The sequence below is a fragment of the Taurulus bubalis genome (genome assembly GCF_910589615.1).
Source record: "Taurulus bubalis genome assembly, chromosome: 16".
Taxonomy (NCBI): domain Eukaryota; kingdom Metazoa; phylum Chordata; class Actinopteri; order Perciformes; family Cottidae; genus Taurulus; species Taurulus bubalis.
The window spans coordinates 12,598,943-12,742,414 of record NC_136604.1 but is presented as its reverse complement, the minus strand read 5'-3'; the positions used below and the strand labels follow the sequence as shown (position 1 = coordinate 12,742,414).

General features: G+C 42.7%; 12 protein-coding genes across 13 annotated transcripts in view; 3 read left to right on the top strand and 9 right to left on the bottom strand.

The window, feature by feature from the left end:
- The window catches only part of elmo1 (engulfment and cell motility 1 (ced-12 homolog, C. elegans)), a gene marked incomplete at its 5' end in the record, with an annotated part of 68,162 nt that extends 43,813 nt beyond the window's left edge, over positions 1 to 24,349 (top strand). For both annotated transcript variants that reach the window (XM_079231998.1, XM_079231997.1), the window contains 6 exons: positions 11,597 to 11,760; positions 14,441 to 14,553; positions 18,545 to 18,652; positions 19,823 to 19,905; positions 21,691 to 21,768; positions 22,561 to 24,349. In XM_079231998.1, the coding sequence (XP_079088124.1) occupies positions 11,597 to 11,760; positions 14,441 to 14,553; positions 18,545 to 18,652; positions 19,823 to 19,905; positions 21,691 to 21,768; positions 22,561 to 22,761 (747 nt within the window). In that variant the 3' untranslated portion in view covers positions 22,762 to 24,349. The remainder of the gene's footprint in view (positions 1 to 11,596; positions 11,761 to 14,440; positions 14,554 to 18,544; positions 18,653 to 19,822; positions 19,906 to 21,690; positions 21,769 to 22,560) is intronic.
- Positions 24,350 to 30,860: 6,511 nt separating this feature from the next.
- On the bottom strand, positions 30,861 to 41,900 carry pex1 (peroxisomal biogenesis factor 1; the record flags this gene model as incomplete). The annotated part of the gene is made up of 24 exons (XM_079232272.1): positions 30,861 to 31,197; positions 31,730 to 31,860; positions 32,051 to 32,245; positions 33,410 to 33,652; positions 34,104 to 34,280; positions 34,427 to 34,530; positions 35,118 to 35,260; positions 35,381 to 35,445; positions 35,530 to 35,664; positions 36,517 to 36,683; positions 36,840 to 37,026; positions 37,151 to 37,305; positions 37,432 to 37,602; positions 37,695 to 37,791; positions 37,997 to 38,129; positions 38,236 to 38,315; positions 38,477 to 38,583; positions 38,759 to 38,879; positions 39,047 to 39,166; positions 39,290 to 39,972; positions 40,141 to 40,255; positions 40,443 to 40,526; positions 40,694 to 40,840; positions 41,793 to 41,900. 24 exons carry the CDS (start codon positions 41,898 to 41,900, stop codon positions 31,113 to 31,115), a joined length of 3,753 nt encoding a protein of 1,250 aa, XP_079088398.1. The 3' UTR covers positions 30,861 to 31,112.
- A 245-nt stretch (positions 41,901 to 42,145) lies between these two features.
- On the top strand, positions 42,146 to 43,888 carry rbm48 (RNA binding motif protein 48; the record flags this gene model as incomplete). The annotated part of the gene is made up of 5 exons (XM_079232492.1): positions 42,146 to 42,274; positions 42,414 to 42,604; positions 42,700 to 42,845; positions 43,003 to 43,559; positions 43,658 to 43,888. The coding sequence occupies 5 exons, from the start codon at positions 42,146 to 42,148 to the stop codon at positions 43,718 to 43,720; spliced, it is 1,086 nt and encodes a 361-aa protein (XP_079088618.1). The 3' UTR covers positions 43,721 to 43,888.
- Positions 43,889 to 48,822: 4,934 nt separating this feature from the next.
- LOC306748440 (synaptotagmin-like protein 1) lies at positions 48,823 to 55,807 on the bottom strand (the record flags this gene model as incomplete). Its single annotated transcript, XM_079231609.1, is given in 16 exon segments — positions 48,823 to 49,122; positions 49,943 to 50,148; positions 50,488 to 50,587; positions 50,670 to 50,748; positions 51,126 to 51,287; positions 51,558 to 51,660; positions 51,755 to 51,921; positions 52,116 to 52,232; positions 52,349 to 52,389; positions 52,473 to 52,509; positions 52,591 to 52,648; positions 52,740 to 52,854; positions 52,983 to 53,134; positions 54,207 to 54,333; positions 55,740 to 55,777; positions 55,779 to 55,807. Coding segments are annotated over 16 exon segments (1,674 nt in total). The 3' UTR covers positions 48,823 to 48,979.
- A 1,903-nt stretch (positions 55,808 to 57,710) lies between these two features.
- On the bottom strand, positions 57,711 to 59,207 carry cd164l2 (CD164 sialomucin-like 2; the record flags this gene model as incomplete). The annotated part of the gene is made up of 5 exons (XM_079231607.1): positions 57,711 to 57,874; positions 58,103 to 58,144; positions 58,235 to 58,327; positions 58,594 to 58,680; positions 59,129 to 59,207. 5 exons carry the CDS (start codon positions 59,205 to 59,207, stop codon positions 57,711 to 57,713), a joined length of 465 nt encoding a protein of 154 aa, XP_079087733.1.
- A 4,789-nt stretch (positions 59,208 to 63,996) lies between these two features.
- On the top strand, positions 63,997 to 64,998 carry gpr3 (G protein-coupled receptor 3; the record flags this gene model as incomplete). The annotated part of the gene is made up of 1 exon (XM_079232046.1): positions 63,997 to 64,998. The coding sequence occupies one exon, from the start codon at positions 63,997 to 63,999 to the stop codon at positions 64,996 to 64,998; it is 1,002 nt and encodes a 333-aa protein (XP_079088172.1).
- A 1,082-nt stretch (positions 64,999 to 66,080) lies between these two features.
- Positions 66,081 to 73,511, bottom strand: wasf2 (WASP family member 2). Its single transcript, XM_079232473.1, has 9 exons — positions 73,431 to 73,511; positions 71,763 to 71,926; positions 71,445 to 71,579; positions 71,092 to 71,245; positions 70,005 to 70,122; positions 69,599 to 69,720; positions 68,800 to 68,958; positions 68,046 to 68,521; positions 66,081 to 67,468 (listed from the first exon to the last, which is right to left on the bottom strand). Exons 2-9 carry the CDS (start codon positions 71,893 to 71,895, stop codon positions 67,311 to 67,313), a joined length of 1,455 nt encoding a protein of 484 aa, XP_079088599.1. The 5' UTR covers positions 71,896 to 71,926; positions 73,431 to 73,511; the 3' UTR covers positions 66,081 to 67,310.
- A 738-nt stretch (positions 73,512 to 74,249) lies between these two features.
- Positions 74,250 to 79,372, bottom strand: LOC306749161 (putative methyltransferase-like protein 24; the record flags this gene model as incomplete). The annotated part of the gene is made up of 5 exons (XM_079232418.1): positions 74,250 to 75,528; positions 76,317 to 76,584; positions 76,775 to 76,908; positions 77,755 to 77,853; positions 79,031 to 79,372. The coding sequence occupies 5 exons, from the start codon at positions 79,370 to 79,372 to the stop codon at positions 75,223 to 75,225; spliced, it is 1,149 nt and encodes a 382-aa protein (XP_079088544.1). The 3' UTR covers positions 74,250 to 75,222.
- A 3,578-nt stretch (positions 79,373 to 82,950) lies between these two features.
- Positions 82,951 to 88,191, bottom strand: ahdc1 (AT hook, DNA binding motif, containing 1; the record flags this gene model as incomplete). Its single annotated transcript, XM_079231646.1, has 3 exons — positions 82,951 to 84,679; positions 85,162 to 86,867; positions 86,992 to 88,191. The coding sequence occupies 3 exons, from the start codon at positions 88,189 to 88,191 to the stop codon at positions 82,951 to 82,953; spliced, it is 4,635 nt and encodes a 1,544-aa protein (XP_079087772.1).
- A 12,540-nt stretch (positions 88,192 to 100,731) lies between these two features.
- Positions 100,732 to 115,371, bottom strand: yrk (Yes-related kinase). Its single transcript, XM_079232122.1, has 14 exons — positions 115,277 to 115,371; positions 109,484 to 109,527; positions 108,368 to 108,619; positions 107,279 to 107,381; positions 106,638 to 106,736; positions 106,344 to 106,447; positions 106,074 to 106,223; positions 105,076 to 105,240; positions 104,284 to 104,439; positions 103,217 to 103,396; positions 102,515 to 102,591; positions 102,267 to 102,420; positions 101,985 to 102,116; positions 100,732 to 101,182 (listed from the first exon to the last, which is right to left on the bottom strand). The coding sequence occupies exons 3-14, from the start codon at positions 108,594 to 108,596 to the stop codon at positions 100,974 to 100,976; spliced, it is 1,758 nt and encodes a 585-aa protein (XP_079088248.1). The 5' UTR covers positions 108,597 to 108,619; positions 109,484 to 109,527; positions 115,277 to 115,371; the 3' UTR covers positions 100,732 to 100,973.
- Positions 115,372 to 116,709: 1,338 nt separating this feature from the next.
- Positions 116,710 to 122,284, bottom strand: sesn2 (sestrin 2). Its single transcript, XM_079232400.1, has 10 exons — positions 122,074 to 122,284; positions 121,237 to 121,425; positions 119,549 to 119,731; positions 118,767 to 119,021; positions 118,541 to 118,673; positions 118,337 to 118,452; positions 118,134 to 118,217; positions 117,500 to 117,606; positions 117,256 to 117,400; positions 116,710 to 116,980 (listed from the first exon to the last, which is right to left on the bottom strand). Exons 2-10 carry the CDS (start codon positions 121,423 to 121,425, stop codon positions 116,894 to 116,896), a joined length of 1,299 nt encoding a protein of 432 aa, XP_079088526.1. The 5' UTR covers positions 122,074 to 122,284; the 3' UTR covers positions 116,710 to 116,893.
- A 3,221-nt stretch (positions 122,285 to 125,505) lies between these two features.
- On the bottom strand, positions 125,506 to 129,968 carry matn1 (matrilin 1). Its single transcript, XM_079231645.1, has 10 exons — positions 129,865 to 129,968; positions 128,376 to 128,560; positions 128,116 to 128,280; positions 127,803 to 128,025; positions 126,734 to 126,856; positions 126,458 to 126,630; positions 126,134 to 126,365; positions 125,869 to 126,021; positions 125,672 to 125,768; positions 125,506 to 125,562 (listed from the first exon to the last, which is right to left on the bottom strand). The coding sequence occupies exons 1-10, from the start codon at positions 129,950 to 129,952 to the stop codon at positions 125,520 to 125,522; spliced, it is 1,482 nt and encodes a 493-aa protein (XP_079087771.1). The 5' UTR covers positions 129,953 to 129,968; the 3' UTR covers positions 125,506 to 125,519.
- Positions 129,969 to 143,472: the final 13,504 nt, after the last annotated feature.

Here is a 143,472-nt window from a genome sequence, read left to right as displayed (position 1 = left end):
CACTTAACCCTAAATTGCTCCAGTAGCTGCGCCTACGGTGTATGAATGGTTGATAATCCTGATGTGGCACCTTGCATGGTAGCTCCTCTCATCAGTGTGTGAATGATGTCGGAAGACTAAAAAAAGCATACAGGTCCATTTACCATTTACTAAAATGAGAAGTTTGATGCCATTCCAAATATGTTTGTTCAGTGGGAAGCTATACTCTGACTGGAAACAATGAGAAAACAATTGCCTGGCTCTGTCCAAAGGTAAATAAATACATCTGCCAGCACCTCTAAATTAACATGTTGTATTAAATTAATTTTAGTCTTTAGTTTATAACAAAACCAAAATGTAAAAATGATCTTGTACTGGGGTGCTGGACTATTTCTTGGCGGGCTAGGCGAACTCCAGCTCCATATTGAACAGACGGATACGAAGAATGACATCAATCTTCTCATCTAAGATTTGGCAAGAAAGTTAACAATAAAAATAAAATGACAAACTATTCCAACAGTAAAACAATACACATTGGTTGCAGCTCTGTTGATACTGTTTCCAATCCTACATGGCAAGCCCAGTTCAGTCACTGAGAAAAAACACCGTTGTGTGTGTCTGTACCAGTGTCCTGGAAAAGTGCCCTTGAACCTGGTCCCCCAGCACTTCAGCTAAATAAAGCAAGCACAGATGTGAAGCAAAGCTGATTTTTGTTGGTGTTTGACATTTCTGCTCTGGCCTGAGGTGATCCAGAGGAGAGTAGATAATCTGCTTTGTTCAACCATGTTGAAGATGACCTGTCCCATGTGGGATTATTAACATGACGATCCTCAAAAGCCCCAGCAACTGCAGCAGAGCAACCCCTTCATTAACCATCTTGCATCATTTTATGTTTGGCTATGAAAGAATATGACTGTGTGTTGAGATGCCACTCTAGTTTTATTTAATGCGGATCTGCCGCAAATCAATTAAGGAAGCTTAATGCAAATCAATGCAAATGACTTCTGGCTCTGCTCTTTAGCAACGGGACAGTTCCTCCACTTTGCCAGAAGGTTAACATGCACGCATACATGATTAATGAAACGGGTGTGTCTGTTGTGTCACGTCAGAAGTGATGCGGCTATGATCATGTGAGTGCGGGTGCCAATGGTTTTGGGTGGATGCTGTGTTTGGATTCCAGAAATCACCTTGGTACAGTTGAATGACGGCGCTGCACACGCTGTCCTATGCCAACAACTGTGACTGCTGCTGCCGTGCTTTGCATGAAGCAGTACATCTATGACTCGTATCAGGACACAGTAAACCAGCCCCTCCCCCACTCCTCTTCTGCAAAGAGACCCGCTGTTTTCCTTTTCCATACTGGTTGTATTGACCTCTACAACCCTCTAGATCTTTCCTCTCTCTGTCCTTCCCTCAATCCCTTTATAGCTCTTTCTCCTTCTCTTCCTCCTGTGGTCTCTCTCCCTCTTTTCCTCCTCCTCCTCATTCTAGTCTCTCGACCCCCCCTCCACCTCTATTGTTGAATTCAGACAGGCTATTTATATCTTTCTGCCTGGCTGCCTCACCTCCCACTCCCTTAACAAGGTTTGTTATTATTATTATTATTATTATTATTATTATTATTTATTGTTTCTGCACATGTATGTGTGCGCAATCGGACAGTGCGTGACTGCGTCTGTACATGGATCGCAATACATTGGTGTGGTTGTGTTGTAGGGGTGTGTGTGGTTTTATCATTTTGTTTGGGGTTTTTTGTACACGTTTGTGAAGCAAGAGCACAGTGTGAATCCCAAGCTGTGTGTCTACGTAGAGACTTGTTTATTTTTCTTCTGTGCATTAGTTTGTTGTGTGTGCGTGTGTATGTGTTTGTGCGTGTGCGCTTAAGGGGGATCTCTGATCTCAGGCAGCATTGGCCCACTCGCACTTAGAGCGCAGAAGCTCCGCTCGCTAATCAGACCAGAGAGATCAGCAACCATTAGCATCAAACCATCAGTTACATGAGCAGAGATGCAGAGCTAACATTTTGTTTTGTTGTGCTTCGAGATAATGATACCCTTGTCCAGTCTTCACAGCGGCTCACTGGAAATCAGCCGGATTTTGATGTAGTTATTTTTCATTTATTTACGGATATTTCTTTATTGATTGGTCAGTGTGCATTTCTTTGATGTGTTATAGTTTTGTGCACATAATTCCACATAGTATATCTTTTAGATTCTCCTTGCAGACAATGAAAAGTCTTCACAAAGGGCCTTGTGTTTGAATATGACTGCTGTGGACCTCGTTATTAGTATTGTAAAAACATTTAGTTGAATCTGGGTTTAATTTGAAGCACTCCCTTCATTAGTATGAGGAGGATGATGCATGTAAGGAAAATATCCGATACTCAGAAGTTTTCTGTTTGGGGGTCACGGTGTTTCTCGATAGTCAACCTTGCCTCACACGAAAAGTAAAAACGTCGGCTGGGCCAAAGCAACACTCTCATGAATTAAACTGCTTTCTTTGAGTCTTGCCAAGCGCACGAAAGTGAGAAGTCTTGTGCAGAATGAAAAGCAGCACATAATTACACAAAGTAGCTGACTAGCTCCATAACCCTGGATGCCACATCAGACCCTGGGTCCCGTTGCGCATGGAAATAAGCTAATTTTCTGCTAAACCTGGTGGGAAATCGGCATAGCATCCACTGTTACGGGTTGTGCAGCTCTCCTTGAACCTCAAAATGGGTTTGCTCTTTGCAATGTCAAACTTTTGGTGTGAAAGGCCTGCATAGTTTCTCTTTGTATTATTCACGAAGAATTTGACTGACCTTTTTAGACCACTTCAGATCCAAAAAGGAATTAAAGCTGATATTTCAGTTATCATTTCTACTCTGCAATAAGTGCAATATGGGTAGACTCTTGCATAGGGATTGTTCCAGATGGCAGTTATTATATGAAATATAATTAAATAATACCTGTTTTGATGTCCTTGAATGGATGTTTAATCACAACCAATTTACTCATCCCCCTGGGACAATTAATGCAGAACGTTCATATTTTTCCTGCATCAACCGTGTCATAATAAAACACTCATTAATGCAAAGCTGTGCACAAGCCAAGGTCGGAACTTGGCTTTAATCAGCATTTCTTGACTTACAGTAAGTGGCGATTTCCCAGGCGAATTGCTCTCTAGTCATTCACATGCGCCTCACATGGAGCGTGTTTTGTTTAAAAGAAGCTCCTCTGACAGTGTGTCTGGGCTTGCAGTGCTAGCACTCTAATAATGGCAACAGCAGCTCGCAGCAACGCCGGCGTCGACCCTGCATCACTCATGTGGAAGGAAGAATAGGATCGATGGAGGGAGGTCTCCAGGTGTATTGTGTGGATGTGGGAATTTACATGGCTCTAGTACAGTGCCCCTTAAAAACATGCCTGTTCAGAACTGGTTGAATGCTTGGCCTGTGGTGTTGCAGTTCATACAAAGAGTTTCACACTCAACACTGTGCTTCCTTGAGTCCTCAACAATACACCTGTCATGACATAGTTGCGTTAGTCGCCCAAGTCACAGCTACACACGGTCGGAAACGCCAGTGAAATACAGTCTGGTTGAGGAAAAAACACCAGAGGCCGACTTGAGCCGCTTGCTGCGGACGTCATGCTGGACTCGGACTGCAGACTCTGAAGTTTATTCATATTGAACTTGTCACGTGTCAAAATTGCACCAAATTTGCCAAAAGCACTCCCTTAGTTCCGCGGCAATACAACCACCAAGTGTGAAGTAGATCAAATGAGCGGTTCTCAAGTTAAGCAAAGGACACCTTGCTTTGTTTCAGTTGTGTGTGTTGGTACTTGTTCATACTGTATAATACATGTCAGTGAGGGATGGATTAGTAGGTGTGCAGTGCGGCGTTGAGTGTGCATATTTCTCTTACCTTTTAATACAGTAGGTGCTGTTCTATGTAGGACAGTAATACTGTCAAACAGGTCCCTAAGGCATTCAGAGAGAAAAGAGCTGCTTTTTACTGTGCTTTAAAGTTACATTTACCTCTTACCACTCTATTTTTTTATTGAAATACTCAAATACAGCGACTTCTTACATTCCAGCTGTGGGGGGTAGATACATAATTTAAATTTTAATGGATGAAAGTAGTGCCTTTCCACTGAGTTGCTCTTTGCAGACTTGACAAAGAGCCATGATGGGGTTGTCAGGAGAGTCTAACAAGAAAAGCTGAATATGCTAAATCTAATCTTGGAATCTGTCTGCAGTGTTCACTTATTGTTATTCACCTTCTATGCATTATGCTGTGAAAGGTCATTACTAGGGTTGCATATTTTCAATGCCGATTCATCCTTTTGTGTGTAAAATGCAATGAACAAATGAAAAATGCCCAGAAACATGGTTATGTTTCAAATGACATGAATACCCAAATGTATTCACTTTACAATTGTATAAAATGGAGAAAAAGCAGCCAGTCCTCTCATTTTATAAACTGTCAGACGGAGATCTGTGTTTTGTTGTGCCTCGCCAAAATGTCCTCTCACACAGACGTCTTCCTCCTCCTCCTCCTCCTCCTCCTCCTCCTCCTCCTCCTCCTCCTCCTCCTCAGAATTGCTTTTCAACCCTATTTTTAAGTTAGTAAATAGGACCAGACGGGAGGCAGCATGTGGCAAAGAGCTGTCCTTGTTGTCGTTTGATGATGTCATAAGTGTTGTCATTCCTCAGCGGACGTTCTTTCTCTGAAGAGAAAAAACCCAGCAGTTTTTACTTCATACTATACTATGCCTTTTAATGACATTTGTTGACATACAATGACCTTTTTCAACATGCTATACGATTACTTTTTTTTTTTTTTTTTTTTTACATTTTATAACTTTTTTTTCTTTTTTCCACATACCATCCTATGACTTTTTACATTTTTCAACATGCTATGACTTTTTTTTAAATTTCAGCATACCATAGATGGGTTTTTTCGACAGAGAGCAAAAACGGCACAGTTGGCATTGTTGGCATAGATAAGTGTCACTATCATTTCGTAAACAGAAACCATAAGTAAACAACATCTGTTGCCGTTATAGTGAGTGGACAAACGAGTCTCATCTTAAACCTGTCAATACTTGATTTGTTCAAGTGTGGATTACACACTAGTACTTCTGGTTCAATATAGTTTAATGTATAATACAATCTAATTATTAACAACTGCAGATTTGCTTGGTATTAAAACATAAAGCTTCAACCACAGTTTTGTCATCTTTTCTGTCCTGTCAGCTTCCAAAAACCTTATTTTTTCATCTTTATTCGATGTCTTTTTATCGGTTTCTAAATTTAATTGAATACAACCCATAATAGAAGCACTTCTCTTTCTATACAGATTATTAGGAGATGGGCATACTTTTATTTTTTGTCCATCAGTGTGGCATTGTTTTATTTTGAATGGCATCGTGGTCAACTTTGAAGGAGATACTTATCAATTGAACATGGAACATGCTGGCAGGGAGGGAAAACGTAATTACCATTTCAAACCCAGGGAAATGGATTCCCTGTATTCTCTTTTTCTACTTATTATTCAAAAAAATACAGGCACTCGGATAGAAATGAACAAGTGTGCATCTGGGATGAGGCTTCCTTTTGTATCTAGGCAAGCAAAAAAAAGGGTCAGTATTTCACCTTTACTACCATCTAAATTTAATAAGCACTTATAATTCAAACAAAGCCAACATCTAATTAATAACATTGCAGGAATACGCAAAATTCAACCAAACTGCAGGGAGGGGAGCACGCGGTATCTACGGGAGGGGAGCCCTCTTAGCGGCGATAGCAACTCTAGTTCAGCCTGCACAAACCCCAGCGGCGGGACTCACCAGGGTGGTGGAGCTGCTAACTTGCACACTGTACTCCCGACGAATCAATCTCCTGGTGGAGTCAGACTGTCAAAGTGCACACGGGCAATGGATGTGATGTATTATTGACACTCCCTCGGTACAGCACTACTCCTTCGTTCTCTGGACTGAGGGCTACAGTGACTTACTATTGCCTCTCGAGGAACAAGTATTACCAGAAAGTACGGGCCAGACCTGGCTGGTTGACAATAAATATCTCTGCCACACAATACATTGACATATTAACATCAAAACTTCTTACTTCTTCTCTCTCTTTTGATAACGTTAGTTAATAATTAATAAATGGCCAGATCTTACATGTTACACCTTTTTTAGACTCATTAACACACCACAATGCTCAAATTATCACCATGTGATATGGACTTTTTGATTGCTTTCAGAGAATATCAGCAAAGTCATTATTCTGTGATTAGCATCTTATTTGCCCATCAAAGTGCTTCTCCAGCACAATCTCCAGATTTCCCCGCCCAGGCTTGAGGGACGGGTGAGCATTTGACTGACAGCTGGTAAATGATGTCATTAGCATCCCTTTTAGGTAAATGGAACAGCGGCGAGCCGGCGACAGTCGATTGGTCGGAGAGGGAGGGAGGTAATCTGTTACGGCTGTTGCGCTGTCGATGATGGATGGTGGGGCTACTCCAGGAAGAAGGAACTGCCCAACTGTCCTGTTTGAGGAGAGACAGGAGAAGAGGAAAGTGAGGGTGGAGGAGTATGGCAGGCGAGTCGGTGTGGCCAGCTCTTCATTACGTGTACTAGACGGCTCATGGGACAGCGGTTAATTACTTTTCCTGACACTTGCTCTGCTGTCTAGCTCTTTCTTCAAAGAGCTACAAGAAAGAATGATGGCCTGTTGTCTGGAAGAGATTACGTTGCGTGAGACAGAATGTAGAGAAAGACTGAAATGCGGGTGGACAAGATGCATTAGAAGAGATTAATCTTGGATCGGCAGCTAAGACAGTGGTTCTCAAACTTTTTCTGTCAGGCCCCACTTTGGAGGAAGAAAAATGTTCGGGCCCCAACAAAATTGTAACAATATGGTCCAACCTTTTGTGACTCCTCCATCTGTGCTTTTTCAAATAATAGAATAAAGAAAATTGAAATCCCTTTCAAGTAAATCAGATTGCTCCATCAGACAAAAACTAAGAACATGTGTGATCACTTTGTTAGAACAATGCAAATAAAGTTCTACCTGTGCAAAAAATAACTAATATTTGGCAAAAAGATTACCTATTGTCGCTGCAAATAACCTGTTTTGCACTGAATATATTTTCAAGATAATAACAATAACATTCAACCTGTACAAAACAAAATGAGTGCAGATGTGTGAGCCATCACGTTGTATCGGTATTAGTGGCTGCAGTGAGCTGCTTTCCTCTACAAATAATTTTAAAACGGGGTTGTAGATTTGATACGGCCGCTCTCAATTCATGCTCAATGTTGAGCTGAGATCTATATTCTGTTTTGAGAGACGCAACAGCAGAAAAACCGACCTCATGGAGATCTCACGGAGGTAGGCTTTCAGCAAAACGCCAAGAATCGGCAAGTCGCGCATGCGTAACCTGTTAACGGCATTTCGCAATTTATTTATTAATGACGTTTTATGTCCGTGTACTTTTGTACTATATAAAGTTATCATGTTCATGGGGTAGAGTGGTCGTCCTGAAACCACAAAGTTGCAGGTTCGATCCCTGTTCGCCCCATAGTTTGCATGTATACCTCCACGCCCCACTAGAGGGTCGCGCCCCACAGTTTGAGAACCACTGGGCTAAGACAATGAACTGTTCTGCACTTAGATCACCTGAAGTGCAGCCGAGATGCAGTACAAAACTGAGCCCTGCAAAGTTTGTTCCTGCGCTGATGTCATCTCACCTCTACCAAGGTGCTCTATGAGCAATCAGCCGATGAAAAAGAAGGATGAACATAAAATATTCATAATGCCCCTCCGCCCTGTTGTGAATTGTCCATGTGCTCGTATTAAATGTGATGAATATTCGGGGTGTTAATTAGCATGAGTGCAGCCACATGGGCCAACAGAATTGTTTTTCTTCCGGAGACATGACTGCAAACAAGGCATATTAATGAACATTCCCCTGGGATGGCTCCGCTGAAACACCAGGGCTGGATGGCAGTCGGTCTCCAGAGAGCAGGCGGATGTTGGAAAGCGAGCTGCGTTAAAAAGCTCATGAAATGAATTTCAGGCCACAATGTTGGGGTTCTGCAAATGGATATCAAAGCTCATTCTTTGTTCTACAATTTCCTTTATTTTTAAATGGCTTCTTGAGGAAACGTTTTCTTTCTAGACACATTGACAGACCATTAATAATTTTAATGGGGAAATAAATTAGTTTGAGGCTTAATTATCAGGATTATATGAGTGTGTATGTGTGTGAAAATGTATGAGAGGCAACTCCATGAAGTTGTGATTGAAAGTAGTGGATAGGAGTGATGAATCTCTCATAGCATGATTGCAAGCTGTGGCTTCATCAATGTGTCTGCTCATTTTTCAGGAGGAGGAGGAGGAGCCTAGAGGTTGTACATCTGATGATAGTTGGACACCTGTTTCTCCCCATGACAATGTGGCATTCACATTACAGGGAGAATACAGAAAACAGCCCTCCATGGAGACAAAACCACCAGAGTTAACTGGCAAGCGATTTTAGTTGAGGGAGGAATGGGCAGCTGTTTTTATGGATGGATAAACCAAAGGAAAGATGGGAAGGGACGGACCCAAATTAATGAAAAATAAAAATCTTCAGCTCGCAGTCTAGAACAAGTCCTCATCAATGGGGAGGGAATGTGTCAACCCTCGCCCTCTAGTGGTTGGTTAGTCTTCTGTGTCCATTACATGGTTTCCGAATGATTTTATGAGGTTAATATTCTGCACAGGGCCTAGAGCAGCACTTCTTTTTTTGTCTTCCTCTTTCAAAGGGGAGTTGAAGGATGTACTTGTGCTGAGTCACTGATGTTCTGCATTAACTTTTGTGCCAGTCAAGTTTGGATCACACGTAACAGGACCTCATGTGCACAGATGTGGGTCTGAGTCTGAGCTTTGCAGGTTAATTCAAGATTCAAGATGTTTTTATTGTCATATGCACAGTTAACAGACAGTTACGCTGTACAATGAAAATCTTACTTTGCTAGGTCCTCCTTCCACACAGAATTACAATAATTTAAAACTTAGGGTGAAATCAGACTACACAGGGTCAAAATCTAGACTCTGCAAGCGATTCTTGACTATAATGATTCTAATAGTTTGTCATATCTGGCCACAAAATGTACTAAAGCTGATTTCATAGCTCCGCTGGTGTCAAAAAGCCACATGCTTGCTTCTCTAAATACTTCTCCAGTTGACCCAACCATCCTATTTTCTGTTGCCGTTGTCGTGCATTTATTTTTTTTGAAGGTCAATTTGTTGCCCTTTTGTTAGAAAACACAGTATGATTACTGCCTCTGAACATATTTGCATTCCAAAAGATAATTCCTGGAAAATGTTATTTTTCTCAGTATTTTTTTGCAGTGAGAGTGTTAACGTCAACCTTTTATCAGATAACAAGTTATAAATGGTTTCATCTATTTTTGTGGCAGCAGCAGTATCTCAAAAGGGGACTTTGAGCCCAGACCTATTCTTAATGCATTTTTTACACAGCGAATGCAATGCTGATTCAAAAGGATTATCCTCCTTTGGTTTTTAGTGCTGGGTGGTGGTTGATGTTGTTCATATTTAATTTTTGGCAGCTCAATTCATCTGTTTTTAATGCTTTCACCCCTGGCTTAATCTGACTAGTGAGAGTTCAGAGGTTAGCAAGTTGATGAGTAATCGCCTTGCAGTAAACTTAAACGGCAAGAATAATATTACATAACACTGTTTGGCATCTTAGCTCACTGGGTTTTGGCATAGTTGAGGTTGAGGAGCCCGGATGAAAGGGAAGAATACAGAAAAGGAGAACACACCAGCTATCAGGAAAATCCAAAAACATCTCCGTACATACAAACACACAAAACTCATCCTCACCTTAAACTCTGAGTCGACGTAGTGTGAGGAAATGTTTGCAGAGGATTGAAGTTTGTGTGTGTCCTCAAGCATTTCATTAACAAGGCACGCAGATAAAAGAGAAATGCAATAGTCGAATCAAAGACAACAGAAGGGAAAACAAAGTATATTTCTCTCTGTCACCTCGGTATGATCTGATCCAGTGAATCAGCATCTGCAGGTGGCTGCTAACAAGGCTGATCCATAATCGGGGCTGCTTGTCACGTCTACCCTCACACCTCCTGCAGTAATTCGAACAGCGCTGCTCAAACTTGCTTGAGAAATATTATGAAGCCGAGCGAGGTTTGTTTTTATAGCCAAATATCACATATAGTGCATCAGCAGGCCCACATCGATCATATCTCTTTGAATTATATTAGTGCTCAAATTCTAACGAAGCAGACTGCAAATCAGATTGTAAGAGTGCAAAGCTACATGGAGGCAGCTTAGGACTCATTTCCGGAAGCTCAAGTGTGTGTGCATAAGGATGAGGAGCTAAAATATGAAAGTAATATAGTGCAAGTATGACTGGATCATAAACAGATCAAATGTATGAACCATTTTGACAATTTACCAGAACTGCATATTACTTATTTAACCAATTTATTGAGAAAATTAGACGTTGTTTTGTTAATTTTCACCAGCTAACTGTTTTCTAATTGTATTCCTTTTTTATTTCCGTAAACATAAGATTTCCTCTTCAGTCTGATTGTGGTCTGGCAGTTGAGAGGATTGATATTGTTTGTTCACTGCTGATGATTTGATATTCCCACACACAGTTCTGTGTGTATGCTTTAATTATCCCTTGACAGCGATGCATAAACTGCAGGCAAATTGATTTAGACATAGAAGTATCTTTCCTTTTGTATTCTCTACCTTAGTTGATCACAAAGACCCCTCAAGTGGGATTGATGACTTGGAACCCCACTCATGTCATGCTTCTGCAGCCACAGCCAGACTAATGGTTTTAGCTAGCTGGGGAATTAAAGGCAAGTTCTGTCATGCAATTCTCTGATTCATGATACTGAGCCTAACAGTTGACTAGCTACTGTCGAATTATTATTCTTAGCTCTTTTCCTCCTAAAGCTGAGTGCACCAGACTGGATTACAGGCTCAAGTTCTGAAAAAAAGAAAGAATAATCCTGTCGGGAACTGAACAGGAGTTTATACGCTCCCCTTACCCCCGTAATGGGGATGGGGTTAGTTTTAACCTCCGGTCTGTACTGATACACACTCGCACTCACACTCTCTCTTTCTTGACTTTAAGTATGTTTGTGATCTGCTGCTACCTTATGAACCATCCCGGCCCCTCAGGTCATCTGGGACGGGTCTACTTGCTGGTCCAAGAGTCAGAACTAAACATGGAGAAGCAGTGTTCAGCTTTTCTGCTCCAAATATCTGGAACAAGGTTCCTGAAAGCTGCAGGTCTGCTGAGAGCCTCAGCTCCTTTAAGTCCAGATTGAAGACTTTTCTGTTTGCTGTTGCCTTTAATTGATCCAGATTCAATTGCTGCATCTCACTACTGCATTTTTATTTTGCTTTTTGACTGTTTTAATGTTTTCTCAACTGTTTTAAATCCTGTTTTCTCTGCATTATGCTTTGAATCGCCTTGTTGTTGAAATGTGCTATACAAATAAACTTGCCTTGCCTTTCTACACCATGTGTGGATCTTGCATCCATGATGATCTCACCGTGCCCTCCTCTGCCTCTGCAGGTAATGCAGGTGGTGAGGGAGCAGATCATGCGAGCCCTGACTCTCAAGCCTAATTCCCTGGACCAGTTCAAGAGTCGTCTGCAGAACCTGAGCTACACCGAGATCCTGAAGATACGCCAGTCCGAAAGGATGAATCAGGAAGACTTCCAGTCCCGCCCCATCCTGTGAGTCAAGCCATCAATAACCATTATGATGACACATTTGTCAAAGGGTTGTATTGTTTGCCCGAAGTGTCCCACAAAAGGTTGTTGGGAAGTCAATATGGCAACAAATTGCTGGAGTTAATGTGAATACCATTGGCTGTATTCATTTATACTGTAGGTCTGACAGCTCTGTTCAGTAAATCCACTATGAATACAAGAAAAAGTGAGACTTTTTCTGTAGCGTTGAAGGAACTGCTCAGTGATATTCTCTTCTCCTCCACTACCTAAACAGGTCTTAAAACTCAAATGAGGACATCATTTGCATCTACAAAAAAGTGTTGTGATCATTAATATGCTTGTAATTATAGTTTTTTCACCTTTTCCATTTGGAAACCAAATGCCAGCTACTGACATAAAGCAGGTTGCTTTTGTGCTCTCCTCATGATTGAAATATGCATGAGATTAAAATTGTCTGCAAATGGCATTCCCATCCCAGTGAATAGTCTATTAACGACTCTCCAGCTCACAAAGCATGGAGTCTGTAATAGATCATTCATGGACTGATCATGGTTGCAGGGCCTATTATGGAGAACATTGTTTTGTCCTGCCTGTATTTAATGGAGTAGCTAGCACTATTGGAAAATTGCTTCACAGAGAGAACTCGTCTCTCTGAACAGGTATCAATGCTGAGCCAACGGCTTATTGAATCGATATTGGAAGGGTAGAGACCAAACTTTTAACGAGCCAATTGATCCTATTGTAGAAGGAACAGAATAACAAAAGCAAAGGGGTGTTGCGGAAAATGTACCCAAAAATAATTTAATTATCATATTCACATTTTGAATTATGTAACAAACACGATTTAATGCGTATAACATATTGTATTTCCTGTATTTACTAGGAAATACAAGAGTATAGTAGAATGCAACAAGTCCACACCCTCAGGCTGAAACAGATGCCAAAATGAAAAAGCGCATTTAAACATTTGATAACATTTGATCACAGACTGACTGTTGGAAAGCATCACATACTGAGTCTCTCTTCAACAACGTGAGACTACCCGAGGTTGGAATTTTCCTCGAATCAATACAGCAGTCATGACTTGCAAACATAATGAGAAGAGCATGTCAGACTGCAGAGTTAAAGGAGCTCTGTATCGCCTGCTACAAGTGCTTTCTGCTATCAATTAACGTAGAGAATGACTTTGGACATCAAAGGAAGGTGAAGAGGCGTCGGATCAAAGCTCTGTCTCCTGTAGAGCATCTTTTTGTCTTATATTTCATATTGAATCTTTGAGGTATACCTGCTTTAATTCGTATAATGCAGTTCTTTGTGATGCAAGTAGAAAGTTTTGTATTTACTGAAAGTCGCTTGCACTAAAAAAATCAAATCGACACCACATAAATTCATGCAGCAGGTCAACTCAGAACTGCTGATGATACACTTCTGAGAAATGATTAATACACAACTTAATTGAAATGCAGTCCCCAGAAAATTAGGATGAAAAGTGGTTATAATGTAATTCATTATTGATTCACTGCTCCACTTGTGCATACATATTTGACTGATATACTGGTGTAGGTACTGTACATTTCTACAAAGCTGGAAATAGTTGTTTTGCCTCACTTCTTTAATAATTTACCTCATACCAACCAGAGTGCTTCCTTTATAGAGGTTTACCAGAACAACGCCTCAGCCCTTTAATTAAATTGTCGGTCATTTTCTGCATTTGCTGGAAATAATCAGATCAAATTGAACCTGGAGCTGCTTCCTAAAAGGGGAAAGCTGCCAAACCATCTGACAGTCTTAGATCAGTCTCCTGTGTCTAGCTCAGCCAAAAGAATAGTCCGAGAGGCAGTAAAGCCGAGTCATCATCATCCATCCTACCTGCAATGAGCCACACCTTTCCCCCCAGCTGCTTCTTTAAAGACGCCAGAGTGAAGGTCCGACCACCGATCAATGTAATGACCGGAGTCACTGATGAGGCAAACGCACAAGACTGCCGGGGTGAGACAGATGAAGGGAGATGAGGGCGGATGAGCCCGAGGAAGATGAGGGAGAGAAAAAAGGACAAAAATGTGATCAAGAACACCAGCAAGGGGAAATACAAGGAAATTATTGTAATGCAATTCTTTTATGTGACAAAAAAAAAGCTGAAGTCCTGTCAAGGTCTGCCTGTTTCTAAAGAAAGGAAAAGAATAAAAGGTAAATTGTAAGAGAAAAGACTTGAGTATAATGATGAGAAATAAAGATGGGGAGCAGCAGTGCTGCTCGGGCGGATAATATAAATAATGTATGTTGACTAGTGCTCTGTGCTCCACATTCATAAGCAACACATGCATGTAGAAGCATGGGATAAGGACAGCCAGAGCTAAGGCAGCACAGATTCCCATTGATCAGCCTTTTGGGACGCTACATGACATACTTCTGATTGTGTGAACATGTGCATGCATGTGTGGAAGTATATCTGTGTATCTGGCATTCTGTGTTCCCTCCTGATGGCCGTAATCCAGGGGATTGTGATGAATACTGCACACTGCCAGAAAACCTAGGAAATTTTAAAGCGATTCACTTCCAGATCTCGGAGCATCTTGCACCTCACTGTTGCCCTGCTTTCCACATCTGGAACGATGTGGTTTATAGAATTTAGATATTTCTCTTAATTAAACCAATAACATGTTCATCTTCTGTTTCTCTAAAGGGAGCTGAGAGAGAAGATCCAGCCCGAGATCATGGAGTTGATCAAACAGCAGAGACTCAACAGGTTGTGTGATGGAACCTGCTTCAGGAAAATCAGTAGTCGCAGGAGGCAAGGTGAGACACCCAGCACTCACAAACACGCATACATCCACAGATCATAACCACACAGGCATGGGAATTCACATCTCCGCGTGCTGTGTTCACAAAGGTAATCCATCCTCTCTAGTTACCTCTGTGTGTTTGTTCATCCCTCCTCTCCACACTCATCGACTAGACTCCCACAGGAAGTGTTATCACAGGAGATCTTTGAAACTCTGGCCTGCTGTGGACCTGCTGTCATGATGGTCCACACTTATTTCTCTGGCTTGGTAGTGAAAATGTTAAAGCAGTGTATGTTTGGCTGAAACATAACATAACATAGACTATGTGTAGGTTACTTTCAGATGATATCTTGAGATGTTCACATGCTAGCCATAATATGTAGGAAGCAAATGTCCATTTGTCTATGAATGCACACTGCACACACTCTTTTGACTTGATGTAGTCTAGTATTGATAATATTCTTCCCCAGTGAAACAGCAGAGGAGACGGGCAGACGGATAGAAAGGGAAAAATCAGCAGCCAGTATCCCATTAGGACCGTATTTATTAATTTGGCATAATATCAACTTTCACACTCACTGCAACTAAAAAGAAAGGAGGGATGAAAGAAAGATAGTACCTCTAGCAATAGCAGCATTTATATGGAGTGAAACTGATTTCATAATGGTCACAAATTTGTATTATATGAGTTGTGTGTAATTTGGGGTATTCACAAATACGTGTTCTAATCTATACACGAATACCAAGAAATTTAAATATGTGAAAATAGTCTTTAAAACTACACACGAAACGTAACCTGAACCATGACTATCATGCATTTTAGACATGATCTGTGAAGTTGAAGTTAAGGATCTGTATTTAAAATCTGAATATTTAATCAGGGTGTGTATTTGTAAAACAGTTTTACATATGTTCAAATTGCTTGGCATTTGTGTGTCTGGATTGGAACGCGCATTTATGAAAACCCCAAATTATGCACCAGTGGTTGACACATTTGTGACCACTTTGAGATCAGTTTCGCTCCATAAATGTATAATATACCGTTCCTCCCTCAGAGAGAATTTAATCCGGTTTAAACTTGAACCCTTCATTCTTATTTCCTCCTTCTTTTACTTTCCTTCACCCCTCCCTGTCTACTTCTACCAATACATGAAATAAAAAACCCAGTGACAGACCCAGGTTGTAAGTTGCTTTGTTGCTATTGCATTGTTGTCATCAGCTTCCCAGCAGGAACTGTACTTCCTATAAGTCAATTCAAATTGAGCACAAGCAGATGGAGTGTTTCCTAATGACACCGATGCATTCTGGCGTTTGGAAGCCTGGTCACGATTTGTCTTGGCAGCTGTCATCCAGATGTTATCAAAGCTGAATTATAGAAACAAACAAAAAAACTGAAAAGGAATGGAGTGCAAAAAAAGGATTTGAAGAGATGTTGCAGGGCAGATGTGCAGGTGCAACGCACCGCCCAGATCGAGCATCTAATGGTCTTCACTGCGTGTGGTCGACTGATTTATGCTAGTTGGGCTTTTACTCCGCGACATGCTGGGAGTAGTCTCATATTACCATATCACGGCTGTTACTTTGGAGATCCTTGTCAAAGGAATGGAGGACACGTGCATACGAACGCATCAGCACACATACTAAACACAGAAATAAAAGAATTAGCCATGCAGGAGCAGTACACCCGCACACAGCCGTACAAACGCAGTTCAGGAGCCTCACTGAATTTAATTTGGCAAACTAGCCAGTCGGGTCACATCGGCTTTAATCTGCTGCACCGGCACGCTGACTGTATGGGAGTCGTCTGCCTGCTCCAAGCTAGCTGCAGCTGTCTTTGCCGCTGAGGACTCTTGATGGTGTCGAGGACATGCTGCTTCTCCACAACGCTCTCCTTTTTTATTTGGTTTGTTTGTATTTTTTCACATTGTGCATGTGTGAATATATTATATACCCCTTCATGTGCTTCTTCATGCATCCATTCCCCTCACTCTCATCTCACTTTCCTCCACCCATATGCATATATCCTTCTCTCCCTCTCTTCTCCTAGCCTTTGTTCTCATTCTGGTACTTAAACGCAGTATATCTACGCATTGACAGTGTGAAGAGCACTTTGTCTTGCAGAATTTAGGCAAGGTGTATAAGAATAAAAGAAGCCCTCCAGCAAGTGTAATTGTCATATGGGGTTTACATAAAATGATTGGTGTCCTTTTTCTCTTGTGGTTTGACTTTAACAATACTTCTTAATTCTATCTTTTTACATGCATACAATGTGCTGCCCTCCTCCTTCCCTCTCTCCTTCTTCCACTTCTCCCTCACCATGTTGTATGAATTCTCAAAGTCCTCCAGCCTGCAGGGACTCGAGCACATTTATCAAATATTAATTTGACTGACTTCAGTGCAGATGACACTTCACTCTACCTTCCAAAGTGCTGTTCTGCCCATTACAGGGGGTGCTTCTCTCTAAAAGCTCACGTTGATAGTCTCTTGAAGCTTGGAAGAAAAAGTGTTACCTGTGCAGTCCTTTAAGTGCAGCTAACTTGGGGCTTAGAAGAGTGTACCTTGTATAAAAGCTGCACTAAAGCAAAAATAAACTTGGTTCTCATCAACAACCATGTTGTTCACCCTTATTTTAGCAGCTGAATCCGACAAATATAGTTTGAAAGATCACAGAATTAAATTCAGTCCAAGATAGAAATACAATGTCTTGCAGTCAAAGGAAGAACATGTGCTCTTGTGTGCAGAACACATCATCAGATAAACTGAACAGCTGATGGCATCTCCTCCCAAAACACTTCTCCCCTCACAGCCGCTGCACACATCTCTATCCACTGCCCTTGGACACTGCACCAGCCTGGCAAAGGCAACTGTCTATTTTCAGCAATTAGGATTTGGACTGTGCCCCCCATGCACACGCCAGTCAGACCTCCTCAGTCTGTGCCCACTCCCTGCCAGCTCAGCTCTGTGCCCACCTTGGCAGGGAACCACTAACGAACACCGGGGTGGCCACAGAGGCCGAAGCTGCACTTTACAGACACAGCTGGTAGTTACAGGCTGCTGGAGGATTACACATCACTTCACCTAGAGAAAAACACACTCAACTCACCATCACCAGTTCTGGATTTTTGAACATTTGATGTCAAATTATGTCCAGCCTTTAACCAAACCTGACCATGATATTATAATACAATATATTCGAAGCGCTTTCTTTCTCTTTCTTCTTTTGTGAAACTGTCTCAATAACATGAAGTATCCACTTGCATTAGGTAGTAACGCTCCTTGTCAAGGCACTAAAACATTACGTCTCAAAATTGCTTCTCATTTTAGGAAGTGTGTGTGTAATATTTTACTGGTGACAAATGCAAAACCACTGAGTACAGTCTCTAAAAGACCGGGAAGTTGCATCCTCGCCTTTTTTTTGAAAGAGTCTCAAAAAGTGGATAAGAAAAGCTTTTAAAGCTTTTTTTTTTAAGCTCCAATTACTAACTTGTAAACGGAGCCTTTTATTGTTTAAATGTAACATCAACAGACTTTTTTTTTTATTAAATGATCTGTTGTTGATGCTTCCTGTTGCCATTTGGAACCTCCTGCTTGTATATGTTTTGTTTTCCTGTTTAAAAGTAATAAAGTTTCATCAGGTCGTAGTTGAGGATTCACAGAGAAAGAAACGCTGGATGTCCTTGTCCTGTGATCTTGACTTCAGTGTGTGTGTGGATTGTTGTTGAATCATTATTAAGATGATGAAGGCCAGCCATCTGTATTGTTGCCCATCAAGATCCCTCCCTCATGCAGAACATCATGGCCCATCTGTGGATTTTCCTCAAGGCTGTTTTCTCTTTTTTTTTTCGGTCACAAATTTTTTTCCATGCTAATTTTCACTCGTTGATGACTCATACAATCCCATATGATGTTTTATGCCAGCCGCTGACTGAATTCATAATTCCCATCCTCTCTTTCTCCCTCCCTTTTTCCTCCCCCGTCTTCCTGTCTCCTTGTGTATTTCCCAGATAAGTTTTGGTATTGCCGTCTGTCTCCGAACCATAAAGTCCTGCACTACGGAGATTTGGAAGAGAGCCCTCAGGGCGAAGTGCCCCACGACTCTTTACAGGAGAAACGTGAGTGTCAATTAAAATTATTGATAGTCTTTACCCACTATTGTAACCCTGTATATATTTTTAATGCAACTCACAATATTCATTTAAATATGTATTTTCTCAAAGACAGCAGTCTCTATCCTCTCTGATAGTATACATAGCCCCAAAATATAGTGTCATTAACACTGACTGCTGGCTTTAAAGCTACAGTCAGTAACTGTGACCCAGGCATCATTGTTGAGAACATAGCAAAAACCAAGCATCGTCCATTCACCAGAGCAAACTTTTTTATTTTACAGCTCAACAGTACACTAAAATGTGTTTATGAAAACATCGAAGGGCAGAAATAAGCAATACAGGAACACAATCTTGATTCATATTTGATCAATGCTGCCTAGTTGGTTTGATTGGAGTTCACAAGCTTTACAAGCAGTGATTGGCAGCTGCATTAGAGACTCCTTGGCTCTGATTGGTTGTTTTTCTTTGGGTGCTGTATTGTAAAAGCACTAAGAAGGAAGAGAATCCTAATTCATATGCCTCTGCGCCAGCGACAGCTGTGGCCGGAGGCATCATGTTTTGGTACAAACGGCAGACTGAGGGGTCCATTCTTGTGAACTCAATATCTCAGGAGCAACTTGAAGGATTATTTTTCAAATTTGGCACAAACGTCCATCTGGACTCGAAGGAGAACTGATTTGATGGTCAAAGGTCACTGTGACCTAAAACAACATATTTATGGCCATAACTCAAGAATTCATGTGCTGATTATGAAAATGTCACACAAATAGATAATTAATGTATTATTCCCGCAAATGTCTATTAGGATAAAGTGATGACATGTTTAACAGACATGGATGTAAACTGAAACTTGACCGATGGCGGAGGAATACAACTGCACGGTGACAATTCTAGTTTCACATAATATTTATATCATGTATTGCTATCAGAATACAGTGACAGTTTGAGCAAATATGATAAAAAGCTATTTTTATTATAGTTACCAAATGTAGATTTAACAGTCAGTGTTAACATCAGTTTTACTTGCAATGACTGATCTGAGGAGAATTTTAACTTTTAATAACTTGAATAAACTAACCGCCCATCTGGGATGACAGTTGTAACAACGAAGTTGTTGTTGATGTTGTTGATGTTGTTGTTGTGGTTGTTAACTCACTTCTGTCCTCTCTGCAGTGCCTGTGGCTGACATCAAAGCTGTTATCACCGGCAAAGACTGTCCTCACATGAAGGAGAAGGGAGCCCTGAAGCAAAACAAGGTGTGTGTGTGTGTGTGTGTGTGTGTGTGTGTGTGTGTGTGTGTGTGTGTGTGTGTGTGTGTGTCCAGGCGAGAGAACGTGTGTGTGCGTGAGAGTTGCATAACATGATGTCAGTTACGTAATTTAGCTTTGAGAAATAACACAATAACTTGTGTCTCAGTGCTCAGCAAAGAAAGACTTTCCATCATTGCCATTGTGAAGAAATAAATCATAGACTATTTCTTAAGCTGAAGACAAGAATCCCACAAGAGCCTTTTCTGTGCTGTTTAAATTTGAAAGTAACACGTCGGCCTGCCCTTTGCAGTGCCTCATCCGTGATGAAAGAGCCATCTTGTCTGTGTACACATCAGCCTTTAGTCTCCTGCACTTTGCCCACCCCCCACCTGCGGGCCTCTGATATATTGGATCTTGGATAAATAGCCTTGAAGACAAAGCAGCACGCCTCCCCCCTGCTTTGTCTCCTTTATTACCCTGTCGATAAGCGCACCTTGTCTAGAGGAATGACCTGAGGGGGGTCTGCAGGCCGTCTAGCGTGCCCATCCCAGCCGATGTGAATGAGGACACAAGCACGACTCATTATTCGCTGTTACAAGGTCAGCCAAAGTCACCTCTATGCGCTCCAAAGCAGCGCTGGCATGTGGATCATTTGTGGGACACTCAGACCAAGATGGGAGGGTGAGGTGGCCAGCCGTGTTTCTGTAATTATTCCGTACACATATACACCTATGAATATGTACTCTGGAACATTTTTACTTTGCTCAATAACGTGCATGCCTTAAGGCGCAGTCGGCGTCTGAAACAAACAGGCGCACCGACCTGGAAGTGCAGTTTGCTCGTGGTCCGTGTGGCATTTTGCATCTCATCACTAACGCACACCTTCCATGCATTTAAAGGGAGAACCATCCAAATGACTGGAGGATGTGTGATAAGTGTGGCTAATCGCATGTTCTGCTGTATTTACTAATAGTCAAGAAATTTACAATGGATCCGATTTGCGTAAATAAATCCTCTAAAGAGCAGGTGCAGAATTGTGCAGCTATTAAGCACCAGTTGAGGTAAGGGAATAGAAGATTTAATTAAGCAGTATTTAATGGAAAACTCAATAATGGCAGAGAAACCACTGCAAGAAAGGGGGGCTGCACTTGTTTAGTTCATAAAAAAAAAACAGCAAAAAAAGAGCATTGATAAATTAGCACAATGTTACACCAAATAAAGTGCTTTGTGGGAATAAACTGGAGCTGCTAAAAGGCTTTTAATGCACCGTACAGCGGGGTTATTCTTATTTAATTTGGCTGCAGTTGTCCTGCAGCAGCTCTGTTTTAGGGGAGACAATGTCGTCCAGACTGAGATATCTCTGATTACATGGATTGTCAAGAAAGTTTGTACGGACATTCATGGTTCATATGTGCCTGTTCTACAGTACTTCCACAGTGGTCTACAGTAGACCAATGTGGACTTTTTTTGGAATACACCAGAAAGCATATCACATCATATTCCCAACCTCCTAAGGCATCAATATCTAGTATCTGAGGGCATCCCATGTATTTTTATCTTTGTGCTCTACCTCGCTGATGCCCGATGAGTTGATGTGCTGCTGATGTAACAGATGGTGACAAGACGTGTTGAGGAGAGGGAGATTGCATTGGTATGGCAGCATTGTGATGTAAAGCTCACCTGTTCTTCTTTCTTTGTTTGTCTCTCCATCCCACATTCTCCGTTCTGTCTCTGCACCATTTTCTCTTCCTCACTCCTCCCTCTCTGCCTTTCACTCTGTCCTCTCTCCAGGAGGTGCTAGAGCTGGCCTTCTCCGTCCTCTATGAGTCGGACGAGTATTTAAACTTTATTGCTCCTGACAAGCATGAGGTAAGCCAACAGTGACAACACCCTGCGGCTGTTGACAGTGTCAGATAGCACGAACACGAAGAGAAAGTTCATTTTTTATTTGTATACGAGTGCATCAGCAAGTGTTTGTCAGATATGTACTGGATATTATCACTTAACAGTATTTAAGTAGTTTATTTAACACATACATGAGTTTAATGAATTAATTATTAATTCATTAATGCACACTCATATACATAAATCATGTGTGTGCATTAATCTCAGCAATGTAAAGACAAACACTTAATACAGCTTTAAGCATTCAGAGACATAAAAAATTTGCAATTATGAGTGATGGATATGGACAAAAACACTTTCTATTAAACTCTTCTGCATTGTCCGTAATGGCCTTAAACACGAAGAGATATTCAAATTTTAGCTAATGATGGTAAACAAATGTATATTGCTGGCTGTGTATGTCATCATATCACCCACACCTATTTACATCTTGCTTGGATGACTTTTCTCAATTGACTTGATACTTGATGACTTGAACAAAACTATATTCATATATTGAACATAATCTTGTATTTTCATGTCACAAACTTCTCAGGATAATTGATGCCAGAAACTTTTTATACATTTTCTTGTTTAAAACAAAAGTTTGTATTTAGGACCAGAGAGGAGTACACAACGGCTCCTCTACAAACACAGCATGCTTTATTTGTGGATTTGGAAATATTTAGTTTGTTAGTTATGACTACAGAGTCTTTCTAATAGTACCGTTTTTGATTTAAAAACATGTGTTCTCCACCTTTGTCTATGTCTCTGCAGTACTGCGTGTGGACAGATGGTCTGAACGCCCTCCTTGGTAAGGAGATGACCAGCGACTACACCAAATCGGACATGGACACCCTGCTCTCCATGGAGATGAAGCTCCGGCTCTTGGATCTAGAGAACATCCAGATTCCTGAGGCCCCGCCCCCGATTCCCAAAGAACCTAGCAACTATGACTTTGTTTACGACTGTAACTAGACGGACAACCCCACGTGCCCGAACCCAAACCTACCCAGCGCCTACTGTACTCCCTGGACCAATTCCCTTTTCTTATAAACTGGAACAAAACAAATAAAACCATATAATGTAAAAAAAAAAATCAACTGTGACCCAACGAAAAAGGATTTATTGAACTCTTTTCTTCTTGCTTCTTGCTAGACTTCTATAAGAGAGAAAACGGTGCATATGAATAGGCTCGCTGCACTTGAGGGGACTCGGGTTTGATGCAAAGTCATCAGGTTGCCATGGAGAAGACACACCAGGAAGTATTTGTTTTGCCTGTCGTTGGTCGTTCGCCGTCTTTTTCCTCACTCTCCTCCTGCGTCTGATGTTTTGAGACATTCACTTCTTCTTCTCGACCGAAGGCACCTGCATTCCTTACGCTTGAAGAGTGTTGTAGACAAATGTTTAGAACTCTATCTTCCTTGTTGTCCTTTTTTATGTTGACTTTATTATTTTTCCTCAGGGCTTCTTTGGAGGGAGGGATAATGGTTGTGTAGTTCAGGATCAAGGAGCAGTGGGGTTTGTATTTTTGTCGTCACCTTTCCAGCAGTATTTCCTGTCACATTCTCACTAACAGTATTTGGGCAGCTAAATGTTTTCCAAGAGGCTGAAAGGAAGTTTGAAGAGGAATACTTCATGAAATCGTCTCTAATATCTGCTCTGTTCTGCTACACTTGTACTGAAGACTGTTAGAATAAGTCAATCCTTAAAATAAAGGCACTGTACTTTCGTAAAAACATTTTCTTTTAAATAGTCAAACGTTCATGTTACTATCCCAGTGCTGCTTATTGCATATTGTACACAACTACAGAGAAAACAACCGTAAAAGCACCACCATTGTGAAAAACATACAAACAAACTCGTCTCTCCCTCATTTGAGTGTCTCTTGTTGTAATGACTGCTGTACACAACATTCCTAAGCAATATTTAAGCTTTTTGTTTTGTTTATCATGTTTAAGATGGTCATAATTTAGGGATTTTAAAATTGTGAATCTGCCTAGTAGTTTGTATTACAAAGAGGATATTAGTGTTTTGGTCAAGGGAAGTTGTCTTTTGTGTGTTCAAGACTATATGGCCTCAAAATCGAAAGTGTATGTACTTTTTTAATTTAAAAACAGATCATGGTTATTTCTAGTATGATTTATATATTTTCCCCTTCCTATTTAATAACGTCGGATGTTTTTCTTTAGGATTTTTCAAAGCCCCTCAAAACTGCTGTTTACATTAAAGATTTAAGAACTGTACCTCCTTTTTCCTTCGGTTCCTATCTTTATTCATAAACCACATTCACTTAAAGGGTCATACCGGTGTTTTGAACATGCAGGGGAAAAGTTAGTGCTGGATCAAGAACAGCAAAACTTCACAACATTGCTTGATTTCCCCTATTTAGTTACACGATATTGAGTCATTTGTGCTAATTCAGTGCTCAAATAGACTTGTGTGGACAGACTTGTATAGGTGTTGTATAGGTTAGGACTTTTATCATCTTAAAGGCAATTTTGTTTGCACAGAAAATCAATTAAAACATAATGAATTAACTGTATCCAACAATCCCCCATGCATTTCCAAGCAAGTTAATAAAGACATTTAGTGCCAATCGACTTCTGGACGGTCTTTGTTTAGCAGCTGGCTGCTGGGCCTGCGGACTGGCCTCTGGATATATGATGGAGACTGGAGGTGAACCTGGTGGACGAGGGTTCATACAGCGATGACGACTTGGAGCAGAGGAGAGGAGTTAAATAAATGTAAAATGTTGATAGAAACTATGTCATTGGCTTTGGGAAACCGTGGCAGAATGTGCACACTCAAAGGATGTTAAAATCGTACACACTTCTTGTGTTGGTACTCATTCAACACATGTTGAGATGTTGGCGCCCAGGAGGCATCCTGATGCCCGAATTACACATCGTAGACTGCACTTCAATTATTTTTTTCGCTGTTTACTGTAAACCAAGGCTACAGAAATATACTACATAAGATGAAACAATTTCTCTGCCATCCCATCACCTCCGCCTCCATAGACTACAGGTTCATATTCTTGTGTCCAGCTTTTCTGCAGGTGTCCTCTGATCTGCAACCAGAGCAACATGAAACGTGGCTCTGGCCTCAACGGACCCAGACTTAACCTTATAGTGTTTTATGAAAACGTCGAGGTCGGCTCAGTTGTGTCACTATCAGCGCTGTCATTTCTGAAACCCTTCTTGAGTCTCATGTATTCAGGCTTTAAGCACAAACGTCATCCAAAAACCTTTATCAAAGCTAAATTTACTTTATGTAAATCTCTCTGCTATTTGAAAAGGTGATATTAGGACTAGTCCAGAGAATGTGCTCTACATCTCAATACTACAGTTAATTAAGCAGTATTTGGATGCCAAACTCAAATTGTGCTCAGATCAATCACTGCAAAAGCAGTCCTTATATATTTATCTATGTGGAAATAAATCTGTAAAGCCCTATTGATTTGATGACCCAGAATGAGCGAGAAGCTGTCTTTTGTTTTACTGCTGTGTGTGTGTGTGTGTGTGTGTGTGTGTGTGTGTGTGTGTGTGTGTGTGTGTGTGTGTGTGTGTGTGTGTGTGTGTGTGCACGTCCTTGGGTTTTGGTGCCTGAGTTTTCCCATTACATGCCTGGCCGTCTCAAATGATATTTATTTCCCTGCACAGGTTGTAGCAGTCCCTTACTCCTTAGCGTGTGACACCATTTCCTGCTTGACGGCTCCATCTTCTACCCAACCCAAGAACCTCCGCTGAGCTCAGTCTTCAGGGGAACATTGTTCACTCACCAATGGCTACTGATGTCCCTGTGCTCATTAGAAATGTAAGTCAGTTTCTAACAGCATCTGTCGCACACTCTCTTGGGCAAATTAGAACACACTCTCTCTTTCCTACCACCCAGTCTTTAATACACTCGCCCATCTCTCTCTCTCTCTCTCACACACAACATGCAGACATGTCAACAGTCACAGTTCAATGGCTCCATTCCTTGTAGGGGATGCTGTGGTATGTTGCGGACAGAGCAGAGCCCGTCTGTGAATGTGATTACTCATTGGAGCTGATGAAGCTATTAGGCACTCATAAGCAAGATAGAATAGGAAAAACAACAGAGTGACAAAGAAAGAGAGGGAAGAGGAATTCTGAGTCGGAGAAATGTAGAACAACAGACAATGTAGGATACTAAACAAACCTGCTCTAAATAATATATATTTTTTAGAATATTTTCTAAATATGAGTAGATCAACCCCCAACATATCAAATCATGAAAAAGGGTGTGTACTTGAAATGTACAGGAGTACTAAAAGCCACATACAATTCTGAATACCAATTCAGAACTGCAAATATATGTGAAAAGAGGAAAAGTCTCAAATATCATGGCAACATAATGCCAAAAACAGGAAATGTGACCGAGATACACTACCAGTAACGTGATACTTGCCTAACAAGAAAATTGAGGCTAAAAAAATAAACAGAATGTTTCATAAACGCTTGACAGCGACAACTAAACAGATATTTAGATATTATAACTGTCACCCTGATTTTGAGTTAACCAGTATGTAAATGGCTGCTGGAGGCAAAGTAGCTGTTTTTATTTACTTACCATATCTCAATGCCCTACTGGTTGCCAGGTGTGTACACCTCAATCCACACTCGCCCGTCAACGACAGGAGAGAAAGGGACTTGGCTGGCCTCATTACAAATTCTCGGAGACTTCACGCAGAGTGTGACAGTAGCTGCAGGGCAAGGCTGCAGCCAGCAGGGCTGTCTTCGTCCAGCAGGACACACTAATCAAATCAGATTATGGCCTGAACTAATTATATGGGCATGCATTCTTCCACAGCAGGCTCTCAGAAAAGTTGGCAGGGCATCCAGACACTTCTGCCTTCTTCAGTGTTCCTATGCTGGCTGTTTTCCTGCCTCTATATCTATATCATAGTAGTATCATTTAGACTTAAAGTCAGAAAGCTAGTGAACATTTAAACATTGTGTGCTGCAGCTTCACAGTAGGAAGGGCTTAAGGGCGCAACCAATACAAACAAAGAAACTACTTGCTATTTCTCATCTTTTACTATCGACTTCCATAGTTCAGTCGTTTCCTACGAGCGTTATTGACAAAATATCGTCTTACTGGAGTAAATAACAAATCTAATGGTGTCCAAGTAGCAGCTAAAGACGCAGATAGATAGAACAAATGTGTGAGAGCTATTCTAGGTTTTCCTGCTCATCATTTGTATTGACTTACTTTCTCACCTTGTTCTCGCTCTGTCTCATTACTGGAGACATTTGTCCAATGTGGACCCATCAGGGGCTGCGGAGAGAAGCTCTGCTACACTGATGTTATTGATTACTGGAGGGACGGATCCATATCCCTTGTAGAACATTATTATTCACCTGGCCCGAGAGCAACACTCTTCAGTCAGTGTGGAGACAGACGGAGGCTGGTGCAGCATTTCTGACGTCAATGTGATGAACACCTCTAAGTACAGAGTAGACAGTTATGGATTAATAACTCAGATTTAGACCACAGATACATTAATGTTGGTGTCTTTTAATCCAAATGAAATAGAGAAGTGACTCAGGAAAGGCCCCGAAAACCTCAAATGTGGTCATACATAACATTTTCCAAAGTTGGAGTAGATTTGGTTATTTTACATGACAGATTTCTGTCTGTTTTGTGATGTCTGGTCTCTTCTTGCTGGCTGGAGGTGGTTGGTGCTTCGTTGGAAAAAGGTGATGTCACAAACGTCCAATCAGAGTTCAGTAACATTTTAATCAAAATCTGACAACCGATTAGAGATTGTTTGCCATGGTTCAGGCCACCGTCCATCAAATTTTATCAGACTACACCCACGTAGCCCTGATGAAGCAAATTAGCTGAGGTTTTGTTTTGAACTTGTTATTAATAATGTTGCTGTTTGGTTTAATTTTCCTTAAATCCGCCACACACATGGACATTTGGTCATGTTACTTTTCCTGTGGCGTAGAAATAATAAACGCAAGCAAATATTTGAGGCGTCCGGTGGTTAAACTTCTCACCACTGCAGGTTGGAGTACTTCAGGCCGCATCAGTACTCTGTTGGTTATGGTTACAGATGCAAAAGAGCACACCTGGATGTACAACAGCCTGTGAAACTTTCTGTTTATCCCTGCTTTACATTTTAATGATAATTAGGTGAGTAAACTCAGTGAGTTACACCAAAAGAAGCAGCATGGTATTAGTTTAAACATTGAGTTGGTAGATACATTTCCTGAAGAGGCCGATGAGCAGTGGCTGTGCCGGCTCCTGCAGCTGCAGCACCTGGGGCTCCGGGCCGGGATTAGCAGGGCGAAATGATTGCATTAACCCAGACAAAGATCATCCCAGCAGAGTGGAAAACTGTGATTTAGATAAACGGATACAACTCTGAAATTGATTTCCATGTCCACCCCAACAGTTGCTTAATCTCGTCTATCTCGGTAATGAATCTGAAAGTCTTATCTTCGCTGGCGGTTGTGTGGTGATTGATTGAAGATTGAAGAGACTGCTGCAGTCAGTCAGTGTTTACAAGAGTTATACAAGCACACCTTGACTAATGCGTTTCTAATGGGCAGCGAGAGGAGGAGTCCGCCAACATGCATTCACTCTGCATGAGCGGAAAAACTGTTGTAGATTAGAGGAAATCAAGTTGATTTGTATCACCAATTGCCAAACAGACAAGCTCTTCTCTTCTTATGCTTGACCTTGGAAACAGCAGCAGGTTTCCCAGGTGTTCTCTTCCATTCCGGCTTTGCAACTGCAGTTATAAATTAATTATTGACCTCGGAAACCAAATTCTACACTTGTTTGTTAAATAATTGGTGTTAAATCATTATTTTGATGTTTAAGTTTGAATAAGATGTCAAAAAAAGTACATATCATGAACGATTTAAACTGGGAAATTCTTCCAGCACTAATCACGTCTAATTACGTGAGCTTGTGAACAATGCTGTCTGTATTTCTAAAATGGCTTTGCACCTTTTGTCATATTTCTGCAGGAAACACCTGTCAAGAAGAAACAAAAGCTAATAGAGCTAAAACAGTCCCAAAGTCACCTGTCATCTATGTCTCTCACTCATTTTAGTTTTTTTTACTTATATATTTAAGTCAAACCCCACTGCATTGTCTTTTTTTTAATGTCCTCTTTATATCACTAAACCACCTTCATCTCTTCCCACACAACTGCACATCAATATCTTTTGTTCTATTTCTGGTGAAAAGCAGTCGCAGCAAGTGAACATGTCATACTCAAGTCTTTTGTTCTCCTCTGCGTCGCTCAGGATCTAATTCTGGTGAAGGTTGACACCTCTTGATGTTGTAAAATGGACGTGTACTTTGTTGTAAACCGTAGCCCATGAATCACTCTGGGTTTAAAGCACAAGAGCGCCACTGAGGAGGGGACGGTGATAAAGAGGAGACAACAAACGAGCTCAACTTGAGGCGTGAGGTTTGCTCCTCTAATTGCTCCTGAGTCTTTGAAAGTCACCATATGGTCGGGCTTTGATGAAGAAGACATGTGGGGGAAATAAAAGATGGATGGTGATGTACTGAATAACAAGGGATGTCTGTCTGATGCACCAATAAATATTGTATATTTCCCCACTGTCAGCCCCACCGAAGTCTGCACCAAATGGAATAAATGCATGATGGGGAGCGGGACCATCCTGACGAAGTGACCTGATGGGTTTAAGACAAAGTGAGAATCACTGCTCCCAGCTTACTCTACTGCTTGACTTCCATGGGGATGGCAAACAGAGAGTTCCCTCTGGAGTAATCAATAAGGCATGATACAATCAAGGATTGTTACGTGGTAAAAAGCTTTTTTCTCTTCTTCTGCAAGCCCACCAGACAGAAGATTCTTAAAGTCATGGATGTCACTTTTTTTTCTTCTTTTTCTTGATGTTTGTGTCTTTTAAAATAGTTTCCTGGAGTGACAGTTCTTAATTTCTGCCTTTGTCTCCTTTGTGAGGAAGAAGCGGAGGAGAGATCAATAAAGGAGGAGAGATCCCAAAAAAATCTCCCATTGGGCCATTTTTCTCATGCTGCATTGTGTGGGATTGACACAAGACTAAGGCGAGCCAAATGCAGTCCCGGGCGTCTAGATTTACCACTGCAGAACCTGCCAGTGCCCGTGTGTGTAGGATGACAGCCGGCATAGTGCCTAAATAGGAAAATATTGTCAAGATGGCTGGCTGCAACAGCAAAGGAGCAGACTGAAGTCTACTGTTGCAATCTCAGGTAAGACTCTCAGCTGTTTAAGATGCCATGGGACCCTTCAATCAAGAGTTACTAAAAGTTTCTGCTCTCAAGGTTTAAAACCAGGAAATATAGAAAAGAACTAATAGCTTTAAAAACTGTTGAAAGTTGTTTCTTGTCTCCTCTCAGTAGATTGCTCCAGTGAATTCCTGCAGAGCGCACATCACACACAATCTTTGTGTTTCTTCTTTTCCCCTTTCTCAAACATATGGGTAAGTCAAATGCTTTTGTTCTTTATTTAAATAACAATTTTTTGACATACTATCATATCTTGCTTTTTTTATGACTTTGACATACTATATACACTATGCCTTAATTCTGACACTTGTGTATTCTCTTTACATACTATACTTTGACTTTCTTGACATTTTATCACCACATGATTTTGACATATATACTATGCTTAATGTTAACATACTAAAATATGACTTTGACATAGTATACTGTGACTTTCTTTTAATCAACAAACCATCCAATGACTTTGTGTTTTGCCTTTGTTTTCAGGGAATGTCCAACTGGTAAAAGAGACCCAGAACACGCTGGAGGGATTCTGAACGCCAGAAAGAGAAAGAAATGCTGGGAGACGGATGTCTGGAATACCCTCGTTTTTTATATGCCAGTTTCATGGCAGACTATACTATGACTTTTGTATTGCATAATATATTGTGGAATTTTTAATGGCATACTTTTTCAGTAACTTTTATTTTAAAACTTTTTCTATGATATTTTTTGTGGCATACTCGCCTATATAATGACTTTCCTCATGAAAGAAATCAAAAACATTCACAATAAGTGCTCAATCATGCTGATAAGATTTTAACAACAATTTTATTTTAACAATTACATAATTTATCCTCTGGCATTGTACATATATACAGTGATTACTTCATAAGTAGATAACAGTCTCATTATGAATCAAGTTCGCAGGAAATATATTAATTTACATTTTCTTCAAAGCCCTAGAGCTATTAAACTACACTGAGTGTAACATTATTAATGCATGATTGCTTTTATTAAATCATCAAAATAACAAATTAGGTTTGTAAAACTAGAATGTCTGATCAAGCTAAAGTCACACGTTGTCCAGGTTTAAAAGTAGCCGAGTGAAGAGATTTTCCATCTTCTGCACCGTCAAAGGCTTCATATCTAAAAAAAAAAAAAATAGAAAAGATTAATTAAAACAGTTCATTCATAATATGTATATCTTACAATAGTTAAAGGTTCCAATTAAATACCAAAGACTAGACTCATGTAACACAAGGAAGCCTATTATTTGTCTTGTTTTTCAACTTTAATAGGGTGTGTATTTCTTCACATGGTATATAGTTTACCGTGCAATTTGTCTCATCCACCTCAGCTAGAAATTCAGTGAGTACATTTTGTACACAAAGTTATTTGACATGGAAAATAAATGTACCATATGGGAGGGATTCATGCACATTTCTCTATTGTTGCTACTTGGCAACAGCTTGATAACACATATTTTTCAAATGATTTTAATTTCCTCCTGCAGGGGAGACTCATAATATGATTGATATATTTTATAGCCAATTGAACCATTAAAAGCTTACTTTTTTTTAACTAAATAGACAGCAGTAAAAAGTATTTTATATACCAATATTAGCGTAATTTGTATTGCCATGACTATTGCGGTCCAAACTGGTATCCTCATACTTACAGTTTTGTGTATCTGTTGCAGTCGGCTTTGCTGAGAGACGGTCTGGTCACAGCCAAGGCGGAGTTCACATGAGCCTGACACAGCAGGAGGCCTGGCTGGCTAGAGACTGAATGCACCCGGACATAGGCCTCCTGCACCCAAGTAACAGAGTGATCATGCACCCAGTAACAATCTGACAACACTGTTGGCACAATTTCTATGAGTAGAGAGTGAACTAGATTAAGTGTATGTACCGGAGCACGAAAGACTGCAGTATTGAAGCCTATAGAAAGCAACAGAATTAAAACAAAGAGGTATTATATTCCTCCCCTTGTCACCTACGTTGGCTCTCCTGTAGTTGGTCTTGATGTTGTTAATGTCTTGTTGTAGGCAGTCCAGCTGCTCCGGGCCGAGTTCTTTGAAGCCGCTCTGGAGGGAGGACATGTAGGCCGGGGTGAGTGAGCGTCCAGGTTCCCGACCTGAAGCCCGCATTAAGTCGTGGGTCATGGAGTTCGGTCCAGAGACGCAGCGAGAGTTCTGTCAAGGGAGGCGAGAGAAAAGGGAAATACCCACAAATCATAAGAGACACGACTGCATTTTGCACAACATGATTACAGAGGCCTGTGTGAATGTGTATACATTCAGGATAGAAATATGTAAATGTTCCCTACTTTGGCCAGATGTGTTGAATAGTTTAGATTGCGTAGTGTCCTACCCAATGTCAATATAATTAATAACATTTATTGAGATTGCTTTAGTATCAAACATTTTCAAAACTATATTTAGAGGTGCATCAATTCAGAGAGTTTGTTCCTAACCATGCTGCGATAGCAAGATTAGCTTCAAATTGAATCAGAAATCACTTATGTGCAGCAAGTCTACCAGATTAATCAACAAATTAGCTTTCTCTCCAAGAGCGTATGAGAAGATCACCATCAATCTAATGCAGGGCTCTCAAGTTTTTAAGACAGGTAAGAGTGACATCTCCTCCATGGTGAGGGCAGCGCGACCAGGTCATGTTTGTGCGCTGCGGCACATTAAATAGCCTAGAGTTTTTTTTCAGCGTGAGAAATACGATGTGTGGCGGGAGGGCGTGACTTAAGACCGAAATGCGTGACAGTCACGTTTAATGCGTGACACTTGAGAGCCCCGCTAATGTAATATCTCCAGAGCTGGAAGCAAGGCTGTTAGCTTAGCTTAACGTAAATACAGCAAGGCTGGCTCTGTCCAAAGTTAAAAAAATAAACCTACAGTAGTAATAGCTTGAAAACTGACTAAACCTCTAGATATACTTTAATAAATAGTGTTTGTTTCATTTGTACAAAAACAAAAATGTAAAAACAATGCATTGTGATTTTAGGGGGTGTTATGTGGTGAGATTTTTTTGTATGAATCACACAAGAGAATCAGGTGTTGAAGGGCGTGTCTTTCTGCTGCCTCCACTATAAATGCTATGCTAGGCTAACCCGATTGCAGCCCCATAGGGAATGCACAGACGTGATACTAATACTGTCTTCATCTCACTATTGGGATGCAAAGCAAATAAGCATATTTAACAAATGTTAAACTATTCCTATACGTTGTTAAGTTGCCAGACAACATCTCAGCTTGGAAAATATATTCCACAATGAAATCTGTCAACCTATTATTAAATTATTAAATGGAATTAAATTTAAAAAATGTGTTGCCAGCGCTGCTCACCAGTCCTGAAATCGGTGAATTCTCCAACTCTGACTCGTATGAGCTTCCAAAGTAGAGTCTCCAAACATTGCCACAATGTTGTTGGTCTTCTGCTTGAAGCTCACTGGATTCCAGGAGGATCATGGAATGGTCCAGCCCCGCGCCTGGGTCCCCATCCCCAACGGAATCATCTGAGCCACTGCTGTTGTTCGGGAAGATCATGGAGGACAGACTCATGTCGCTGTCTGAGCCGGAAGTCAGCTCCTGATTATCACCCAGAAACAGGAGGTAAAAAAAAATATACAAGGCTTTGTAGTTCCTAAAAAAAATAATGTTTTTAAACATATGGACTAGCAAAGAGCTTCACTATGTTATTGCAGCTCAAGATAGCTTAATGTATGCTCACCCTGCCTCTGGTAGCCCTTGTTTAACTTATTAAATCAGATCCTTGTCAACATGGTTGGGGATCATTTAAATTATGTTGTAGACTGATGATTAATAACAAGTAGAGCAACTCACCGCTGGGACGCATACACAACTCATTTAATTAGCCTTGAGAAATTAAAATGAGCTTGGCTGCTTCACCATCATCCATAAATAATTAGGAAATGGACTGGCCAACAGTTCCCTGCCTTCCTGCTCTATCTCCCACGGCAGCGCCATCCCAACAAGATGAGCTCTTCAATGACTTGTCTTTTAAGTACAATAGACCTACGTGTGGTGTGCTGGAGCCCATGCTGTTGTGGACAGCGTCCAGCTGTGCATTGTAGAGCAGGGCCTTCAGGTCTGCCCCTGTGAACTGCTCTGTTGCTGCTGCCAGCTGCTCAAGGTCCACGTCAGCGGCAAGGGCGATGCCGGCGCTCAGAGCCTTCAGGATCTCCACACGAGCTTCCTGGAGATGTAACAGTTGAATTTACCAACAAGGACATGTCTTGAATAGTCACTGCATTTCTTACCCTTTCTAAAGTACAGTATAAAGTGTTGTGCTATTATGTTACAAAATGACAATTAGAAGTGGCTGATTTCATTGCAACGGACCAGGTCAGGAGGCGGGCAGTATAGGGATTTGTCCAGGCGTCCAGGTCTTAGCAGGGCTGGGTCGATCAGATCTGGACGGTTGGTGGCTGCAAGCACATATACACCTACAAATACAAACATGAAAGAATATTATTGATTTAACCTAGAGCAATAGTTTGTCACCCTGAGAAACAACTGTATGCTAGGAATATACCAATAGTGATGAAAACCCTGATATTGAAAAATGAAATATAGGTATTGTGTTAATAATATGCACAAAATAATAATAATATTGTGTAAATACTCCAGTTATGGTTATCTAAATCATTTGCCAATAATTATTTTGGCCACGATAATAGCATAGTGAAAATCTGATATTGAGTTGGAGGAGAGGACGAATACCACTCATGTCTGTTTGATAAATATGAAGCTGGAGGCAAGAGATGGTTATCTTAGCAAAAAGACTGAAAACAGCTCCAAAGCAACTTAACCTGCCTAGCAACACCTCTAAAGCTCACTAATTACCTGTCAGCAGCTAGGAGTGGAATTGATCTTCTCATCTAACTCTCAATAAGAAAGCACATTTACCAAAATCTCATGACTGCAGCACTGATCAGTAAAATATGCCAATAGAATCTGTGCCCATAGCGCTTGAAAGTGGACTGTCCGTACACAGAACTCACAATTCGTCGTACACTGCTGTATGACCTACCCTGCAGTCCCTCCACCCCATCCAGCTGGGTGAGGAGCTGGTTAACCACACGGTCGGTTACACCTGTGCTGTCATGGCCCCTCCTCGGAGCCAGAGAGTCAAACTCATCGAAGAAAAGAATGCATGGCTTGGCAGCTTGCGCCCTGAAACAAACAGAGGGATCTCAGTGAATAAATGTTCGTGGAGCTCGTTATATTGTTATTACTCATAACTAGCAACTGCTGGAGTCATAAAAAAGTGACGAAGTGACCATGTTGACTAACCTCTGGAAGACATCACGGACTCCCTGCTCACTAGCTCCAATGTACTTACTCAGAAGCTCAGGTCCCTAGAGAGAGGTAAATATCCTGCGTTAGTGAAGATACAGGTTGCTCTGATTAAGAAAGACTGCCAGAGCCCAAGCCCAGTCTACCTTGATGCTGATGAAGTTCATACCACTGTCTTTGGCCACAGCCCTGGCCAGCAAGGTCTTCCCTGTTCCAGGAGGGCCGTACAGCAATATTCCTGAGCGATGGCGGATAGGAAGATTGGAGAACAGGATCGGATACTGCAACACACCAAAGTCTCACAATCAATTACCAAGGATTTAAATTGTTTTATTATTATTGCTGTCTTTATCATATTATTAAGCCAATATGTGATTACAAAATGTGGCCAATGTAGCTGTGAAGAACATTACACTCAACAGTGAATACACCAAATTTCCATCACTAACTTTGAGGTATCGACTGTATAAAGTGCACGTTCTTCTTAAACAAAAAGGATGTCTTAAGGCCTCAATTTCCATGACCTGCTCCTTGTCAAATAAAATAGCAGCAGAGAGATTTAAGACTATAAGAGCTGATCAAAACCATCCAATCGCAAGACAGCCTTGTTTATTTTCTAATAACTGTACATGAAGTGGAAATAAAATCTTTATAATAAAAAATTTATAGGAAATGGTGTTGGAACTTAAAGACTTAAATCTTTTACCACCTCTTTCTATCATATATATCCTATAAATCAAAGGAAAGGGTTGACACATTTATTGTTATAGATGCAACAGAATGGTAAAAGCTTTAAAAAGTAAATTGAATACGATTTGGAAGAGAACACGAATAAGAGATGGTATGAGACTTAATAATTATAATTAAATTAATTAGTTTGATTAAAATCAATTAGTCAGCATTTACTATTAGTGATATTACTCCTACTTGTGTCGAGACTTTTAATAGCATATTGTTGCAACAATCAATAATAATTATGGTGTTGACATAATTGGTAATTAATGATAGATGCGTTGTCATCACATTTACTTTTATGATTGTATTTCTCTTCTGTTCCTCCTGTATGACAGTGGTTCTTCTATCTGACTGAAAACACACCTGTTTGCCTTGTGATCAGTCAGGCTGACACTGACCTTAGCGGGGAGCAGTATGGTATCCATTAGTTGCTGTTGCACTTCTCTCAGCCCCCCCACCCTCTCCAGCCCAACTCCACTTGGGGTGTGGAGGTCTACTCCCCACAGCGAGAGAGGCGTGAACTCCTTGAGAGCCTGCACAAAGTCCCTCCACGACAGAACCACACCTGAGGGATATGAAGCACACAAAAAATAATGAGAAAGTTGCACAATAAACTAGCATTAGCTAGATCAGAGACATGAAGCAAAGGATGTAAAGAACACCTGGAAATCAACAACATGAATGAATTATATAATTTGAGTGTAACCAAAATCTTTGGTACCCTGGTCACTGTGCCCTCCTTGTACAGTGTTGGCATGGACAGCCCGCTCCAACAGCAGTAAAAGGTCCTGGGGTGTGTATCCCTCTGTCTCCTTAGCAACAGCTGCCAGGTCTAGAGTCTGTAAGGTCTCACCAGATATGCTGTTTTTTTTTAGAATCAGGCGGTGCAGGATTTCCACTCTTTGAGCCTACAAACAATAGCAAACAAGAAAGCTGTTGGTTTGCTGTGTGTGTGTGTGTGTGTGTGTGTGTGTGTGTGTGTGTGTGTGTGTGTGTGTGTGTGTGTGTGTGTGTGTGTGTGTGTGTGTGTACCTGGTCTGATGGCTGGATGTGTGCAAAGCCCTGGATGAAGTGGGACCCCTGCATCTCGGTCAGGGAGGGGTGGAGGGAATGCTCACTCTGACTGGTGATGATCAGACACACCAGACTGGAGTGAACCAGCACCTCATCCACGACATCCTTCAGACCTGCAGCAACAAACAGACAAGAGGAGTTAGCATCAAGGCCTGTGGTAATAACCAATCATACCCATGAACATACATGACCACAGACATCCCCCCACACAAATAGAAAATAAAGAATTCATGGTTTACTCTGTGCAATGTGCTGATGCAGCAGCGCCTCAGCACCATGCTCATGCTCTGGTGAGGTTGGTGCCCCAGTCACATGGTCCAGGTCATCAAGCAGAACTACTGATGGCTGCCTCCACTCCGCCTGTTCAAAAATATCCTGCAGCATCTGTCTCACTGTTTCTGCCCTTTTGCCTGAGAAGAAGAAAAAATATTCTATGATAAATACATTCAATTAGATGCATTTGATAAACAGTATCTACATACCAAACTACAAAGTATCTTACCTTGTAGTTTTTTGCAGTCTACCAGCTCAACATGTGTATCCAGATCTTCTTTAGCTTTTCTACAAAGGGCTCGGGATAGAGTGCTCTTTCCACTTCCCTGTGAGGAAATATAATAACATAGTGTATGTTACATAGTATATAAAACAATATTGTAAGAGATAGAGATGAAGTAAATTACATGATACCTTTTTTCGGTCTGATTAATTCAGCACTTCAAAAATGATTGTAGATATTTTTAATTTACTCTCTGTAAAGAAATGTGCTGTGAGCTGTTTTATTATGATGGTTATATTAACAGTTACCTTAGCACCAGTGATGAGCAGAGCTCCTCCCTGGAGTCCCCGCCCAGTTGTACCAAGCTCTCTAGAGAGGGGACTACCCAGAAGGCTGTGGGAGATGAAGTCAGATCCAGCCCTACTGAGCTCATCAATCCCACTGGGGAAAGACAAAAGTTAGTGGAGTGAGAGATGTAGAGAGAAATAAATTATAATAAAGATCCATGTTTAAACACACATGGGCTCACAAATAGCTCTACACTTACCCTAGAATACTGAGAGAGGGAAGCTCCGGGTCGGGCGTTTCAGTTGTAGAATTCACAGCTGGCGGTGGCTCTCTGTCAACCTGTAGGTGACACGTAGCGTGAGCTTTTTGAAATCCAGAAGTGTTGAGGTATTCAGTTTTTATCAATCACCTGCATGAAACTATGCAGAGCAAAAACTGCATGCAGAAATCAGTTTTTACTACAGAATACTAATGGACAATTTACATGGACATGCTTTCACCTGTATATTTTCCTTCTGGATAACAGCAGATGAGAGTGAAAACAGCTGGTCTGGAGGGTCACTCTCTGGTTCCGGTTTCAGTACAGTTAAGGCAAACTCTAACTTTGCTATAAATAAGAAAGAAAGATGGTAGAACAGTAAATGCAGCTGAAAGTAATGTAATTGTAATGTGTGCATTATGTGATTTTTAGCCTCTTTGGTCTTCAGTAGACCGCTTATTTTTATAGAAGTGCCATTGGTGGATTTACAATAGCTTGTAAAAGAGGAGAACAAATGAATCACCATCAGTTCCGTGTAGGAGGATGGTGCCAGACCGTGCAGTCAGACAGGCTAAAGGTTCATGACTCTGAGTGTGTAGCCAACCAAGGAAAGCTGTCTGGATCTCTTCGTCGTCCTCCTCGAGCTGGAGAGAAAATGTCAAATTTCACATGGACATAAGGGAGAGAGGTAGTAATTAAATTACATGTAGCTTTGACAAGCTACCATGTTGTGGACTAATGGTTGAATAAACCAAATGATAACAATTCTTTACTCCATACTGTAATCACATATGGTTACTTCAGGACTCACCAGTGGTATGAGAGGCTTTAGGCGAATAGAGGAGGCTACTTTGATAGTGGATTTAACTGGCTTAATTCTAACTGTTGAATGTGGGATGATATTCAACCTGAAGGCCAAAGCCTGTGGGATCTGAAAATCATAATCACAATATGAGATATGACAGCATATAAAGAAGCAGATGACTGAGCTACAGTTAAAGTACCATAGTTAATCTTCGGTTAGAGTGGATAAATGAACAGCAAGCACACTCACCCATACTCGTCCACTATGGATCTCTCCCTTGTTGGGAATTCTTTCCTTGCATGCTAGCTTCTCAGTATCATGGCACACCACCCTGACCACCGTAGCTTCCTCTTCTTTCACCTCCTCCCCTCCCGCAACTTTAGTAACACCTGCATTCTTCGTTTTTTTCACCATAGCTTGCTTGGCTCTGTCCCTTGATTCTTTAGGAGAGAGAACTTTGGAGAGCAGGCCATAAGTCACCAGTGACTGACCTCCAGTTGGCCCAGCATTCAACCCCTGGCTCCAAGGGAATAAATGAATAACGGCAGTTGCAATGTGGTTTATAGTGCAAAGGGAGTCTGGAGGTGCACCGCACACTCTGTGGATAGAGTCAGTGAAGAGGACAGGGACGTCAGGTAAAGGTGGTTGCTCTTTAACCGGGTCATAAGTACCTTTTATCATATAGCGTAGCAGGCTCTTCAGATCAGCTATGCCACCCCACTGGTGGGTTTGAGGGAAAGGGGAGGTACTTTCTAATGACGGTCCTGAGGGGTTCGAAAGATCCATATTTTCCTGTGTGTGAAAATGCTGTTTCTTGCTGTTTCTCACTGGAGAAGCATTGAGGTGGCCAATTCCAGCGCGGTTCTTAGGAGAGACAACTAGTTCTGTGAACTGCTCCAGGCGACCATAAGGCACAGATGGCGAAAGCGATGCTGCGGTTAAGAACAGAACATACTGTGTTATGAATACTGTCCCTGGTAAAGACCAATACATCAAATGTAAACAAAAGGAGCTGAACAAACACTTTAATACGTAGGATAGACATGTCGTCTTCAGATTATTTAGTAGCAAAAGATAGTAATTATAGGATTAACTCTGACCTATTTGGATGTAGATGGCGGTGTGGCTGCCCACCCACACGGGAAACACGGCATCTTGAAAAACAACTCTGATCTGATCCAACAGCTGCTGTTCCAGTGCAGTACTGTGGAGCTCCTGTCAGTCACCAAAAACAGACAATAAAAGTGTTTGATGTGAATTAGGTTTTGCAAGCCTTTCCCTGGTGTATTATTTTGTAGTCGGAGGATTGTCAGGAAGAAAAACGTGTATATATAGACACATTTTTTCACTATGAAGACGTTGGGTTACTGATGTTACTAATTAAGTTACTATGCTCACTCACCAAGATTTCCCAGTCATCAGATGACAGTGGCTCCACAAACACTTGATGCACCGATGAGACTTGGTGACATGGTCTCAGGAAGCCCTGAGTGAAATGACACAACAACTCAGTCACAAACACCTAGTCAGCCTAAACAGAACTGACAATTACATTAAGCTGTCAAAAGACTGCCAGCATGTGTCATGTAGAGATCGTGGTAAATTCTAGTGGGAAATAGAGCACAGAACAAAATGCTCATTCTGAAGCCGTACCTGCTCTCCATCGCTAAGGCCAAGCTTTTCTCCCAGTTGTCGACACAGTTCCACGTTATGGCTGTCCAGGCTGCAGGAGGTTCTGTTTTGAGTCCAGCTGAGGAACACTGGAGAGCCATGGCCCCAGGACAACTCCAAAGCCTGGTTCTGCTCAGAGACACACAACGTTTTTGCTGTTGTATTTTTTTTTTGATTGCCATGCTACTTACTTACTATAAACGACTGCATCATAATCATCCTGCTTTTGTGGTCATTTAAGTCGTTTTACACTGCTTCAATTAAAAAGCTATCACTAGTTTGACTCCTGTGTAAAGATGTCAACATGGAAGAGGGCTGAGCCAATAGTTATCCACACCACCCACCAAAACAAACAAGGAGGAAGGCTTGTACATTTGACATGAAAACTATCTGATATCCACTCATTCACACTATATGACACAACATCATATGGAATAGAGTGTTTTTTGGAATTATACCACAGTGAAAATAGGATAGAAAACCAAACAGAATGTATAAGAATGATCTGGTATGTTTTACCCACTCTCCTGTTCAATCTAACATGTTACGTTTTGTCACCACCAAGTGAGAATGCAAGGGAACTACTACTAAAATAGTTGGATAAAAATGGAATAGGGAAAAAGTATTTCCCCATCTGCTGCTTGTTATTACTATTAACTCAATTGTTATTAAACCCAAGAAGAAACCACCTGGATTCAATCTCCCAATGTTACTGCTGACAACACTCAACTCTGTCTTGTGTTATTGTTGACGGATGCATTTTTTTCTGTATGACATATACCGTATAATATATATATCCAATACTGTGAAAGGTCTCTCAGAAGATGTCTTCGGCAGAGCATGTAATGTGTCACAAGTGAACACGTTGATATAATGAGACCAGCCTCGAGTCATTTTCTAAAGTAAAGTTTTAACAGCAGCATTAATTAAATAATGTGATATAAATAAGTAAAGGAATTAAATGCAAGAAACATCGCTTTTGAAAACAGGCCTATATTTTTTGCCTAAACATTGTTTCAACAAACTAAACTTTATCTCTGCTAGCTAGCTGACTGAAACTGAGCTAGCTGAGCTAACTTACCTCGTTCAAGGAAAGATGAGATATCAACTTCGAGGAGAGATGAAGAAAGCAGTTTTTTGTGTTGCTAAAAACAACAGTTACTGGTTGAATGCCCTGATTACTAAACATTATTTTTCACATAGCCCGACTAGCTATGTAAATGCTAAGCAGGTTACTCTGCTAACGTTACAGGTGCAACAAACATAGCCGATCGATGTGCTCTTGGTGCCTTGCTAACGTTAGACCAAAGCCGCTGATATCGAGCACGTTTCAAAATAAGATAATTAACATGAACACGCAGTTGATGCCTGAGTATTCGAACGAGAATTAGCTCTTATTTTGAAGGTACCAACCGGAAATTCATTTCTATAAACATGGCGGCTTCTGGCAACAACAGATCAGACTGTTGGGCCGTCCCAGATGTTTATAAACACCACGAACAGCAGAAGATATGCATTTCTCGACCTAAATATAGAGATGGAAGAAAAGATAAAGCTGTTAAGGTACGAATTTGCTAAATTTAAGTAATAAAAAGCACTAGCTATGAGACGCTGCGATCTGACGTCGTCAGACAATATAGAAATATCCTAGTGTGGCTCATTGTGGAATATATGTTATCTTATTTGTCTTGTGCATCATCAGGTGTACACCATCAATTTAGAGTCTCGTTACCTGATGGTCCAAGGGGTGCCGGCCATTGGGGTGATGACAGAGCTGATCCAACGGTGTGCCCTGTACGGAGCTGTGGAGGAGTACAGGCCCCTGGACGAGTACCCTGCTGAAGAGTTCACAGAGGTCTACCTGGTCAAGTTCCAGAAACTCACCAGCGCCAGGTACAGGGTGTTACTAACGTACCTTGTTCATTGTACTGTACTGGCAACGTTGAATAGACTAGCTAAATAACTTTGCTTTAAACTGTCTGTTTCAGAGCAGCCAAACGACACATGGATGAGAAGAGTTTCTATGGTGGTGTGCTGCATGTGTGCTACGTCCCAGAATATGAGACTGTGGAAGACACCCGGCTCAAGCTTCAAGACAGGAGGAGATATGTTTTCAGGACTATTCAGAATAAGGGTACAATTCAACATTGTACACATACATACTATCATGTTTTACTACTTTTATTTTAAATAACTCTGATCTTTTATTTAACTAAATGTTTTATTTAGTTTTTATTGGAATGACAAACATGAACTTGAACTGTGTTTTTTTATCTTATATTGCTCCAAAGCAAGAGAAAGGAAACAGGAGGAGACCGTAAACAAGGAGACCACGTCATCAAACACAGCAACCACATCAGAGACAGTCATCCCCAGACATCATAAAACCTCCGACAATGATAAAACAGAGAAGACTTCAAACATCAGCCACTATTTAGACTTTCCTCTACTGCCATTACCTCCCCAGGAATATCATTACTATCGGCATAAACATCAACATGGGACTGTACCAATAGAGGACAAAATGGGGACATTACATAATGCCGTCATTGACACAAAACAGCAGCAAGGGCACAGCTCAAGCTCCAGCCAAACCTCTTCAGACAGAGACACAGAACACAGACTACCCTCAAGTCAGTCTTCTGCGGTAGCCAGATTTGTCCCCAGAACAACACACTTGGAGACCAAGAAACGCAAGATGGAAGATGCAGCGGAGCACTCAGAGACTGATGTTACTAGAAACAATGAGCCACTTATTGGGCCAAAGCTACCAGAACCTCCCAAACTGAACATGGAGGATGAGTCCCTAAACACAACTGTGAGCCTGATCAGGAACACGATGAAACAGGTATCGTATAATATGATCTTTTGAATGAAATTCTGAATAAAACGTATTATTAATTCCTTTATTCCTGTCAGTAAAACCCGTTTTGTCATTGTTCTCAGGTGGAATCCGTTCCTGGCTTCAAACCAGTAGAGAAAAAGCTGAAACCACGTCGTCGGATTTGATCCAACAAGCTTCCCTAATGCTGCAATTTCTTCAGAGATTACTGCTATTTCTTTGGAATAATACCATTCAAACTGTTTCCCTTGGCAGATTGCTTTTATTTACAAATGTTGCACCACAATTTAAACAGCTATTACATGTTTATGAAAAAATATATTTCTGAAACTGCACGAGTGTGATTTCTTCATTATTCCAGCCGTTCTTGAAAGACATGCTGCTCAAATGTCTCAATTCTCTGAAAAAGAGTGCAAGATTAAGTATTTCTGATGTAGACATTTAAGCTATTCTAGTTATTCAAAAATACTTGATGTGTGATTACCATGTGGTCAGGGAGGCAAGTTCCAAAAGCCTCAAGTAATAGATTATCCTCTCTAACTGACTGTTCAAAGTCAGTGAAAGACAGTCTGCCATCATGGTCATGGTCCTGTGAAAATATAAAATGTGTCCAAAATTAGTCAGATGTGTGCATAAGATTGTTTTTACTAATTTCCCTCTGAAAGACTAAAATGTTACATTTGTTTGGAGGAGCAGAAAACATGCAGAGGCAAATCATGGTATATTTAAACCAATAGGCCAGCAGTGTTCATCCCCTCACCATCTTCTTGAATGTGATATCCACCAGGTCTTTGATTCCTTCGTCAGGGTCTTCCTCTGTGGGCAGTCTGAGGAGGCTGTCCTTCAGCATGGGAAACATCTCCTCTCTGGTGACGTAGTAATCGCCATTCAAGTCGTACACATGAAAGCAGTCTGAGCCATGCAAGAAGAGAAGTTATTACCTCAATAAAAGCTTGTAAACATTTGTTTTCAATACGCGTGTGTAAGGTTGAGAGCTTACATTTTATTTTCTCATCCAAGGTCCCTCGAAGGAAAACAGACAGTCCCTCAATCCATTCTTTTGTACTGATGAAGCTGTCGTTGTCTTTGTCAAATGTCCTGAAGACTGGGGAATAGATAACTAATCAGAAACACTCAGCGCATGATCAGGTTATCAAACTATTACTCTGCATCCAAACCACTGGTGCTCATCCAAATATGAAGTACGAGTCAATCTGTCTACTTGTAATATATATAAATCTAATATCAATGTGAAACAGACGGATTACCTCTGTCCATCATAGTGTCGTCGGTTATCCCAAAGATGTTGTGCAGGATGCTCCTGAACTTCCCTCTCTCCAGGCCGGTCACTGCTCTTCCGGGAACAGTCGGCTCACCCAGAAGCGCGTTAAACTCGTGGATAAGACTCTCCACCTCGGTCAGATCGACTGGAATCATTAAAAATAGTGGCAGATATTTCACAGTCCATTTCATAAGCTGCGTGGCATTTTGTTAGAGTTCCATGGAAGCCGGCGGCGTTGATTAGAAACAATAAGACGCGTCGCGGTAGCACCATTTAACAGTAAGATACCGTGTTTGAGCCGAATACTTACAGTGCTCCACTTGTTTCGAGATTGTTTCAGCGAGCGCCTTCATCAATCTTTTCTTCATCGCAGACATTTTCGATATTTGTTTATAACTAGTTGTCCGGTCAGAGATCAATCCTCACACAACGGCGATGTTGACATCGGGTCGCCATGGCAACCACATGGCAAGAATACGGCCCAAAAAATCTTGCTTTGGTTAAGAAAAACAATTACAAGATCAAGTTTGTAGGGGGAAGTCTGTAGTTGCTTTATTTTTCTTCCAGTGGCTACATATAGATTACTTGTTTTATTATTTTTATAAAATACATAAGCTGATTTCAGAATCAGCATCATGTATTTATTTATTGGCCTATTGTCTACACATACATGGAATTATTTGTCAATAATGTGCGTTTGGCTGAGGTTAAGACTCATCAGAGCTTATTTGCAGAGGAAAATATGGTTTGTTCAACATTGGAGAATGGAAATGAAACATAAATAAAACATTTTAATCAGGATAAAAGTTTATTAATAAGGTATGATCGGTTACATCTCTATACTCCGCGTAGGGCTACAGTAACCAGGATTTTAGATATAGAAAGATAATTTGGAGCTTTAACCATTATCAATGTAAAAATAATTAGTCTCCTACTAAAAAAAAAGAGAAGGTAAGATGAATCACAGTCTTTAATTGTAACCCATCGTGTACTTTTCCAAGGGCAGATTTGCCCTTTTGTCCCACAGAAAACTGGATATTCCATCAGTGCTTAACTCTCATGAAGTCATACCAACCGACCCTCTTCTTAACACACTCTTTGTGTTCAAACTCATTTCATCCGTGTGTACAGCCATGTGTTTTGTCATCAAATTATTTCGACTGAACTTCTTCCCACACACTGTGCATGTGTATGGTTTCTCTCCCGTATGGATTCTCGTATGAACGTTCAAATTGCCCACGTGGCGGAACTCTTTCCCACAAATCCTGCAACGGTACGGTTTCTCCTCCGTGTGAATCCTCATGTGCACAGTCACACTGTTTCCATGTCGAAACTCTTTACCACACACCTGACAGAAGAACAGTTTATCACTGGTGTGGATTTGTATGTGTGAGGCCAGATGTGCGCTGTGGCTAAATTCTTTGCCACAGAAACGACAGCAGTAGGATCTGCTTCTGCTCTTTGTCTCTTTATTTGGTAGAGTTGGGCTGGGTGGTTTACAACTTTTAGTCAGCTGCTTTCTCCCTGTGGGGCTCTGTGTGTGGACTTTACCGATACTGTAGCCTGCCAGCGTTGCTAGTCCCGTCTCTGGCCCCATGTTATTCACAGTCACAGAACAATCTGGCAAAAGATTCCAATATTCACTGCTTGACTGAGTATTTCCCTCAACCAGTACAGGCGTTCTGTCTTCATTTCCTGTGTCATGAGTTTGTAACTCAGTCATGTCTGAGTAAATGCAACTTGTCATGTAGGTAGGCGTCACTTTCACAGGGCTGCTGTCAGAGTCCTCCATATCTGGACTGCTCCACGGCGGTTCCTGTTTGATCGCTGGAGGCTCTGGGACCAGCAGGCCAGAGTCATCCTGGCCCACACAAGGGTTGTTGTGGCAGCTCGCAGGACTCCACTCGCGCTCAGAGTGTTTCTCCTCATCTGCACAGACGAAGACCTGTGGGGTGTCTGTTGAGAGGAAAAGATGAGAACGTTGCGTCAACTCAGTTTGCTACCTTGCATTTCAGCATGTCATTATCAAGTCTGATTTGCATGAAAGAGAGATGCGCTAAAGAGGGAGTCCACTTCCAAAATGCTATACTTTCATAATGCTTGGGTAGGCCTCCTGATGGCCGAGGGGTTTAAGATGCCGATCGCAACGACCCCGGATTTGAGTGCATATAAGAGTGCATATAAATCCCTGATTTCTCTCAGCTCTCTTTGTTTTGAATGGGTTCTAAATTGCTGAAATTATGAGTGTATTGTTTATTTGTATTTGATAAAGGTAAACATCTGGTAATGGACAAGCCTTTTGTACTTACACTGCAGTAAGACATATTATGACCCTTTATTAAACTGTATGTCAAAGTTGACACTGAACATGTTTTATCTCAGACAACCGCGGTAACTTAGCCATGCTCTTCCTCTGATCTAGCATCACACTGATTTAGCCTATACTCTCACTTTCCAGTTTATCAGGTGCACATCGCTAAGATCACCTTCCGTGCAGTGGAGCTCCGTAAAGAGACCTTTAACAATGCTGTAGGACGTCACAACAGAAGGAAAACAGACAAACCATCATTGTGTACATGCACTTCTTGTTTAAGTCCGTGGTGGTCAGCAGCTTCTTCTTGCTCCGTTACCGTCGTCTGCACCGCAGCGAAGATCTCCTCCGCAGCCGCGCTGAGCCGCTCCCTGATGAACAACCTCAACAGCTGCATCTGGGACATTTTAATCAACTTTCAACGCTCACCGACGGCCAGTCGGCTTCTGTGTCAAACTCAAATTGGCAACACAGAAATATGAGGCAACTACATCCGGCTTCAATCACAAAATAAAAGTATCATTGCGCGACAGTTGGTTTGGAAATCTGTGTTGTAAATGGTTATTGATGATGCCATTTTACTAGATACATGCATAGCTATAACCACATAACTGACTGGTTAAAGTAAGAAATTGCAAGGCAAAGGTATTCTGGTTATCATTAGAAAATAGCATTTACATTAGAAAATAAAATACAGGATCAAGAGAGTGACCCTTTATCGGACCCCTAATAGAGGATTATGCTCTCTCTTGAGGCTCTTAGTGTTAATGTAATCAAATTATAATATATATATATATATATATATATATATATATATATATATATATATATTATAATAACATTATTATTACATAACTTAACAGATGTACGGGGAATGACTGAAGATAATAGTAAGCATTAACTTGAATAAGTAAAGCCTGGTGTCAAGTCATGAACAAAGTTGTAACAGATGTGCCCTTATAATGAAAGAGATTCCTAAATTACACAAGTTAAAGCCTTAAAACGACAGACCTAAAACACTTTATTTTGAAAAGGCTCTACTTCCGGTTCCATTTCATCTTGAAGCAGGAACCTTAAGATCGCCATCTGCTGAACAGGAGGTCAGACCATGGTGGTAAATGCCGTACTCCACTGCCAGTGGGAGGATGTAGAACAGTTTGTTTTGATGTTAAAAAAGCAAGGTTACATTTCAGGACAGAGTCTTCTCTTCTTGTGCTCTTGACCTTATTCTTCAGTGTCCCTTCTGTAATTTTCCGGAAAAGTATTGAGTAATTACAACGTCTGACCGCCAGATGGTAGTCAGGTAATCCATTAGAAGGGGAATCATGAATACACGCAATTGCAGGGCCTTTTTTTGTACTATCAAAAATTATAGTAATGACACCTACAAATCTAATAATTACAATGATCAGACTAATAGGAATACAAGGTTCTTGCGGGTAAAAGGAAATAGGAATATGTTTCTGGCATGTTCAAGAAAGTTTAAGAGAAAGAAGATGCATGGTTACTTGAAATGATTGAGGTAATATTTCAATTTAGTAAGTGAAGAAGAACACTGTGTGATTCATCCGTTCAGGTTTGATATTTTAATTATTAAACCACAATGGATTACAACACTTTTGTCAAGACAACCAAAAACATACAAATAAAACATAAAAAATTCTGATCAACGGCATTAATTCACAATACTGCATCACTACTACTTCTGTCTGTGTGTTTGTTTGTGTGTATTGTGTATATGAAAAACGTTGACAGAGAGACTAAATATGCTGAAGGTGTCCTTTCAGTCCAACAATTATTTGAACAAGCGTTTGTGTGCGAGGTGTGTCTGAGTCACTCAGACCGCCGTGCAAGATTAGTTCTGATTGATAGTGTTGCGTCAACCCAGTGGTTTGGGTTTTCGATCATGGAGGTCCACATAGAGACCTCGTCTTCTGTGGAGTCCATCCAGCTGACAGCCTCCCCATAACTCTGACCTGCCATTAAAAAACACACCATTATTCATTATTTATGTTGAAGAGATTAGCACAGAAATCCTCACCGCAATCCACACACCAATGAATGGTGCATCTCTTAATAATTTGAAATATGTGGAGATTTAGCAATACACGGTAACACTGGTAACCTAGAAATGACCCCGCTCTGATAACAAGACCATCTGAAATGCCTGAAATGCCAACTGGACAAAATGCAATGCAATGTGAAGCACTGGATGGGAATACTGTCACCACCAGACCACTCCAAAACACCACTGTAGAAGAAGCAGGACATGTCAAGAGACCAATGAGAAAGCATTGAATCTCTAAATCACTGCTCAGGAGATGCTCAAGCTTTATTCATCACCTCACAAACCTTTAGTCGTATTAAGTCGACAGTCACGTATTGACTTTTAGAAAACAGCCCAAGATAAACAACAGTGAATTCCTTTAAAAAAGCACAGGAACTGAGAGTGACTTAATCAGAGATAAGATAAGATTCTCCGTAGAGAACAGGCTCCACAAGGGCCGCAGCACAGGAGAACAAACAGTGTCCCTAGTCACCAATACTTTCAGAACAAGGTAAAGATAGGAGCATTGTTTCCCTATCCGGTCACTTATTGTATAACCTGTCACAGAATGCTTCACTGAAACTGGAAAGAGATCTAATAAATGACCAATCTATCAAAATGTTCTCTTTTGCAGATACTAAAACCAGCAAAAACACCCACACACATTGTATCAATATCTGCATAAAACAGCATCTGTGTGATTTTGAGCATGAAGCAATGTGGATGTCACTTGGTGTAAAGACACCCACCAGTTCCACAGCTCAGACGAATCCCTCCGAGGGCGTGCGGCTTTAACCCGTCGCGCTGCCAGACAGTCAGCTCAGCGCATGCCTCTCTCAGGTCGCTGGAGGCGAAGCCGTCATAGACCATGGTGTGGTTGTAGGTGGGGCTGATGGAGCGCTTCACCACCCGCGTCTTCTGACCGCTTTGCCGACTGGCGTCTGGGAGTATGTAGCTTGAGATGTAGATTAGGATTTGGAAACAGAATAAATTCAGATTTGAACCAGGCTTCAGTTATCTATTGATATTGTGGGTATAGTTATTCAGATAAGATGTTTAATTGAAAATAAAAATGTCTATGCTTCTCTAGTACGCGAGACAGTATGTGTGTTAAAATGTTTAATTTACACAGTAAATAAATAGTCAGAAATATATATGTGAAGGTGGAGAATTAAAACTAATTGATGAGTATACATGTCCCGTCCCACCAATTATTTTCTACAAATTAAACTGTGATAAAAACTGCCAGGATAGATAACCGATGATCAGGAAACATGTTGCAGAGCTGACACACCTTCTGACAAAAGAGTCTATCGTCCCCCCTTTGTTGGCCAGGAGGCCTTGAGCCTCCCGAAGCCAGATGTGAAGTTCTCCGGTCAGAGGCAGTCCACCACCTTAAAACACACATAATGTATGAGACACACGTGATTTACGGTGGGACACGACTTTCATCTATTATGTATGTGCTCTGCTCACCCTCAAATCCGTCTGGGACGAACTTAATAGAGAGCAAGATGAGCCCACGGCTGCTAATGGAGTCTGGATTCAAATGAATCTGTAATGGGGGCGAGAAAAGAGAACAAGACACAGGAAGCGAGAGAAAGAAAAAGCAAGGGAGAGGGAGGGAGGCAGACGTGTGGAAGCAGAAAAAGATTAAGGTTACATAAAACCTTAGTTGAAATTCACAGCATGTCTTCCTCTCCCTTCAGCTCTTCCAGACACAAGAGACACCCCTTGTACTCCGACAAAGCTGACGAACTGCTGTTACACAAACACACACTACTAAACAAATCTAGATGAGTAAATATATATATCTGTAATATTATTTAGATAATAAATATTGGTCAAGGAGTATTCATGCTCGCATGCTAATTTATGTGACTTTACATGACTGTATATTTGTGTATTTGAAGGCAAATCATGTATGCCTACCCGTGGCTGCAGGTCCTGCCACAGTGGCAGAGAGCACGTCCAGTCCCAGAGGCCCAGAGACACCTCCACCTCCCCCAGGAACACGTTTCTGCCCAGGGGCTCAGCGTGCCACACTGACAGATTCAAGGTCCGGCTCCGCAGCTCTCCAACCCGCACTTTATACTACAACATCAGAGCCAGAATCAGGCAGGGAGCACATGAAAGGAGGTAAGACGCAGGTGCAGGTCAGAGCATAATATGTACTCTGCCACCATAAACTACAACATGTCAACTTAAAATCTGGTAATTCTTTGATGCATCTTGGGACTGGAGAAATAAATGACTGCTGGGCATGTTGCAGGACACATGGAAGAGAGCTGAGGGACAGATGGCAGATGGGGATTTCTGCAAAGGCAGAATGTAATGTAATGTGTAAAAGAGAGAGTGTCTCACTCGAAGCGTCTGATCATAGATTGGGTTTAGTGTCTTCTTCTTCACTGCAGTTTTCTTCTTGCTGTGATTCGACTTGTCCGGCAAGAGATAGGTTTTAACGTATCTGTGAAAAACGCACACACTTAGACCCTTTTCCCTGGTTCTGTATGTGACATTGTTGCTGCAAGATGCACATTCACACATGCACCGTCACTTACGGGTCAGAGCGATCCTTGCGTGCTGAAGCGATGTCCTCACAGCGATACACTTTGACTTTCAGCTCCTCCTTCTGGGTGTCGTAAACCAATGAGAATTGGATACGGCCCCTCACCTCCACAATTCCAAAATCGCCTGAGCTGAACAGACTCATCATGCTTCCACTGAGCTGTAACACACGCAGAACAGAAATCAGCTCTTACGACATTGGCTGCAGCTGAGTCATCCTGCGTCGCTGGATAGCCAATTAATCAAATGTGCTTGTGCGTGCATGCAAGAATATGTGTGTGTGTGTGTGTGTGTGTGTGTGTGTGTGTGTGTGTGTGTGTGTGTGTGTGTGTGTGTGTGTGTGTATGTGTGTACCGTGTAGCCTGATTGAAGGCTGCCGGTGGAGCTGCCTGATTTCAGAGATGCTCGTTCCAGCTCTGTCAAGCAGCTGCTCAGAGACTCGGTGTCCCTGCTGTGACTGCCGAAGTCTTCCTAAACACACACGCACACACACATTATTCTCAGATACAGCGTTACTAATGATCATCAACCAATCTACCAAAAAAAAGGCAAAAGGTGTGATTGATTTAGACATTAAAAAAATTCACCTCAGGATCCTCTGAGTTGCCATTACTTCTCCTTTCGCACTCTACGAGACAAATGCATTGAGATTGACTTAATAATAACCCTCAGAGAGAGACTAAAGTGACACTGAGAGACAAACTTTCATACCTTTGGATGAAGAGAAACTGTTTCTAAGCTGGAGACCCTGGAATTGAAGATGTTTATTCATAATTAGATGATTTGTATTTCAAGTATTGAATAAGGAAACAAATGTGCAGACACAGACCTGTACCACAGGACTGTTTTTTCTGGGTGTAGGTACAGGTTTAAAACTTCCTTGACTCCTGAAAAACAAAAGAAGATATTGTAAAACTCAGCTCCACACAAATGTTACAAAAGTGAGAAGATTTTTCTGTGACAGACGCCCTCACTAACCCTCCACTCTCTTCTTCTTTGCTGCCCTTCAGTCTTCTCTCTGCCTCAGAAGAAGTGTTACTGTTGCGGGAGGTTTCCTCTCTCTCTCCATTGAATAGTTCAGTCAGGGGCACATCTGTTACCATGGAAACACACACAGAACCGTCAAAGGGATGTCCCTATAACAGCAAGAAAACAGCTCCAAAGGCCTGCGATAGTAACACTGTGTGGTGTATTAACCAAGCGGACGCACTGAAAACTGACCTCTGTTCTTGGTCTTCCTGTGGCGTATGGTGGCGTGGACGAGCTTGCAGCCCGACGTCTGGTTGTGATGGCGTTTGCTGCACTCGTCGTGGAACCATGATCCTGACAGGAAGCGCAAACGTGCTGGATCTGCCTCTGTCTCCTGGAGGACCCTGCAGCGTTTAGGTGGAGCCAAGTTAAAAGGCAAACAAAAATAAACTAATATACGTGGAAGTCAGCTGATGTCGGCCTGCAACAAAGACTAAACAGTCACTTCAATGTTTAAAAGACAAAGACCATTTTACTAAAATAACACAAAATTATGCTTGGAAAGTTTCTATTTACATTAACGACATGCACACTTTTCTTTGATACATTCGACGCCCTGATAGAAGAGCTGAAACAATTAGTCAATTTATCAATTTTGCAAAAAGTTCCTTGCAAACATTTTTAATTAATAAACTGATTCATTGTAAAGTATTGTATTGTAATCAATTATCGAGCAAAAATGCAAAGCATCCTCTGGGTTTAGCTTCTCAAATGTGAGCCTTTGTTCCACATCTTTGACTTTAGGAAATTGTGATGAGACTAAACAATGAATCATTCATAAAGCAAAAAAATTGAATACATTAATACAATTGTGTTAGACCTTATTAACTTATTCAGAGATATGGGGCTCTCTGAACATGTGCTGGTAACCAGTGATCAATAACATTTCCCAGATGCAGGAGCTGCTTGGCTTCGTAGGCAGAAACATTTTTACTGTGCAGTTCTTTGATTTCCCTCACGGAGGCAAGGCTGAATTTCCAACCAGGAAAAGCAGACAGCTGCCCCTGAGCCCCAGACCCCTGAAAGCCACCAAAAGCCCCAGGTTCACAGTGTAACAATGGATTTGTGGTAATTTGACTAACTGGTCGTTTGTTTGGAAGCAACTGAGATCCTTGACTCATTTTGAAGAGGTTTCCTGTATCAAAACCTTCATTATTTCAGCTGATATTGAGCTTACATGTTTCGTATTAATGCCAAATGGTTACACAGCAAACCTGCGCTCAGTAGAACTTTATACTACAACATACAGACAGGAGAGGAATTAAAGGAACTCATGAATACATTTTGTGAAATTATATTCATTACAATTAATTTATTTTATTTTATTTAGATATTTGTATTTGTCACCTGTCTGTGTGTTAGAGTTAATCACTGGACACAACTGGCATCTAAAATGGATAAGCAGTCACCTCTGACCTTACACGTCCTTCATCAAGGTGACGCAAATCCGAGTCCCGCTGTAAGACCTGCAGGATGGTGGACTGCTCCTCTTCTGTCAGGTGGCTCAAGTCAAGAGAAGAGTCAACCCACTCCTCCTCCATCCCTGAGTGAGAGGCAAAACCTCAAGACATTCATCTCTAATACATTTAAATATTTAAATAACATTTAAATATGCTACATATTATAGTCAATATATGTCTAGTCTGAGGGTGTTCTTGCTGCAGAGAATGGTGGCTTGTATATTTGAACATGTTTGGCTTGCTAAATCAGTGCTTCCCAACCTTTTTGTGATATGATCCCTTCTCAGATTGTTTAATTTGAATAATGATTGAGGCCTGAAGAGGTACAAGTGTTCAATTTCTCACAAGCAAGGCAATATCTTGTGCAGACATGTGTTTTTGTCTTTTATCTTAAACTGTTAATTATGTCTTGATCCCTCAAGTTTATCTTGTGCCTCCACATTGTTAAACACTCAATACACTTTGAAAGCATGACCCCCGCAGTTCTGGAGTCTCAGTGGGGAAAGACACATGCTATGACAGGGAGACTATTTCTGTCTGCTTCAATAGCTTTCATCTGCTCTTGCTCTCTATGCTCTTTACTGTAGACCCTCTAACTCACTACAATTACAAAAGGCATGAAAATTAATTTTAATAACATTATTTAAACAGTCTATATCTGATTTGACACTGAGGATAATTATGTAAAAATGGAGGAAAGTAAACTTCTATTATGAAATTAAATAACCTGCTGAAGCACAATATAATAAGTTTAGTTTGTGCGTGGGCATGTGCGTGTGGCAAGTTACCTTCAAGTAAAAGCGATCCTCCTTGTAAGTTTGGCAAACAGGATATTATGGAAGTGCAACACAGCTTTCACAACATGAAACCTAAACAAACAAAAAAAAGAATTCAATTATAATAGCATTGTAGTAGATGGCAAACGGTGTAGGTTTTTTCATAATAACAATAATGTATGTTCTCATCTACAATAATTAAATAATTGCTTTGATAGTGAAATACTATTGAAGTTTCTGGTCATGACCTTTTACATGAACTTTTCCTTTAGAAAAAAAAACGCAGCAGTTTCCTCCTCATGAACCGCGCGAGAGAGAGGACACCTGTTGCCACTCCTTTTGGACCAAAGGTTACGCACTCCCGTCTCGCTTTCAGTAAATACACAAAAAGACACATAAAACTCAAGCCAAAACTGTTTTACCTTATTGAGGGCCGCTGACACTTCCATCTGCGTAAAGTTAAGTGAAGAGTGCGAAGAGTGCGTTGCGTGTCGAGGTCTGTGTACAGAGTAAACGGGGTGAACACGCCCTCCTGAGTTCCTCTGCACACAGACTGCAGTCAGCTGGGAGGCGAGCATGAGGCGGAACAAACGGAAAATACTCAGAGGGAGAGCCTAACTGTGTGTGCATGTGTGTTTTAGATTGATACATTGATACAATGTGTTTGTTTGAATATGATTTGACTCACACACACACACACACGGATGTTTTACCAAATGGCAGGGTGAATGTGGGAAGTAGTTTTCCTCTTTGTCGCTGTCCACACCTGTTTAACACACATTTGGCTAAACACTGAGGCTGCTGCTGCCCCTATGCTTACTCTAGTGTACTAAACCCATATTATGTACACATATGCAAACATCACAAAGATCGATGCTTGTTTTAAAGGGAGTATAGCCAGCAGCACATGAGTCCTGCCTCAACTTCAGTGTGTCAACATGTGTGTTTCCTTTCTCTGTGTGTTGGGGGAGGGTGCATTCAGAGTGTCAAAGTATTCAGTCCTGTCCTTTGTCAACAAACTTGGATGATAGCCACACACTTCCCAGTTGGGAAACTTTTTTGTGTGAGTTTATTCAAGCCTGCATAGGGTCTGGCTCAGACAGCGCTTGGTGCATCCAGCCAGCCGTCCCACTGCTCCCCTTGAGGCCTCCACCAGCCCTGCTGCATGCTGGGATACGATACTCATGATTAAAAGGTGATTTGTATTGCCAATACTGAGTATGTCTCTGGTCGCACCCAGATTACAGCAGAATCAGTTCACTCACTCTGGTATGGGGAAATATGCAACTCTCTTACAACGATTACCAACTCCTCATTTGAATGCAAGCAAGCACACACACAAAGAAACAGGTATTTATTCTTAGTTTATTCAGGTTGCCAACCTTTTTAAACATTTTCATACGACATCACAAAACAAATCGAGTTCCTTTCAAACTTAACCAGCATTATAAGTAAATAGGGTCACATCCGTTTGAATTGAAGGGTACAGCTGCTATGTATATGATATAATCATGAGCAGACAAAACAGAAATCTCCTCCATAAAATTTAATTAATAAAAAAATTGACAAAATAAACACTCACAAATCAGAGGAGAAGTGCTAAAGCTATTTTGCCAGTAGACATTCAGTTCCTAGTACTATTGCTTAGATGATTGAGTATAAATGTTCCCAAAGGTGGGGTCTACCTCTAAGAGATGTTTCCTTGGGGTCCCCAGCTAAATTATCTAACTCACTGCAAGTAAAGAAACATAATATATATATATATATATACATATTAAAATGTTTGGTTTCAATAAAACACTAGAAAGTTATGCAGCTCCACATGAACACAGATGTTATCTGAGATGATGGACAAAGTAATTCAGAGTCTCATTTTGTTCAATTTTAGGATAAAAAAAAAAGTCTAAGGGACCTTGACTGTTATGACCTTGTCTGACCTGCTGTCTACATTGGGATTATATCGCTCTTTACCACAACCGCACTGGACTATTTACACAGTTAAAACAGCTCACTGGATACAGCTAGCTGCTTGTTGTTTGTAACAGGACAAACACTTAACATGTTCTTTTGGGGAAAATTGATGGTGGATTTAGTCACAACGGTGATTCGCTGAGAAAATGTGAGCCTTTTTGTTTCTCAACTCTCTGATTGTATTATTACAGCCAATATGTCTCCAGAATATACATACTTTACAAACACAGTAAACACATGCACAGACACTCATTACACAATGTGAAATTCTGAGAAAAAATATCCTCTTAAACACACCCATCCCCCAGGGGTACACATGGGGACCACACAAATTAATGACAGGGCCTCTGGAAAAAAAACACTCTTGTCGTCAGAACTCGATGCGTCACTGCTCCGCTGTCCTCAAGATCCGCCTCTTTGCCCTTCATGCATCTTGTCTTCATTGGGTTTGGGGCTGCTCTCTGTATGAAGACAGGCATCATTTGAATTTGGACAGATGGGGTTTGTGATCAGAATCAAAATACAACCTAGAGGGATGTTAAAGGGGACTCTAGTTGTACATTGGATGCTGTTGATCACTCCTGCCACCAGAGGCTGCTGTTGCACCAACAGACTATCACTTAGCTCAGTGACACAGTCACATTTACATGCACATACTTAAACTAATACAGTCACGCTAAATTCTCTGTTCTCTAACACCTACGTGGACAAACTCACATGGGGTCGTAGGTGCTCTGCTCTTTAGATTTGAGGAAACGCATGGCAAAGAAGCCGCCTGCCTGCACACACAGCACGAGGATGATGCCTCCGATGAAACTGGACATGTCAAACTTGGCCTGGGAGAACTCTGGGGACGAGTTTGTGTTACTTCCATCACCTGGAGGGAAAGAAAAGGAAGAAGAGGGTGGCTTTACAGTCAGTGAAACTACATTGAAGCAGTGTGTGGTGGGAAAAGACGAGAATGTTGGCTCTTTTTTTCTTATTTTCTGGTGGAATTGAAGTGGCTTTGTGGAACATTTTACTCAGCTCCTATAGGAATAATAAATGTCTGACGCAAGAGAGAGGGAAGGAGGTGGGAGGAGATGATGGTGTCGATACAATTTACCTGAGTCACCTTCACCTCCTCCCTCAGCAATAGTCTCTACAACTGGGAAATAAAAAAGATGAAAACAAAATGAGAGATACAGAGGTTGCAGAAAAAGAAGTTTGGGTAATTATGGAGTGTATTGTTAGTTACCTGAGCACAATTCAGCCACTCTAGTCCAGCTACAATTCCTGCCGTCGTCTGCCGAGTTTCCCTGATCAGTCACACACATGCCTGTATCATTACCTGAGCAAGAGAGAACAAAACATGTTTTAGTGTGTGTGTGTGTGTGTGTGTGTGTGTGTGTGTGTGTGTGTGTGTGTGTGTGTGTGTGTGTGTGTGTGTGTGTGTGTGTGTGCGTTCCTGACATTCTAAATAATTCAGTCATCTTGTACAAACCAGGGATGCTTATGTTACAGCAGCTCCGATGATTGAATTTCGATCAGAGGTCAGGAGTGTGTGTGTGTGTGTGTGTGTGTGTGTGTGTGTGTGTGTGTGTGTGTGCACATCACCATTTGGACAAAGTCTCCAGACACAGCCTGTCAGGTTGAGCATGGAGTCGCCAACGCATAGGTCACATGACTCGGCTTGAGAGCAATCTGTAGGAGGGACAAAACTGGCAATCAAATGGAAGTGCCACTCAAACCAGTTGAGTGGCCGATGCACAATCATCTTCCCACAGACATATTTTAACAGCTTTATTATTGTAAGACGGCTTGCCAGTTTGGACAATGTCACAATAGACAAAAGCAAGTAGGCAAAACTGTCAAGTAATGCCAAGGAAAAGATAGCAGATTCTCCTTCATCTATCATATGTTTACTTATTGTGAGAAATACTGGAGAACAAGCCATCTTCACAGTTAATAAGAGGAGATGTTATCATGGAAAGACTTTTGAAAGAGATCAAATGGCAACAAGCCAGTCAAGGAAAGGAGACGTCAGAAGCCAAGTGCAGGAAGACACACCAACAGGTTTCTGACCAGACCAAATAAAGTTGTTGGTCACACAGAAACAAAATAAATGTAAGACATGTGGATGGACCCATACCTGACTGTGAGTACACAGAGGGAACCACTGCTAGAAGCAGCAGTGTGGAGAAGAGGACCTTCGACACCAACTGTTGCATCCTGACAGCCACAGATCACCAACACCTGCAACTGACGGCTGAAGATGTTTGGTGCTTGGAGAGGAATTATTATCAACAAAGAAGTTTCAATAAAAATATCTTCTTGTACGTCCTCAAAAAGCTATCCAAAGTTGCAAATATAGATATGGCTCCTGGCTGGGACACAGAGAGAAAGACAGGAGACACAGAGTAACACTGTCACTGTGTAACATGAGCAGCACCCAAACCTGGTTTCCTGGCAACCAATTGGCCCAGCTCAACCCTCCTGAAATACACACCTGTGTGGAGGGAATGACACCTGTTTACTTTGGCTAGCAGTGCACACACACACACACATACACACACACACATACACACACACACACACACACACACACACACACACACACACACACACACACACACACAGACACACACACTACTCACATTCAAATTGTTCTCATAGGTCCAAACCTGGGGGTCCGGGACTCATCAAGTGGCCCCAAGATAAATCTGAAGGGTCACAAGATCAATTAAGAGATACGTGGGAGACGGTGTGAACCAAAGATATAGATATTTCCGTGTGGACCATAAAGCACCACATGGCTAAAGTATATTCATTATACACAACATTATATTTTATCTGATGTTTTTCTTTCTAAAAAAAAAATACAAGATACTATCCAGGCCTCTATAAATCCTTGAAATATAAAGTTACTAAAAGGCTATAACATGTGACAAGCAGTGTCAAGTAGCTTCATTTTAACCACTCAAATTGTTTTATAAATAAGCATCTGCTGAAAAGATGTCTGGTTAAGACAGAATATCAGTCTTACTTGGCCCTCCTTTTAATCAGGGATGTGTTTGATACAGTAGTTAATCATATGTGTCTTGAGGGATTCAGTCCAGTTAACAGCAAAATGTCACACTGGAGTGTGAATACTTTTAAAGCAGACACTGACGTTGGCATGCGACTACGTACAGTAGACAGTTTGTGCGTCAGTATCACCCCAAATGTGTCATTGACTGTGATGAAGTGCTGCTGTAGCACTTGTCACTCAATCAATAATTGACTTGACAAACAACTCAGACAAGGTACTCACTCAGTAATTACTAATATATGTTTGCCTATAGCACAAATGAGACAAGAACAAACGTGAAAAATCAGACAAGATCACAACCAATTGGATCACAAATAAATACAGTCACAACTATCAAGACATTATCGGAATATACAGCATTTGGACCCAAGACGAACAAGGACAACAAAAGGGGGCTTAGACTGCCCTATCGGCTCTGTAACTCCCAGCTATACCCCTGTATACAGATGTGAAAATGTACCAGCACAAAAAAGTAGCCCTCTGACATGCAAAGTCACAGCCCAGCCGCCAGCACTCAAAAGAATCACGACACAGTTAGCAGCTTTAAGCAATGCATTGTACCGTCACCACCTCCTCCACTCACACCAACGTAGCTCATGCCCTCCCACATCTCATATGCTCTCTCACACATTGTCTGGTTACATCTGTGCAGCTCTACAAGGTGGCTGTTTTGTGTCGGCGTGCTAAAAGAAACCAAAGGGATTTTCCGCATCCCTGTTGAGCACGATCTCCTCCTCCACTGATGCTCCCACTGCTAACGGCTCACCAGCGTCATAATAGTGAACAATGCTGCAATTTAAAGCCAATGGCAAAATGATATAGTATTAGGATGAATACACATATAACTGAATAAAATACATTAATGCAAGGACATACAATGAAAATCCACCACAATGTTTTTTATACATGAAAATCATAAATAATAAATAATGAAATAAATAATATTTCTTAAAATGTTTGTATTGGTATCATCAAATTTGCCATGAGAAATTTGCCATGCAGGAAAGTAGGTCCTCCGGTAAAAAAAAAAACAGCTGTAATGTTGGAAAAATTTAGAGTTGCTCGACATTTGCAAGGTGACTAGTTTTGCACCTCATATCCTTTAAATGACGTAGGCGGGTTGTGTTGGCAGGAAGTGGGTCCTAATATGGCTCGAGAAGGACGAGATTCCCCGAGTTGGCGCATTGATATGCGCGACCACGCAAACGTTCAGACCATCCCGCAGCACCCACGCTCACTATCAAACCGGGGAAGCCTTGAATCCCCTGCTGCTGTTAAGATACTGTAGATAGGCATGGCGGCCTGCAGGATGCTCACATATAAATCAATACTATAGACAACAATCAAAATTATTGCTATTCTTGGTTTTGTTTATCCCCTCACCATTATCATCTTAGCACGGTCCGATTTCTACATTATTTAAGGGGTATTATTTCATTATAATTTGTATTAATATTACACTAACCTCATAATGCATTGTATTATATCATTGTAAATTATGAGGTTAATGTAATAATAATAATAATATATATCATATATATATATAAATGTTGTGTGTTTTAATGAGGCGTTTATTCAAGTCTGTGGTCAGTTTTGAGGCTGCCCATCCCTGTGTATAAACTTAGTCCTAGTACTTTCAACACAAATAACAATAATAATAAGAGAAAAATATTTGTCGTAGCTGGGTTTTGGCTATGGAACGGGGAAATTGTGTCCTTCAATTAGGTGTCTAGTTTTCCCTTGAAGTGTCAACTTCAGATTATAGTTGCACTGCAAGACATCTCCCCATGACTCATCCTGATGCGTTTCAGCACCGTGGACAGCGCCGGCCCTGAGCCTGCAGCTCCACACCTCTGAGCCCTGCCCAACTCAAAACAATATCGTCTCATTCAACCGGGCCCCCTGGGTCTTATTGAGAAAAGCTGTGTGTGCTGGAGGGGAGGGGGGTCTATTGGTGGTCATTATTTACAAGAAATAGGAGCAAGAGTGAACCGCAGTGGGAGGGGCGACAGAGTTGCCGCATTTTTCTGAATGAAATTACTCCCTTTACACCCCCTCCCTATACTCTCTGCATCCTCAATGTCGGTAGCTCATTGGTCGAACCTTCCAGTCAATGACGTCAGACCGGCTCTCTTGTGGATGAGTCCGCGCGCAAGAGCACCCATTCTGCCTCCCATGAGCGCTTCGGACAGATTGAAGAAAAGGAGATGGTCTTGACACCAAGTGAGAATTTGGAGCAACTTTGATGAAGACAGGAGCACGGGGCGGTATCACATACAGGGACTCTCATCTTTATTAAGACTTGTACCGAGCAGCGTCACCCCATCCCCATCTCTTGGCTTGGATCTTGTAAGAGGAGAGAGCACATCTGTTTAACTCTTGCAAGGGAATCACACAATCCCGTTAATAAGGTAAGATGAATGATCTATTATATGCATGTATAAGCACGTGTCCGTGCGATGTGTGTGTCTGTGTGTGTGTGTGTGTGTGTGTGTGTGTGTGTGTGTGTGTGTGTGTGTGTGTGTGTGTGTGTGTGTGTGTGTGCGCGTGTCGGGGACATCCTCTGTGGCGCAATGAACCTGCAATTGTATTATACAACAGGGTCTTCCGCACCGGGATATACCTCCGATGAGGCCTTCAAACCCCTACTTGTATAAGCCAAAAATAAATCGTCTTAAAATATCCTTAATGTTTTACACGTATGGTGTGGAATTTCCTTTCAGAAGGCGTGTAGTACAGTTTGACATGTGCTAAAGAACAAACAGATACCATACCAGAGAGCACAGGCATCTTAACCTTGCAGGGGGAATTCTTTAAATAGCTCAATGAACAGCACGAGCTCTCTCTTTAATGAAGCATACATGTAGAATATGTCCGAGGTCTGCACGTGTACACATGATGTTCAACTAGGACACTACATCGAGTGCACTTGAACATAATGTTTGGAAATTAACACGAGGGAAACGTCAGACAGATTACATCTGAACCAGCCACATCCTCGATGATATTCAAGAGATGTGATGCTCCTGAAACGTGCAGGAGAAAAAGCAAAGCGTGGACGCCGGTAATTGCAAGGATTGACAGTGACGTGCTCAAAAAAACAAAACAATCAATGACAGTCTAATTATGCATTCATGTTTTGGTAACTCTACCTATCAATTGGAATTGAGCCTTCATATTGATTGACTAGGATTTGCGCGACTTTCCGCAAGACTATAGAGTTAGTGACGTCAGTGACATTTCAGGAGCAAGCAAGTTTTGCCTATACAATTTGTTTTATTTGAGATCATAAAAAAGCATATACAGACTGAAAAACAATTGAGTACAATTTCAAAACGGGTCATTATATTAAAAAACAAGCCTAGAATGGTGCTCATAATCTGTATTTTATATTTGTTTGGATTCTTTAAAGGCATATTTTGTATTGCAGTGTAAAGGCTATCTATTATTATTATCATCATTGAAGCTAATCCAGGGACAAGATGGGTTTAGGCTATACATTATTAGTTCAACTGGAAATAGAATCAGCGTATTAGTCTCATAAGTGATTACTGATTGTGTATAACTGAATACATTTGTGTATAATTCTGTATAATACTACAAAAAGCTATACAAGACAAAATAACTAGGAGCAAGAGTGTACAGGGCATGACCATCTTCAATAGGCCACTTAATGCACTCATAGTGATACTCTATTATTATATCAGCTGCTTTAGATTACAAGACATTTTAAATTCTCCCACATTAAGTCCTCTTCTGCTCTGCCGGATACCACATCAAGTCTCCAGCAACCACAGAATGAAAACACAGCTTCTGGTCCAGGAAAGGTTGTTTAATGGACAGTTGGGGATGCTAATGGCCCATTAGAGCTAATGCCAACATCTCTCCTGTTTCCTCTCTTAGGTTGTTTGTGTGACTGCTAAAAAGCCATGACCCTGAACGCCTCTGACTTAGGCTGGGATGAGTCCTCGGGTGCAGGCCCCTCCTTCCCTCTGGACCAACTAGACCAACTGGACAGCTCATCTACATATGAAGTCCCGCCCCTCACAGTGTGGGGCGTGGCTCTGTGTGTATCAGGAACTCTTATTGCCACTGAAAACGCAGTAGTTGTCACCACCATCCTGGCCACGCCGTCTCTTCGAGCACCTGTCTTCCTGCTGCTTGCCAGCCTCGGATTGGCTGATCTCCTGGCAGGTGTTGCTTTGATCTTGCACTTTCTCTTCCTGTTCTGCGTAGAGCCCAGTGATTGGTCAGAATTGTTGACCTCAGGACTGCTGGTGACATCCCTGACAGCCTCGCTATGTAGCCTGATGGGTGTTGCTTTGGACCGATACCTGTCTTTAAGCCACGCCCTCACCTATGGCTCGAGCCAATCCCGTCACAGAGCCGCTGTCCTCCTGCTGCTGGTCTGGTTGGGAGCATGTGTCATTGGGGCAGGACCTGCAATGGGATGGCACTGTCTGGGAGAGCCAAGCTCCTGTTCTGTAGCGCGACCTCTGACACGAACATACCTATCGTTGCTGTGTGGTGGCTTCCTGGTGGTTGTCATGATAACCCTGCAATTGTACGCTGGGATCTGTCGAGTGGCGAGGCGGCATGCTCACGCCATCGCTACCCAGAGGCACTTCCTTCCTGCCAACCACTCATATGCAAGCAAACACAGCAGTGGAAGGGGCTTCTCGCGGCTGATCCTGATCCTCAGTGTGTTTGTGGGCTGCTGGATGCCGTTCTCCATCTGGGGTTTGCTAGGAGACGCATCCAGCCCTCCTCTGTACACATATGCCACCTTGGTGCCGGCGGCGGGAAGCTCACTGCTGAACCCAATACTCTACAGCCTAAGAAACAAAGACATTCGAAAGGTGCTTCTCCAGGCCTGCTGCCCACACAGATGCACACAAAACACACACATACACTACCCTGTTGATGTGTAGACTGCCAAACCTCGCCAGACTGAAACCACCACACAATCTATGCCAAACATATCACTGTTTGTGTGCCAAGATACACACATAGCTGCATTGACTATCATCCAGATCCTGAACATGAAGTCTCACACACAGACACACAGACACACACACTCCCACACACGCAAGAAGCACTTCTCCAGGAGATGAAGTCCCTCTGCAAATCAGAATGTTCTGCACTGTCCTGGTAGCCATTTTGGGACTAAACGTACTGTCTTTTGTGTACTTTGTGCCTCATCCTCAGTCAATTGTAGCTCCACTGGATCCCCAGACTGAAACAATCAAAGGGACGCTCTATATAACCCCACTCATAGAAAGTGGATTTAATCACCATTGGCACTTTAATAAGGGGAGAAAGGGATGGGTTTTAAATGGAGGCCTATCACAGTGTAATGAAATGTGATCCAAAGCCCAATTTTATTTACTTGAATGTCAAAAAACACATTGTTCTAGATCTTTGAGATTCTATTTTGCACATGCTGTTGAAGGCAGATTGGAGGTACTGACCATATGTTCGTGTTGCACAGCCTTTTTGAAATGAATGAATATTTTATATCGATGAATAATAAATATGCTTTTTTTCCTCTACTGGGCGATGTCAGCACTCTTCTCTTTACTGCTGCAGAGGCTTTTAGTATGTTTGTCTCTATCTCTCACTCTTTAACTCGATGATGCACAGACTGCTGCTCTCGATTCCTGTATCCTAAATTATTTGGTGACTAAAGCAACATTCAACATTATTACCATCACCCTGCATCCTTTTAAAACCTAAAATGCAGTCTTGGTATGAGGATAACGTGATTATGTAAGAGGTTTTTCTCTTCTCCTACTCAAGTTCTGAACCTTAATCCGATTGATTAATTTTCTCACTCCCCACACAGTCGGCACTGAGCACTGTGAAAAGGTGTCCACCACTGATATGAAGAAGATGAGTCATGGATAAAGCACGAAGGAGTCTTATGCCAAGGCTTGACATTTTTTGAGAACTTTGTTATGCAACACATCACACGCACAATTCAATCTCACAGGAAAGACATCCAAACTATCACTGTAGTTCACTCCATCTTTATTGAAATAACTATAATCAAATGGAAATTTAAGGCAGGAGAAGCTTTGGCAAAGCATGCTGTGTGATTGTGCTTCAACATAGGCACATTTAAAATAAAAGGCACTTAAGAAATATGCGGTCCACACTAAACATCAGTCAGTTCCACATTTGACCCATCGTCGCAGCTGATAATATTTTCGGCAGAAGCTGATCAGTGGCCAGTGTGGATAAGCAAAATAAACCTGCACCGACACTAAAATGCAGTATAAAAAAGGCACTTATCAGGCAGCAGGCCAAATGCTGCCTAAAGTCTACACAGAGCAGTGATTAAGTTGATCCCCATAAAAAGTAAAAAAAGATATCTGCAGGAAGAAATGCATCACAGAGCTCAAAAACAACCCAAAATGAATCATACTTGTGTTAAATGTCTACATATGTTCGGTGTGGTGATCTCATCACACCCCAGGTGTCTGCCATGAGCCAATGCTTTCCCTATCACGCTGAATAGTAAATTCATGAATTTGCTTCTAAACTACGACCATCCACAAGTGAATTGTTCCCATGACAACCACAGAAAGAAAAAATAGAGAATTCCAAAGTGAGGAAAGGAAAAGTGATTAAAAAAATCCCTGCTTTAAAAGGGATATGAAAGATTGCATAATTATCTTTAGATATGATTCAATATGTTACATAAACTTTACACGTACTCTATGATATAATCTATGAGTGAGAATGTTTTGACGTCAACCCTTTGTGTTTTTCTACTATGTCTCTCTATTATCCTTTGCCATAATATACTAAAGCAGATGAAATCAGACATTTAGCCTCCAGCAGAAGGCACCCGATTCTAATACACTAAGATGGAGACAGAGTTGATCCGTTTACACACAGACTCAGCAGAGAGACGTGTGTCACGTCACATAACACTCACATCAATAACAGCGTGTGTCATTCAATTAAAGCAAATGGGGACACAACCAGGCACACTCACACCCCGTCTTTTGGACTTTTGCACTGAACGGAATAATGTTGGATAAATAAAAAATAATTGGTTCAAGGAATGTGATTAGTGACGGGTCACTTGCACATACAATGTGTGCACAACACACTCAAACTCCGACACGCGCAGAACGAGGACCTCGGCTTCACTGGTACTTAAGAATGTGATTCGAATGGAAATACAAGGATGTTGTTTCAGGAGGAAAGATACAGAGGTGGTGGTGAAGGACTATTACTCGGACCACTCTTCATCGTCAAACTCCGAGGAGTCATCCTCGCTGTCACTGCACTCTACAGCAATACGACGGGAAAGGATGGCAGCCACGTCATTGCCAAAGTGATCCCTCTTCTCCTGCTCCCGCTGTGCCTCCGTTTTACGTAGGTTGAAACCTAGAAGGGTGTTAGTGAGAACAGTCACAGTGAGTGTGTGCGCGCCTCACAACAGCAATCTTATACTTCATGTATGTATGCCACTTTCAGGACAAATTCGATTACATTTTAAAAGGTATATTTTATACCTACGCAGTGGTGGAAGATGTTCTCTTATATTTAGGCAAGCAAGCAACGGTTCTGCATTGAGAATTTTACTCAGCCAAAAAGAGATAACTATTATGAGCAGTGTACTTAAGAGTTTTTACAAGTGGGTCCCGATTCCCAACCGCATATTTTCTGTTGCTGCTGTTACACAACATCGACCCCGCACTTTGGCTGTCCATCAACCGCTTTTTTTTCTTCTTAATCATCAAAATACATGAAAATGAACCTCCGCATTTAACCCATCATATGCCTTCAGGAGCAGTGGGCTACTTTAAGATCAATTTGGGGTTCAGTGTCTTATTCAAGGCATGCGTTCATGCATTCTATATTGTCATTAGCGGTTGTCAAAATCATAATCTGAAAATGACCTAGTAACTTCGACTGTCAAATCAATTCATTCTATAATGTGCCGTTTCCTGTAGTGTCTCACCTTGTCGGATGGCCTGCAGCAGGTCATTGTGAGGATCATCAGCAGGTTCTGGCTTAGGTTTTGGAGCAGAGCTGCCACCACCAGAGGGAGGAGGGGGAGCAGAGTGGTCAAAAGATGAGGGAGGTGGGCCAGGGGGAGGTGGGCCAGGGGGAGGTGGAGGAGGAGGAGGAGGTGGAGGACCACCACCACCTGCAGGGATAGGTGGTGGTGGAGGAGGAGGAACAGTGGACATAGCAGGTGGAGGGGGAGGAGCAGGTGGGGAGGGATAGCCAGAGAACGGAGGAGGGGAAGGTGGGTTGTCGAAGCCAGGGGGAGGTGTGGGAGCCCCAAAGCCAGAGGGTGGAGGAGGGGGAGGAGGTGCAGGGGGAGGGGCGAGGTTGGGGCGAGAGTTTGGAGCTGGAGAGGTCATGGGGGGAGCAGGGGGTGGGTGGTTTGGACTCTTCGGGGTTGGAACTCCATATCCTCCGTCATTATACCTGCAAGTGAGTTAAAGAATGAGTTGAAGACAAGTTAAATGCCAAAATGGACCCTTCATTTGCCTCCAATCAACCTTCAATTTCTTTCTTTTTCTCAGCAGTTCATTAAAGAGACTGAAAGTGAACAGTAGGTTTTTAATCTATTTTGCCATTGTTGAACCCTATAATTTTAAGAGGATGTGTTTAGGACTGCAGTACAATTGTACTAGTACACGTGTAACTGTACATTCAGCACATGTTAGCAGGATGTGTGGGCTTATATCCAAGATGCTACTTACGCCATGTCTGGAGGTGGAGGAGGCAGGAAGTCATCCATGCCAGGTGGAGAGAGAGGGGAACCGGGTTCATAAGCGTAGGAGCTGGTGCTCATCTCGAGGCCTTCAGAATTGAAGCCATCTCCAGATCCAATACTGCCATTTAGGCCCTCAGAAGAATTCCTTAAAAAACAAAGTTAAGACATGTCATCTTGATTCTCTGAAACCTCGACATGGAAAGGGCCGTGGTAATAATAGCATTTACAGAACTAAACAGCAGTTGTGAGTCATGTACTTTAGCGTATTCTTTTGGGAGTATACTGCATACACAAATAGTGACGCTGAAACTTGTGGTGATTAGTTCACACAGCTATTTAAATAGTACAACGTATAGTCAGTTACACAACAGTAAGAGATTGGCTTGTCTTTAAAACAGATTGTTGTTTGTGCTCTTTGTGTTTTTTCATTTCTATATTTTTAAATGTTATTAATTTGATAAAAACGTACTGAAAAATAAATAACCTACAGCAGAAAAGCACTATGGCCTGCTGTGACTCATGCATTTGTTTACTGCAATTTGCCATTGACCGCCAACTTTACACCCAACCCCCTGAGAACATTTTCAGACAGGACATACCAACCGTATCACTGTGTACAGATTGGTTGATAAGACAGGAGCGAGTGGAATTTACCATGCAAGTGCCCATTCTTTACTTTAACTGTGTCAACCAGAGAGAATAACTGCATTCATCAAGTAATCATTCTTTACTTATTGCTGGACAGCATAGACTTCCCCATCATTTCACAGACTCTCACAACTTACATCAAATCATTCTTTGGCTCCACAAACTCCTCCCCCATCTTTCGGCGTTCCCATTCATCCTTCCTGGTCTTGATCTTTCGCGGATTGAGTGTTCGTTGGTTCAGATGGTCTTTCTTCTCCTTCTACTCAGAAAGGAAAGAGTGAAAAAGAGTCAGAGGTTTGGATACAAATGCTTTTTAATTGATGTGACCTATGATGTCCACTCGTTCCAACCAAATCACTGTCATGTTACTTGTTTTGTGTGTATGAACATAGAATAAAAGACACTTTATTGTCATTGTAGGCATAAAAACAAAATCACGTTTGGCAAGATAAAAACAAGACAATAAGCTGGAAACAAGCACGACAAAAACAAGATAATAAATACTAAAAAGGCGTTAGATATGAGAATGTTTGTGTGTCTCACTCGGTGCTTGCGTCTCTCCTTCATGATGTCCTTGGTGTCCTGCAGCATCTTCTCCTTCCACAGATCAAAGAAGTAGGAGGGATCAGTGTAAAACTTCAGGGCCTCTTTCCCATCATCCCTGTAAACAACAGTTTTACAAACATAGTTACATTTGGGTCTCAGCTACACTTTAGGTTATCTTGTGTAAACACACATAAACAACACACAGTGTTTGCTAACAGATCTTTAGCTTCCTTATGTGTCAGTATATTAACAAGCCATAATCACACTTCCTCTTTTAAACCCAACAAAAGAAACAGGTCAAAGCTGGGGAAGAAATTCTGTAAAGATATGTCAAATTAACACCACACTCACATTCAAATCAGTCACACAGAGAGTCTTTGTAACATAATTGTACAAGCTTACACACACTCGCTGTGCTTATCATTGATGGCATGGTTACTGATTATATAGACTTCACCTGCAGCCCCTTCTGTTCTGTTTCCTAACTAATCATTCTTCTGATGACATGTCATGCCTAATTCATATTCAAGATCTCAAGGATATGTCAGCTGGATTGTTACACATATTGTTGTTTTCCCCAACAGAATTTCTTCAGTGCTGCTTTCATGTAATATATTTAGTAATATACTTACAAACAAAGACATCTATATCTAGATAAATGCAATTAAGTCAAACTAAGTTTATTGTGCATTGTTTGCTTGTTGGTTACAAAAGTTGCCATCAAAACAAATCAAAAACTGCCTGAAGACCAAACTTGGTCAAAATAAATGTATCTTTCACATGTTGACACTAATATACACTAATAAAGAGAACTGCATCAGCCTGATGAATCTCAAGGATTATGCAAAAAAGGATGACAGCCTCCCGTGAAGCAGGATAGACAGCTAATTTTAGTACCAAAAAATAGTCCACCTTCTTTTTGAGACCCACTCCTTGATGCATATTCATCAGAGAGGTGCATTTAAATAATATATGTATAGCAATGACAAAAAGATAGCATGCATGTATGTGTTCTTAATATTCCATGCATGTTATGAATGAACATGAGCCATGGAGGTGTATCTGTGAGTCTGCTGAACCCTACCGGTATTGGCTGAGTATGTTGAGTGGTGGAGGCGGGTTACAGGTTATGTAGGTGTCCTGTACAGGCATTGGCAGAGACGGCCTGGTGAACAGCTGCTGGTCCTGGGTCAGACTGCTGCGGAAGGCCTTACGGGTAGTGATGGCCTGCAGAGAGACTGAGAGAGAAACAGACAGATGAAATGGAGAGAATGTTATTAAACATTCATTGGGCTCAAGGGAAAGAGGTTATTTTAATATGGAAGCTGTGTGAGTCAGTGTAATAAATTGTACACAATACGTTATATTTAGCCGTATTCAAAATAATGAACTATTACACTAACATTAGTGGGAATAGTAGCATGTGGGAGTACTTACCCTCCTCCTCTTTGGGGTCTAGCTGGGTGACTTTAACCTGCAGACGATCCACTCGATCTCCCAGTGTATTAACTCTCAGCGCAAATGCTCCCGCCTGAATGAACAGCTCCCCGAACACATCCTCTGCATATTTGCCTACGCACACACATTATTCCTCGATTATATTATTTGTCCCACGCATGAGCAATAAATGCATTTTCACAAATCCATTAAAATAAAACCTTTCATAAGTACACACAGGTCATGCACATTTGCCACGTGTTATGAACCATTCACATCATATTTTATGACACCTAACCACAAACAGCCCACACTCACTGAGGCTGCCAAGCTGACGGATGATGTTGGCCAGGCTGATGTTGGTGACACATTCCAATTCACTGCGGATGTTGGAAGGGATGGTCTGGCGACACACATGGCGCGGCTCTATATTCCTCGTAATCAGAGGCATGGTGGGATGTTGTGGGTGAAGGGCCCCAACCCTGATGAGGAAGAGGAGAGTTATTTGAGGAAAGGAAATACAGCATAAAAGGATCAAAAGACAGCACTGAAATGTATTTATATCTATTACATACAGCTGTGCTCCACTGGCAAATATTTAAATCAACGACCATTTTGATAATAGATTGATCACTGTAAATAATCGGTGCCTGATGAAGAAGAAAAATGTAATTTAAACCTTGGTTTTATGAAAATAAGATAAGATTGATGAAGCAATTAATCATAACATAATCAACAGATTACCTGATACTAAAATAATTGTTCCTTTCATCGCAAAATGAGTCACATGCTCATGTGATCAAGATGCACATGTATAAATAAACTCTGAGCCAGACAGAGCGAAAGCAGAAGCAACGCTAAAGCCTTGTCTCTCAGAAACCACCCTGTATCCACCCAGTGTATGTCTGTGCGCGAATGTTCATTTTGAACACGAAAACAGTACCACAAAAAAGCACGAGATGCACTCGTGAATGCTGCAGTTAAAGTTATTTCAATGCACAATGAGTTCTGTAGATTGAAGTTAGTCTTCGTCAGGATGCAATGATGTCCTCTTTTCTGCACAATTACGCTGACAGAAATCTAAATATTTCAAATAAAATAAAATTGGACAAATCAGTCAATGTGTTTGTGTGTGTCTGACAAAGTAAACTCCCCACATAATGAAGTAATTTATTAAATACATTCAGATGACAACTCCCATAGGTGCTCAAAGATATGCAGTGACTGCAGACTCTCCCTGCTACCAAGGCAGTATTGAGCTTACTGTAAGTATACTGCAGTGCTTCCTATTCCCCAATTCGGTTGCCCAATAACAAGGTTTTCATGTGAAAGTTGGTGCTTCGAAGAATGCCAGTTCAGAATCAGAATCAGCTTTTTTGGCCATGTGCGTTTACACATACATGGAATTTGACTCCGGTTACACGTTACTCTTCATACTTATATACATACACAATAAACAAGATAAATATCAAAAAGACATTAAAGACAACAGAGACAAAAAGACAACAGTAGTCATGCTACAAATGTCATTACTAGGGAGATTAAAGTCTGCACTTTTATTTAGGTTGACATTTGTATGCGTACTTGGAATGAAACCGAGCATAACGTAACTCTGTTTCATTGAAAAGTGGAACTTGGTACAGTTGTATCCAGTTGACACAACGTCACAGCCTCGTCATATGTTCGGCAGTAACGTACAGAAACCTTCTGTCAAATAGACACACTGAATGATACACGTTTCACTCATTAGTTAACGGTCTTGGATAAACTCTAAACTAAAGATATGAAATGATAAGAAAGCAAATCAGTCGGAAACACTACAGTGTCACGTACACATTAGCTAGATGGGCTACAGTGTGACATGGGATCTCGGCCTTGTCAGAGCAGGAAGTAACTTGTCGGCGCTTTCTATCTCGAAGAAGCAGACAAACAAAAGGATATTTACAGCTTGTACACTATGGAAATAATAGCGACTAAACACATTACCGTAAATGGCAACCGGAGAATCTCCCTTACGTATACAGTGTGGTTGTTATCCTGTGTCCAGATTTCCACATGAAATGTTCGGCGGTACAGTACACAGAGGAGCTAAACAGATTTCTAAAGTCCCGGGAATGTGAACTTCCGATTGGTCGACCGGCTGAGTTTCTCACAGTCGATTGGCCACTGTGCCTGTCAGCTGGTTTTGCTGAAAACAGGATGTGGAAATTTCAACGTAAATAGCGCGACACCACCCTGACTAGTGGCAAACATTTGTCCGTAATTTGCGTAACGGAGGGTGGAGGCAGAAGGACATTCCTACTCCAGCGAGTTGGAACGCGTCCGAGGAATGACTGGCATTGAGCTTCACGCATAAGAAACTTCACTGTTGAGAAAAGCACTTATGAAGATAAATCACCGCCCTGTGAGTCTTGCCTGGTTAGAGTTAAGTGCATCCTTCACCTCCGTAACTGGAAGTACACTGGGTTTATGGGGGAAGCGGCAAACCAGTCTCCAGTAAAGATTAAATAATGTATCCAAGTATAGGAATGCGTGGTAAATGATGGTAATGAAACAAACCGTGTTGCTGCGCACTCCCGACATATTAGACTTATATGTGATGGAATAAAGAGTAAAGCCACTTTTACAGACACTTCTTTTATTATGCTTTATCGATTAAGTGCAAATATGTTGAAAAGAAAACGTAAACTCTATAATTGAACTACTAACCTTAAAATGTATTGGATACACACATACCTACATTTAAGATCACATAAATCACAATTTATATTCATATACAACCCCTTTATATCTTTGTTTGATTTTTCTATAAGGCAGATCAACTAAATAAAAACAGCTATATAAAGTCAAGAGTCGGAAGTGTGTCTCTATATACACTATATACAAGTTTGACTGTTTGCAAGTACATGGCCAATCTAGAGAGGACCTGAAATACTTATCTGATCTAACTTCTTTTATTCAACATTCATCTAACAAAAGTGTAGAACATTGTTTCTGTCAGATGCCACAAATGACGTTGTAATGTATGTGTGTGATGTATAACCAAAAACTGAAAGACAAAAGGGCAGTCAAGGGCTTCTTTATTTGGTATTTTATCAATGCACATTTATAACATGGTTTCACTGTTTTCTTTTCTGTATATTTCACACTAGGCACTAATATATATAGTCTCACTATAATTACAGCTTCTCTTCAATGTAAATAAGTATTGCACATAAATGTATTCAAGGCCTACAGAGATGTGCACAAACACATTACATAATCTGCTGAATTGACATTCAAAGTACAGCTGGATAAAATCAATGAAATATATTACATTGATAAAATCACTCAAAAACCTGAAAATGTGTTGGTACCTGCCAGACAACAGTTTGATATTTACGACAAATTAAGACACAATCCAACAATTCCTGCAATTTACATTTATAAAATAAAATGTGTAGATCTAATTATCATATTGTTGCACTGTTGCCCAGTTTTAAAAAAAGCTCATCAGAAAACCCACCTTCTGCTCCATATTTGGTTGAATTAGCCAGTTTATCGACAGTCGCACCATTATTTCCTCTGAGGGTGTTTAGTCATGTGAAGGCAGATCTTTTCATCTCCACAAGAGGGCGGTGTCATGTTAAGAACTGAGTTTGCCTGAAATGACTGGGGGGGGGGTGAAAGGGGAAGCCACCAACTACACCAACTATTTTGAGTTTGACCTTCTCCTTCTTGTTTGAGGCCGTCCACAATGTCTGGTCATGTGTGTATACCTGTGTTCGTTCATGTGTCATCATCGCCTTGTGTTGGCCCAACTGAGTATGTAAGAGCTGTGACCATTTGCTACTGTCTGTTTTAGGACACTGTGACCCTCTCCTGCAGAGCTGTGGACCAGCTTGAGTCCAGAAGCTTGGAGACCATGTAGGACACTGAACCAATAGTGGAGCACTTCCTCATTGGTTCCGCCCACCTCAAAGCCTGCCCATTGCAGGTGAACCTGGGCAACCAGATGATGAACACTCTGCAGAGTTCCCGACTCAATCCAGTTCTGGAAAACTCGCCATTCAGCACTCAGCAGGTCTGCATACAGGAAATGAACCTAAAGAGAATAGACAATATATATATATATATATATATATATATATATATATATATATGACAAGACTTTCACTATTGTTCTGTAGCACTGCACAATGATGTATCCACAGTCAACATAACACATTGTGTTTTACAAATTATTTTAGAAACTTCCATATCAGAAAATTGTACAACTTTGCTGTTAAAATTAAAGCTAATTAAGATTGCCATCATAATCTTTTTTTTAAATCAGGCATCTGTTGTTGTTGTCATTGCAAGAGAAAAGTTTGTTGACAAGAATTGTAAAAAGGTTGTCCATATGAAGCACAATGTCCAGTCCTGGTACTGTCTGCACTGTTAATAATAGCATCTTGTTGTGATTTTTTAATCTTGTATAAAAGTCTTCCTGATTTCCAGAGCCTTCCTGTTGCTTTGGATTCAAAGACTTAATCAGTAAATCCAAATACTATTTCAGAAATGGAAGTCTTCTACGACTTCTTATAACGTCGGCCCACACATACTCAAACTGTAGATGTGTGGCTCCCTCTTGTGGCTGCAGGATGTAACTGGGCCAGTGTGTGATTCACTTACTTAAGTCGTTGCCATGGCAGCTAGGGATGGCGCAGAGCCCTGTTGCTATGGGAACATACAAGTAAGAGAGCTTTCTGGGTATGTTGGGGTGAAAAGACTCTAAGGTATGGTTATTCGGCCCTGTTTCTCCAAATGTCTGTGTGCGTGTGTGTGTGTGTGTGTGTGTGTGTGTGTGTGTGTGTGTGTGTGTGTATGTGGGTGTGGGTGTGTGTGTCTTACTGTGCGATGTCCCAGAGATGCCATGATATCTGCCAGTGTTTGAGAAACACTACCCGGGCTGCCTCTCGTCTTCTGCTTGCGCTTCCTTGCAGCTCGCCACTCCAGCCACATCTTGTGCTGGCTGACCACGCCTCCATCACCATGGTTGCTGGCCAAACTGTTTCCAAGGTGACCACCAGATGCACTGGAGCTGCTGGGATCAAAACTGTGGACTTCACATCCCAGCCCTGACACAGTCTTTAGAAAATCTGCGTCTAACCCATCCATACTAGAGAGACAACAAGAAAAAAAGAAGAAAAACAAACAGACAGAGAGAAAAAAGGTGGTTTGAAGATTATTGCATGCATGATGAAACATGAATTGCACTGTTTATTCCAATTCTGCCAGCGATATGAATGCATAAGCGTCACAGCACATGCACAGACACGTGGGCATAATGTACAGACATATGGGCACACCTAAAAGAGTATGCAACACAAGGCCTATCTGCAGCTGGAAGGAGCCAGTCTTCAGCACACAGCAGCCATGGGGAATCCTCAGGGGGCCGTGAGGCCTGAGCCCAACCTGGAGACAAAACCCTGGAGCAGTTCAGCTGGAGATGGACAGGAGAGGAGAGGATGACATGAGATGGGCTGACTAGAGGTCTGAGAACATTCAGTCATGCAGATATATCATACAAAAGAGAGGAAGTTAAAATAGAAGTTGTGTAGAATTTGTGAGAACAACATTTCAGTCAAAATATTAAGTAACGCAAATTATTTTCTGATTTAAAAAGAGTCTTAAATGTGAGTTTAAGTTGATGATAGTTATTAACGTAAGTAACTTTGAGAGCCATCGCAACTTCTTGCAGGTATTGAATAATACCTGCAAAGTCAACACAATATACTTTGTGTTGCAAAGTCAACACAATATACTTTTCTTCCCAGTTCCCCGGCACCTGGTGTTACATAAGGCTCAACTCTCGTTTGGGAGTTTCTTGTCTGGAACTGAAAGTCCTCACTGCCTTCAGGTTTTTCAGACTTCTGCTGCCAGGATCCTGACAGCGCCTGACTGATCATATTACTGCTATGTTAACCCCCACGCTGGAAGTCTGCAGAAGAAGTGAAGTAGTTGAAAAAGTGAAGTTTTTATTGATTAATTTTAAGGCTTATCAAGATCTAACTCTTGGCTCCAGTATCTGTAGATCCCTATTGGCCAGAGTGTATTCTTAAGACGTTCAGGGAGGGCTCGATATATTTGACCGGTTGTTTCCAACCTGATAGTCAGGACTATTTTCCATTTTAACAAAATGCAATATTCACACAGTTAAAATATGCCAAATACAGTAAATACAAATTAGAAGTGTCCACATTGTGTTAGGTACTGTAGTGGCCTATAAAAGTGCATTCATTTGACACATTGACAGCACTACCATTAGGTGATGGTCTGTGTTGCCCACCTGTGGCCTGGTAATATACGTGATGATACGATTGAGTTCTGCTGTGAAGGACGGCTCGTCTGCTGCCCACGGCTGCACCGCCAGTGTTCTGGGTCTCATCTGAGAAGATGCACATAATACACAACAATATATGCTATATCAATATATGAATAGGATTGACAGTAATGTGTGTGAGTCTGTCTGTCTGCACCAGGTATGACTGCTGAGGAGGCAGGTCACAGCCTCTGACCTCAGTCCTGCTGGTAACATATTTGCCTGAGGCACTGTAACAGTCAGACACACACACACACACACACACACACACACACACACACACACACACACACACACACACACACACACACACACACACACACACACAAAGCCCCCACCCACTCAACTCACACTGAACCCAGTGGTCACCATGGTAACCTCAGCAGGGAGTGGAGGGGGGGATGGTTGATGATTCACGAGAATGAGTCAGAGAGTTTAGCCTCGGGCAGAAAAAGAGAATAAAAGAGAGAGAGGTGAGGGTAAGGAGTTTGAGGCAAAGAGAGGACAGATGCCCCACCACACACGCACACACACACACACACAGATGAAAGTTGGAGCTCTCACCAATTGAAGGGGAAAGAGAGAACAGCTGTCACCTCTCTCTAAACTAGAGTCAGTACTGTGCTCACCCTCTGCCCTCACCTGTTCCATAGAGCTGTGCACAAATTGACCCAGCACAGTGAAGAAACACCACATCAGCAGTCTTTTTAAAATCCGCGTTCCTATACTGTACAGTTTCCTCTACTGCACACTTCATATTTAAACACTCATGCCACATACACTTAACTTTAACTTTAACTTAACACAACTTAACACACGACACTTTAACATACACTTATATTAATGTTATCTGTAATCTGAGCACTTTATCCTTATCTGATATAGACATCATTGCACTGTTGCTGTCGTTGATTGTTGTTTGTCTCGTCTAATGTCTAATGTCTAACTAAATTCCTCGTTTGTGCAAACATTCCTGGCAATAAACGGTTTCTGATTCTGATTCTAAATGACATGATCTGTCTCATACTTACTCTCAGTTCAAATTCAGTGCATTTTTACTTGGTTTAATTGGTTTTAAGGTGCGCAATATAGCATCAGATTAAGCGAGATGTGAGTAAATAGTTAAATTAAATTAAATTATAGGTGAAGTATAATCATATCAATACATTGGCTGTTTGTTCTGTGGAAATAGGCTAATGTAATTCAGAAACATGTAAATACAATGTTATCTCTCGTGTTATACCTGGCGCGAGTGCATCTCGTTCTCATCCTCATAAGCTCGTGCCAGCTTTCTTCTGTCCCCATCTTCCACCTCTACCTCCTCCTCCTCCTCTTCCTCTTCCTCCTCCTCCTTCTCCAACCCCGGACCCCGGGACGGGGATCCCCGTTGGCGTGAGTTCCTGTCCGGTTCGATGCTGATAACGGAAAAGGCCACCTCTTGCTCTGCCCCCGCCCTCGCGTTTCGAGGTAACCGTGGTCCGACGACGAGGAGCTGGAGCGCGAGGAGAAACGGCGGGATTAAGAGAAGTAGGATCCTCGGGAGGGAGAGACGACCGCGGCCCCAGCGCCACGCGCAGCTCCGCATTCCTCCTCCGTGGCGACACCGGGGAACATCTCCGGCACGGTACCCTGAGTCAACTTTTGTTTTCTTCCCAGTCGGGCAACAGAGGAAAGTCCCTGCTGAGAACACCCCTCCTCCCCCTTCTTCCCCGACCTCCTTCTCCTCCTTCTCCGTCATCTTCTTGTTCTTACCCCCAGGGGGAAGTTGTGATGACGAAGCGCATTCCTTGTTCAAAGGCGGCCTTGTTGACACAGTGAATGCCGCCTTATTTGGCCCATAACTACCTCATTCAGTTTAAAATTAACCCAAATGTTGGTTTAAACCCCCTACTCGGCCATACATTGAGAACACGTCTCACAAGAAATGAGAGGCGTTAGGATTTTCTCTGCAAAATGCTAAATGAAAACACTCCTTCATTTTGCCTACAAAAAAATCATTATAACAAATATTTCAATTAGTAATATTATTGATGCAGCTAGTAGTATTTGTTACTTAGGAGATTCACGTTTTGCATAGATTACTAAGCATATGATTAGTTTACAAAATAAAGACACCTGGTTAGTTATAACCCACCTGAACATTGAGTTGTTACAATGTGCTGCCTCTTGAGCAGCTGCAGTCCTACATTAACCTCATTGGATCAAGGGGCCCTTCTGCTAAAATAACATGTTTAGGACTACTTTGCTTTAAGGGGCTACATTTTGCTGATAATATTATTAAAATATATTTTGAATGCAGGACTTGTGATGGAGTATGCCTGTTTTTACCTTTCTACTTTTGCAAGTAAAAGATCTGAATAAATTTTCCACTGATTGAGAAATTACATTACAGTGTGTGGCAGTTTATAACTCGCTGACAGTATAGATTTTAGTTGGCTGTAAATAATTTGTATTTAAATTAAATGCTGCTATTATAGTAGCCCACAAAAGAAAAGTCTGAAAGAGAGCTGTTGCTCTGCACCTTCTTCCTCTCTGTCTGTCATAGCGTTGTCGACAGTGTGCGTGTTCCCTTCCACATACAGTGGAATGTCACAGCAAACACATTTCCTCCAGCCATGTCTGAGTCTATTTAGTCAGCCTGTTGACAAACTGTACACAATATGCAGCCAGTAAACTCCCCCCATCTGCTTTCTTTCTCTCTCACTCACTCTGTCTGGCACACACACACACACACACACACACACACATACACACACACACACACACACACACACACACACACACACACACACACACACACACACACACAAACAAGCTGCAGATGTATACTATTTGCTCTATTATAGCAAGTTTCCCCGTGAGGACATGAAATGAGCACGGGATCCCTTCCTGTTAGCTCTCTGCTACCACCAGCCTTTACGCCATTTCCTTATTTGGAAGTATTTTGAAACCCTACATATTTGTACATTTTGTTTCCGTGGCTTTAGGACCTCTCCGACACTATTTTCTGATTTCCTCAGTCTGGTTTCTTTTATTTCCCCTCCAACAAATCCTCCCCTCCCACAATCCATTCCTTTTCTCCCCTCCCTTTCACTCCCTGTCGAATTGTGTCCTCGACTGAACTCTCTTGCTCACAGTTCCAGACAGCCTGGGCAAAGCCCAATACTCAGGGAGGCTCTAACACACACGCACGCACGCACACACATACACACACACACACACCTCCCACGATCTCTTAAAGAAGCAGTATGCTACAGACAAGATTACCAATGGCAAGAACAGAATGTGTATTTAAATATTTTGCACCTCAGATACGTACATGATATGTAACAGACAGATATACAATTTTTTTCATCACAAAAACCACCAAACAACACAAGACCACAGAAAAAAGAAGGGAGAGAGTGAAAGAAAGAATGAGACCCCGCCAAGACTTTGGTGTCTGGGGAGCTTCACTCCTTTTGACCCCACAGGCACACACGCACACACACGCTCACACAAACATAAATGCACACATACACACAAGTACATGCATTACTGCAGTCACACAAACACACCCTTCTCTGTCTCACATTCGCACACAGAAAACGAGAGTCTCTTTGGGGCCGTTGTGTGATTTCAATGTCTCTTTCCCTTGTAGTTAAAACATTAAAACACAGGATGTTGGGTCTCCATGCTGCAGTCCGCTCTCCCCCCGGAGCAGAGAAACCATGGCAGAACGCTGAGGAGAGCATGTTGATGACGGACCCTCAAAATGAAGAGGGGGCTTCTGGCTTGGAGCTGGAGTCATATGTACAGATGCTGGTATTTCAAGAGCAGAAACTGGTTCAGTCCACCTTTCTCTTATGGAACACAACACAAGGAGTGCACAGAGCGGGACACTTGCTAGGCTCATGGTATTTAAAAAGTTGATTTGGGCTCAGATGCGGTTCACGTTTGGGCACAAGACAGAAATGCAGGGTCAGTGAAGGTTGAGTGCAGAACATAGTTGCTGGTTTAGCAAAGGAGGGGAGGTTAAGAGCGAACAGATGAAAGAAACAGAAAGAGAAAGAGAGTTGTGTGATCGTCCATATTGCAGATGTACAGAACAGGACCAGAAAGGTTTGGCAAGATACAGACTTCTGGGAAACGGAGTCCTCTATGTATCACAGCAGGACTTGAAGCGGCGAGGTTTGTCTCTGTCCATCAGCGTCTGGTATTCATCTGTCAGCTACTTGGCTTTTCCCTTTTTCCAGCAGAGAGTGTGAGTGAGTGTTCACATGTATGGTTTCATGTGCCCATGTATAGGTAGTGTATTAATCTGCACATGCGTGTCTGTGTTTGTGTGTGTCTGTTTCTGTGTGCGTGTGTGTACATGCTTGGGTTTGTAAATTGCGGTTGATATTGATTGTCAATGCTGGAGAATTAAAGCTTTACTGTCCCAAAGCTGGCAGCTAAATTCTCACCCTTCATTTCACAAACTCTACACAAAGAAGTCTCCTTAACAAAAGAAAAAAAAGTTTGCAAATCTGTAAAAGCTTGTATTGAGTGCACCTGGAAGAAAAACAGAGGGAGAGAGAAAGAGGTTAAGAGAGCTGGTATAATATGAGACTATGATATTTTTGACAGTTGTAAAATGAAAAGCATACAATGAATTGAAACGTGACACTATGTTACCATATTTGCAAATATACTTGACTGTAAGGGAAGCCAATCGTTTGCTTTGGTGCTAAATGTAACCTGTGCACTGTGATGACTTTTATTGATTTATATATTTGAAATACAACTTAAGAGTTTACTTTCACTTGAATATGGATTGAAACACGATACCATAAAACACATCCACCTATAACTTCCGTTAAATTAACAACAATTTTCCCACATGGACTGAGAGAGTCCTGCAAAAGCTATTAAGAAATGTTATTAAACCAGACCTTTCTATATACCAATTAGATCAGGCTGTACTGTAAAATGTCTGCAAATGGATTAATACATCTGTAGTAAGTATGTTTTCTACTTATCTTTAATATAAAAATGAAAGAACTGTTTTCAAAACAAAAGTATGGTCTCAAAAGTAGTCAGACACTCTTCTGGACATTTCGATAAGAGCTCTACTCGTGGTTAGTTAGTTAGTTCTAGGATGGCCTTATTGTGTGTGCGAAAGTTAAATAAACGCACCTGCTGTTACAGGCTGGTGACGCTGAAGCTGTCATCATTGGCTGTGTCAAGGAGCTGGCACAGCACGCCGCCTCCCTGAGCCGCTTGGGAGGGGTAGCGGTGTCCAATGCCCTGGTAGGATTGGTGGGACAAGGAGTAGCCACCAGTGTCCTCCTGATGAGGCGAGGAGTCTAGGGGAGGTTTGGGGTATGGGGAATGAGGCAAGGGGCCCTGGCGGTGGCCTGTGCTCATATTGTGGGGGGTCAGATCCCGCTTGTGGGGGGGCAAGGTCGAGGGAGGGCTGCACTCCTCGTAAAGCACAGGTGTTGAATGGGAGTGGAGGCTGGTACTGGGGTTGGAGTGTGTGTGGGTGGCTAGGTGGGAGTTGGTGTTGGTGTGTGTATTGTGGTGGGGCTGATTGTTGGTGTGGGGGTTTGAGTGGGAGAGGGGGTTACTCTGGAGCAGTGAGGTGGGATGGGTGTTGGTGTGCGGCTGTGTGTTGTGATGGTGTGTGTCATGGAGGGTCGGTATCATGTGTGTGTGTGTATTCGCATTTGGGCTAGCAAGCGGATTTCCGTGTGTATTTCCATGAGGACTTGTGTGCGGGTTACTGTGTGTGTGCACGGCTGAATTTGAGTGTGTGCTGTGCGTGTGCGGGCTGGGGCTGCCACTGTGCGATGTCTGTCCATACCAATAGGGGGAGCTGCAGTAGCTGGGAGAGTCATACTGTGAGAACTGTGGGTCTTTTGGAGGAGGGCGATGTGAGGGACTCAGTGCTGTGGCGCAGAGGGGTGTTATCCGTGGTGAGGGAGAACAGGAGGGGGAGAATGTCCTGGATGGGACAGGGTGGTAAGACTGGGGTGGAGGAGGGGTGGGCTTGGGAGGGTAAGGGGGAGATGAGACACTTGGTGAGAGGGAGGAGGAGGACTCTCCAGGGTATAAGGCTGGATATCGCTCCTCAGAGGAAGGTGTGGAGGGGTGGGCAGAGTAAGGGGAAGGGTACTCACAGGGGTCCTGGAGGTAGCTAGAAGGTGGTGCAGGATTGGGAGTGGCCAGGGGAGAGAGGCTACTACTGTCTCCACTGTAATAGTCCAGCCCCTCCTGGAACAGCCCAGACCCCTCTGGACCTCCAGCAGTCACTGCTCCAGATGAAGAGGCAGCCTTGCCCCTGCCTTTGGCCCCTGAAGGCCGCTCTCTCTGGCATGGAGACAAACCTCCTCTGCCTCCTCTAGACCCTCTGCCCCGTCCACCAACCCCTCCCCGCTTAGGTCCAGGAGTAGGCGTTGGGGAGGGACTGGATGGGGAATCCGAGTGTAAAGCAGAACCTCCTTCTTTTTCGACTTGTGGGTCAGTCCGTTTCCTTCGACCCCGACCGGGTTTGCTGGTTCCCCCGCCCTGGAAGAGGACGTTCTGGCTCCAGTTATACGAGGGCCCAGAAGCACTCTCGTGCCAATCCATCATCAGCTTCTCCAGGCTGGACAGACTTGATTGACCCCCATCTCCGCTAACAGAAGCAGCTTCATTCAATTTGTACGTGCCACATGTGGAGCTAGGTCCACTACCAGTGGCTGCAGAGCCGAGATGTGAGGAGTCAGAGGAGGATTCTGATAGACTTTCAGGAAAAGGTTGACGCTTGGCCTTCTGGGGGGTGTAGTTTGAGATATCCAAGATGTCTTTGGACTCACTGGAGCCATACTCACTGTAGCCGTGATACTGAGGCCCAAAGCCGTCTGTTGACCAGCCACCGTAACCTTGTCTGAAAAAGAAATATAAATATAGCAACACGAATTATGAAATGCACACGAGGAAAATGTGTGCACTTATATGTGCAGATATTTTAACTTCCACTGCTCTATATTCCAGTTCCACCAATCAGTGAAAGAAACCTGAAGAGAAAACTGTTAATCCATGTTGTGATTATAGATTACTAGCTGGATAAACACATTGCACGTTTTAGCCCTGAGTCCACTAGTGTCAGGTATCGACTGTTAATTAGCACATGGTTCAAATTGAAAATGATGTGCTGGAGTGAAACATTTATATTAAGTAATTCACATCTCTTTGATCCTGCTGTGGCTGAACTTAAATTAATTTAACACAAAGAAAACCATTTAATGCCTTATTCATTAGAACATACCAAGTCAGAATATGTGTGAAAAGGCCACTTGGAAATTTCTTGAACTCATTGTATGACTTTTGTAGCTTTTTTTGTAACGACAGGACGCACAAGTGATTTACCTGTAGCTCCACTGATTGTTGTTGTACTGTTTGTAACCTTCTGGAGAGGAGCTGAAAGGGCTACTTTTGGCCACAGACATGTATCCTCCTCCTGGTGATGTGGGTCCTGCTGACTCCCCCCGCAACATGGAGGAATGACCTGCTGCAGGATATCCACAAAAGCCTCGCCTGGCTGCTGCCTGGTAGCTAGAATAACCCATTTGACCAACAGTGGTGGCCTTGCCACTGTTGTGTCCAGATCCATATGCAAAGCTGCAATCTGAAGATCTCTGTGGCACTGCAGGAGAAGAGGAGGAGTAGCCAGATGAGTAGTGGCCAAAAGAGGCAGGATGGGGGGAGCTAGGAGAATGTGAGAGAGACGGAGGAGTGGATTTGGGATAGGTAGAAGTGGTGGGGGATGTTTGGGCCAGGCTGCTATAGCTGTATGGAGGCCTGGCTGAGGAGCAATGTGTCTGAGATAAACCCTCTGCCCCAGAACTTGCACCCTTGGAGCTCCACTTGGGGAACGCAGGGGACCAGCTGTGACCCGCAGCTGGACTGGATGGCTCATAACCAGGGGTGGATGACGCTTTTCGGGGGTCTGACTGCGAGGAGGAGATGTCCAACAGGTCTGATGAATCATCTGAGTCGAGGAGTGACCGGAAATATCCAGCAAACAGGCTTTGTGAGTCCTCCCCAGCTGGCCCAACTCCTCTGCTTCCTCCTGAACTGTTGTAAGCACCTCCCCTTCCAACCTCACAGGAGGAAAAGCCTCCCCTTGGAGATCCACAGAGCTGATACCCACCCAAACCTTTCTCCTTGTCTATACCCCCCTCCCCCCAGCCACCTGCCCCATTGGGCCAGTCCTGCCCCATGGACATACCCACTCCTTTAGATGCACCATTTTTTCTAACACGTCTCTTCTTGGCTACTTTCTCTCCCCCAGACTCAGTCCCTACGATTCCCCCTCCCCTACCACCTGTACCCTTTCCCCTTTTCTTAGGTAATCCATGCTCAGACATGGGGCTCGGTTTCTGATTCTTGCCAATGGATTCAAAGAAATCACTGAATGTGCTCTTATTGCGCTCACTGCCCCCAATCCCTCCTGCTCCTGCTCCACCTCTTCCACTGCCCCCTCCTCTGCCCCCTCGGGGGCGTCTATACCCAGTGAGCCGGTGGAGCAGGTTGGATATTCCAGGATTTTCCAAGGGGGTATGAAAGCTTTCAGGCTCACTGGGTGTCCAGCAGCGCGGGGGGGAGCAGCGGCCAGTGGCAGGAGGCTGGCGGTTTAAAAAGGCCAATTTGGACAGAACATCCCCGTACTCTGTTTTCACATCATTAGTATCGTTAACATACGATGGATAAGGGGAAGGGAGTTTAGCCCGCCGACGCCTCTGGGGCTTCTTGGGCTGGTCTCCATTACCACCAGCATTCCCGACATTAGGAAGCTCTCCCGGTATTCCTGGCAGAGCCTGTTTAGGTGGCCGTCCCCGCCTGCGTTTGAGAATGACCGGTAGTTCTCCAGGAGGGAACATCACCATAACACTCTTTCCATTGTTCTTCATTCGAAGAAGTGCCGTCGGCTCTCGAACTACATCTGAGCCTTCCAGACCATCATTGCCTTTTTCTGTCCCTGTAAAAGTCTCCAAATTGGAAATCTTGTAGCTTTTCTGTCTGCGACTCAGGCTGACAGGTATGCGAGCCACCTTGACAACAATCTTCCTCACCTGTAAAGCAGAAACCAGCATGAGACATATGCAATTGTAAATTGTATAAACATCTATGTCATACATGGAATGAAACAGTGTCAAGAGAGTAACTACAATGATATGTAGCCATAAATCAACTTACACCTACAAAACGTCCACGTCTCCTGTTTTTGGGAGGAGATACCCCCTCTGCAACGGGCTCCGTCTTCACAGTTAGAGGTGCAGCGATGGTGGATGTGTTTGCTAATGGTAGATGAGGGGTAGTAGCACAATGAGCCATGGACCGTGCTGCCTGACGCTGTTTAACACTTTTAGGAGCGGCTTTATGGACAGGTTTTGGTGCAGGCCTAGACCTTGATTTAGGTCCAGGTTTATGGCCAAGTCTGGGTCCAGGTTTAGGTATAGCTTTAGGTACAGTTTTGGGTACAGTTAGAGCAAGAGCAATCTCTGTAGGGCAGGGAGCCGTGGGGAGAACAGCCTCCACAGAAGAATGCTCTTCTTTCTCTCCAACGGCGACCTCCTCCTCTTTAACCCTCCAGATCTTCTCCTCCAATACTTCATCTTCCTCCTCTACTCCCTTCTCCCGTCCTGCTCTCTTCTCCCCATCCTCTAAGCTTCGGCGGAGGCGGGAGGATTTGCGCAGGTGACAGGGAAAGCGGGGACGTCCAGAGCTGCGGAGTGCATATTTCTTCTCTGCCTCCACAGGAAGAGGAGCAGAGCCTGTGTTTGGGTTTAGACCAATAGGGGCTGGACAAAAGGTTGAGGGGTTTTCTGTCTCTGCAGTGAGAACTGGGGCAGCCTGCTGATTGGTGGCGGCAGGATGATTGCCAAGTTCCAAAGACAGGGGTTGAGGTGAGGTTGTGTGTTTGGCCTCTGGTGTGATAGTCCTGGAGTATTCAGGTCCTACAGAACCCGTAGGTGGGTTGATTTCCATGTGTCCACAATTATCCATGTGTGCTTTCGAAACAGCCTGTGTGTGCACATCTGGTTCAATGTGCGTTTGCATGTCCCTAATTATCTCTGCAAATGTGTGCGTCTCAGCGGTAGTGTGAGTCTCCGTCTGCCTGCGCGGGCAGGTGCTGTGCCCCAGCCTTCTATGTTGATGGAGGCCGTTCCCCACGGCTGAAGGAGAGGAGGGAAAGAGGTTGGAGGTCACTGGTGCCAATCCATTTTTAGAGGGATCTTGGGACCCCTCCTGGAGCCCGAGTTCCCTGGTCCAGAGCTCAGGCCCTGCCAGCCCCTCCAGCTCCCCCACACACGCGTTTTCCTCTGCTTGAGACCCACCACAGCCTACTGGAGCCCCAGTTTGGCCTGAATGTAGGTGTGCTGACAAGCCACTCATTCAGTGGACAATCTTGCTGGTGGTGAGTGAGGAAAGAGGGATGTTTTCTGACGTATGAAAATTAGGGTTTTCCTCTTTGTCACTGTAGCGTCATCTTCCTCTAACAGCAGAAAAGTGCAGTGACCTGAGGACAGAAATATATACAATATTGTCAAAAAATATGATATTATAGTATATTATAAAAACAATAGTATTAACTGGATAGGCAAGGCAAGTTTCAAACATCAAACATTTGCAGCACAGATACAATTGTGGCTGTGTGATAGTTTTTTTTGGCAATGGGCCTTACAGCTAATTCGTAACGCACTCTATTCTATTAACTGTGCCACCCACACAGCAGCATTACAACGTTAGATTACATTTATCATTCATAACCCCTTGCTCAATTGGTTGCTTTTACCGTATGGTTGTGGCGCTGATTCTGATTTTGATTCCGAGTTGAGCCTCACTCTGTCTGCCTGACTGGCTCTGTTCTGCAGGGGATCATTGGGTCATCAATACTGCAGTGGAGTGCTCACATACTTCTCTCTCACCCCTCTGCTCCTGTCTTTTGCTCATGGCTGCTAGAGTGAGAGACAGAGACAGACAAGACAGACAGGAAGGGATGGTTTGTTGAAAAAAGTGGGAGAAATGGAGGAGAGGAAGAGGAGGGTGGAGCAGAAAGAAAAAGAGAATAAAAGATTAGTACATGATGTCACAGCATGCATCATCAGACCAGACTATAATCAGTATTTTGGTGAGGGCTGCACCATCTCACAGCAGAGGCTTTTTTATTTTGTAGGATGACTTGCAATACACCTTTTCTTTCTTTTTACTTTAATTGTGGTTAGTAATTCATTTCCACGTGTTCCAGCAGACTGCAGGTATGTAAACCAGTGCCACTTCAGCTATTCTGTTGTAGTTTTAATGTGCTCTATAACAAACACTGAGGATCATCACTACATGATGAAGACCATGCTCACAGAGTCATGTATTGTGTGTGCAATTGAGTGAGTCGTGCCGCTTTTTACATTTGTTAAATCTCACCATATTTGTGTGAGTAGAAGTACATGTTGTAAAAATCCACAAATTATAATAAGCAGTTGAGTAGTAGTAAAAAGCACACATACTCACACAGCAAGCCACATTTCGCCCAAAACTATTGAAAGACATTACAAAGCACAAGACTTCAAGGGTGCAACAAGAATGTGTGAATAATCGCAGCCACCAGGGGGAAGCAGAGAGGTGATGAATAGAGGTGTTGAGAGGATGGAGAGATGAAGGTGACAGAAAGACAGGAACTATAGAGGGATTATGGAAACCCAGAGCAGAGGGGAAATGGAAGTACAGATTGCCAGAACAAACACAAGTCTTATGAAATCTGCTATCAGACTCACACATGACTGCATGCACACATTAAAACACAAACACAAGTATATGTGCCACACTAGCACGCATATCCACGCACGGCTGCCTCCAACAGTGTACCACACTCACATACAAAACAATCTTGTCCATCCTCTGATCTCTCTGCCTCTCTCTCCAACATATGGTTCTGATTAGGAGGGAGGGAGAGGGAGAGGGAAAGAAAGAGGGGGACAAGGAGGGGAGGGGGTTAGAGACACTAATAAGTGCAAGAATGGGTGAGAAAGTATGAAAGAGGGCAAGAGAGAGAAGAAGAGCAGAGAGGGGAAAGACACGATTGAGACATGGAAAGGATGGTAAGTTGGGCAGAGGCAGACAGATTTAAGAAAAACAAAAGGAGGTAGAAAAAGTTGAAGGAGTAGAGGAAGAGAAGGAGGCGGAGTAAGTAAGTTTAGCTGGAGCAGAGGCTGCACACATGGAGCAGACCAACCTCAACGTTCTGCTGCTCTGAGGAATGATACAACTACAAACACACATAGAGATAAACACACACAACACACTTTCTTTAACCCTCTCACCCACTCCCCCTCGCGCCCACTGCTGTCTCCCTGCCTCTCTTCTCTCTCGTCTAATTAACAGCATTGCTTAATTAAGGCTCCGTCCAGTGTATGAGAGAGGGAGAAGAACACATGCTTTAATTAAACATTGCTGCACATGTGCTTACACATACAGTACATGCACACCCTGTCACTCACAGACACACAAAGACCCATGCAAATGTGCCCCCACAGCTTCATCCTCCCACACACTCACACATCAATTTGCACATAAAGACATACATGCCACACACACACACATACACACACGTATGTAGTCATGCACAATTACACACAAAACAAAGATACACATGCAAATATCTCTCTACTGTGCTCGGCGGGGGGTATTCTGAGCTTATACCAGCCAATCAAACGCTCCCACTATGATTCATTGTTTAAGCAAACACTCCTGGCATCCATCAACTGCCATTCCAATATGTTCAACCTCATACGTAGCGAATGCGTTTTGGTGCATTTTACTGTGAATGGCTCAGTGGTGTAGCATTGTCTCTGTGAGAACAGTCGATGTGTGCGCTGCTCCCACATGATGATCTGTTGAATCTGTTTCACAAAGAGCAGCTTTCCTATGATTATTGTTTGAACATTTTTAATCTTGTGTATTTCTTATCTGCACGTCAAAGTTTTTGGTCCTATTATGCACCACGTAGTGTGCACATACGCTCATGCCAGTGGGAAATCAGAGATGAGAACTTGTCATTTCCCAGTTTGGGCAGTTGCCCTGTTGTGCATAGTCTGAGAGGAACAATCATTCTGTACATGGTAGCTGAACAGCATATCTATTCTCTCCCCATCTATCTCGCTGCCACAAAGGCTTGCAGACTCACAGGGCTGCCAGCAGCAACCCTCAATGAGGAACTAGACCCTGTGTGTATAAGTGTGAATGTGTGTGTGTGTGTGTGTGTGTGTGTGTGTGCGTGTGTGTGTGTGTGTGTGAGAGAGATAGAGAGAGAGAGAGATAGAGAGAGAGAGAGAGAGAGAGAGAGAGAGAGAGAGAGAGAGAGAGAGAGAGAGAGAGAGAGAGAGAGGAAATGTGTATGTGCTCGCACGCATGTGTGTCTCTGCGAGTGCACGTGTATGAGTGTGTCTTCCTGGGTGTGTTTGTAAAAGCACTCACCGAGCTCTAACGGGTGTGCAGTTGTTGCTAAGAGACAGGCAGCAGCACCGAAACAAGCAGGGGGGGGGTGTAAGGGAGGGGGACATGGAGGGGAGGGAGAAAGAGAGAGAGAGGTGGTGAGGGGAGGAGGGGGGGCGCTCCACAGAGAGGTTTAGACAGATAAGAAGAAGAGGGGATAAAACAGAGCGCGATGGAGAAAGTGTATGTGAGGCCAAGAGAGAGGAGGAGGGAGGGAGGGGGTCCACAGAGACCGAGTGACACTGTGCAGACTACCACAGTGTCTGTGCAAACTACCATCCGCCTCTCAACCTGCAGCCCCGACAGCCTCAAATATAACACACAACAACTTTTTCTTCCAAAAGAAAATCATTAAGAGGAAAATTAAATAAATAAATAAACAAAGCTGTTTGACAACTTGATGACAAACTGTTCTCAAGTCATCCGTGAGGGCTTTTCAGTGGGGACAAGTGAGTCATGCTGTATTCCAGGTAATAAACATCTGTCTGGCTTTGTCATTGAAACATTACACATGAAAAAGCATGTGAACTGTAAATACTCATTGTGTGAATGCCAAATCAAATACTTAACCGTGGATTCAAGGCCTCTTTTTTCTATGTATATAGCTTGTATATATGTAGAAAAAAAAAGACAAAGGAATTGAAACGTATATGTATATATTACTGCATATTTATGTGATTTGTTTGAAGATATAAAACAAATGATTCATCTTCAACAGCATTACAGAACATAAGAATACACTTAATTTAAGATGTGCACAAACTATACTGTACCTGGACATCACTGTAGAAGTCAAGAACAAGTCTGGACCAGTTTCTAAAATTTACGTTTTGGTATAGAGGCAGACTGCGTACTTTCCACTAAACTTTCCTTTCTTTATGCTTCTTTTCTAAGTGCAGATAAAAGTTTGACTTGGTTCCAGCTGTCACAATCAGTGTTACGATGCAGAATTTACGTACTGCTGTGTATTTCATTTTAGATGCTGTTTTTCATGTGGGTGTGAAGGGCGGCAGGGAGCGGTGACCGCCGATAATAGTAACAAATATTTCAAATGCATCAAGATAGTGGTTGCATTTTAAGCAGGCAGTTTTACAACCAATCACAGTAATGATAACAAATAAATCAGTCAATGCACCGGTAGTTTAGTGATGTTGAGAGTTGTGGTCATGACTAGTCAAGAAATGAAATCCAGAGGTCTCTTTGTCAGAGAATGAAACAAGACATTAAAAAAGTCTTGATCTTGAGTATATATCTTATACTGATACTGTTGCTTGACGGTTGTATTTAAAGACTGTATCTTTCTTCCCACTGTGGGAGAAAGTTTTCTATATTTACTCAATATTCAGCCAAATGGTGCAAAGTTTTAATTCAACTAAAATACAAAATAAAATAAAAAATATAGATATATGTTCTTGCCTTTATTGTAGTGGGTTGTAGCCCAACAAGCTGTAAATCTGAACAGCTTGAATTTAAGCACATCCAAACTTAACAGACCTGGGTTTTTTGAGAGCTTGAGGCGAGGAATGTTATACACATATATCGCACACAAATTACCAACAGCAACCTTCAAAAACAAAGCTGAACTTTGGGCTTTGGTGGTCTGCAGCTCCATGCACACGCACGTCAGTCAAAAAGAGACAGTCCAACTAACACTTGCACACAGATTCTCACCCCCACCCACTCACACTATCCTTCACTCTGACCTCTCCTCCACCATCCCCAAAAAAAACCACTCCGACCTCCCCAGCTGCAGGAAATTCCTAATGATCTCCATCATCAGTGTGCGTGCTGTATCTCCTGCCAAGAGCAAGCGTGCGTGTGCGTGCGCTCATACGCTACAAACACACATACAAAGCATATAAATGAGCAGAGAGCAACACATAAACTATATGTGCAGACAAACAAAAAGGCAGACAGACAGACACACATCTAACGTAAACAGACTTCACACAGACCAGATACAGTGGCTGCTCAGCCAAGGATGTACACGGGGGACTGGAGAAGTAGAACCAGGACCCCCCCCACCCCCATCTGACTGTCTCGCTATCCGACTGTCTCTCTCCTGTTGTTTCTGCAGGAACCTACATGCTGTAGTTATTTTAAGATGAGGAGGACTGTATTACCCCTTCCTCTGCACCCCCCTCCTCACTGTTCCCTCTCTCTCTTCTCTCTAGCAACCCCCCCTCCCTCCACACACACACACACACACACACACACACACACACACACACACACACACACACACACACACCTCCCGTCTCCCACAACACACGCTCCCACTCCCCAACTCATCTTAAGCTCAGCCTGACTCTCTCTCTCTCCTCTCTCTCCTCTCTCTCCTCTCTCTCTCTCTCTCTCTCTCTCTCTCCTGCAGGCAGTTTCCTGGCGCTGCTGATGGCCGCCCCTCCGTCAGGTCATGTGACTAACCGCGCCAGCTGGGAACAGCTAGGAGTGTGCACATGTGCACACTCAAAAACACATACGGGATTACGCACAAACAAGGATACGCAGGGATACGTCTAGAAACACACACAAACACATGCAAATACAGGAAGATGAAACCAACCACTTAGGTGCAAACACAGAAAAACTCCCACTTACAGATCGCACAGGTGCGCGCACGCACACACACACACACACACACAGCTGACATGTCCATACAAATAGGCAGAAACACACGTGCAAGCAAAGCTGCACGCTCACACTGACGCACACTCCACGTAGTCACGCTGGCGAGAACTCACAGACGCACTTAAAAACCTCACACACAGTCATGCATATCTACCTCACACACAGAGGACACACAAACCAGATGCTTGGACCCCGACACACACTTAGACCTTGAGGCCAGTGTTTTGGAGAGGGGCCTCAGTGCTGCGGCCCTGACTTCCTGACTCCTCCTCCCTCCATACTCCTGTTCCACAGTTGCTGTGGGAGACGCTGCTGCAGCTCCCGTTGCCAAGGAGAAGGCTGCTGGCTGTTTGAACAACAATGGCCGCCTTGTGAACATTCCAACTGTAGGTACTGACAGCTCATCAGCCACAGCCTCAACACACACAGCGCTGCTCACAATACACACCAACGCCATGCCACTGTACTTTACCTTATAGATTATTGGACTCACGCCTGAACGAGGCAACACTCTCACACAGACATGCACAAAAAACACACACACACACACATCTGTGCACGCTCTAAGAAATTATGACTTCTGCTGAGAGGATAAGAAACCCTTCTTTCCCTCTCTGTCTACCTGCATCTCTCGACCATCTCTCTCTCTCTTGCACACACACACACACACACACACACACACACACTTAGTGCGCAGTACATTCATCCATCTTCCCCCTTCTCCCCGACTACTCTCTGTCTTTTTCTCTTATCTCTTTCTCTCTCCTCCCCCTCCACAGCCTTCTGCTTTCACTCTCTCACTCGCTCTTCACTTGCTCATCCCTGCCTCTCTCTCCCTTTCTGTCTCAGGAAGTGTGTGTTTTTACTCTCACGCACACACACACACACACACACACACACACACTATCATCCTGGCACACGCACACACATGTGGAGGATACACATTCACACAGAGAGAGAGACACACACAATCTCTTTCTCTCCTGGAAGGTAGCGAATCTTTTCGTCCCTTGGGGGCATACACTTCCTCAGAGAAGGAGGGAAAAGGGAAAGAAGAAAGGGAACTAAAAAAATAGAGTAGAATGGGCAAGAGAGGAAGAGGAGGAGGAAGGAGAAGGAGAGGAAGGGATGGAGAGAAGATAGGAAGGGAAGAGGGTGAAAACTATATGCACGGCAGGGATTTATAGACAGACCCCTGAGTGCTCTGATTATCTGTTCATATTGATGGGACGACATTGAAGCCACGCTGGTGGAACGTTGAGACGGTGCTGAAGCCAAATTGAGTGAGTGGGGTGGGGGGGTGTTGAGGAGAATCACTAACAAGTCTCTGCTTATCCTCTGACTCACTGTTTTTAACACACATACCCAGACACATGTGTATGCACACTCACACACTGCACACTCACACACTGCTAAAAACAAAGATAACTCTAACATTAGAAATCAGACACATAGTACATGTGTAAGTATGTTGATCTGCAGATAGATGTGTGTGTAGTGAGAGAGAGCTTTTGTGTGCGTGTGTGTGTGTGTGTGTCTGCGTGTTTTCCCCATCTCTCGCTCCTCTTTAATAATTGAGCTGATTCTGTCCAGCTTGTTAGGGAGGTACACAGCAGCTTCACACTCTGTCTTTCTCTCCTTCTCATCCTCTCATGCACTCCATCTCTCCCTCTTCACCCTTCCATCTTGCCGCTCTCCCTTCATTTATCACTCTTTTTCCTTCCTGACCCCTCCTCTCTCTCTCTCTCTCTCTCCTCTCTCTCTCTCTCTCTCTTTCTCTCTCTCCTCTCTCTCTCTCTCCTCTCTCTCTCTCCCTCCCTCCCTTCCCCCAGCTCTGCTCGCCCTCTTTCTTCGCAAATCCCTCCTGTTCTTTGACCTCTCCCTCGCCTCTTGCAGTTTCAGCCCCTCCAACCCCCTCCACCCCGCTGCCCTCCATCATCCCTCTCCTCTTGTCTCCCTCTCTCCATCCTCTGGAGGTGAGAGGTCGAAGCTTCCTCTCCACTGTCAGACTAAAACCGGCTGCAACCAGCCCTGTAGAGGGGTGGGGGGTTGGTGTGAGGGAGACAAGGAGAACGAGGAGGTAGGTGATGAGGGACATATAGGGAAGGTGCATGAAAGAGGGAGATGGAAGTGGAAAAAAATAAGGGAATCATTGGAGGACAGATACATGGGGGAGAAAAGAGAAGGGGAGATTTCTTCAATTGAGTATGTGCCTTTGACGCGGAGGAGCCGTTTTATGAATGTATCGTGTGGGAGGTGACAGAATGGAGCATACAAACACTGCTCACACAAATGCTAAATGTGTGTGTGTGTGTGTGTGTGTGTGTGTGTGTGTGTGTGTGTGTGTGTGTGTGTGTGTGTGTGTGTGTGTGTGTGTGTGTGTGTGTGTGGGAGGTGAACCACATTTACCTGCCTGTGGCGAAAGCTATTTCACTTCAGGTGACGATTAGATTAATAGGAGTCGTAAAATACAGGACCCTTCACTCCAAGGACAAAGTAATGACTTATTCTTTTTAGCCAGTAGCTCGTTGCACATTGGAACATATTAAAAGTTGTAAAATATTCCTGAAATGTCCAATTACTCAATAATAAAATAAGAGGTCTAATAGGATATAAAGATGTTTTTTAACCAAAGACATTGGGAACATCTCTGAGTTGGAAACAGCAGTAGAGGAAACATGTATATCAATAATATTTCAATAGTACGCTTAAAGCTCTTCTAATAGCTCTAAGCCATCAGAATATAGCTCTAAGCGCAATAGCAAACCAGATTTTGTCCCTATGAATAGACTGTTTATGTGAATCTGTGACCTAAAATCAATTTATTGTGTATTTTGGGAGGCATTTCAGGTTCTGAGTAATAATGGCCTGACTCATTCACAACGTTGGTGTAAATTCCCTCTGCTTAATATATCTATTGTGAAGAGTTCAAAGGGGGGTGTCAGAATGATCTTCAACTGACTTTGACAAAACATCTGTAACCCCCCCAAAAAATGTCTTTGTTGCATTTGACAAATCTTGCGCACAGCTAGAAGCCAAATTCCTCAAATGAGATGCTTTGTAGTCTGAGATTGTTTTTGGAGAATCTGCTTTTGAACAGACTCAGTCTCTGGTCGGATAACATTCTGATTTAGATTACTGAAGCTGTGTGGCAGGTGTGTGAGGTCTTATAAGACCACAAACACCCGCATTCAACAGGTTGCACTATCCTGAATATCACTGAAAACTTCCCAAAAACACCAGGACATCAGTGACAGTCAACTGTGTCCACTATGCCTTCTTCATCTTCATGACGACCTCCTTATCAAGAGGACATCTGACTACAGCACCCTCACCTGCTGATAGGCAGAGAGAGAGAACAGGTGATTGGTTGAGCTGTCGGCTGTCATATCGGCAGGGTGTATCTTTGTGACTGCAATACACACACACACACACACACACACACACGCACGCGCTTGTCACTGCCATCAACCCACATGCCTATGAACTGCAGCAAGGCGCAAACAAAAGGTACTTCCACAGTGTGCATGCACACACACACACACACACACACGGAAGACATGCACGCTTACACACACAAATACACACACACACACCAGCTTTGAGACGAACTGTGGAGTGTTAGGTGCGCTGACCCTGCCAATGAGGACAGGAGGAACATCAACGGAGCTACAAGGCCGTTGCTATGACAACTAGCCCAGCTCACACAGGTAGGAAGCACAATGGGCCTAAGCTGTTATATGTTCACATTCTCTGTTTCTCTCTCTCGCTCCCTCTCTCACACACACACATACACACACACAGGGCCATGCACTCAAGACCAGTCTGACAGACAGCGGCTGCATGCCAAGGTAAGGCCATTTCCTTTTCATTCCAGCATTCAGAGGGCTGAAATTATTCATTATGTCCAAGTGGACCTGCCAATAAGAGAACTCACTCTTCAACCAGCGAATGAGAGAGTGAGACTGGCTGAGTGTGAGACAGACAGATAGACACACAGACCGAGCATCACTCTGCATACTAACGGCACCTGCACTAGGGTAGCCCGTGCACGTCTCTGAGGGGCCCTTAAATAACGAACTGTCACTGCCCAGACATCGACATTGACTTCTCTCTCCCTCTCATCCTCTCTCCCTCTCCTCTCTTCATGCACTCTTTCTTCCTTTGTCACCCCCCTCACAGACGAGCGCTGATAATCACCACCACGAGCACGCCTTGTCTCTCCAGCACATTGGCCCTGATGCCACTGCAGGGTGTGCTGCTGCTGCGTCCTGCCTATAACTGCCCTGACGACTCAGAGGGGGGCTGCCGGGATGGAAACCCCGGGACTGGACGGACTCAGCGGTAACCTTGGTGCTTCCTGTTTATATGTGAAGAAAACACCTGTCCATCATCAGGAGCTGGACTCAGAGGCAAACCTCTGGTATGTAAATCCAGTATTAGAAAAGTCCACCCACAGATGTACAGTCTAGGGAAACAGCAAATAAACAAGACAAGTATGTCTGTGTGTCTGAGTGTGTGTGTGTGTGTGTGTGTGTGTGTGTGTGTGTGTGTGTGTGTGTGTGTGTGTGTGTGTGTGTGTGTGTGCCATCACTTGGGAGGTACTGTATCCCGCTGCCCTGCCTACACTGTATGTAAATTCAGTGATAATAAAAGGTACTAGGTGAGAAGAATTTAGATACTAAAAAAACACATATTGGGGTTAACAGGGTTCATTGCGTGCACATTGGACCACAGTACGTGTGTGTGCGTTGTGTGTGTGTGCGTCTGAGCATCACCATACACAGTAAAGCCCAGATGACCCAGCAGCACCAGCGGTGCGAATGAAGAGCTCCGTCCGTGAGCGGCATCGATGAGGTTAATGTAAAACACTCAAAAGGAAACGTAGCCAGAGGTGCGCAGCACAACTGGCTGAGCGGACAGTAAGCAAATGTGTGGTGTTGTGTACACAAGACGATGCACGCGCACTCACCAAGGGAGAGGGAGTCTGGGGGCTCGCGCTGCCTGCTGGAGCTGTTGCGGTGTCAACGCTGGCTGCGGGGCTGCGGGGCTGTGGGTGACGGAGCTCCTCTCCGCTCCCGGGTCACGGAGCCGTTGCCTTGACGGCTGCAGCCGTCAGCGAGCAGCATGTCCCCGCGTCGGAGAGAGACAGCCCACCCACATCAATGTACACGTTGTCTCCTCCTGCAGTCGCGCGCCACCGTCTCGTGCGGCTCAATGAAAAAACCGCTCCTCTGGCTCACATCAATATCTGCACCCGCAAAGATGGGAAAGCAAAAACACAATAGGAGGGGAAAAAAATTATGAAAAAAATGGTGAGCAGGGACGTTGGTTCACAGTTTTGTCCCCAATTAAGGTACTGACATGACCGCGCTCGAGCCCTGTGCTCCGGGTTTGGTGACAGACACGGGACTCCCCAGTATGCGGGAGGCGAAAATCGACCGTGCGCCCGTGCGTCTCTGCCTCTGCAATTCCAGCTCTCTGTCTCTCGTGCGCCCCAGTCTCCGTTGTGCCTCTCCAACGTGCCTGGCTGTCAAAACCATCCGGGTATCCGTAGCTGGCCTCACTTTACACCTGTGGAATTGTGGGAAAAGTAGTTTACTGAAGACCGAGCATGAATGGGGGAGTCAGAGAAGAGAGCGAGAGACAGACACGAGTGGGAGGAATTTCGGAGGGCTGCTAATTGTTTCCAGTGCTAAGGATCGCAATAACACTCATAATATCATATTCATATTTTATAATAGCTAAAAGCTAAAGCTACAAATTAAGTGGGAAAACGTCACGCCTAGTAAAGCAATTTATGTTTAGGTTAATTCATTAATTCAAGTTGGTTTACACAGCTGTACTGAATTGGCTCTTTGACATTACCGTTGAAGAAAAATAGCATCCAAATATAAATAAAATAAGAGACATGTCTTAACCAGGTAAATATATTTGATTTTTATTACAATAACAACAGGGAATCGTATAAAATCATATAAAGGTTACTCTATTGTCAAAAACAACACAGATTTAGAACATTTTACTTCCAAAGACTGACATTGATCGTTCCCCTTTATGTGTATTATGTCACCCAGTCATCCCAATGGATGACAACTGAATACATGTTAATGAAGTCTTTGTGTTGCACAGATATATCTGAGTTAAATTAAAACAGCAAAAGAGACAGTTCATACAGTTCATTGACAAACAAAGAGCATTCCTTACCATCTCTCCTCTCAGACCTTACTAACACGGTATTAAAGATACTTCAAATCTAAAACCCTTAATTTGACCACTTAAAGGCACACGATGGAGCACGTTTAATCAGTTCCCCCTTTCAGGTGATGGACATGGATCAGTTCAACAGCCTTTTTAGATTATTGTAAGCATTTTATTATATTTTACAGTGTCTGCATACATAATCTATCGCACAAATTCACAAGGATTATTGAATGTTGTCTGAAACCTGTTGCACATTCTATCATTTCTCCATCAACATATTTTTCTCAGGCAAACGGTTGCCCTTCGAAGCTGCTCTTCTCAGAAAGAGAAATCAAAAGGACCTGGATGTTTATGGCAGCTGAACAAATCATGTACCCCCCCAACACAACCATCTACATCTTCTTTCAGTTCCTTGTTGTCATGGTTACAGAGTAAAGCAACATTACTGCGAGGCCTGATCAGCGGAGATCCGACTCTGCTCTTCAACATGGTTGACTGATCCGTCCTGAATGGGGCTGCACTGCAGTGATCAATAACCAAAAGGAGGAAACTGTCTTTAAACAATAAAACAAGGCAATGATATGTATCTTAATATTTGTTTATGTGTGTGTGTGTGTGTGTGTGTGTGTGTGTGTGTGTGTGTGTGTGTGTGTGTGTGTGTGCGTGTGTGTGTGTGTGTGTGTGTGTGTGTGTGTGTGTGTGTGTGGGTGTGTGCATGCACAGTAGAAATACAAATACAATGAAGGCATTTTGGTATATCTGCATGTATACGTCCACGTCTGCCTTTGTGTTTGTCTGTCATTCGCGTGGTGTTTGTCCGTTCATCGCTCCGCGTCTGTCCCACGCGTGTGTGCTCACAGGTTTTCTCCGGGCTGGTACTGCGGCTCCGTGGCCGTGAAGTAATCCTCCAAGAAGGACTGCAGGTACTCAAAGGTGTGCCTCTCATCGGCCTCTCGCCTCCAGCACTGCACCATGAGTTCATGGAGCGAGGCGGGGCAGCCCGGGGCACAGGGCATCCTGTAGCCTCGCTCCACCTGCTCCAGCACCTCGCGGTTGTTCATGCCTAAAGGGACGGAGGAGGGAGGTGTTCAGAGAAGCAGGGATGGATTTTAAAAACATATTAAACATATTTAAAAAATCGACACATATTGGATATGGAGAAAAGTAAAAAACAAAAAAAACAACAGGAATGATTTAAATGTAATGCATTTATTAACTGCTATTAAGCATGCAGCAACATGTTTTTTTTTTGTGGCTCCACTGTTATTTGATCAATCTTACGTTATCCTTTTTTCATGTGTTTTCTGACACTTTATCGCCTTCATTCATCTTAAGTCTGTCTGTCTATGTTTTGCAGACTCAATTTCTTTTGTTTGATGTGGTGCTGCTATCTTTGCCATAAGACGACTGTAAAGGAGAATTCATAAATTACGTTATATTATCGTAGGACATCTGGAGTAACGGAATGATACAACTTGAACTTCAAATCAATTTATAGTAAGTTTAACAGAAAATAAAAATATTTATTTGATAAAGTCTTGTTCAAAAAAACGATCTAAAATAAGCAATACAATACAAAACTGCTCATTTGCATAGCAGGGTGGCAGGAAGAGGTTATCCCCTTCCCTCACATCTACTTTTGAGCAAGGCACTAAGGCCCCAAGTGCTATGATGTGGTTTGGTCTGGTTGAAAATCTCAGTAAACTCTGTAAACCTGACCAGGCTGTTGCTGTAAAAAATGTTTTATCTTGTCTCGGTTTTGAGAGTGAAAAGTTGAAAAATGACTAATCCTGCAGAATTCTGCCTGCCAAGGACGATACTTTGTGATATGAGTAAATACTGAACTAGCAGGCATCGTCCAGTACCTGGGTATGGGACACGTCCCTTTGTGATGAGTTCAGTGAGTAGGATGCCAAAGCTCCAGACGTCTGACTTGATGGTAAAGCGTCCATACAATGCAGCTTCAGGAGCCGTCCACTTGATGGGGAACTTCGCCCCTGAAACCATGGAAACAGTGAAGATCCATAATCATATAATTAGGATAGGTTATGTATAAAAAATATAGGCACGGAGGCAGAGGCAGACACTGTAATCATCACATTGTGCAACCGTCGCTCTCCTCATCCGTCTCTCTGTCATGCCGTTACCTTGTCTGGCCGTGTACTCGTTGTCCTCGATGAGCCGGGCCAGGCCAAAGTCGGCAATCTTGCACACCAGATTGTCTCCAACAAGTATGTTAGCTGCTCGCAGGTCACGATGGATGTAGTTCATCCTCTCGATGTATGCCATTCCAGATGCAATCTGAAAACACAAAGAGAGAAGAAAAAACAAAGCTCAGACTGATAGTAAAAGAGTTTCCTTTAAGTCTGTCATTGTGTGCATGTGTTTAACTCACCTGTGCAGACATGTCCACCAGTTGAGGCAGCTTAAGACTGTGACCCTCCCCGTCTTTTAAGAAGTCCAACAAACTCCCTGAAAAACCAAGATTGTTGCGTCATGACTGGCCAGTCCTTTTGCCTCCTGTAGTTAATTCATATCTGCTGTGTATCATGGCGGGTACAAAATATAAATTCAATCAAAATCAGATAGATGCTCGTAAATTCATGGTGACACAGTATATTCTGCATGCGTATATGTTAATGCAAACGTACGTCTCATTCTTTTTAGGTTTTAGTGAATACTAATATTTCACCTGCCTTAAAGCCGCCTCCACATGGAGTTCAAAGCTCAGGAAGAGTAAAAAGAGGAAAGAGAATCCCTGGAGTTTGTAGTTTAGTTTTTATCCCAATACAGGACGCATGGTGGCTTGAACCCTGCTCTTCTAAATTACACATTTCTAGTTTGTTCATGTAATTAGTTTGTTTGTCTGTATATCTCAAAATGGTTGAAAGTTACGACAGGGGCAGATCCACATTTTGCAATTTCAATGCAAGATAGGGCATTTCTAAGAATGTTCTCTATTTTCATGAGCGACTACACTTCTACTAACACTTGGGGGAGCTCACTTTTCAGTGTCAGTGAGGTTTCCAACCAACGGGAGGGATTCATTGTGTATCAACACTACATCACAGGCATGACAGTTTACTCAGCCTGATACCTTGGCTCATGAACTCGGTAATAATGTAGATGGGCTCCTCCGACACGACGGCGTAGAGCTGCACCAGCTTGTCATGCCGGAGTCTCTTCATGATCTGAGCTTCCTCCAGGAAGGCCTCGGGGGACATGGTCCCTGGCTTCAGAGTCTTTACCGCTACCTTGGTGGTACCGTTCCACATGCCTGGCATAGAGACAAGGAGATATTAATGCACGCATAGCACATAGAAACATACAAAGACATACGGCGCAGACATACACACACATTTTCTGTCATACCGATGGTGATGGCTACATGTATTATGTATTATACGAATAATTTCTGTCATATTCATTGACTGTGTTGTAACTCTGTTATGTTGTTCATTCTGTACACATGACATGTATTGCTTCTGTCCATCCAGGGAGAGGGATCCTCCTCTGTTGCTCTCCTGAAGGTTTCTTCCCTTTTTTTCCCTGTGAATGTTTTTTTTCAGTTTTTTGGGGGAGTTTTTCCTAATGCGATGTGAGGTCCCGGGACAGGGATGTCGTATGTGTACAGCTTGTAAAGCCCTCCGAAGCAAATTTGTAATTTGTGATTCTGGGCTATACAAAATAAATTGAATTGAATTAAATGTACATACATACATGTAAAAAATTGAAGAAAAGAACATGGTACACAATATGCATGCTGTAACGCACACACACACACGTGGTTATACTTCTGGTGCATGCACATGATTTCTGTTTAGGAGAACATGCATGACATGAGACAGAGTGATGTTAGGATAGAGGGAGATTTGCCTGGTCTTACATCAACACCTTCAGGGAGAGACTTTGCACGGCTCAGAAAACCGGACACACTCGCATTTATTCAGAGAATCTGTACGACATTTTCTAAACAAATTGCTAAGACATGTAATTGTAATATACATCACATGGGAATACCAAGTGATACTGGGAAAAACATAAAACTTCACTAACATACACAGAAATATTACTAACAATACAGGACAGTAACGGACACTACGGACAAACAGTTCTCCCTCTGAGCCTGCAGAGGGCAGCAGAGGGCGGTGGTGTCGGCCTCACCCATCCAAACGTCCCCGAAGCAGCCCTGTCCCAGCTTCCTTTGCATGGACAGAGTTTCCCTTAGCACCTCCCAGGCATCCCGCCCAAGGCCCATGGTGAGTGGGGTGGAGTTGGGACAGGGCATGGTCAGGTAATAACACAGCCCATCATTAGAGCCTATTATGGGGAGGAGGTGGGAGTCAAGGAGGGTGGAGATGTAGAGAAAGGAAAGAGTGGAAGTGTATTGAAGAATGGGAGAAAAGGGTGATGTGATGGGTGGAAAAATGAAAAGAGAGATGGGTGGAGGAGGGGTGGGGGTGGGGGTGACAAATGAGGTGAGATGATGAAACATGCACATGCAACAACAGGGGGGGAGGGGAACAACTCTGCACACCTGGTTGTAAAACAAAGCCACATTTCTATTCATTAACTGCTGCCTCTGCAATTGTTATCACACACAGAGATTTATTCAGGGTTTGTTTCACTGCTGCGGTTTTAACACTCAACACACAACATATAAAAAATGTGTCCCGACTACATTTTCAACTGTGTGTGTATCTTTTGAGTTTGTGGGTCTAATCCATAATTATATTTGTTACAGACTCTGAACAACACATACAGCTATACTTTACGATGTGTCTGTGAGAGGGTGTTTTCACACCAGAAGTGTTACTGAAGTTCTTGTCAACTGGACACAACCAATGTTGTGTTAAATGTATTATATGTACCTGCTTATCTTTTAATACTTTATTTTATCCAGGTGTGCTCCCGCTGTCACCTTCCCCCACTGCAACACAGTCCCACCATTCCTACCCATCCAGACTTCTCCAAACTGGCCATTGCCCAGTTTTTTAATCAGTTGGAGGGATTCGCGGGGAATCTCCCACATATCCTTGGTCTTCACTGATAAGTCGGCCAGCTTAGGCATGCCCCGCTTGCAGCTGCCAATCAAACGGCAGCACAGTCCCGCCGCTCTCTCTGAGAGAGAGAGAGAAGAGAGACAAACAAGCAGGCGAAGGGAAAAGGAAACATAGGCAAAGAAAATGGAGGGAAAAAGCAGCAAATGCAGAGATAAAAAAAGAACAAGACAGGTTGCTTATGCGCTTATGCAACTGACAAGTTAACCAAATACTAAAGTACAAAGGCACAAGGAAAACTCAGCAAAACAGACACAAACACAGTCAGAGCAGCATCATGTACAGAAACCAAAAATACATACAGGGACAATACAGATAATAAGTGAAACAAATAAATGATACAGGATATATGTGGCCAAATTTCTGTTGCTTTGGATGATAGTGACAGGTAAAGTATCCTTGCTGTATCAACCCCTTGCCACTAGGGGGCAGATTTAGACGAACAGAGAGCAGAGGAAGTGAAGGGTGTAAACTTGTTACAACAGCTCTGAATCAAACTTAAAAAGTTATACCAAGAGTATCAGAAGTAAAAGTGCGCTCAGTTATGTGTTATTATACATACATGTTACATCAGTATATTCTTGTTTCTGATGCATTAACATGTCAGCCTAATTGTACTGTTTTTGTTGGTCGAGGTAGAACTCATTATAATTACTTAGTTTACTATTGAGTTTGATAACAATGTATCATATTTTGCAGGACAGCTGGGCAGAAGGATTGAGCAAAGAGTCGAAATAAATTGTAGATGAAGTTCGTAGAAGCAGGAGCTTGAAGCATGAAAGTTCATCAGATCAGAAAATGGGAACACAAACATTGTTTTTTTTTCCTTTGAAGGAGAATCAAAATAAATAGGATGAATTAGTGTCCATGTGTGTGTGTGTTCATGTATGTTACCTGTGTAGTGCTCTACCAGCTGTGGCACTGTGTCGAACTGAGATCTCGTGGTGATGTAGTAGCCACCATTGTCTAGTTTGCGGATCTTATAATGTTTGACGTGGTCTCCCTTGGTATCGTCCCAGTCTCGGATCGACAGAGAGTAAGCACCTGATAGAAAGAGAAACCAATTGAAAGCTTTCAAAGCGGTACGCCTCAAGTGTGTGTGTGTGTGTGTGTGTGTGTGTGTGTGTGTGTGTGTGTGTGTGCGTGTGCGTGTGACTTCTTTACCTTTGGTAGTCTCGCTCTCTCGTATGAGGAAAGTTCCCCTCTGGTTGCCATTACCCAGCAGCTGTCTCTCCGCATCCTTCCTCCCCATCTTCCCAAAATACCACCTGTCACCATGACAACAACACATCTGTCAGCGCAGCGAAAGCAAGCATCCTGTGACCTCTGCTCTCTGAATACATGTCAATCATTGAGGAACTCTTTCAACGTGAACTGTACGTATATTGCAGCAGACGTGCGTGTGCAAGTGTGTGTGTGTGTGTGTGTGTGTGTGTGTGTGTGTGTGTGCATGCTCACTCTTCGGCCTGTATAGAGTCGACAGGAGCTACGTAGTTGGAGGGGATGTAACCTGAGTGGCCTGTGTCCAAAGAGCGAGCCTCCCACCAGTCGCCCTCTCTGACAAAATCAGGGATAAGGTACAAAGATACAGTCAGCACAGTTTGGTGTGGCGCACGATGGAGGGTCATGATACTTTTTTAAATGTTGAAATTAAAAGGAACAATGACACTGGCAAAAACTGTAAACTTAAAAAGAAAACGAGCGCTTAAACTACATTAAAATTAACGAAAGAATAAAAGGTGTTGAGATGAGAAAGAAGGTGAAGAGCAAATGGGTGAGCAATAACTTCAAACAACTCCAAATTTAAACAACCTGATTTTATATTTCCTGAGCGGGACAAGAACATTATGACATGAGCTCGTCAACAGCAGCAGCAGCTGACACTTCTGACAGTTCACAGTTAATGTATGCAAACAAAATGAATTACCTTTGGGATTCAAGACATTTAACACAGAATGTTTCATCTCCTGATGCCTTATCTCAAATCTCGGTTTAACAATATCTTATAACAAAACGTGATACAATCGGGGGTGTTTTCGATCAAATCCGCAACATCTGTAAAACAGATGTTATTAAAATACAGTTGTCTTTGTGCTCACGTGTTATTGATGATCTGGAATTTCTCTCCTTTCTGAAAAGTGAGGTCATCTTCGGTGCGAGCGTCGTACTCATACAAAGCTATAAAGAGAGTGACTCCACCGCCTGCAAACGTGTTCGTGCACACACACACACAAACACACACACACACACACACACACACACACACGCGAGACAGAGGAGTTAATAGTTTCCAGTTATAAACGCTAGTTTCTATCACCAAACTAAACCATTTTTTAGGGTTTTACTGTTTTAAATGATCAGGTCGCTACATTAAAGGTACACTATACACTAAAATAGATACTGGATAAGAATGTAAGAGCTAATGGACAACATCAAAGTCCTCTTTCTTTGCAAAGATGCCTTTAATACTTAGGCAGATAATGAGCATTCAGGAGTCTGAGCTACAAATGAAATGGCTTCCAAAAGTTAAAGTCTTTGTCGTGCCAACTTTCCTCTTTATATTAATATCTCTTAACTGCATCTCAATAATGAAACCAACTGTAACTTTGACAATTGCCCACTTGATTCGTCTAAATGAGACTACCGAAGCCTAACATTGACTTCCTGAATTTAAAATGCATTTTGGCACAAAACAAATAGTATTGATATTGTTCCACATCTCTGACATTGAAATTGTGAGATGACTTCAGGGCCGGTATGAACAGGAGAAGAATAATAACTCTTTCGACGTGCATGTGAGCATTGTTTTAAGACAGACTTGTGAAAATGTGCTGAGGCAGAGAAGGACTCAAGAACTAAGATAACTTTGTACAAACCCATCACACGTTTACCATAGTTATTTGGGTAGTGGAAACATGATCACAGCGTCATATCACAACTAAGATTTTGGTTATTTGTATTTAGCAAAAGATAATTTTAGGATAGAAACAAACATCACTGAAGAAGTGCTGGGTTCACTTTGCTCTATTATTTATTATATATTAATAGGTAGATGGATTTTCACTTTCTAGAATCTAATATTCTAAGACTATTTTACTTGGGGCTTACACACACACACACACACACACACACACACACACACACACACACACACACACACACACACACACACACACACGCGGTCCTACTTGTTACGCCTCCAGGCCTCTGATGTGTGTTGGTGTTGGGGAAGATGGTGCTGGAGGAGAAGCCCTTGTTGAAGTCTGGGATGGTCTGTGTCGGGTCGGGACAGTAACGGCCCTGAGTCAAGGCGGCGGACAACCCTCCATCTGCGTTGCTAGGAGACAGATCTGTAATGTCTACTGCTGCTGATGCTGCTTTGGCGGACTTCTTCTGCTTGCAACAGGCACACCCCATAATAACCAGCGTGGAGACGACGTCTGTGAAAGCAAGCGGAGTTAAAGAAACATGCCGCAACTTTTTCAATATGTAAATGTCAATTTGCTTGATGCTTTAGTGATTAAAGTTGTGTGCAGTTTATGAAAGCAGTTTTTACTTGGTACAAGTACAATAATCTTTGTTTACGGAGATAACAAAATCAAGTTTGTTTAGAAAAATATATAAAAAATGTAAATTAACTGGTTTGTGATTTAGTATTTCACTTCCATAAAAACAATGGTCAAAATTGAAGCAGAGGCCAAGATATCCTGTCTTTTAGTGCCGAGTAGTATGAGTTATGCCCCCAAAACACCAGATCCTGTAGATTTCCCATGATGCAACTTGATCTTTTCTGAGACACACTTTTCAAACTCCACACCTCCAGTATGCGCAGTGGCTTTTTGTTAATAATTTAAATTACTAGTCAAGTCCAAGCTGCGACAACCCTGGAATTACTATGACATCATCAGGGTTATTTTTTATATATATATATTTGAAGTAATTACACAAGTGTCTTCACAGGCTGAGCAGTACTGGACTATGTGTGCAACTAGTGCCCCTTTAATTAAATAATTGCTCACCTACTTAACTAAATATAGTATCACTGCTTATGTAGAAAATAAAATCAACCTTGTGGATTATCACATGAAGTACATTTTAGCGTTTAGACTTCAAACACAAGCTTGTAGAAAGTGAAAGCAGCCCACATGAACAGCGTGCAGGGGGTCACTAAACCTAAGAGAACTGTTCAGAGAGAAGTTACAAACTTTTAAATAAAAAACTTCACTTCCCCCAAGCAAGAGGAGGAAGGGTGGAAGTGGGGTTGGAGTTACAGTAAGGGGAGGGAGAAGTTAACTTTTTCTCACCTGATGTCTTCCTCTGTCAGATCATCTGTCAATCACCATCGCAACTGAAAAAAAGGAGGGAGGTGTGAGTGACAAGCGGCGGAATGAGAGAGCAGGCCAAGAGAGGATGAGTGGCAGAGAACCGGAGAGGGGAAAGGTTTGGGAGAATGGGAAGGTGAGGCTCAAGAGCGTTAAAGCGTGAATGAAGAGATGCGTGAAGGGAGACACGAGGAGACAGAGAAGTTTGAAAAAAAGGAGACAGCCCGATAAGGAAAGACAGAGAGAGATGTGAGGTTAGCCACTTCCCTTTTTGCTTTGCAGTTTCGAGAAGGGGTACTCAGACATTTGCTGGCCAACAGCTGTGTGTGAACGTGCATGTATGTGTGTGTATGGTAGTGTTTGTGGTAGAAATGGACCTGTAAATGTCATCATTAGACAGAGCTAACAGTCACTGACAATGTGAAATGTGTTTCACAAAGAATAAATGTGCACATATATATGCAATCCTGACTTCCAGTTTTGAGCAAACCACATTGCTTCAATAGCTTTAGTTGACAATGCAAAAGTTGGTGCCAGTATCAAGAGGAAATAACATACAGAGACGACTGTAAAACAGTTTAATGGTGTGCAGAGAACACTTTCCTGATCAACATGAGTGTATTTTCGTTCAGCAGTATTTCTTCAGGAAATCAAATCTCCTAAGCGCCTTTCTAACGGACATTCCTCAGAGCACCGGTCGAACAGTTTACTAGCCTCACATAGCTGAAGGAAAAACTTCTCTTATTCGCTTTCTATCAGTGAGTTAGATGAGAAGATTGATACCGCTCACGTCTCATGAGAAGCTATAGCCAGCAACCAGTTAGCTTAGCATAAACACTGGTACAGGGGAGAAAAGCGAGGCCGCTGTAACTGAATATCCCCCTTTATAGCGTCATACATATTTTTTGTTTAACATTACAGCATGGTAATTGTAAGGTATTGGTGCTTTTCTTTGTCTTATGTGATCGTAAACATTTGATATAGATATTTCAATTGATTGGCAGCTTAATGAAAATAACCAATAATGAAAATAATCTGTAGTTTTTAATTATTCAACATTTATTATTAGAGCGGCTATAGGATTGAAACTGGCAACCTTTCAAGCTAACTAAACTGGCTACAGCATCCCCACCTACTGAGGAATGTGAGGGAAGCCACACACAGGAAGAACAATACAGGTTATGGCAGGGAGCAACGAAAAAAACAAAAGTAATTCACTTTCATTATGAAAACACATCAAAGCTCCCAGCGAACAGCGTCAGGTATGTCTCGTCCACACCACAAATTCCCACGAAATTCCTCTCAATCTTTAAAGCAACAGTGGCTATTATGGGCTGTATCCAGGAGAGCAAAATATGCACACACACACAGACACACACACACAGACACACACACACACACACACACACACACACACACACACACTCATTCACTGTATCAGGTCTGCCATCAGGAGAGCTACAGGAAGTTAGCCCTGTTGGAGTTTCCTGTCCACCCTTCTGATCACTCCCCCCTTTTCCTGGAAACTGAGGACAGAGTCCATCAACACACACACACACACACACACACACACACACACACACACACACCCCTCCAACCATAACCTTTCATACTATCTCTATCCAGCCATCTACTGGACCAAAGCTGCTCACTTTCTCTATGATGAAAATTAGAAAGGAGGAGTGAGAGAGAAGAGGCCTCCTCCCTCATCTTGATCTCACCTCTGCCCTTCTCTCCTCTCTTCTTTTGCCGCTATTCTAAGATTGGCAGATGACCAGAGACAGGATCAACAGCACAACATGTAGTCTCACTCATACACTCACTCACTCACTCTCTCACACACACACACACACACACACACACACACACACACACACACACACGCACACACACACACAAACACACACACACACACACACACACACACACACAGGACTGTTTGCCTGACGGCCATACAGTCATTGTTCTCTGTTGGGTTCCTGTTGATCAAATTTCTGTCTTCCTCTCTGCACACAGAAGCGGCTCCTTCTTCTAACACCTGATAATTCAGTTGACCTGAGGTTTTTATACATAGAGGGAACAAACACCATGAGTCACACAGGCAGCAGCGCACACGGCCCACTGAACTAAGACTTCACCAATCAAGCATGCACAGAAAGCCAAAGTATGCACTTGTGCACTCACATATAACCTGCCATGGTGCCAAATTAAACACAAACCAACATGCATGTGTCTGTTTCCTTTTTTTCTCTTTCAATAGGCCACAAACACGAAAGGTATATAGATCAAAGTGTATGTGTGTGTGTGTGTGTGTGTGTGTGTGTGGTACGTTTAGGTTGCACATTCAAATTGGCACACTTGTTGCTACTTTTTAGGTGTGTGTATAAAACAAGCTGCATAATTACGGAGAATTACACCAGAGTAAATTAAGAACAGTGAGTTCCTCTTTGCCTCTTGAAGCAAACTAACAAAAATTAGACACAATACCAGGCACGCACACACACACGCACACACACACACACACACACACACACACACACACACACACACACACACTGTGCACTATGGTTTTGGAAGAGTTTAGCTGTGACTCGTATTTTAAAATATGTAATGTTAAATTAAAGGTAATGAGAGCTGTATTGTGTACATAAAAAATAGAATAAACAAGCTGACGACAATGTTGCATGAAAAAGGCTCTTCAGTCATGGACACAGTTTCACCTTGCACAAAATATGTTTAGCATTTTGCTAAAAATACCAAATATTTCTCCATCATAACTGTCATTAATGCCTCTTGCCACAAGTCCAGCCGAACAACAAACAGCTTTCAATCATATTCATCTCACAGAGATAACAGTATTTCCTCTATTCGCTGTTTCAAATCTTCACTTCACTTCGCTGACTGGTTGCCGACGGTCACAGCAGACTTTCAGAGCAACTGGCAGGAAGAAGTAATTAGAATACAGAAGCAGCTTTCTCTGGGGAGTCGTGAGGTATTGGTTAGTGAATATAAGTCCGTCTGCAACAACCGCATCGATTAATACTTCCATCGTCATTAGATAATAAGCTTCAATGTTTGTGTTGTTGAACTTTTTTTTCAGGGTTGCTATAAAATATATACATGTATAAATATATAATTGCCCATCACTAACAGCATGAAGACAAGAAAATTATTGAATTATTTTCAACATACAGGTTTTGAAATTTCCGCCATCATCCAAAACAATGAAGGTGAATTGAATTCTGGAATTTACAGACTTCCAACACCAAAACATTTGACTATCTAAAGAACTGTCCTCTGTAATTTGTGGATTTTCAGCCTAACAGGCAAACAAATTCAGTTAAATTGACCCCTATTGTATTGGGTTGGAGGCAGAGATCCAGAGATGGATATCTCAGAAACTTGGCAAATGAACCCAAAACTATCTGCATAGTTGCATGTTTTTTATTTATTTATTATGAGAACTGACCCTTTGAGAAAAAAGTATCACAGAGCAGCAGGAATGAATTCTGGTCAATGCTTAAGTAAAAGTAGCAGAACTTCACTCCATTACAAAAGTAAAAATATAGAAGCATTATCAGTGAAGTGCACTAAAGTACCTAATGTAAAAGCACTCAGTATGTGAAATGCCTCCCTCTGAAATGATAAAGAAACATAAACTGGAAATACTCAAGTAATACCCCAAAATGTACGTACCACCCTTGAGTAAATATACGTAGTTACTTTCCACAAGTGCTGAATGGTTTATATCAGTATATTTGTTTGCTGTATAACAATATAAGCAAAGCATCAGCACACATTCAGTGCACTCTTATAAAATCACAATAACATCACCCTCCATCGTCACACTCGCAAACATCCAAATCCCAATGACACACCCTTTCCTGCACAGTGGATTGCAGATAAGCTGCTCCCAGCGGGGAATTCACTGCAGGAACACAGAGAAACGCACACAATTGTTCAGATCTGTTGAGTCTCTGTACTTTTACGCCAGCTCTTTCCAGACTTTCTCCAATCCTCCTCTTTTCTTGTTTCTCCAGCTCTTTTCTTACCTTTCTCTTTTCTCTCTGAATCGCCCCTCACTAGCAGGAAGCCCTGCAGGATGCAGAGGGTGAGTGGAGCAGGAATGATAGGACAATGGGAAGCAAGCTTGTCACCGAACCCTCACACGCATAGCACACATTCAAAAAGAGTACAAACACACACTGAGAAAGGAACTGGAGACCAACTGGAGGCGGGGGCAATGGAAAAGTAAGGTGTCCCGGTCATTGGAACGTCCTGTTTTCACATGAAGTCATCATATCCTCCAGATACAGGTGGCCGAGCTTGCTTGTTAGAAAGCATACATGAATTAAAGTATTTAAGTTCAACAGCCTAATCCTGTTTTTCAAGAGGCTTTGGGCCTGCTCCTATAGTACAACAAGAGTCTTCCTCAGGTCGCCCCGGTGGCTGACTACAGCAAAGCCCCTGTTCAAAATGACAGATACAGCTGGCAGCCTTCATCCAGATGTCTAACATCAGTCTGTAAGGCTCATCTTGGACAAGCACTTCACCGTAACAGCCCTCAGCTGCTTGGTGGAAAAGTTGTGACGATGTTGACGTCCATTTCTTAACCCCCACCAACTAAAACACATATCCACGCCTCCCTTCTTCCTGCCTGGCCCATAGGCTAAAGACAGGAACTGACCTCGTAAAGAAACAGGAAGTGAGGAAGTCCGGCCTTGGACAGCCTCATCGCTTCTTTCCCCATCCAACCCTCAACATTCCACAACTACTCCGTTACACAGACACACAAGCCGCCTTGAAATCAGTAGTGAAACAAAGATTAATGTAGATGAATGTGATCCTCCCTGCTGCCCATCACAATGAAGAAATAAACAGTGAGACCTAAAAGCCACCTAAAGCCACAGAAACACCTCAGAGAGATGGACATGTTCAGGAAGCATACAGCCCTGCCTTTTCCTCAAGGAGGTTTCCTGTAGACGTGTTGCCAAATAAATCACATTTACTAAAGGAATATTCTGCCTCTGGAGCAAATTTTATATAAACTGACAGACAAAAGACCTTCAGCCTAAATTACTTTCAGAATTCATCTCTCAAAAAGTTTGAGAAATGTGCAGTACAACATGATGCGGTCTGCCACACATCCAGATCCTATGATAAGTTACTGTTTGAGTGTTACAATTTAACAATTACTACGACCTTGAAGGTTTTTGATAGCAAGATATCTCATGTTTAAGCACTTGTGACTAATCTCTCTGGTAAATTCCACTGTTTCAGTATTGCAATGTTGGCTGTTTTATTTCTAAATATCACCTTTTGCGGAATCCTTCCAGCATGAAGAGTGGAAGTAGTGGTTGCCTACTTAATTTACTTCTCACAGGCAAAGCCTCCAAACTTCCTTTTATCTAACAGTAAACACTCCAAAGTTACCCAATATTCAAAATCACTGAAAGCACCCAACCGGGTTAGGACTATTTTAATTATTTAAAAAGGTACAGAGGGGTCTGGGCTACAGATGTTCATCATGTTTGTTTCCTTTTACCTCAAGTCTTAATTCTGTGTCAGATGTGACTCTTATAGAACAAAACTGAAAAGTTTAAAGCAAAGTGCATTTAAAACGCAGTGTGGGGTAGCTACCTATCCGGGTTTCATCAAAGCAAAGGCAGTTCTTCAAAACACACCAAAACACTCGTTCTTTAAAATGAATAGCCTACTTACTACAACTGATGTATCACGTTTTCGGACCTTACATGATGAACAGAGACGACATACCGGACACAGAAGGCGTCGTTGTCCCGGGGTATCCCTGTGTTCCGAGGAGAGTGGCAGTGGCTCGCGGGGCGCGCGGAGAAAAGCCGCGAGCTACTTCGTTGAGCAAGTGAAAAAAGAAGTGAGCGCGCGCCCAGTCCGGAAGGCTTTGGGAACGGACTTCAAGCGCGCAGTGAAGTCCACCCAGAAGAACGCGCGCGTGAAGTGGACTGTAGAAAACGGATGTTTCATAGAAATTATATTATAAATGGGCTTCCTTTTAGAAATGTGGACTACCACACATTTTCATTATATTCAAGAAGAATGCACCCCCAATCATTATTGTTCTGTAAAATAGGACAACACGCGTTAAACATCGCACTGGAGATATGAAATTAGCTTTTACAATAATTTTGACAGCAATCATAAAAGAATAAACTAACAAAACACCAGGCTACATTACTAATGAAGGTTGAATAAGACTTACTACTGTTTTTTTTATATAAAAGTTGTTCTCGCTGTAAAAATATACTAAAAAAATCCCCAATTCTTAGTTATACTGGAAGTATAAGTGCCGCTTGCAGCACTCAAACACCAAGAAACCCGACAGTGACTGGTGCTGATGCAGTGTGGGCGTGGTTTCACAATGCACGCTCTAGTGTGAACTACAGGAAGACGGAATGAAACGTGCGACATCCGCGTGGGTATAATACAACAATGGGCGTTTACTTGTGCACTTTACTTTTCCTCTCGTGTTCATATACTTTTGATCACCAGGTCATCCACGTTCAGCTGTAACTCGAGAGAGGGCAGCTGTATATTGTCATGCCATTACAAATCACCTTGAAGAGTGACTTTGCAAAGTGAACCGTGGCGTCATTACACATTTCTTTAAGCCTTTGTCTCCCTCTTGTGGCGAGTCATGGTAACTCCCGCTGCAACACATCCAGAAGTCTGAGCTTGTGTTGAACTGTCTTGCGTTATAAACACCAGAAATGTAAATCTCATCATAAAAACACTCTTAAACTTGCCTTCAAAACAGAATAAAAAAAATACAACACATGGTTTACATTCTGATAAAGTAACTTTTTATTGTGTATAAAAAATACAAGTTATTTGTTTGCATCTCAGTCTCGGCCTGCTACAAACAGAGGCACGAGTAGTCATAGTGAGGAGAACAGCTGGTATCTGTGGGTGACAGATTATTGGCCTGAGCAGACATGGAAAATAAACACTTCAATCATGGTGATTTAATTATACCAGACCTTATTCCACTTGCATACCTTACTACTAAGATATGTCTGTGTGACGGAAACATGTGCAAGATATTCACAGCAAAACTTGAGGCTCAACTGGGGGACACCTGATTCATTTCAGTGCAAATAAGTAACAAGTTTTAAATATCAGATATTCCAGTCGCAAAGCAGCATCAAAACATTAACACTGAAACTGGGGATATGCATAAACAACTATTCACTGTAGTGTGTGTGTGTGTGTGTGTGTGTGTGTGTGTGTGTGTGTGTGTGTGTGTGTGTGTGTGTGTGTGTGTGTGTGTGTGTGTGTGTGTGTGTGTGTTCTGCATTGGGTTGTGGTACGTCACAGCTGGCACAGCATTTGCAAAAACGTGTGCGAGTGAGTGCGTCATCTCATGTAGTGTGTGATGGCTCTTAAGGTATAAAGAAGGGCAGCTTGTAGCCGGGCTTCCATCACTATCAGGTTTGCATGAACCTGTAATACAAAAACAAAAAACATCATTTCATTTAGGTTGCTAGATGATACACTTTTAAGTGCCGTCTGTAATTCACAATTTCCTTCTTTAATGACATTTTAAAAAGGAAGGAAGGGGGAAAAAAAAAGGAGAGGCTGAAACGCTGAAATGTCAAATGAATGATTCATTCTTTGTTGAGAAGGTACCAAAGAGAGATGTTGTGTTAAAATGTCAAATGATTTCTTGATTGTGGCTAAAGACGTCGGGTCAAGTGCTTGTTTGAACACGTTCGTACCTTTTCGGAGTGTCTGAAGCGTCTCCAGAATGCGTGGTAAACATGAGCTGTGGTCTGCTCGGGGTGACAGGCCGTGGTTTTAACAAACACCTTCAGCGAGCGCTCCAACAGCACGTTCACGCTGCCGTAGTCATAATCATCGTAGCTGCACAGGTACAATCAAATGCATATAAGACACAGCAGAGACAAAACAAATAAAAATGTTTAAAACTTTGTTGATTACATGATTTCTAAGAGCACTGACCGTATCCCGTAAAGACAGTGGATGTAGTTCCACAGAGCTTTTCTCAGAGTGTGAGTGTCCACACCTTCATGCATGGCCATCCGGTTGTAGGTCAAGTTGCTCACAACCTGCAAAGACATTGGTAAATCTCAATATAACATGCCCAATCAATCTGATAAATTCATGTATACACAGCATGGGTATTCAATACAAATTCAAAGAGATCCAGTTCATGAAATCTCCTCCCAGCAAAGGTCAGAACCTCATAATATCTAAACTGTGTTTTACCCAGACGTCAAACAAATAAAATTAACATTTCAACATAATTTTGCGCTGTCCTCAACCAAATAATTATACTGTATTATTACCGTTATACAGTATTCTGTAGCCAAATTCGTCATCTGGTTGATTTTTGTTTTTTTCCCCCACATTCTACTTCATTTGGTCATATTAATGTCCCAGTGTGTGCTGCAAATCTCTTTGCTGGACCGTATGTAGACAACGGTCTACTTTTTTGTGACCCTCGATACAAATAAAGCATCAGACATTTGTCCTTGGAATGAACGCAGATTGTAACCGTCACCACTAAACACAACCTTTTTTCCAGCGGGGAAGGGGTTTTAGTGTACTTCTACAAGGTTAAAGGCAAGGGTACCTGGAATTTCTCATCCAGGAGCTGGCCCATGTCTGGCAATAGTCTGTTGACCAGAGAGAAGCCGTGGTCCTCCCATGAATAGTCCTGCACACATCAGACACCAACATCAAGTAACACAGGTCTCTGAAGCTTAGCACGAACAAGAGGCACTGTATACTGCACAAAATGGGAATGTACGTTGTGACTTAAACTTGAAACACTACCTGAGCTCTCATGGTGGGTGGCGACTGCTCTCCTTTCGGGGCAAAGTCCTCGTACCTGAACTCTGGATCCTCCACCAGACGCAGCACCAGATCAGGTGGTGCTTCTCGCACAACCGCTAAACAAACACAACAAAGTAGGAAAACGTGAGTGAACAAACGGCAAACAATGTGAATGACGGATGGGATGAACATGCATGTATTTACTGGTTGTTATGCTCTCGCTCCTCTCCCTCTCAAAGCGAGTAACCATCTCCTCCTGTGTGCACTCTTCCTCCTGCTGCTGCAGCTCCACCATCCTCTGCATCAACACCTCCACCTCCATCGCTCCGTCACCCAACTGGAGAAGAGAGAGCATATCAACGATATGTAATGATCTTCTACCGTTACAAAACCGATGCAAGACCTGTGGTATAAAATGACTGTGACTCACCTCTTGCCTGCCATCCTCGTGAGCGGGGCTGTGGGGGCTTTGAGGGCTGTGGGGGCTTTGAGGGCTGTGGGGGCTTTGAGGAAGGTGACTGGGTGATGGAAGTTGGAAAGTATAACCTCCGATGTGGTCGGGTTCAGGGTTTATGCCGCATCCCCACCCAAAAGAGCAGAGTGAGTGAGCGTGTGCCATCAGGATCACAGCATGTATGAGTTCAGCCAATGACCAGCGAGGCTCTGCTCCAGGAGACACCAGCTCCTGATGGGTAGAGTGGCAAGTGTTGGGTAAGTGAGGAATTCTATACATTTGCGTGCAACATTTTCATTTTTCTCATACTTTGGTTCACAACCAAATACCTGAAAAACTAAGGACAGCCACGTCAGCCTCAGCTGCATTTTGCATTTAGTGCTACAACTGTTAGCATGGAAGTCAGACGGTGGCACCGCAATTTTGCGCTCTACAGCTCATGTTACCACAGTTTCACAAGCGTGACTGAGAACGACGACGGGCTACTGTAAAGACATGGGGGTGCAACATGGCGGACTCCGTAAAGAGAGTGTAGATATGAAGCCCTCGAAACTCGTGCATGAGACCTGGGCAATCGGGTTCTTTCCAGAAGAGTGAAAAGAGTTAGTTAGTTAATATGAAAACTCTTGTTGTTGTTAAATTATGACCAACGAATACAGCAGAGGCTAGAACTGTTTTGTATGAATCCTGGCTGCTACATTTCGGCACAATAAAGACACTTTGACCTTTTGCGTGCGTAAGTGGGTGTCGTCTCTGACCTGGATGTGCCGCTGCGTGATGAGCCAGGGTCTGTGTGCCAGCAGTTTGTTGAGGGTCTGCAGGCTCTGGAGTTTGTTGGGAGCGTGCTTGAGGCCGCTCAGCCAGCTCTCCTCCCCTCCAGCGTCTAGGAAGCCCGCGCTGTGCTGCTGCACCAGGTACGAGCAGTGATGTCGAGCCGCAGCCTGTGAAACATAATCACCCCATCCATTAAAAGCAAAGCTTAATCACTGGTCTGTGTATACCACTGTCATAATGCATAATTGTCCAAGCTCATAAATATAAAAAGGGCTCACAGGTTAAAGCAACACAACTATATATCTTCACAAATAGATTTTTTAATCTAATAACACGGCATGTCTGAAGTGAAAGGGCAGCTAATGTGATGAATATCTGAGCGATGAGCTTCATTAAATGTTTATGAGAGGATCAGTTTTTGGCAGACCCAGTTAGTGGCTCACGAGGATACAGGAGCTGAAAAACCCTGAAGCAGGGAACGACCTGCCAAGTCCATTTAGCTTCTGTCATCTTCCTCTTTGGAAAAGATCATTTAACTCATCCTGATTTATCTTGTTTCCTGACTTTTCTATTGCTTTTAAAATGTGTGTTTTTGTGCAATAGTTAATTTAAACCACTGTAGCATCTTTAAATGTATTTACAACGATTCATTGAGATATCAGTAGTATCAGTCATTTTCCAGCCAGTGTCACTAAAAGGTCCGACTGTAGTGACTCAGTGTGAAGGCATTTTTAAGCATTTATACCCGTTTTCATTACTACGTCATTTGACATATAAATAAATTAATATAGAATAAATACTATACTAACACATGGTCAGTACCACTAAAACATCTACTCATAGGCTTATGAATATAGATCAGGACGAAATCACTTTTTGCGGTTATGATTAGTAGCTTAAAGGATGTAACTCCACCATGATGGAAAATCTAACAGACAATAATATCATCTGTTGAAAGTAAAGGACAAGCATAATGTGTACTAATATTACTTGGATTCATTTGCATTTACTTAGTCCAAACATTTTGATTGTGCATATAGAGATCTAGAGCAGAGCAAATGGTTTACTTTTAAGGAACAATAAGAATAACATTAACAAGAGAAGAGCAACTTTGCAGAACAATGTGCAGGACATGCATCCCATTATGGACTCTATATTGTTTCTTTTGGTTGACCAGGTTTCTACACTAAATGTCTGTCTGATAGTGTTGTAACGGAATTTAAAGAAGCGATTCCATCTGCATTTAATTCAACACCATGTCTAAAAATAACAGAGGACTCCTGTGCTAACTTGTGTCCGTCCCAGATTGACCATCTTGTCGATGGTGCTACTGGCTCACTCTAAAAAGGGAGAGAATAAAACAAAGGAAGTTCGCTTCATGGAATAACCCTTGAGACCCGCAAATTAAAGCAAATATCGTGAAAACTTGAAAAGGATATGCCGTTCCACCATTTTGGAAGAATCTCAGTTAGTTTGGCGTGATCGTCTGTCTGAGATTATGCAAGCATTTTGCGGATCTTCATTTGTAGTGCTTTTCATTGTGTCTGTTTAAGATATAGGTAAAGTTTTACATGCAGGGGAGTACATGAGGCCCTTATTGCAGTCACTGGCATTGATCTGAAAGCTCCGATAGCTGTCACTAGTTAACAATCTTATACTGTGGTTAACTTACCATAACAACAATGTAATGTATCCAGTGACGGGGCAAGGGGCCGTCCATCTCCAGCAAGGCATGTTGGGTCCTCAGGAAGCAGCTGAGGTAGGCAGGGTGCATTGCCATCACCATGGTGATGTGGTCCACGCGGCCCAATGAAAGGAACGATTCGATGAGGAAGTCCTGGTCCGCCACTTCTTTCAACATCTAAAGAGAGAAACAAAATACATGTTTAAAATTGACAACTGATTCCCTGACAACTAAACTCGGTTTATATTTTTACAATGCTTGAGACACATTGGAAAGGATTCACTTAAAATGTTTATCTTACACCTGGAAACAAACAGCCTTTGAACGTTGATACAACATTTCCACTTTCTCCAGTGGAAAACTTGAAGTGAGTCACATAATAAAGTAGCATTTTGAGTCATCAGCTTTTGCAACATATGCGTGCTATTGCTTCTCTTGATGACATGAAGCAACTGGTGTTGCAGCAGAATAGCTGGCTGCTTATACTAGAACTGATTTGACTGTTGATCATGATGATGCCAGCCTGAAACAAGCACATTCAAGTCTTTGGATAAGACCTGAAATCTACTTTCCTTATATAAATAGTATGAATGAATAAACATTATATGGCAAATAAGAAAAGAAGGGGTGATCAACATTATACACTGCCTAAAGGGATTATTGGAGAACAACATCGCAATTGTTTTGTGATTTCACACTATCACAACAATTTACAAAGATATATCTGGAGGACAACTTTAAAGTATTTTCATTTGGAAATAAAAAAAGTTGGTACCTTTAATAATGAGATAAATGGATGTACTTTTCAATATAAGCCATACACACCTCTTTTGTAGGAATAAAGGCACTTGGGCCTGATGCTAGCGCCCGGGGGACTTCAACTCCTTGTTCCTAAGCAGGAAGACACAGAGAATTAGGTAAATTACACAGCGAAATAATAGCTCATTTCATTTCTGAATAATTTTACAAGTATCTTCTCAATAAATAGTTTTATCTACTGTATCAAATGTTCAAAAATATTACAGAAAGCGTGTTGTAGTTTTCCAAACCCCATGATAATGTCATCAAATTACTTGTTATGTCTGATAAACAAGACGTAAAGCTATTGCGTTCACATTTCACAAGACAAAGAAAAACAGCAAAGTTTCACAACTGAGAAGCTAAAGTTCGGGAGTGTTCGACATTTCTGCTTGAAAACTGACAAATGATAGATCAATCAGCCAAGCAGTTGCGATTATTATTTTTCCTCCGCTGACAAATTACTATATTTACACGCTTTGTCATTTTAGCACTTTTGTTTTTACATTTTCTTAAATGTCTTCTATGTAACTCTGTTTACTGCTGCCTCAACCAAATTTCCTCTTGGGGATGAATACTGCACATATATATATATACATACATACATACATACATACATACATACATACATACATACATACATACACTAGAGCTAGATCAATAATATATCTTCTTGAACACTTCAGAATATATGAATAAAACTGATGTTATGTGCAAACACATGTTACTTGAAGATAAAGGAGAAATCTGCATACAGCTTCAACCACCTTGAACTTAACGAGACTTTACTGAGGCTGTAGCAGCTGAACTGTAACTGGAGAGCCCGTTTCATAACTCACAGCCCATAAAATATGTAACCAAACCATGTATTCAACTCACAGACGTCATCAGAAGGCCGGCAAAAACGCCCCCCTTGTTATGTCAAACAGAGACGACAAATAACCTGAAAATGCGTCCAATCAGCTTGACTCTATAGTCCTAGAATCTGCAGCGAGCTGAGGCTCGCGAAGCGTGTGTGTGTGTGTGTGTGTGTGTGTGTGTGTGTGTGTGTGTGTTATTCCGGACACCGGGAGGGGGCGTGTCCGGCCGCTTGTGTGCGTGCGTGTGTGCGCACCACAGCGGAGTGTTGCGTCACCTCGTACAGCTCAATGATGAAATATCAGGCAATCTGATAGAAAGTTGTAATCAGCTGATAACTGAGACTGATCAGTTCAACGTTATCGCGACTGGTTAATAAGTCATTCACCTGTTGTTCATCGAATCTGATGATAAGCAGCTAAAGCAACAACACGAGTGCTAAAAATAAAACAAACTCCTAACTATCGACATACTTCTGGTTGGAAAAAGATGGCCCTTTGTTGTGGAATCAGAGTTATGCTGTTCCCCTCTGCTCCGCAGACGTTATGAAGATACTATGACGCACCGTGCAAACTTTACCTGTGCGGTCCGCAGCAGCTCGGTTGCTCTCCCGCGAACCTCCTGCAGCGGACACGACCGGGACAGTCGAAGCAGGTGTAAAAGTGTTTGTCGGCTTAGCTGAGCCGAACCGGGCCGGTTCGGTCCCAAACACGCCAGCACCCCTTGACTGAGCTCCTCCAGAGACGCCGCTCGCTCCTCTTCGTCCCTGCTGCACAGCCGCGCTAAGCTTTTGACAGTCAGGCCGACGTCGGACTCCGACTCATACCGCTGTCGACGGGACATGTCAGAACCGGAGCCTCGACCCGGTGCGTTATCTCCGTTAGCCGGGCAGGTGAAGCTTGCCATCCGTTGTTCTGGTCCCAAAACACCTCGAGGGGGCAACGTCCTGACTCACCTGAGTTCGAGCTCCTGCTAGCTTACGGCTAGCTAACCTCACCGTTAACGTTAGCTTGACGCAGCCGTCGGGTTTCCTAGCCGCCGGGTTCTCGATGTGTCCGTTTGTCAGTTAACTGCTCGGTCTTCTGCTCCACCAATCACTGAAGCCGCTGCCCTTCCTCTCCGCTCTCTCCCCGGTTACCGGGAAGACCGTCAGCTAGCCTCGCTGCTGTTAAACTGAGTAGCAGCGTCAAGCGATGCTGATATAACAACACTGGGAGCCGGTAGCTTGTGTTTGGAATCTCAGACTAGAGCATCATCTCAAGTATAAAATCAGCTTTCATGAAGCAGCACCCACAAAAATAAAAAACAATTCCCGGCTTTACTCGCTGGTTTCGCTTAGCTTTTTCTCCTCTTATGCAACGTCATTGTGACGTCGTGAAACCTTTCCCCTTCAGGTTGCATGAATACTTCTCAAAACAAATTAAAAACAATGTTTACTGTTTCTGAACCATTTAACTTTTACACGCACTAACATTTGCAAATAATATATAATAAAATAAAATAATAATACAATATAAAACCTGTTGTTCATTCACCTGTTTGCAGCTTTCTAAATATTACTAATTTACATGACTATAGCAACCGTTTATTGCCCATTATTATATGTATTAATTGATTAATGATGTAGACCGATCAAAATCATCACCAGACCCATGCATTCGCTCTGTCCTCTATTTTATAAAATTAAACTGTGAAAGGCAACACATTTCCTGTATTTGTTTTATTGACAAGGAACCTACTTTGATTTGGTCCTGATCACTGCCATCTGGGAATCATTTTAGTACTTCACAAAGACTTTATGTAGAATTAGAGTAAAAAAAGACTACCGTTAACTCATTGAAACAGACCACCATTTGGCTGGGAACACCTGTCAAGCCCTTGTGGTCCTCTGAGCCCACATTTTGGCCATAAGAATATTCAATGCACTTTTTATACATATTCATATTTAATCAACTCAAACTGTTAAAGTGAGAATTGGTTTGTTCCTGTGTGTGCATACAATACTTTCACAATGTATATGATGTACTTCCTGAATCACCTTTATTTAGGAAAATAAAAAACATCAATGGTGTACCCTCATTATCAGACATATTTCTTATATTAATTTACCTGTATATATATATATATATTATATACCATATATGATATTAGATAGGTGTGGGGCTGAGGGAAAAGAGGGAAAGATGACAGTGTCAGATAGAAACAGACAAACAAGTGAGATGGACACGCTGCTCCGTGGGGAAATTCAACATTGTGGCAGCAAAGAAAAAAACCCTTCAGTGTACCGTCACCGTTTCCCTATGAGGGAAGACTTTTATTAACAAACACACAGGCTGGCTATGGAGCATGACCTTCGGAGCACACACACACAGGCGTGGTCCCCATGACAACCAGCGCTGCGTGTCCCAGGACACCCAAGGGTGGAAGAGGTAACGCTGAGAGAGGGTGGGGGATGGGGGGACAGCGGTGGTTTGGGAGAGCTCAGGCTACAAGCAGAGGTCAGGGTTCACGCTCACACGGGTTCCTCTTCAGCATTTTACAGGAAGTAAAAGGTGTTTGTGTGCGTGTGTGTACGTGGGTGTGCGGTTGTATAGGAAAGAGAGGGATGTGAGTCCTCAGACAATTTTGTTCTCCAGCAAGGCGATCCTCTTCGACATACTGTCTAGTAAGATTTTGTCAAGGACAGCAACAACGAAGACAATGGCACAAAATATGATAACAACATTATAACCCTCCCCCCAAACATCCTATTCTCACAGCATTTCACCCATTGTAAAGGATATATTTTTTTGTTAGTGCCTGTAGTGCCTCTTCTACTTTCTTCTGGAACTTTACGAGGGAGTCACATTCACAGGGGTCCTCCTCTGTTGGAACAAAAAGCAAACGTTCTGGGTTATTGTACAAATGTGTAGTGAAATGACTTTGTTTGTAAATGTATGTTTGTATTTATTCATCATGTCTGACCTTGACAGATGTTGATCTGCAGCTTCTTGGCAATCTGGGACATAGCTTTGAAGTCAGCCGTGTAGAAGTAGTGCTCGCCAGTTGGCTCAGAGGCGATCTCTTTCAACTCATCCTCCACTGCGTTGCCCACTCCAACAGCGTACATCTTGAAACCTGCAACATAAATACAGGCAGGTTTCCCTCATCTGACTGGTAAAAGTATGTTAGGATTGTATATACTTACTGCACCCATGCATTAAGAAGTGACCCATCCTCTCCCTCTCACCGTGCTCCTTGGCCTTCTTGGCGGCCTCTCCGATGTAGTCCTGGCTGCGTCCGTCAGTGAAGACGATGCCCACCTTGGCGACTCCAGGCCGGGCGCCCTGACCGGCGCTGAAGCTGTTGTCTGTCAGATAGCGGAGAGCCTGGCCGGTCATGGTTCCCCTCTCCATGTAGGCCATCTTCTTCACAGCGTCCTTCAGGTCCTTCTTGTTATTGTAGCGGCCCAGAGGGAACTCCTGCAGGAGGGAGACGGAAACATGACATTGATGCGGACGAGAGGGAGGTTGAATATTAGATGGACACTGAAATGGCAAACACAGACACGTGCCTGTCTGACTGAGCTGGAGTACTGAACCAGTCCAACGTGAGCCTTGCTGTCGGAAACATCCAGTTTGTCTACGATCTGGTTGATCCACTTCTTGACCAGCTCAAAGTTCTCTGGACGCACACTCTTAGAGCCATCGATCAGAAACACCACATCTGTCGCTGAGTTGCTGCAAGCTGGTGATGTTAGACACACAACAGGGCATGTTACTCTGGTAGCTCAATTGCTTGGACAAATACCTTCATACACACGCACAAAAACACACAAAAGCACACTCACCACTGCAGCTGCGACCATTGTCCATGAGGGTAAAGCCATCTTTGCAGGCACACTTGAATGATCCGGGGGAGCTGATGCATATCTGCTCACAGTCATGATCCCCAGTGGCACACAGGTCCGACACTGTGTGTGTGTGTGTGTGTGTGTGTGTGTGCGTGCAGAACACACCGTAGAATATATACGTTGAGGCACACACACACATGCACACGCACACACACAGAGGGGGGGGGGTGGTTGGGGTTAGGAGGAGAGAATGAAACTATGTCAGTTCGAAAACGGGAAAATCTAGCTTTGATTTTTAATGATCCACTGTGACCTGCAGCCAACAGTTTTGAATATGTGTGGATGAAGCATGAATCCAGTGGATCCTTAAAACAAACAGGTGGAGAAGATTGGAGTAGCCTCAAATGAACAAGATCCATTTTGTCTGTTTCTAAATGTGAGGCACAGGCTCGTCCAATAACAGTCCAACACTGTGATCATGCAACGCTGCCCTTGGATGAAACATCTGCAGCGAGATTGGCTGCTGCAAACAGAGTGGCAGGCAGCAGGCAAAACTGCCGCAAACTGGGAGAGCCAAGGGGCGTCACTAATTAGAGGTTTAATGATTGTCACTAATGGATCGGTAATTACAAAGAGATCAGTCTCGCCTCTTGGTTATGTGAGTGTTGACTGAAGAACAGGAGCAAATTTCGTTCCTAAAGGTTGTTCCTGCCCTGCATGCCCTCGTGCAGTGGGAGTATTTAGTGAGTTTGAACGGTTGAATGAATACACTGTGGCCTTGTTGAGGGAGAGCAGAGGAACAACATGTAGGAATGAAAAGATGACAGTCCTGACACCTTACCCTCAGTATAGGGCGGCAGCTCTCTCCACAGTGATGAAGGATAATGATGATGACCCACCCTGACAGTGATTCTTCTTAACCATCTTTACCTATTTCCATCACTGAAGACTAATCACAGTTTACTGCCCCTGTCCCTCTAACTTTAACAATAAAGCCCTCATGCTTCCTCCCTTCTTCTTCTTCTTCTTCCTCTTCTTCTTCTCCCCTCTTCCCCCCCCATCTTACCACAGAAGGCCTCCTGGAACTTCTTGGTGAGCTTCTCGATGACGCTGTAGCTCGCCACGTAGTCCACGTGGTCATCCAGAGGATCACTGGCCATCAGCTTCAGGGTGCCTATGTCCACACGTCCCACACCGATCGCAAAAATCTCAATACCGGCGTCCCTTGCACGCTGGGCCACATCCTTCACACTGTCCTGGGGACGCCCATCTGTCACAATAATGGCAACCTGCAAAGGACGACGAGCCAAATTAGATAAAAAAAATAATGGATGTGTGGATGCATAACATGTGTGGATGCATAACAATGTGTGTCTGACCTTGCTGATATCAGGAGATTTGACACGAGCGCCCTCTGCCTCACTGAAGGCCACATTCATGGCAAACTGGATGGACAGACCAGTCATTGTTCCAGTGGACAGGGGCTCGATTTTGGTCACAGCCTTAATCAGCCCGGCTTTGGTGCGGTGTGTCTTCAGAGACACCTACAGATGCATAATAGCAAGGTCAGTCATATCAAATATTTTGACAAATGAATAGAAACTCTCCAGCCATAGTGAAGGCTAGATGAGCCTCCTACCTCGTTCTTGACGCGGCTGGCGTAGTTGACGACTCCCACACGGGTGGCGTTGGGTCCCACATCCAGCCCCTCGATGACCTTAGCCAGGAAGACCTTAACCTGCTCAAACTCTGAAGGGCGAACGCTCCGACTGCTGTCGATGATGAACACAATGTCTGTGGGACGAGTTTTGCACAAACCTGCCGCTACACATGAAGACAGGGGGACAGAACAAATATTATTAGGGATTGATATGATAATAGTTTTCATAAAATTTGTACATCTACATAATGATTCAGAAATGTAGATGGATAAAATAAAAGAGGGAGGGTGGGAGGACCATGGGGAGAATGGAGGTATTGAGAGGAGAAGGGAGGGTCAAGGGGATGGAGGCTGGTGAGAAAGGGGTGGAGAAAGATGTGGGTGGAGGACGAGATGGAGAAAGGCAAAAAAACAAGGGTGGAGGACAAAGAAAGATCGAATGAGAAGTGGCCTGCTTTACAAATAAAAAAAAAGACCTCTTAGATAATAATATGAATAATTATTATTCAATACAAGTATAAGATTTAAAACTGAACAAAATCAGCGAGAAAGTGAGAGGTGGCTGAAAGCTCAGAAAAAAATGACCCTTGAGTGAAGATTTTCATTATATTGGTGCAACAACTTTTGCTGAAAAAGGTTTAAGTGTTCAGCTGCCAGACAGAGAACTGTTTTGTGATCATTTGTAGTCATAATAATATTCAATAAAACTGTTTAAATCAGGGAAGATGTGTTGGATTTTCTACGAGGGTACAGGCGAGGCCTTGTTAAATTAATTGCTAAAACTTCCAGTGTCCGTTTAACATTTCTGATCTCCCTTCTCACCCTTCACCTCTCTCCCTCCTCCTACACGCACACGCACACACACACACACGCACACACACACACACACACACACACACACACACACACACACACCAACTACCAACATCCATCCTGAAGCAGTCATTCAAACAAAAGCAACAACACAAAAAACACTTTAATATAATGTAAAATTATGTTTTTAATTCTGGCGGACTATTCACTTCAAATCAATAAATCCACAAACACACTGAAAATTAATCATATTCTTTTGTAATTATACTGATTCATTTCAATTTAAAACATTATTAAATTTAATAAAAACTGGACTTTTTCCATTGCTCTCTTTTCTGTTATCTCTGGGAATTTATACCACTCAACAGCAATGCAACTAGTAAACACACATCCCACCATCATTTGAGTAATGGACAAGAATCAACTCAGACCAGAGGGATATTCTTCTAAAATGCTACCTGTATAAAGTCAAGAAATGACTTAATACCTAATCATGTCATGTCAATTCTCGGGGTTGCTGTCAACTGGAGATATATATTTTTAAAGGATAAGGAGTTAAACCCAGTGTTAGATGTCAGGTATCTCACCATCAAAGACTCTGACTCCTCAACTGGCATTAGAAACAACTTTTAGGGTTAAAGGTCATCATTCTTACCCATGGCGGCAGCCGTGCGGAGGTCCACGGTGGCATGAGCCCCGATGAGGCCGAGCAGCAGCAGGAATAACGGTGCCGTAGGCGTCATGGTGACAGCGTCTGAGTGTGTCCGCAGACTGTCCGAGAGTGAGAAGCCAGAAAGGAGACAGAGTTCCAGTGCGAGGAGATGGCCACAAAGTGAGACTGAGTGACTCTGAGCTGCAGGTTATCAATGCAAGTGCTTCACACACTCAGCCCACAGACCCCCCCTCCCCCCTATAGCGGCAGTATATGTGTGTAAATGTGTGTGTGCGTGGGTAAGAGAGGGAAATACCTGCTCTGGGAGGACCTAAAAAGGCGGGCAAGGAAAGACAAACACACCTTGATATGGCTGGGATGAACAGGTTTGTGTGTGTGGGAGAGAGAGTAGTAGAATCTGTGCTGTACGTGTGCTTGAGTACCTGAGCGTGTACAGTGTGTGTGTGTGTGTGTGTGTGTGTGTGTGTGTGTGTGTGTGTGTGTGTGTGTGTGTGTGGCTGGGGGTACAGGAGCGGCTGGGGTTTGGTGTAAAGTGCGCACCAACGCTTGGATTTTGCCAAAGCTCAAATAAACACCAACATGAATTCCTCTTTTCTCCCCGCGTTCCCTCGTATAGCAAACACACATTTATGGTGCGGAAGTGAAGGAGAGCCACCATACACAGCCCACAGTGTTCCTGCCGCTCTGCACGTTGGGAGGTGTGTGTGTATTTTTTGCATAAGCGTGCATTTCTGTATAACCTGAAGCATACAAGCCAATTCCTGGATTCCTAAGTTCAGCTAAGTTCAGCTCCTGAATCATTCATAACATTTTGTGTTTTTCTGTCACTCATTGTCTCTCATCCATCTTCTCTCCCATCCTTCCTCTTCTGCATTTTTGTAGATTTTGAGTGCCTTGACTTTCATGCCTTGACTTTCACACAAGATCTAATTTAGCCTCAAACTGCAGAATAAACATAAAAATAGAAGGTTAAGATTCTTTGATTGCAACCAGATCAAATAAAATGTTCCCCCTGACTCTTCTTCCCGCCTTTTCCCCCATTACTCTCCTCTCCACTGTCAGAGGCCCCAGCGGAGTAAACACCGAAGGAAAACACGCCTTCATCAATACTCACATACACATCCTTAATCTCTCTCTAGACTCCACATACACACAAAACAGAGACCCCTCTTTTCCCTTAGACATCCCGCACCACCCGACCCAACCCTGCATTCCTCTGCACCTCCCTTTCCTCCTACACCTCCACACACACACACACACACACACACACACACACACACACACACACACACACACACACACACACACACAACCTGAACAAGCCGCAATTGAGGGGGTTAGTCTGGGAGGGAAAGAGGAGTTGGGGCTCAGGCTGTACAGTAACTGGCCCGACAGATTTCCTACTGAACTGAACAAGCTGTAAAATCAAGAGTAAGTGTGTGTGTGTGTGTGTGTGTGTGTGTGTGTGTGTGTGTGTGTGTGTGTGTGTTATGATGGTGATCGGTTGGACATGAAAGATTCAAGATGTTATTCCTGGACAGTGTGTCTCTGATAATGGGCTTTTTGACTAAAGAGGAGACACCACACCTCCACATGTTTGTGCAAACACAAATGTATACAGTAGATTCATAAACACACACACACACACACACACGTTATGTAACCCTCGTCTGCTTGGCAGGCAGGACAAACACAAACATAGGCTGTATGAGCTTTACCTGCATCCGTAAGCACATGTGAACTATTTCCCAGCGCTATGAAATTCACTACATTTCCATCCAGTCCACGTGTTCAGAGTTATGAAGGTGGACTGATGGCCACGAAGAAAAAAGTGAAATATGTCCGAACTGATCAAAATACCAATCTGCTGTTAGACGGTCAGTTCCAATTTACAAAGGTGGGCTGCTAACTAAAGATGTCTTACATGATGATGTTTCAATTAATAATTTAGTTCTCAATGTCAGAAAATATTTTTATATATTTTTATAATTTGTCCAACAAGAAATCTTGTTTTGTCTGAGCAACAGTCTGAAACTCAAAGATAGTTGCTTCATGTAAAACATAAAATGCACACTTGAATTAGGAAATGTTAGGTATTTATTGACTGACGAAATGTATCATCAGAAACAATCAGACAATTATTCATCATCAACTTACTAAAGTCAATTTTTAAGCAAAATGTACTGCTTAGAGCTTCTCAGATGTGTTTTTTTTTCATGGTTTTCTTAGTTTTATTTGATGATGAAATAAAAATGAAAGGGTTCAGACTGTTGATGGTTGGAGAAAAATTGGAAGATCATCACTATGATTTCTGAGAAATTACAACTGGACTTAATCAATTAATGGAGAAAATATTTGGCTTATTCAATCAATAATTTAAAAAGCTTTTATCGCACCCCTCGATTCTCAAAATTGTTGTTTATGCTTATTATCATAATTTTCAGAACCAATACAATGGTTTGACATTCACAGTCACAAATACCTTTAGCAAATGTACTATAACCCAAGAAGACAAATCCTTCTCAGTAGTAAACCAGAAATCTAATATAAAAACAAAACATATTTGCTTTTTACAGAAAAAGGAAATGTTCCTGTAAGATGTCTTTTACTGCCAACAGACGAACCACCGCAGGAGCTCAATTTAGAGGATATTCATCACAATAGCACAGCCAGACCCATAGTGCAAATGGAAACAAGTCTAAAACAAACACATTCCTCCATCTCAGCCTTACTGCATACCATTAGGCATCTTTACACAAGGCCACATTCAAATAAATCAGAAAAAATACTTACTATCAACATAGTGAGGTGAGATATTTAATCTCTGTCCAATCTGGGTCTTCCACTGTTTGCCTTCATGTTTACACAGCGTTTCAACAGGCAAGTCTGTTCATTTTGTCCTGTAAGTTGTTCTTGTTCTCCCCGGCCTCACGTTCCCTCGTGTCCCCTGTTCCTCCAAAGCCAACACAAGTGTATTTGTTGTATCTTTACAAAATAAACTAAACATCGACACCCTAATGGCACCTGGACCAGAGGACCAAAGAGGATCTCCAAACCATGTTTCAGCTTTGTTCCTCAACTGGCATTGTTGCTTTCAATCAGTTATATCAATAAACTTCACCCACTAATGTCAACAAACTCCATTACTGGACTGTATCAAAGCAGAATGTGTGTGTGTGCGTGTGCGTGTGTGTGTGTGTGTGTGTTTGTGTGTGTGTGTGCAAGTGTATAAACAGTCCCAGGGTTTGGAAAGACTGCGATGACTTCGTGTTAGACCACATCCATAAATATTGAAACAAGCTCCCTTTCTTCAAATCTCAGAATACTGAGTAAATATTGTCACAGTGGAATCGAGGTGGACCAAAGCATCCCATACCTGTGCTTCCACACACTCTCACATACATGAAGACACACATACACATATAGTATATAAATATGTGCTTGCACACACGTGCCTTCCAGCTGCTCTGAGCACTCTCTGTTCACGACAGGGAAGTCCTGGAAAAATTAATTACTGAGTTAAACCGACATAAAACCCTCCTCAGTCACACATGACACATGAAAGTGAAGAAAGATGAAACTGTGCATGCTGACAGACACACACAGTGATAGGCTTCACATTAACCAATACAACCAAAATCCAGTGTCGAAATGTTGCTACACTGAGTTTGAATGGAGCTCTCACACTCAGGGCTTCATTCCTGAAATGAATGTGTTGTGTGTTTCTTTATGGAAGAGAGTTTGAGAAATGAAGTTTTTATGTGTGTGCGTGTTTATGCTGCGCTTCTCCTGCCAACAGTAACAGCTCAGTAGCCAGTGAGCAGGAAGAGAGAGGTTCATTAAAAACCCAAATACAGCAGTTACATAACCAACAGTTCTGTTCATCCCAGAACCCCATGTGCTCCAAACACTCCTCCCTCCTCATCCCCATCTTCTTCTCCCTCCCACGCCTGCTGGCAGAGCCCACCCATCATCCTCTTCTCCTCCCGTAGCAACAGCTCATCTCAGCTCTCCTCCCTTGTTCCCAGACCGACACACCGTCTCCCCCCTCCTTTATCTGCTCCCCTGGTCCCCGCCACCTACTCCTCTCTCGCATCAAACAGTTCCTTCTCTTACTCCCACACCATCATCATCCAAGCTTTACTTCAAACTTTACTTTACATACAGCAGGACTACGAAACAGGAATATTAAGTAGAGTTAAAACAAGAAACTTTTTGTTTTACTTGCACTACTCGGAGCAAAAATGACACAATGGTCTCAAATGTCTTTTCTAGACTAAGGGAGAAAAATGCCTTCAGCTCTTTTAGAGGCGGAGTTTCATATAGGGATTTGATTTCCACAAGCACTTACAACTGACTTGCATACTAAGAATAAACAGAGCGGTGAGTGCAGTTAGTGTGGGAACACAGCAGATGGCAATAACGATTAAGGATTTGGGGCTATATCCGTGATTTTATGGGATACCTCCACCCTAGAAACAACTCTGTCCTGTTTCCCCTCCATCGGATTAGTGACTGTCACACATCCCCCCAATGGAGTGATGTTTGAGAAACCGACATGCTGTCAAAATAAATCCCAGCATGCGGTCGTCTCTCTTGACAGAACAGTGCCCTCGTGTGGCCCGAAGACAGATCTGAAGCCAAATAGGCAGCATATCAGAGGTTCCCAGCCTCTGGTTAACTGGGCCACGACAAAATCATGTGATTAAGCAAATAAAGCTGAATAATAAGTATATACACATTTGGAGGTTATTATAGTATTATATTATGCTACTATAGTATTATGACATTTATTGGGTTTAATCAAATATTGATTTATCCATCCATTTGTGTGCCAACTATCCTGAACTCTGCCCAACAACTTCATTTTTAACTACACGGCTGATCATAAGCACACAAGGTAACTTGTCCATCATCACCACCATGTTTCATTAGGCCTCAACCTCTGCGTGTTTGAGAGGCTTATCTGTATTTAATTCTTATTTATGAATTACCACATTAAAATGTAGTTTATAACCGACTATTAGTAGTTGTACGTGGCTGTACATTTTTACATGATTAAAGTACTATATTTGTCAACAATTAAAACTTGAATTAACCTAACCCCTTGATATAATATGATATGTCTCTATGGCACTATGTGCTACACCAGCCTCTTTATGAAGGACTTTTAGCTGTTGACAAAAACATGAATACAATACTCATGTGATCATCTGCTATAAACTATATAATAGTGTTATAAACCATTTGTTATATGTTTATATATTGTTTATAAATACTAATTACAAAGACTACATAAAGTTTCTTTTTTCACTGTGACCACAGTTGTGCTCGCTACATCTCAGTCTTTCTCCGTCATCTTCTAACTTCGTATCAAGGTTTACTGGTGTGTCTGGAATTACCACTTAATTAAAAAATGTTCATGATTTGTGAACGTGCTTGCATATATTGATGGGGATGAGGAGAACAATTACGTTTGGCTATTAACCCACCTCCCACGCTCTTCTCAGTCCGGCATGCAACAAAATTGTCTCAATAAAAACAGTCTCTGGAGCAATAATAGGTTAAATAATAAAATGATGGAGACTGCTGATTTAAATCAAGAGAGTTAAATGCGAAAGTAAAAGGATTAACAGAACAATGTGCATTTATTGCAGTCAAGCTAAATGCAACCCAAGCAGCCTACATTAATATTTATACTGAGAACATCCTAATATTAATACAGAAATATATATTACCACCAATACTTAAATCACACAAACAAACATGCAGTCAAAAATGAATGGGGGAGAAATCGCAGTGGAAGTGGCTGTGAAGCTCTCGAGGGCTGTCATACTCAATCTTGACACAAGGGGGCACCGGAGTGCTGTCTGGAGAGGCAGGGCTGACCTGAGAAGACAGCAGGGATGCAGCCTTGTTTGGAGTGATCTCCGCTCTGAGGCGAGAGGGCCGCAGAGTGGACACAGGAGGGAGGACGGCGGTGCTGCTGCTGCTGGAGGTGTGTGTATGGGTGTGTGATAAGCACTGCGAGTTTGCATGTGAAGACCCGTGGTCTCCCTGGGTGAAGAATGAAGAAGGAGGCAGGGTGGTGGTGGAGGAGGGCGGTTGGTGATCTCGAGCAACTTCCAAGCTGCCGGGGTAAGTTGGAGGGCACTGAGTACGCTGGTGGATGGCTGGTTGACTGTACATGCTACCCCACGGGTATGACTGGTATGCTGTGATCCCACCTGCAAGGAAACACACAGATTCAACCAGAGATGTGAAAACTGGGCTGTATTAGAGGTAATGCAGCTCAGGAGCAGGACCACACCTCAAACACCCCTCTTCCTGTCATATTTCTATAAATGTCTACTTGCCTGTTTGTTCCCTTTTCGCTCTCATTGATCCCCAAGGCGGCTGCCGAGCCCAGGAGCTATTGTGTCTCTTCCCCAAAGCCTTCCCCATCCCGCATTAATCATCCTGCTCCACCATTCTCATCTGCCAATCTTCCCACATACGTTTTAAATTCAATAAACACTTTTACTGGGGCGTCCCGGTGCATGAGTGGTGAAGATGAATACTATGTAATTGGAGCTTTCCATGTTTGTTGCATGTCTTCCCTCTCTTTCCCCATGTTTACAGTCTCGCTCTAAAGTCACCATCAATAAAAAAGGTAAAAATACTTAAATGAAAATAGACATATTGCATCAGTTAATGTTGTCCTTGATTCAGAACCAACTACAACAGAATAGAAGATTGGGCATTCGGGGGGCATTCAGGAGTCCAGAAGTAAAAGTATTGCTCATATTCTGAATAGACTATGTTTAGTGACTAACAGCTTGGCACATCCAAGGCATGGATGGATATGAGACTCTTCCAGTTATATCATCAGTGAAAAAAGATGAATAACTACATCAAAACATATCTGGTCCTTTGAAAAAAAAAAAAAAGAAACCTCGATTGGTTGTTTTTTATGGCGCCATAAAAAAAAAAAAGAGAGAGAGACTCACCGTGATGGCCAGCAGACTGCAGCACGATTTGTCCGGTGTTCTGGGACGGGAAGTAAGCGTGGCCTCCAGTGGAGTAGGTCACCATCCCAGTGGAGTTTCCCCCGGGGCCAAAGGTCAGATATGAGGTAGGGTTGGAATCTGGAGGGTTGGGGGTGAGGTAGGGGGAGGGGGTGAGGTAGGCCATGCAGGGCAGAGGTGCTTGAGGTTGGTGCTGCGGCTGGCTGGAGGAGTAGGAGGTCGGCAGCTGGTAGGGGAGAGGGTTGTTCTGCTGGCCTGAGGTCAGGTAGTCCAGCTTCTCCCCAAAGTCAAAGAGTGAACTGAGGACAGAACAAATACGAATTTGGTTACAAACACACATCTATACCTATATAGGGTGTTACTGAGTCTTTATAGGGGCAAATACTTAGATGAGGGGGTGTTTGATGAAAGCATTGTGACAAACAATAACTTCATCCACAAAAGGGGAGCCCAACAGTAAGAATTTGGTAACCTGTGATAGACACAATAAGTATTTTTTGTCACTACCATCAGCTGTCATCAATGCACCCTCTTAAAAAGGGTCAGTTCAGCCAAATTACAACAAGACTTGGGTCTTGTGGTTTCACACCTACGGTCTCAGACGCTAAGACACCGATCTGCTCCCATTCATTGTGAATTACATTGCCGATACAGCTCAATGAGCTACAAAGATTTTAAAAAGGTGCCCAATGGCACTACAGGGGAAAAGTTAAAGAAAAGCTCAACCTTATGCAAATGTGTCCTTAAAAAACAGCAAGCAACAACCAGGCAAGAGTCAATCTTGAGCCAGCACTTGTTTTAAAGACAGCAGAAACTGTTCAACACACACACGCGCGTGCACACACACGCGTTAGCTTTCAGCTGATGAGATGCCATTCCTGCAAATTAAAATTTGCCTGAGACTTCTGCTGCCACTCCAATACAGTGGAAGTATCTTGTATGTGGGCTATATATTTTAGTGCCGTGATTCATAATTGTAGTCAATCAAACAACATTTTATACAAAGCAATTACTAAACAAGATGTCTCTCAGCATGATTTCTCAAATATTTAACACCAGCTGAAACCGACTCTCCACTATTACAGGCGCTGTCTAAGGCATCATTATACCAGTATTTCACAGGACCTCTGCTCCTGTCTGCAGCCTCTGTACCCCTGTCATCTCTAGTACTCGTTGTCCCTGTTCAAATCATCGTCTAGTATTCATGTCACAGTCTGCTGTGAATCAAGCTGACCTGGTGTCGGTCTGCAGAGACTGGGCGTCTCGGTGTGCCAAGGCGGAGCCTCCCTCTAGGGCATCCAGGAACAGAGGTGGGGTGTGAGCCAGTGTGTTAAGGAGAGGCAGAGGCGCAGTTGGGTTGGCGGGGATGTAACTCGTTGTGAAAAGGGGGAGACTGGCTCGACGTAAGGGGGGAGGGCTGTGCATGGGTCGGGGGTGGTACTCTGCCAACCCCCCCTGAGATGAAAGCTGATGCTGGCCCACATCTCTCGCTCTGGATTGACCTTGGAGATAACACAGGCAGATAAAACATTGGTCTGGTTTCTGGAGAATAGTACAAACTCAACATGCAGGGTGAAGGTCCACTGAGCGCTGAGTAGACTCTCTTATAGACGCCCACAGCATCAAGTTATTACTTTCCCTAAAGAAAATACAACTGATGGTTGTTCAGACTACAAACTGTAATTTATGTGTGTGTTATAAAGCCTATAATTTGACTGTAAATAATAAAACTTCCCGCTGCTTCAGTTTAATGGTGCAAAAACAGAGATGGGAAATATTTTTGGGACTTTATTTCAGCATGCTGAACACACAATCGTGTGCAATTATTTTTATTTATGCCAAGATGTTTAAACTAAATTTGTTTCTAAGCTAAGAATATTTAACCTTTAGCTGTGGAGACGGTACCATTACTACGTGTGCATGAACATCAAGTGACTGGACATAGAATAACGTCTTTTGTTTCCTCATGGCTGGGCTATACAGCTCAGGCTCACCGTTGACGTGGCTAAAGTTGAATCTGTTTCAACTTTTCACCACACGCCGCTGCGTTTTTTTTTGGCTGCCCCTACGGCCCCAATACCAGTTAAAAGCACTACCCACAGTCAAATTAATGGGTAGACTGACGTTTAGGCTGCAAATGCTGATTTAGTGTGGATGTAGAAGTCAGGGAAATAGGACAGTTCCTCATAATACATTTTTTTTAACTTCTTTTGAATAGTAATTGTGGAGCACAATGAGCGGTACATTTTCAATAATTGTGTAAATGCATGTGGATTTCAACACCTGGGCTGTTGAGGCTGGCCAGCAGGTTGCTGTAGGAGGGCGGAGTCTGGTTGAACAGGTTTGGGAAAGAAGGTGCTGCAGGGGCGAGCTGGGGCAGCTTAGTGGCAAAGTGATTGGAAAAACAAGGAGCTCCATTACTGAAAAAGGAAATAAATCATAACTATATGTCAAACATCAAATTATGTTTAAAAACAAGTAATTTGCACCATTTGAGGGCACATAGAGCTACAACTGTAATACCTGTTGGGTGCCAGTGTGGGCAGGGTGGGATTGATCTGGTACTGTGGAGGGCTGCTGCATCCACCTCTACTCGGTCTGTGTTCAACCCTTGCTGTGATGGAGCGTTCCACCTTCCTCCACTTAGCTCGGCGGTTCTGAAACCAGACCTGGTTCACAGAATCATGCAGAGGGGGACAATGATAGATATATATATATATATCTCAGGAAAAATGGAGACTTGTGCAGGGAAATGGAAGGAAACTGGATGAGAGGGGAGGTGAAAGAAGGTACATTTCAGGTAAAATATCTAACCATAATCCTTTGAGGTGTGACACCAACTGAAGCAGCAATTACTTTCCGCTTCTCTGCGTCAGGATAGTGGTCCTCCTGGAACAATGCCTCTAAATGGTCCAACTGATCTGCATGCATATGCATATGCACACAAACACACACACAAAGTGACGGTCAACCATTTGCATAGTTAAATCTGAACACACCTGGACAAACTGACTGTTCTGTTACCAGTACTGTAGAGCGTTCGAGTTTTCTTCTTCGGTGCAGGGGGGAGCAGGCAGCTATCCCCAGTTTCTAATCCTGGCACCAGAGGGAAGCTCAGAGCGCGGCCTCGACCCCTGCTGCTGTAGCGAATGGAGCGCCGGGTGGAGTAGACCTGGGTTATCTCCATCTGCCATGACCCAGATAAACATTTCCTCTTTCAGTCAAAATCAATAAGGTAAATATTGTCTGATTTATATATACATATATTTACTTTTAAAAAGTGTCAATAATGACATTTATTTAAAGCTGAACACAATTTTGGGGATGTTTGCCGGAACACCGAGAAGTGCACAGTGGAACGTTTTAGCCCACAGAGAGCGATGCAATTAGGGCTGCATCAACGAATCGATGAAATCGATAAAAATCGATTATCAAAAGTGTTGGCAACGAATTTCATTATCGATTCATTGTGTCGCGCGATTATTATGCCGGGCAATAAGTCGTGGAGAAAAAAAAAAAAAAGAGCGGCGCAAAGCAACTGGCCGGCCAGCGTTTCTGAGATTGGAGTGAGACACGAGAAAAGCTGAGGTCGTGATCTTCTCAAAAATAGAAGATCTTTGACGAGTCGAGTCTTGGCCAATCAGCGTCTTCATGTTCCTCAAACTTGTTTTTAAAGGAAGCTACTAGTCAGCTTGCTATCACATTAGCTAACGTGTTTGGGTTGTGTATTGTTGTTAAAGTTACGTCATGTTCCGTTACAGTTCAGTCTTGCTTGTAAAAAAACGTAACGTGATGAAACATGCCGTCACCCCCCGGTCTGATTCAGTTCACACCGTCACTCGTTAACGTTAAACCGGCACACCGGCGGATCTGGCTGCAGGTTTTTTTTTTGTTTTTTTTTACTCAAAGTAGAATGAAGCAAATCACGTAGTTGGGCTTAGCCAACAACGTGACGTCGTGGTCATAAGAGACCCAGAATGAAAGAGTTTAAGGAAGAGGACGCTCTATATGTAGCAGTACAGCTTCCCTCTGTCCCAGTATTTCATACATATTGATAAAGCAGGGTATGCTAAATGCAGCCTCTGGAGGTATCAATTACAGTAAAAAGGGCTCACATTTGGCAGATGTAAAGTATACATGTGTATGTTTTTAGTGTTAGTCCATTTTATTGTTTTAATTAACAGCTCAGGGATGTTCAAGGAGAAACCTGTTTGTGCACTTTCTGAAGATGTTTTGCACTGTCACTTCTGTTTTTGAATAAAGGGTTGGAAATGAATGCTTTTTTGATTATTTTTGTTTTTATCCGATTTATCGATTAATCGAAAAAATAATCAACCGATTAATCGATTATTAAAATAATCGTTAGTTGCAGCCCTATAATTAACATTTTCTTCATTGATTCGGTATTATTTAACCCACCGAATGCGAATCAGAAATGTTAATTTTTTTAAACCTGGCCCATCTGATTCATGGATTATCCACATGCCCGACAGGCAGGCGGGTCTGAAAAGTGAAGCCAAAAAGGAAGTGCCTTAAACCAGCATTCTTCTCTCTACGCGCCAACAGGGGGCGACTACTCCGGTTGCAAAAAGTATTCAAATTGTTTGAAAGTCTGAGAAAATTACCCTACCTCTCACCTGATGTATTACCTCAGTAAACATTGTAAACATGAGTTTATGGTCTCAGTTACTAGTTTCAAGTCTTCTTCAATGCAGCACGATGTGCAGTTAGTCAATTATAGTCCCATTGAGAATAAAATAGACAATATGTATGCGTTATGGCACGGCTACCTTATTATTGATAATTGTGGCGTTGTCTAGTCTGATAGTTGTCCGTGTTTTCGTCTTCGAACTTTAACCTTTTCAGTGTGGTTTCAGTTTATGGAAGGCAATTGTAACATTTTGGTTGCATTAAAATGTCGAAGAATGTCTAGAAGTTCACAGTGATCGATAAACCACGAACGTCTATTCTCACCTTGAGCGGCTGCGGGCCCTGTTGGTGGAGACTCTGAGGTAGAGGAGGGCTGTGGGGCCTTTTTGTCCCGTGAGGCTGAGGAGGTGCAGGTTGGATGGAGACAGGAGGTTGTGAGGAGTACAGCAGGGGAAGAGGGACCGGAGGGTAAAACAGCCCCGCCCCCCCACAACCCAGATAGACGGGATCAGACAGGTCACAGCTGTTCATCAGTCCAATGGGAGGCTCTGACAGAGACGAGCTGACCTCTGAGTTCATCGCTGACACCTCCTGTATTTGACTCTCCGTCTCCTGCTCAAGCCGCTCACTAACATCTTTTAAACTTCTTCCCTTTCTCACTTGCTCACTTTGCTTTTTACCTCGCCTCTTCCTACTCTTTTTCTTCTCGTCTTTCTCCTCAAGACTTTTTGTTTCTTTGTCCTCTGGCTTATCAGCGATTGTTACCTTAATGTTCTTAACCTCGTTGTCTTCCATCTGCACCTCCTGTGCCTCCTCCGCTCTACGCCCACTCTCTGGCGTCACCTGCTCCTCCTCTTCTCCCTCTGTCGCCATCAGTTCCTTTTCTGACCCAACAACTTTCTTTTCTTTCTCCTCATCCCCCTCTTCTTGCTCTGTCTCCTCTCCTGCCTCTTCATCTTCGTGCTGATTAAACACCTCCTCTTCCTCTTCTTCTTCCTCCTCCTCCTCCTCCTCCTCCTCCTCCTCCGCCGCCGCCGCCGCCGCCCCCCCCTCCCCTCCTCCTCCTCCTCCTCCTCCTCTTCCTCCTCCTCCTCTTCTTCCTCTTCTTCCTCCTCTTCCTCCCCTTCACTCTGCCTCCTCCCTTGGTAAATCTTTGTTTCCAAATCCTCCAGTTCCTCACACAAAAGGTGTGAACAGTCTGCAATGAAGTGAAAGTTGTTTTTACTTTTGTCCAGGTTCTGTAAAGCCATTTTCCTTTCGACAACATGGGGTCAGTTGTTTCTACTTTGTCTCTAAAATACTTCAAAAATCTGACCTGGAGAAGGTTCATCGCAATTGTAGAACGTGTACAGAATGCTGCAGCCAGATGTTTAACATGGACTAAGAGGGGGGGGGGGGGAGCACATTACACCTGTACTTAAACCCCCAATTTACTGACTTTAAGGTTTATTGATCTGCCTCGCTGCACCATAAGTAAGATATCCCTAAAAGATACAACCCTCTCATCCGTCTCTTTTATTCTTGCTGTAGTCTCAATTCAAAACTGTGAGGCCGTCTATAGTTTGTATGCTCCCAGCTGCTGAATTAGACTCCCTGAGGACTCCAATTACTTATAAAAGCAGCCTAAAAACATTAATTTTTCTGTTTACTTTTCAATGAAGTGTATTATATCCTCTCTTCCAGAAATATCAATAGTATCCCTTTTATTTATAAAACTTATTAGTTTTTTGGGTATATTCTTTTCAATATTCTTTGTTCCCTTCCTTCTTAATCTTTATGTAAGTGACATTACATTTTCCCCAGTGTATACAATTCAATATATTCTGTAAATAAAGAGCTGAGAGGTTTGGAATTAAGAGTCTCTGGTTTGTCACAGGCTATGGAAAAGTTTTTTTGAGTCTCAAATATGTTTGTTGTTCTGAACCTTTTGAAA

What these genes read in the sequence shown, in the direction of transcription:
- wasf2 (XM_079232473.1), bottom strand. Translation starts at nt 71,895, where the DNA reads ATGCCTCTGATTACGAGGAATATAGAGCCGCGCCATGTGTGTCGCCAG. An exon ending in AGACCCCAAAGAGGAGGAGG is followed by an intron (nt 71,246 to 71,444) that starts GTAAGTACTCCC and finishes TTTCTCTCTCAG; the next exon opens with TCTCTCTGCAGGCCATCACT. An exon ending in GAGCCAAAGAATGATTTGAT is followed by an intron (nt 68,959 to 69,598) that starts GTAAGTTGTGAG and finishes TTGTTTTTTAAG; the next exon opens with GAATTCTTCTGAGGGCCTAA.
- sesn2 (XM_079232400.1), bottom strand. Translation starts at nt 121,425, where the DNA reads ATGTTGAAAGAAGTGGCGGACCAGGACTTCCTCATCGAATCGTTCCTT. An exon ending in TCACGCAGCGGCACATCCAG is followed by an intron (nt 119,022 to 119,548) that starts GTCAGAGACGAC and finishes TCTACCCATCAG; the next exon opens with GAGCTGGTGTCTCCTGGAGC. An exon ending in TCCTGGATGAGAAATTCCAG is followed by an intron (nt 117,607 to 118,133) that starts GTACCCTTGCCT and finishes ATGTCTTTGCAG; the next exon opens with GTTGTGAGCAACTTGACCTA.
- matn1 (XM_079231645.1), bottom strand. Translation starts at nt 129,952, where the DNA reads ATGACGCCTACGGCACCGTTATTCCTGCTGCTGCTCGGCCTCATCGGG. An exon ending in AATCTCCTGATATCAGCAAG is followed by an intron (nt 128,026 to 128,115) that starts GTCAGACACACA and finishes CGTCCTTTGCAG; the next exon opens with GTTGCCATTATTGTGACAGA. An exon ending in ACTCCAGCTCAGTCAGACAG is followed by an intron (nt 126,366 to 126,457) that starts GCACGTGTCTGT and finishes TCCCTCCTGCAG; the next exon opens with GAGTTCCCTCTGGGCCGCTA.
- yrk (XM_079232122.1), bottom strand. Translation starts at nt 108,596, where the DNA reads ATGGGGTGTGCCTGTTGCAAGCAGAAGAAGTCCGCCAAAGCAGCATCA. An exon ending in GTTTGGAGAAGTCTGGATGG is followed by an intron (nt 104,440 to 105,075) that starts GTAGGAATGGTG and finishes TCCCCATAATAG; the next exon opens with GCTCTAATGATGGGCTGTGT. An exon ending in TACCGAGTTCATGAGCCAAG is followed by an intron (nt 102,592 to 103,216) that starts GTATCAGGCTGA and finishes TTGGTTTTTCAG; the next exon opens with GGAGTTTGTTGGACTTCTTA.